This window comes from Salvelinus sp. IW2-2015, linkage group LG13 (genome assembly GCF_002910315.2).
Source record: "Salvelinus sp. IW2-2015 linkage group LG13, ASM291031v2, whole genome shotgun sequence".
Taxonomy (NCBI): domain Eukaryota; kingdom Metazoa; phylum Chordata; class Actinopteri; order Salmoniformes; family Salmonidae; genus Salvelinus; species Salvelinus sp. IW2-2015.
Window position 1 is genome coordinate 155801 of NC_036853.1, and position 144179 is coordinate 299979.

Consider the following 144179-nt stretch of genomic DNA (forward strand, 5'->3'; position numbering starts at 1 on the left):
TAGGAATCATAAGTTACGAGGAATTTCTTCCTGACACATAGGCCTAATCAATCATTGTTTTATAATGAATATGTAAGCCAGAGCTTGGGGCAAAGCTTGTGTAGGGAGTATGCTTGCAATGTAGGCCTCAAATGAACGTCTGGTTAGCTGAAATGAGTTCAAATATTTTCTCTGCATTTCTATTACTTGTGATGCTGGTTTGAATGTGTCTTGTCATGAAATGGTTTGACTTTAAAGTCTGCTTGTCTCAACAGAAATGTGGTGACAAGTGCATCAAATTTGAAAAAGTCCCTCCTTAGTTCTTCTTGTACCAATACAACAAGCTTGGGTAATAAATATGTGACTCTCAGGAATAATAATAAACAMGTTGCTGAAATTGAGTATAGATTACCAACTGGATCATGGAAACTACTGTGAACTACTTCAAGAAAACCCTTTCTCTGGAAGACGCACAGACAATAACATGGTAACTACTGTCACATGATTACAAATAACATTAGATTAAAGAGCACATTGCCTGAGAATGGTCTTGCAAAGGGATACCCAGACACTATAGAATTTTGACAACTTCATGCAATGCTGTCGTTATTTCTGCTACAAGCACAGCACTGATCACTGATGTTGAATACGTCAAGTCAGGCCATACACTCTCAAAAAAGGCGCTAGTTAGTACCAAAAAAGGGTTCTTAATTTTTTCCTTGAAGGGTAGTGTTTCCCAACTGCAGTCCTCGAGTACTGCAGTCCAACAGTACTCGAGGACTGCAGTCCAACAGTACATTTGTGTTGAAGCCCTGGACAAGCACACCTGATTCAACATGTCAACTAATAATCAAGTCCTCAATGAGTTGAATCAGGTGAGTTTGTCAGGGACTACAACAAAAATGTGTGCTGTTGGGGGTACTCGAGGACTGGAGTTGGGAAAATGCTGTAGGGGAACCCTTTTATAGACTGTGGAGAACCTTTTTATATCAGAATAACCCATAATATAAACATCTGTATGGTTCTCCATTACACTGATAGAACCAGAGGGTTCTTCATTACACTGTAAAACTTTTCCCGGCTACTTATTGCAGTGAAAAAACAGTAAATATACAAAAGTTACTGTATTTTTACAGCTGGATTAAGGTATTATTGCTRTAAGGAACAGCATGCTGCTGTATTCTGATTACTTAGGAGTTAACCTCACTTGGGATTTGAACTCACAACCTCTCGGTTACCAGCGACCTGACATTCCTGCTACACTACCTGGTTCATGGGTATGACAGAGATTGTTAGAATATTAGAACTAATAGACATTCTGTAATTTGTCCCTATGGGGGAATCCTTGTGGGTGCCGTGTAGAACCCTTTTATTTATCCCTGTAGGGGGACCCTTTAGAGTTCCATTTAGAACCCTCTCATGAAGAACCCTGATTCCAGSTAGAAACAATGACAGGTTCAACCGTTATACTTAAAGGATACTTCAGATTTGCTTATGGCACACACTGTTAGGTACTCCCATGGTTCTGGTCGGAACCTTTAAGGGTACATGTGTGCAAAATCTAGAATAATGTAAAAAAAAATGTCTAGCAAATCTATTCACTATAAGGTACAATCATTAMTGCACTTTTAAATGTAGGTGAGTGCAATGTGCTGGCGGGGGCTCCTTGGCACATTTGGRAGCATGGTAAAACATTTTGTATTTTTGCCAACCGTTAGTGGAAGTGTTGTACTAGTTTACGTGGTTTTATCATTGTGTTGATGGAGGTTGAGCACATAATTTGTCCACTCCCAGTTCTATCATCGTTGTAAGAGCTTGTGACAATCAAGAGCTGTACTGTTAAAAGGTTACTGTGTATTTTCCAGTTACTTAACTTCAGTTGGTCACCAGGAAGTATTTTTCAATAACTTACTGTGAGCTTGCTGCAAGTAGTTATTGTAAAATGCACAGTAACTTACTGTGGCTGGTCTCTGTCACACTCACTGACCTGATGGTGTGGTAGGAAGGTCAGTTTGCTGTCAACCAAGAGGTTGAGGCCCAAGTGTGCTCACCACAAAGAATACTTAGTTAAGCTTRTAATCAGTATAGTTAAGGGAAAGTACAGTAAGCTAGTTGCAAGTAAGTTACTAGCAATTGAGTTACTGAGAATTTTACAATAACTTATTGACAGCTAGTTGCCAGTTAGGTAAAGCAATATTCACAGCAACTTTCAGACAACTAACTGCCATTAAATTAGTGTGAAATGCCCAGTAACCTGTTAATATTCCAGCTCTTTATTATCAAATGCCCTTGCATAGATTGCAGAACTTATAATGTGCTCAACCATTGACAACATTTTATTTTTATTTCACCTTTATTTAACCAGGTAAGCTAGTTGAGAACAAGTTCTCATTTACAACTGCGACCTGGCCAAGATAAAGCAAAGCAGTGYGACACAAACAACAATACAGAGTTACACATGGAATAAACAAGCGTACAGTCAATAACACAATAGAAAAAAAGAAAGTCTATATACAGTGTGTGCAAATGGCGTGAGGAGGTAAGGCAATAAATAGGCCATAGTAGCGAAGTAGTTACAATTTAGCAAATTAATACTGGAGTGATAGATGAACAGATGATGATGTGCAAGTAGAAATACTGGTGTGCAAAAGAGCAGAAAAGTAAATAAAAACAATATTGGGATGAGGTAGGTAGATTGGGTGGGCTATTTACAGATGGACTATGTACAGCTGCAGCGATCGGTTAGCTGCTCAGATAACTGATGTTTAAAGTTAGTGAGGGAAATATAAATCTCCAGCTTCAGCGATTTTTGCAATTCGTTCCAGTCATTGGCAGCAGAGAACGGRAAGGAAATGCAGCCAAAGGACGTGTTGGCTTTGGGGATGGCCAGTTAAATATACCTGCTAGAGCGCGTGCTATGTCTGGGTGTTGTTATCATGACCAGTGAGCTGAGATAARGTGGAGCTTTACCTAGCATCGACTTATAGATGACCTGGAGCCAGTGGGTCTGGCGACGAATATGTAGCGAGGGCCAGCCGACTAGAGCATACAGGTCGCAGTGGTGGGCGTTATAAGGGGCTTTGGTAACAAAACGGATGGCACTGTGATAGACTGCATCCAACATAACCATCAACCACTTAAACCGGTGCAACACTTCCACTGACGGTTGGCACAAAAAAACAAAATTCAGTAACTTGTTGTTTCCCGTACTTCCACTGCCACCAGTAGCCTGTAGTGGGGTTCTTTGTTCATGGCATGAACAAAGAACCCCAAACAAAGAACACCTCAGGAACCTCAAAGGGGGAATAACGGTGTAGTTGTCATGGCAACAATACCGTTGGACAACATTTTGTGGATCTTTTAGCAGATAACCAGCCTGTAATGAGTAATGTGGTGATTTAGGCACAAGCACCAATCTTACCATAGTAGACATGCGACAGACTACCTTTCAAAGTAGAGACAAGTACCAGTGATAAAACAGATTTACAACTAGCAGAATTAGTAGAGGTCACATTGCAAGACAAGAGCAAGAAAATTAAACAACATGGCAGAATGAAGAGAGGAGGTGGAAGGGACAGACAAAATAGAAAATATCTGCCATGCATATGGAGAGCTATTGCATTTAAATGAACACAGTTTAATTACCTGTGACTGATATCTTCATGGTGGCCTCAAGGGGCCGGTTGTTGTCCAGGTCTCTGCTCAGCCTCAAGTCCCCGTTGTCCTTATTCAGGATTAGTAGACTCAGCTCGTTGCCCTCCACAAAATTGTACTGGAGGTTATCTGACACATCCGGGTCCTGGGCAGGAACCTTCCCGATCACCCCAGCCGGAAAGCTGTTGGACCTGTTGGTGACGTAGTTGTTAAAGATGATCTCAAAGTCGCGTAGGACAGGGTCATTATCGTTGACGTCCAGCAGGCGGATGTGCACAATGGCGCGGCTGACTAACGGTGCAGAGGTCGCCTGGACAATGATGGTGTACTCTATCTTGGACTCGTAGTCTAAATCAGTGAGAGCGATAAGATCTCCGTTGAAGATGTCTAGTTGGAAGACCTCTGGGACGTTTCCTTCTACGATTTGGAACAGGATTTGCGCATTGGTTCCCTCGTCAGGATCTGTAGCAGTGATGCGGGCTACAATGGAACCCACAGGACTGTTCTCCACCACATAGACGTACAGTTCGTCCTTTTCAAACACAGGAGCATTGTCGTTGATGTCCAGGACGGACACTTGGACGTCCATGGATGCCTTAAGCGGCGGAAACCCCTTATCCACAGCAAAGGCCTTCAGATTGTACACAGGCACATTCTCCCTGTCAAGTTTCCTGGCTGTTCTAATAATGCCAGAGTACGGCTCAATGAAGAAGTCACCCTCTCCATCATCCCCACCCTGGAAAGTGTAACTAAGTCTCCCATTGGACCCTGAGTCCCTGTCAGATGCAGAAATCTGGAGGATGCTGGTATACACAGGTGCATCCTCAAACACTGTCCCCTGGTATATGTCTCTGAGGAACTGTGGCGCATTATCGTTAGCATCCAGAACGATGATCTCCACATATGTGGTGTCAGATTTCTGGGGGATGCCGTTGTCGCGGGCAATGATAGCTAGCGTGTAGGAGGCCTGATCCTCATAGTCGATTTCTATCTGTGTGGTTATGGCACCTGTGTCAGGGTTGATCTTGAAGTGTGGCACGTTGTCCTCCATTACATAGCTGATGCGTGCGTTCTCCCCGGTGTCCTCGTCCGTGGCACTGATCACCACCACGGTGGAGCCCACAGGCCGGTCCTCGCCGATCATCACCTGGTAGTTGGTGCTCTGGAACACGGGCTGGTGGGTGTTGGCATCAGTGACGTTGATAAAGACCTGTGCTGTGTCGTAACGCGTGCCATCCGAGGCGGTCACCGTCAGGACATACTGGTGCTCCTGTTTGTAGTCCAGTGGCAGTGCTAAGGTGATGACTGCCCCTGCAGTCTGACTGGTGATGGCGAACCTGTTCCGCGTGTTGCCGCTGGAAATCTGGTATGTTACCACACTGTTGGCGTCCCGATCTATGGCAGAGAGTGCTAGCACGCTCATACCTACCAAAGCATCCTCATTCATCTTCAGGCTATACAACCTCTGAGTGAAAGTGGGAACGTTGTCGTTCACGTCGAGCACCGTCACACTGACGCTGGCCGAGGAAGACATGACAGGGACCCCATGATCAACTGCTTCAACGCCAAATGTGTAAAAGTCGGTGGTCTCCCTGTCCAGTTCTACACTAACTGTAATCCACCCTGTGCTGTTGTTGATGATGAAGGGGAAGCCTGGAGCCATAGCTGTTAATCTGTACTCCAAATGAGAGTTGTCACCGGAGTCTGCATCAATAGCCTGAATATGGATCACAGAACAACCAACGGCCACATTTTCCAATACTGTGGCTTGAAAGGGTGTGCTAACAAACATAGGGGCATTATCGTTGACATCCACAACTTGCACTACAACCATCCCTGTGCCATTAATCAGAGGTGGTCTTCCTCCATCCTGTGCCTTTATTCTCAAATTATATTCCCTGATCATCTCATAATCTAGAGGGTTGATTATGTCAATGACACCTGTAGGGGAATGGATGTAGAACTGGCCCTTCACGTTGCCACTGATGATGCTGTAGTGGACTTTTGCATTGTTGCCATCGTCTTTGTCTGTGGCCTTCACCTGGGCCACTTTGGTGTTCCCTGCCACGCTCTCAAGCACCTGGACTACATACCTATTTTCACTGAACTGGGGGTAGTTATCATTCTCATCCTCCACAGAGATATACACTGTAGCCGTGGCACTGCGGGGGCCTGGGTCTTTACCCTGGTCATTAGCCTCCACTATCAGTTGATACTGGGTCAAGGTTTCTCTGTCAGGCCGAACCCTAATCTTGACTAGTCCATTTCTAGGATCGATTTCAAAACCAGCATTATCTTCCCCCTCATTCACAATCTTATAGATCATGTTGGCATTTGATGGGGCATCCCCATCTGTGGCCCTGATAGTCAACACTTCAAAACCTATCTCCACATTTTCCCTAATGCTGACCCTGTACTCTGTCTGCTCAAACACAGGCCCATGATCATTAGTGTCACTTATAGTGACAGTGAGGTAAGCAGTGGCCGACCTCTTAGGGGTGCCATTGTCTGTAGCAATAACTTTGAAGATATGTGTGTCCTTGACCTCCCTGTCCAAAGGCTGCAACGTTGTAATGCTGCCGGTCTGCAAATTGATTTTGAAATAATCATTGGACCTGCTATCGAACAGTGCATCAATATCATATTCTACTTCACCAGCATCATCGGTATCCAGTGCTTTGAGCGTAATTACGCGAGTTCCCGCCGGTTCATTCTCCGGGACAGACACCTGATAGTTGGGTAGTTGAAACTGGGGAGCGGTATTCACATTTCTTTTTTTACGTTTGGTCCATGAACCCAGTCTACCCAAATCCCCGTCTGTAAACATGGCATGACTATGAAGAGAATTAAATCGCACTTTCACACGAACAGTAGTGTAATTCCAAAGATGTTGCACCCTGCAGAATAAATCCAACTCGTTTCGCTCATTGGGTTGCAGACAGTTTGGCAAAACACTCCCGTTATCAAAAACTACTTTCCAGTTCCCTCCCTTACATAACGAAAGGTAAGAGTGAGGTTTTCGAGTAAAAAGTGGTAAATGTTCATAAATGTTCAAAAGCAAAATACTATTTGAGACGAATGGATATGTCTCTACTGTTGAGAGAATGTTCATGTAAATCTTGAGCTTACCTTCGTTTATCTTTCTCCTATATTTAATGAAACAATTATGTCCGTGCACAAAAGTATTGAAGTGAATTAAAATAAAGTTATCCGAGGTACTTGATTTGATCTGAATGTAAAGCGGCGCGGGGTTCTTCTGCAACAGCGCACAATTAACTATTCCTGAGAAATATACAATTCCGTGTTGTCTCTCGATATTGAAAATGTGTCTAGCGTATTTAGGAGTTAAAGTCCTGTCTATTTGATAGATCCAACCCCGTCCAAGAGATACATTTCCGAGCACTACTCCAGGCTGCCGAGTATCCGAAACGTGTACATCAAAACATGCAATTACTGGAACGTGTGATAGAAAACATATCCACGGCCAAAGCATTTGTAATGCCATGGTTTAAAACGCATGGCATCCACCGAATCTGTCAAGAACATCTATAAAATCCACTGAACAAGTTTTTCCCTGGTCCTCGCAGTCCAATCCCGTTCCATGATTAGTTAGAATGTTGCGAGGATCGGAGCAGAGCATGGCGCGCCCATTAAATGGTTCGAACTGGTCTCACTCTCCAGAGAACAAGAGAGAGGCCCAACTCAGCGGAAAATCGGTCCCCCTCCAGCAGGTGTTTTTTTTCTTTCGGTGTTTTGCCCTCCAAGCAAGTTTCTGTGTGGCAGTAAATGGGTGTCGAATTTGGTAAACACAAAATGTATGGCTTATTTGCTATGTGAGTTTTACTTGATCAAATATACGTTTCATAACGCTTAAGTTGTTACTAGTGTATTGATATAAGTAGGACACGTTACACCCCGCCAACTTTGACAAAAAAACACTATATCGGAGTTGTCTCGAGATGGCTATGCATATTCATGTATTGAGGCTAGTAGCATAGCATCTCCGTTGAATTCCGGCGGTTGACTTCAACAACCGTCATTGAATATACAAAACTAGATTACAATACTGAGATCTATCCACCAATCCAAAGAAAGTATAAACGGGAGTTAGATCACCCACAGTGACATTTTGACAACCACTCCCATTGTTAGGGCAGAGAGACATGTATCTTGTCAGTATATCGATCATCTGTGCACTCTCTCACCGCCCCACATCTGAAAGCTCCCCTGCTCCCCAACTCTAGGCTGCGTTTACACAGGCAACCAAATTATATTTTTGTTCAATAATTGGTATTTTGATCGATCTGCTCTGAAACAGATCTTTGACTAAAAAGATCTGATGTGGTTGGTTAAAAGATAATTTACTGGAATAAAGATCAGAATTGGACTACTTGTGTAAACGCTGCACTGTTTGTCAGTCAAACGCTGATTCCCAAATCTCAGCAGCCGATCACAATGTACCATGAAGTGATGTGGGTAAGGATCTCTAAAAAAAACTCCTATTTGTACAGGTATATAGTTTTTCTGCGACGTCTCAGACTTAGGTTTGCAAAATGACATTCACATTTTAAAACTGTCCTCATTGTATAACGTATTTAAAAAATCATAAAGAAATTCACAGACAATTGAAGATTGATTAAATGATGTGATCTAGTGGACATGCTTTCCTATAGGCCAGGGATAATCTAGATTCGGCTGCGGGACGTTTTTTTTCCTTGAGAGGATGGTCGGGGGGCTGAAGCCCAAACAGATCTATTATTTGACTAAAACATATTTATTTCAAACCTTGCTTGCATTTGTATGCAATCACAAGTCTCTATTATGCGTGGGAATACTTGGGAACAGATTTCCTCAATTAAAATAACTTGGAGCTGATTCTCTGGTGTTTTTACAGTGTTTTGTGTCCAACAATTATTTATTTTTAAATTAATTGGTCAGAAAACTTGGAGGGCCAAGTAAAACCACCCGCAGGCCACCAGTTGGGGAATCCTGCTATAGGAAGAATCTACTATCATGTGGCCTAAAGTTAGCCTGGTTGCCAGTCATCGTTTAGATATTACATTCCACTCCTTGTTCTCTGTGTCATTTGCCCATGTCTTTTACGCATGACACAGAGTACAAAGAGTGGAATGTTACAGAGACTGATACCCAGACTTGCCTAAATTCTCTCTCCACTACAAATGATCTAATTTTATATATCAAATGTTTGGCATTTCTAAAATGCATCAGAATTGTATATTTCTTGGTACAGACAGGTAGAACATCATTACATTATAAGATGATCTACTAAATGTCCAAGGATACAAAACATCAGCATCTTATCTCACATTTGACACCTTTACCAAGTACACTACATAACCAAAAGAACTGCATGTGGATGTTGGATCATTGCTGCAGGGACTTGCTTCCATTCATCCACAAAATAATTAGTAAGGTCGGGCACTGATGTTGGGTGATTAGGCCTGGCTCGCAGTCGACGTTCCAATTCATCCCAAAGGTGTTTGATGGGGTTGAGGTCAGGGCTCTATGCAGGCCAGTCAAGCTCTTCTACACCGATCTCGACAAAACATTTCTGTATGGACCTCACTTTGTGCATGGGGGCATTATCATGCTGAAAAAGGAAAGGGCCTTCCCCAAACTGTTGCCACAAAGTAGCATCACTACTCTACGGTTCTGACTTAGAATATGTGGACAACTATAAATACCTAGGTGTTCGGCTAGACTGTAAACTCTCCTTCCAGACTCATATTAAGCATCTCCAATCCAAAATAAAATCTAGATTTGGCTTCCTATTTCGCAACAAAGCCTCCTTCACTCATGTGGCCAAACATACCCTCGTACAACTGCTTATCCTGCCAATCCTTGACTTTGGGGATGTCATTTACAAAATAGCCTCCAACACTCTACTCAGCAAATTGGATGCAGTCTATCACAGTGCCATCTGTTTTGTCACCAAAGCCCCATATACTGCACCATTGCGACCTGTATGCTCTCGTTGGCTGGTCCTCGCTACATATTCGTCGCCAAACCCACTGGCTCCAGGTCATCTATAAGTCTTTGCTAGGTAAAGCTCTGCCTTAGCTCACTGGTCACCATAGCAACACCCACCAGTAGCACACGCTCCAGCAGGTATATTTCACTGGTCATCCCCAAAGCCAACACCTCTTTGGCCGCCTTTCCTTCCAGTTCTCTGCTGCCAATGACTGGAACGAATTGCAAAAATCAATGAAGATGAAGACTTATATCTCCCTCACTAACTTCAAGCATCGGCTGTCAGAGCAGCTTACCGATCGCTGCAGCTGTACACAGCCCATCTGTAAATAGCCCATCCAACCAACTACCTACCTCATCCCCATAAATGTAATTTATTTTCAGCTCTTTTGCACACCAGTATTTGTACTTGCACATCTAGCACGCCAGTGTTAATTGATAAATTGTAAATACTTCGCCACTACGGCCTATTTATTGCCTTACCTCCTTACTTTATTTGCACACACTGTATACAGATTTTCTATTGTGTTATTGACTGTACGTTTGTTTATCCCATGTGTAACTCTGTGTTGTTTTTGTCGCACTGCTTTGCTTTATCTTAGCCAGGTCACAGTTGTGAATGAGAACTTGTTCTCAACTGGCCTACTTGGTTAAATAAAGGTGAAATAAAAATAAAATAAAAGTTGAAAGCGCAGAATCATCTAGAATGTCATTGTATGCTGTAGTGTTAAGATTTCCCTTCCCTGGAAATAAGGGGCCTAGACCGAACCATGAAAAACAGCCCCAGACCATTATTCCATCTCCACCAAACTTTACAGTTGACACTATACATTTTGGGCAGGTAGTCTTCTCCTGGCATCCGCCAAACCCAGATTTGTCAGTCGGACTGCCAGATAGTGAATTGTGATTTATCACTCCAGCAAACCTGTTTCCACTGCTGGAGAGTCCAATGGAGGAAAGCTTTACACCACTCCAGCCAATGCTTGGCATTGCGAGTGGTGATCTTAGGCTTGTGTGCGGCTGCTCGGCCAAGGAAACCCCTTTCATGAAGCTCCTGACGAACAGTTCTTGTGCTGACATTGCTTCCAAAGGCAGTTTTGAACTCGTTAGTGAGTGTTACAACCGAGCCAGATGATTTTTACGCACTACAGCACTCTGCGGTAGCTGTTGATCCTAGACGTTTCCATTTCACAAAAACAGCATTTACAGTTGACCGGGGCAGCTCTAGCATGGCAGACATTTGACAAACTGACTTGTTGGAAAGGTGGCATCCTATGACGATGCCACGTTAAGTCACTGAGCTATTCAGTAAGGTCATTCTACTACCATATGTCAGAATAAAAGTCGAGAGAATGATTTATTTCAACTTTTATTTGGTGGCATCCTATGACGGTGCCACGTTAAGTCACTGAGCTATTCAGTAAGGCCATTCTATTTCCAATGTTCAGCTATGGAGATTGCATGGCTGTGTTCTCAATTTTATACACCTGTCAGCAAAGGTGTGGCTGAATTCACCAAATCTACTAATTTGAAGGGGTGTCCACATACTTTTGTATATATAGTGGATGATATCTTATTTATGAGAGCACAACAAAATCTATGTCTGTGGGCAGGAGCTGTTCCTTCAGTCAAAGTTAAACTTCTGGGTGCCCAGCCAATAGCGGAGTAGACTCTCCGAGGCAATGAGCACAGGTCAGCTCTCTGGCCCTAATACCAGACCTGCATTAATTTACATGCAAGACTCAGCATCCCAATAAGTTAAATGAACATTTATTAGAGATTTTAAAAGAATCACACAGAGCTGCAAGACGGTAACAAACAAAAATAAAAAGGTACAGTACCATTCTTAAAAATAAATCAGATTGGTGACTTACATAGTATGTATACTAACAGTCTCGACTTTAAACACAATCTTCTTTTCTTAAACCCTTGATCATCAGCAGCTAGTTTTCTCATTATAAATGTCATTTGTGTGCGGTACAGGCACAAGCGTCAGCAGGAAGGCTATTGGAATCAATATACATGTAGAGGAAATGATGGAATCTAGCTCTATTGCGATATTATTAATCAAAAGGATAAGTTGATCAGGGGTGCTTCATTTAAGGCACGGTCCTTGTCTTCTGGACTCCATTTGATCAGGGGCGAGCTCAGGTCAATCAGCTGTAAGTGGGAAAAAAATACACATACAATTACCAGAAATCAGTGTGGTCATGAATCCTGACAACATATGTGATGAGTCAACTAGGTATCATGGCACTGCCTTTCTCAATAGGATTTTTTTTWAATAATTTGAGTCAGTCATCATAATGAATGGAGTGCATTCTCTCACCTGACCACCAGAGGGCTTCACAGAGGCTGTTCTGATCAGGACAGGAGTGCTGGAGAGGTCAATTAGGAGTTTCTCATATGGCCTCAACACAGGTGCCGGGGCATCTACCAGCAAAACCTATTAGACAAGAAACAACCCAGAACATACAAACGTCATTCAACCAAAGACAAATAAGTTATGTAAGCTGAAACAAGACAACAAATCAACTACTTCCACATGGTAAAATAACGGTAAAATAAATAAATAAATAAATATCAAGACATTACCTCATTAACATCCTGGGTCTTCATCCAATTGCATTGAGGCTGTTCTAGCAGCTTTTCAGTGTTCTCGAGCTCCTTGGATTCTTCATTCGGCTCAGGGTGGTTGTTTTCCTTGTTAGTCGAAGGAGGCGCCTGGTCCACTCCTGGTTCTGGGTCGTCCTGACATACCTCCTGCTCCTCTGGATGGGGGACCGTAGCAGGGGTGGGGGGCTGCACCTCTGGCTCGTCCTCCAGGGAAAAAGGCTGGATGGTCTCCTCTTCTGGTGCTGCTGCCACCTCCTCTTGGTGGCTCCCTTTCACCTGGGCGGGACTGGAGAACATTAAAAAAAAAGCCATGTTATCACAAACTAGCTGCTAATTCGCCTATTTTTATTACATCACAACACCTGACCCTAACACTGGTTCATTGTCACTTATGGCAAGACTATTATCTTAGCCCTTTTAGAAGGAGTCCAGTGTGGTGGTCCTAGTGTGGCAGCTGCTTTCTCACCTCCAGTAGCTGGCCCTCTGGATAGAGGCTGGCAGGATGGCCATGCTCAGGGAGGGCCTGCCTGGCCGTGAAATGCTATTCGGGGTGAGCATGGGGATACCAGAGATCCTCCGGTTCACTGGGGTGGGAAGGGCAGAGGGGCATCTCATCTTGGGTTGCACTGCCTTGTTCCCCCCAGCAGGGGGCGTCTGGAACAGCTCTGGAACTGGAAGTGCTAGTTTGTGGGGGAGACTGATGGATAGAAGGGGGGGGCATATTCAATGCTAATGGTATGATTAGGATGACTAACATCTTCGGTATTCTAATAATCTTCAATGGTGTACAATTTCCGACTCCAGATGCTTAGGAATAAAATAATTTTAAAAATCCTAGTTACAGTACCTTTCCACACTGCAAGCAGACATCAACCTCTTTGGCTTCATGATGCGAGGGGCATCAGGGGATGAAACAGCTTTGTAGGGAAGACACAAATAAATATGTTTACATTTTTGCAAGCAAACAATTATGAGCCGTAAGACAAGCCAGTGATCAGTAGTAGCTGCTCATAGTTAGCCAACAGTTGACCAGTCCTCACCTTCTAACCTCCTCTTGAACTGACTAGTAGGGGTTGGAGCAATGAACGCCTTGAGTTTGGGGTTGCACTTGACGACGCTCTTCGTCTTCGCTGAAGATGAGGTGGGGATGTTGGGCACAGAGGACATTCTCTCCATGTTCATCTTTGCTGGGGTCTGGTGCAAGGGGGTGGCTGTGGCCGCCGGTTCAACTCTCTTCAAAGGGGTGGACTGAACCGTTTTAAATCGGTCTTGCTCAGAGAGCTTCCTTCCCGGGTCTGAGATGACACGGCGTGTTACTGTGGTGGAAGAGGGCAGCTCCGGAGCTCGGCTGATGAGGGTGGACCTGCAGGTCTTGGTGGCACTCACTACAGGATTGGTGAGTCGGCTCTTGCCAGAGGGCAGGCGGCCATTATGGCCACTGATGCTGGAGTTGAGGGACATGCTGAGTTTACCTAAAATCAGAGACAGGTCGGATCTTTAAATTGCACTTCCCATACACTTCCCATCTTTGAAATGGTTGAACTGTAGACAGCACCTTGAAAATACACTGTGAAGCTCTACACAGGGCCTCACCTTTCCCTGTGGGTGACACAGACAGACTGGAGTTGAAGCTGGACACTGAGGAAGAGGAGGAAGATGTGTTTCTCCTCCGGTCAGTCCCCCTCCTGGTCTGAGGGGGGGCTTTGCCCGCTGACGGAGCCCGCATCCCACTCTGAATAGGACAAGGACATTCATGTTTCAACACCTGCCATTTTATCAGAGGGTATTCACATATTTTACCACCTGATTTGAAGTCTCATAATATATATATATGAATGAAGAATTCTGTTTAAAATGTCAGTGTCTGATTATATCAGCAAATTCCTCTGGGTTACCTTGCTAGGGGGTCCGAGGGTCCTCTTCCCCTGCAGACTGGAGTTGAGGGAGGTGTCGCTGATGTCGGACGCTATGCTGGCCGTGTCAGAGAGAAGGTCCTCGCAGGAGGCTGCTCTGCTGGAGTTACGACTACCTGGGCTACGCCTCAGCCCCAAGTTACCCTGAAAGAAACAGACTACATGAGTTGAGAAAACTTTCTCCAGTACTGATTTGACCTTAGACCATACAGAATGATCGAGGCTATGTGGCTAGATATCTTCTAAGAGCCCATACTTTGCTTGGAGGAGCCAGCATGGTGGTCCTCTCAGCAGGCTCCAGTCTGGTCTTGGCTGTCTGCAGAGCTGTCGTCGCGGTCGCTCCTCGGGCTGCTGGTTGTTGTTTGCTAGGGAGCACCCCGGTGTTGCAGGCCAGCCCCACCCTGCCTCGGCACACCATCTTGGTCCGAGTCATAGTCCCTGCTCTCACAGGGCTGGAAGTGCCAACACTGCTCTTAGTGGAGTTAGAAACCCCACCATCCCTTAACAGCCGCTGCTGAATAGCAGGAGGGAGCTGCTTCAATGGACTGTCCTGCACACAGAATGTCTCCCTTTTGATAGGGCTTAGGACAGCATCAACTGGCTTTCTGAACATGCCCAGTTTGGCCCCAGCATCCTGCACAAAGTCTTCTTTCGGTTCTTCTTTACTCAATGTGAGTGTACCATTGGTTACCCCTACATCAGGCTGCTGCTGGTTGACTACTAGTTGACTGGCTAGTAGGTTGGCTTCCTTGCAGATTTCCTCAAACTTGTCCACAGCCAAAGGACTCCAGCTGGGCCCCTCACCCACTGAAGGACAACTGCTGACGTTTTCCTTGACAATGGTCTCCAGACCGACGGAGATACACCTCTCCTTGTGACAGACCGGACCAACAAAGACCTCGTCATCGTCTTCATCTCCTCTTGAGCTTTAAACAAGGGGTATTGGTTTTACAATGTTATTTTTCATATGTAAGTGATTTAACATTTCCCAAGTAAAATGTATAGACAATGGTAGTATCAAATACAAAGACAGATTGTGAGTTCAGTGGCAATGCATTCAAGAGAGAAATACATATAAACCAAAGAAATGGAAATCAAAGATATCTATGACACCAACCTGGCAGGTGACAGTGAAATGTCAAAATCAAACTTCTCTTCAGCCAATGAGAAGAATTCTTGTGGGAAAGGAACAATGAAATTTAAACAAACAATGTACCAAAAAAATGAAATCCTTTGATAGGAAGGACAGTTTTTGTCTCGCTACTAATAGTACATGAGCCATGGGGGTTGGTCGGCTCACTTGGGGTGACGATTTCTCAGTGATTTTCTTGAAGGTCTAACTAACCTAGTTATGTCACAATCATATGGGACTTTGTCAACCCAAGTGAACTCGACGGCCGAAACTTTGGGGTCTGGCTCATGGACTATAACGTTAAACAGTTGACAATCTGAATAAAATTGAATAAATTATAGTTAACAAGTAATAAGGATAAGAAAGCTGAGTTACCACTGTTGGCATGGGAATCCATACTCCTCACGGGACAAGGAAAGGTCGCTAGGGCCCAGAGTGCAGATGTCGTAGTAGGTTAACGTTAGTCGTCCTTCATAGGGAAATGAGAAATTGAAAACTTATGAAAAACAGTGTGATAGAGAAGCTAGCTAAAAGCTAACGTTAGATCTAATAAAGCTACGTTAACTAGATAGTTTTGACTGACTAGCATGTATTATGAACATAACTAGCTAACATATCATAATTAATTTACATTGTTGGTTAGCTAGCTAACTTTAGCCCAATCCTTATTTTAGTTGGTAATGTATTTGTAGCAGTTTAAAAAATGTTTAGCTARCTAGCAGCAATCTAGCTAACGCGTTAGCTGGCACGACACACAATAAAATGCATCTGGCTAGCTATGTAGGTCGTTTGGACGAATTTCGTATTTCCAATACATCCAAACAGCACCTACCGTCTTATGTTAGTAAATACGTTTGCTAGTTATATTCTGCTAAATCGATGTCATGCAGTTCAACATCTGTTTCAAAAACATGTATTTGGTCCGAGAGTAAGAGATATTTCAAATTTCGTGAACAAACAAGTCCATGTGACATGCAGGCTACATCGCCATTGGTTGAAACGTCTGGCAGAAGCGACACAAGAGCGCTCATGGGAATTGTAGTCATTTTGCCTTTACATTTTTATGTAACCTTTATTTAGACTGGGCAAAAACAGAAATATAAAGTAAGTAGCCTACAAATATTTTTTTTACAGGGGCAGGGGTATCTGTTCTTACTTGAGTATTTATATTGCTAACTTTTATTTTTACTCAACTAGCTACATTCCTAGCTAACGTTACATTTACAGAAAAATGTAAAAAAATGTTTACTCCGATACATTTATAATTCCTGGTGGAGACTACCCTTGGATGACAGCAACATAGTCCCAACCCATTCGCATGCTTATTATAAAGAGAACGTGCAATCGTCCGTTCTGTTTCGCCTCTGGCATAGCTGCATTGGTAAATGGCATCTGATTCTGAGTGTTGGAGTAGCCCACCTATTTGAGAACAACTTCATACAACAAAATCAAACTAATCTGTCCAACTGAGGCGGAACTAGCCTCAGAGAAGTAGGCAAACGGCGCGTTGCAACTTCGCATCCCAATGTTGATGGAAATAAATCTTTCGGGTGTGAGCTAGCAATCGGAATCAAGACCCTGTTGCTCCCAGCCTATCGTGTGTAGTTGTGTGGTACCGGTTTACCCTGTGTATGGACCAATAAAGATTGCATTGTAACATAAGGGATTTGGATTTACAGCCATTAGTTTTATACTCAAGTACTCTACATTTAAAACACTTTCTGACTTTTATAGGTGCTACATCTAAAATATCTCACCCATGTGTAATGTAAACTAGGTCAAGTAAAACAAAACTAAATATATATATTAAAAACGTATGCACACTGGATAAGTGTCTGCTAAATTACTAAAATATAATTTTTAAAAATTAAAGTGAATTGCAACAACATTTACGCTTAATATAAACAACTCTCCCGCAACAAGGTGGAGAGGTTAGTGCTATCCGGCATCCCAAGGATCCCGATTAGCATGGACCATGGTGGCTATGTCCTAAGGATTCCAACGAGCATGGACCATGGTGGAGACTATTTTACTTTTTTTTTTAATCCCACCAACTTCAAACAGCAGTAAACACTATTTTTTGTTGTTGTACATATATTTCACAGCAATTTAGATGGTACAATGATTCCCTACACCGTTCAGTGCTTTTTTGCATCACATAAACTGAAAATGAAGAGTGTAGAACTTCAGCAACCAGGAAATGACAGAGCGATTTCTACAATGACGCTTGCGCCWGTCTGCCATTGTGGTCGAGTAGATGGCCACACTTTTTAGTGATGCCAWTATAAGAGAGGGAGGGTGGTTTTCCCATCTCCGGTCTGGCTTTTTTTGTCAGAAAGTCTGCATTTTAGAATGCGATTTTGTATTGGCCAAAATGTTTGATTAGTGAAAAAAGATTGTGAAACACTATCTTTCCACTTTTACTGCAGATATACAGTATTATGCACATTTTCTGAAATTACAATCCCAAAATTCTACATGTAGCTCCTTTAATGAGGGATTTTTCGCTTTTACTTCAGTCATTTTCTGTTAAGGAATTTCACTTCAACTCAGGTATGACAGGTATTACTTTTTCAATAATAGACTATTATAATAATAGCATTGSAAACAGGGAGAACCAGATACCGGTTGGCCTATAGGGTGTGGTGTGGATTTTTTTTCAGAGACACTGATGGCCAAATTCAATAGGCATTTTAAATTAACTGAGTGTTGCAATAATGACTGAATGTTGAGAAAAAGTAAAAAATATAGAGGACAGATTCAAAACCATTTAGGTAAGCTAAATATTCATATTTTATTTTCAAAACCATAAACATTACTCAACAAGTTTCGAAAATGAATATCGACCACAACAGCCATTGCTCAAAATAAACAGACACAAAGTACTTTATTACCAAATATTGAGATGAAAAAAAAAATCCTTAAAGCGGTGGATAAACAGTAATTCCCAATGTGGAATGAAACTACAGAGAAACAAACAAAAGTTGCTTATGTAATCTTTCTTCATTTTTTACCACCTACAGTACTTCCATTGGATTGGGATTTATACCTTCTTTCTTCTTAATATGAAGTTTGAAATTGCAATACAGGGAAGAAATCTAGGATCAGTTGAATCTTTTAGATCAAAATGAACAAGATTAAATGGACAAATCCTAGATCAGCACTCCTACTCTGAGATGGCTTATGGATATGGGCCCTGGATTCCAGAAACATAGAATTGGTCCTGCGCTGTGAAAATGTAATAAAACAATAGTAATGTAACAAAACAATCTCCACAACCCAGGACAACATTTTTATTTTGGCATTTCAGGATTTTTGCTTTCTGTGTTTGTTGAATAGCACCCAATGACAMAGGACCCTACGATCCTGTCAACCAAAATCAATTCACTGGGTAAACATGTAAAATATTTCCAATTAGATAAATGGTGTTTTTACTGTAGGCTTGCCCCCCCCCCCCAAAAAAAACCCTCTGTTTTGAATCCTTTTCATTCCTGCCTCCAAAATGATGATACCCTGACTTTTGTGAGGGATGAAAACTACTTCGTTTTCTCGAAGATACAAAGCTAGGCTATATTTGACAAAATATCAAGTCTCTCTGAAGGAGGTTTAATGCAATAAAGTACTCTGTGCTGAGAGTCTAAAGTCCCCTGTATCTTGAGTAGTTGCTATGTTTCCTGGAGGGTATTTCAAAAAGCAGAATCAATATGGTAGTCAGCTTTAAATAATAACAACCCAAATCTCCCAGGTCAGTTCACGGGAGAGGTCAAATGGAACGGGGCATCAATGGGTAAGGATTACTTTATCAACTAACTGTACATGTTAATGATGTAGAGAATCAAGTTATATCAGTTAGCTGGGAAACCCTTTGATCCTATTTGTGAAATACAAMCCAGGTCATCAAAACCATTCAGCACATTGAACATCTTTGAATTACGTGGTTTTTGATCAGGCAAAAACCTACTCCTGATTTAAAATGGTAAAAAATGACTTAAAACCAACAATACACTCACTTCACATAATTATCTCTACAGACACATTGTACAGTTTGTATAGTATGTATAGTATCCTTGATTCATAATGAGCTTTTCCATGGAGTYGGTGCTTATCATCTGTGGTCTAGATTTATAGCACTAGTGACAAATGGAAGCTCCAATCTAGATGTGTATAAGAGGGTGCTTATCATCTGTGGTCTAGATTTATAGCACTAGTGACAAATGGAAGCTCCACTTTCCAGTAAACATGAAATGTAGTTTTGGAATGATTGGGAACAGAGTGAATATTTACAGTGTGGAATTGTGTACATGGATATTTGTGGCTGTTTTCCAGTTATTCTAACCTCTCCTAAAAGACCATAAAACCACTTTCTTACACAAGTTTCTACACAAGTCTTCCTATTTTGCTAGATATTTCTATGTACCTAGCAAAATACATACCAAATAGAACTTGCAGGCAAAATAGTTCAGTTTCAATAGAAACCTGTTTTCTCCTAAAAAAAACAGCAATATCTAAAATACAGTATATATWTTTTTAATTTCACAGCCCCACGTTGTACATGTTATTACGTAGGTCTTTCACAGACAATCAAAGTTTTACAAATGTGTAAACAGGTCTGCTTTCACAACATGAATGAAATMGTAAAAATATACATAGCCAATGCATTAATTCTTTAGAAGTATTGCTGATGTACAGCAATGCGTCCCAGCCTCCCTGTTCATTCAATTACTTTTTTAAAACGTAGTCTATATATTCTTTCACTCAAAATGTGCACCCCTCCATCGATACAAGACCATAAAATCTGAAATATCTGATGTCCTCAACTCCAGTCCAAACCAAAACTTCTAGAAGCCTCCTCTCCCCACTTCTTGGTATTGTTAAGTGGGCTGAGGTCAGTGGGCCATTACTGGTACTACAGTCCAGCTCAGAGGGAGGTCTCCAGGCTGTTCAGCGGGCTCCCAGGGCACGCCGGAAGCACAGCACTCTCAGGATTCCCGCTAATCTTTGGGCTCTCCTTGTGGAGGGGGATGACCATGTCCACAGCGTTATTGTTCTGGTTGGGCGAGGACGGGAGGGTGGCCAGCTTGGAGTGTGGGGGCAGAGTCTGYGCAGCGTTGCGCTTGGTGGGAGCATCATCCTCCCCCTCTGTGTCGTCGATGAGTGGGATCTGTGGCTCTGAGTCTTCTATCCTGAACTCTGGGGTTGTCATGAAGTTGTGGATGGAGTTGCGGGACTCTGGGGTCTCCAGGCCCTCGTAGGGGGACATAGTGTCTCGGAAGGCATTCACTACACGGATCTGGACAGTTTGGGGACAAAGACACAGTCAAAATATGAGTATTGAGACCCCATTGAAAGTTAATAAAGCACAATACTGAGTTTGTATCCAGGCCAATGGTAGCTATGGYTTGGTGTAAAGCTGAGGGATGATTGTGAGCTGAGTTGACCATACATACCTGAGTCTGGATCCTGCCTAGACCTCTGCACCAGAGGACCTGTCCCCTYCTCATCTCCATCTCAGCATGGTCGATCTCGTCTAGGTCCTCCATCTCCTCCAGCTCCTCCTCAGGGATCTCCTCCTGCTGCGTGCCATGGCCTGCAGACTTCAGGAACTTCAGCCGGCTGGTGGGGACAGTGGTGACCACCTATAAATGAGACACAAACTGAAATGTTGAACTAATTTGTGACAAAACTTTTTTTTGTCATTTAATAACAGGCAAGTAGATCACAGGGACTTTGAAGGACATTAGAAACCGGCAAGAAGCTCACCTGGCCCCACAGTAGACATCCAAAGCCCAAGAAGACACACCAGAGCCATTGGTCGATGGTGAGGCACACACAGCTGAAAGGTTTCCCTCCAAACTGCACTATCACAATCTGGATGACAAAACACAGGGTGATTGGAGAGCAATGTTACTTTCTTTCCAATATGAAATCCCCTGTGTGAATTTCTTGAATGGATCTGAATGCTGCTCACCTGGATGACGAACGTTCCGAACACAATGGAGCAGAAGATCATGTTTTTGAAGATGCCGTCAAAGACGTTGCGCTCGCCGTGGATCTTGCGGGCGTTGATCTCGTTGAAGAGTTGCATCATGACGAAGGTGTTGAAGACAATTGTGTAATGTTCTGAGGGAGGGGCGTGGAGTGGCGCGTACCGCCCACTGTCAATGTCGAACATCTGCTCCCCTGTGGTGGAAACATAGGTGCAGTGCATACTGACAAGGCCCACTGGAGACCAGCAATACGGATCATGTAATACAACACATTTGCTTTCATAACTTTATCAAGAACAAAGTTAGATTTCAAAGAGTGAAGAAAAAAAACATGAATTTTAATGTCAATGTCCAATTGGCACGACTAACTGAATTGACCCCAGGCGGTACTCACCGGCGAACAGCAGAGTGAAGATGATGGTGAGCTGGTAGACGGCRTGGCCCAGGATATTCTTCATCATGGTTCGAGAGATGAGGGGCTTGTTGCGGCCGTACGGCTTCCTCAGCAGGAGAGACTCAGTTGGGGGCTCAGTGGCCAGGGCCAGCGAGGCAAAGGTGTCCATGATCAGGTTCACCCACAGCATCTGGACAGCTTTGAGAGGAGAGTCCTGAGGGGAGATGTAGTTTGAGTTATGTATAGCTCTCCACTTTTCAAAGACAGTTGCAACTTGTAGAGTAGATAATAAAAACTCCCTATAGGCAGTTGGACTCTCTCTGTGCCTCAACTTTACAAGCAGAAAGGCAAGATGGGAAGGATGGACATGGCAGAAATAGAGAGTGTCTAGCCTGTGTGATGCAGGCTCCAGTGAAGGCCACAATGACAGCCACCACATTAACCGTCAGCTGGAATTGGAGAAACTTGGAGATGCTATCGTAGACGTTCCGTCCCCACATCACCGCCTTGACGATGCTGCTGAAGTTGTCATCTGTCAGGATGATGTCTGAGGCCTCTTTGGCCACATCCGTGCCTGCAATGCCCTGTGGGCACATCATGTCACAGCGTATTAGTCACAGCACCAAAAGTATCCGTCTGGTTGAATGAGAGAGAGAACCTACTCATGTAATATTGATGGGACATAACATGTGCCCGATCTTGGAGTATAATAATACCATGGCAAATCCAACATCAGCTTTCTTCAAGGCAGGGCCGTCATTAGTACCATCTCCTGTTACAGCAACAACTTGTCTTGGTTCTTGTACAGTGCTATCCATTATACCTGTGAACAGAGGCAAGCATCATCCCTTTAGATAATAATATGTGAGACCTAAAAATGTATCTGTAACTTTCCAAAGATAGTGATGAATAAAAAATAAAAAAACACAAACATACCTTTCACTAAGGTATGTTTGTCAGTGGGTGAGGATCTTGCAAGCACACGGAGTTTGGGCCAAATCTTATCAATGCGCTCCTGCTCAATCTGGAAGTAGACAGTTCCTTGGGTTACTCTATCATCCCATTTTTTTTACAGAAACAGTTCTATTTTGTGAGAGGAATATTACCTCTCCCAGTTCGTTTCTAATTCGTCGGTTGAATTCTTTGCCGTCTATACAGAGGAAGTCATCTCCGGGCTGCAGTATGCCACATTTGCTAGCGATGGCCCGAGCCGTGTTGATGTTGTCCCCTGTGACCATGCGCACCGTGATGCCAGCGCGCTGACACCTCTTAATGGCGTCAGGGACCTAGGGTGGAAGAAGAATACCTTACTGTCCATTTTTTCTCTTCAGATTATGGAAATGTGTGTTTTGCTTATAATCCAACGCCCCAGAGACACACTCACAAACACCTGCTTTCCTTTTTAGGGTGATTATACATGTACATTGTTGAGGGTTATAGCAGCACAAACATTTACATTCTTCAATTAATTGGACCTTTGCAACAAGGACCTTTGTTTGGGCTCCAATGGCCCTTTTACCTCTGGCCGTACGGGGTCCTCGATGCCCACCACACACAAACAGGTGAGGCTGGTGAGGATGTCAGTTTCGTTTTCCCAGTCAGGCTCGCCGTCGGCAGGGGGGAAGTCCCTGTAGGCCAGGCAGATGGTCCTGAGGCCCTCGGAGGCCATGGGCTCGATCACCTTCTTCACCACGTCATCTCTGTCCCTGGACTTGAAGACCTTAGCCTCCCCATTGGCTGTCATGATCTTACAACACCTGCGTTGAGATAAAAAGGGAATTTATTTTAGGTTTATATTAAGTTTATATACTGTATATATTAGGTTTATATTTATAAACTGTATATATTAGGTTTATATTTATATTAGGTTTATATAATGTATATATTAGGTCTATATTTATATACTGTATATATTAGGTTTATATTTATATACTGTATATATTAGGTTTGTATTAAGTTTATATTTATATTAGGTTTCTGACAAATAATACTGAGCAAGTTAATTTGTTGAGTTAATTTGCACGAAAGGGAAAAACAGAAAGTCCCGGCCTACTTCTTCAGGAGGATCTCTGATGCTCCTTTGCTGAACATGCGGTAGCTCCCATCTGCGTTCTTTAGCACCGTGCTCATGGACTTCCTGACTGAGTTGAAGGTGTAGACCTTGAAGAGCTTCTCCTCTGGGATCTCATTGCGGATGGTCATATAGTCCCGTCTCAGATCCAAGGCAAAGCCCAGCAAGGCACATTCAGTCTTGTTGCCCACTTGGCGCGGCAGCCCGCCCTCCTTCTCAGGAGACTGAGACAAACCATTTACACATTAAGGTCAGTTCCAAACTTCAAATCAGCTAACATAAATGAAATTCTTTACAAATATTTCCCATTGATATCAATGCATGATCGAAATGAAAGTCTAAGTACCCAGATCTCAAGAGGATTTGGCTCTGGCTTGAAATCCCTGACCTGGCACTCAATGTATTTAAACAGATGTCAATAAAAGATTGCCAAGAAAAGAGCTTTATTGCAGATCTTTTTGTGCTCTGTTTGCCAGAGTTGAAAATCTCAACAGAGTGAAATATTTTCACTTACCATGATCTTGGAAGTGTAAGCACAGTTGACTCCGATGCCCATAATGAGCAGGTTCAAGACTTTGCCTGGGATGAGGTCAGGCTCAGGAACCACCCTGTAGTGCCTGTCTCCCAGATAAGCCTGGACCACGGTCATCCTGTTCATGGTTAATGTCCCCGTTTTGTCAGAGCAGATGGCTGTGGCGTTGCCCATGGTTTCACAGGCATCCAGGTGCCTCACCAGGTTGTTGTCTTTCATCATTTTCTGAGGAAGAGAGGAGGCTATTATTTGTGATCTGGCAATGCGTTTCTTAATTACTCCTGTCTGAATTATACATACTGTATTAACATAGTAGTGATACCTACTTTGACAGAGTAGGCCAGGGAGATGGTGACGGCCAGGGGAAGACCCTCGGGGACGGCCACCACCAGCACGGTGACGCCGATGATGAAGAACTTGACGAAGAACTGGATGTAGATGGGTGTGCAGTCCGCGACCCACGGTAGGCCCTGGATCCAGAAAGTGTCCACCATAAACAGAGTTATCAGGATGATTACTGTCAATCCCGACATGAACAGGCCTGGATAGGGGAAAGGATAGGAGTGAACACAATGAAAGAGGAGAATATCTTTAATGACGACAAACTGAGACAATCTGCTGTGGAAATCAAACGCACTTTCAGAATTCCGAATTTTGCTTGGCTGAAATAGAGGGCTTCCCTTGTGATGGTCTTACCTGCTTTGCCAATCTGCACCGCTAATTTGGTCAACTTCCCCTGGAGCACAGACTTTTCCTTCTTTGGTAGGTTAGCTTTCTTCTTCTCCTCTCCTCCGTCGTCACAGTTTAGGGGCTGCATCTCCACGCCTGCACCACCCTTAGACTTACCTGAGGGAGACGAGAGGATGGGTTCAAATGAAATTAAGTTGAAATAGAGACATTTTGGGAAACATCGGGTTCACATCTAATTCACAACATGGGCCCATCAAAACAAATTTCCTCAGAGATGACAAGAGTGTAACTATACTCTATAACTATACTCACCGAGTAACTATGCTCTCTGAGTAACTAACTATACTCCATGAGTAACTAACTATACTCCAGAAGTGGATATATTCCCTGAGTAACTAACTGAACTCCCCGAGTAACTAACTATACACCCTAAGCAGCTACACTCCCGGAGTAAATAACTATACTACCGGAATAATTAGACTCTCTGAGTAACTAACTATACTCTCTGAGTAACTAACAATAGTCCTTGAGTAACTATACTCCCTGAGTAATTATACTCCCTGAGTGTAAGGAATAAGATAAGGCATAAGGCAGTAAAAACCAGGAGAAAACTACTTCTACACTATCAATACTGTAACATTCCCTTCAGTTCTCTCTTTCTTTTTTCCAGATACATTAGATAAAAAAAGTCAAACATTAGCAAACATGAGCACCTCATAATACAATAATTGTAATAAGAATTGTTGATGCATCCAATTAACAAATAATTAAATGGGGGAAATAAAATAGTACATTGGTGTGTAAGGATTCCTAGTTGGATGGCAGGGGTTGTTGATACTGCCTGGAGACGGATAGGGGGTGCTATTCTATGTAATACACCGCAGTGACACTATGGTGTTTTGCTCGCAGTCTTTAATCCTAGTCTGGGGATTATTGCTCTTTCTTGGCTGAGATTCTCTACAAGCCAATCCAACCGCCATCATCCCAAAACATGCTGTAAATGTACAAACACACACGCACTAGAACCCTAAATACTCAACACGTTATAAACGGAAGTAAAGGCACCTTGTTCATCCAGGCAAATGTGTGAGTTAGCGTGTGTGTGTAAGTGTTTAAGTGTGCTGATCCGAAAACAGTACAGGTTGTTAGCTAAAGGAAGAAAAGCGGAGGGGGAAAGCAGCTGCTGAGATTAAGAGCTGTAATCTCCTTGGTCCTAATCACCATGAGCGGAGTCAAGAGCACCTGCTGCTCGGACCACAGGGACACACACATTACCATGTGCCCTCAGGGACACACACATTACCATGTGCCCTCAGGGAAACACAGGGCCGCACCGGCGGCCGGAGCGGATCGTAGCGAGGCCTAGCTCAGACTTTACCCACCTCACGCAGACCAGATCATACAGAGTCTATATAAACACACAAACCAAACTATACAGTACTCAATATAAACACACCATGCTCGTGAAGTGCACACAAATAAAAATTAGCAGCTTCAATATAGATATAACACACAATAACAAACCTACCTTTCTTGTTTTTCTCGTCTTTCTTATCTGTGGAGAGAAAGAAATGACTGCACTTAAAAACGTATCCATTTACACATCAGCAAAGAGCCTCTCACTTTTGCAGAGTGGCAAAACCCTTCTAGTTGTAATGTGTTCCCTTGGATGTGAGTTTTATTGACGGATAGCCCTTATACATCGCATTGGAAACTAAGAGGTGTAAATGCTATGACATGCATTCCTGTCTCAACTCCCTAATAGTGTACTCCCTCACTATGACAATCCCCTGATCAATGATACTGGGATTACAGACTTAAACACAACGCTCCCCTAACACTCTTGGCAGGAAGCTAAGGCCCAGGTTGTTTAATTCACAGGCAGTAACTGTTTTTAGCCGGGGTGTGACAGGAGAGAGGTTCATGGTCCAACTGACCCAACTGCAGCCAGTTAACTGATATGTTAACCAACAGAGATCTTAAATCTGCATATTCTATAGTGCTCCCACATGCTGTTATTAACATGCACCACAATTCAGCTATTGAAACTGTTTGTGTATTGTGGTGTAAAGTGGGAACTTTGTTATTCAGTGTTTTTATCATTGGCCCAGCATCTGAGTGGAAGTATTGAATGTGCATGTCACTCACACACCCTTGGCAGACATCTTATTGTTGAAGATAGTTTAAACATTTTTAGACATTTTAATAGATGACCCAAAGCCAAAAACATCATTTTACTATCTCTCTTGAATGATTGATTGACCACTTCAGTTAATAAAGGGTGAATAACCTTGTCTGACATCACCTCTATGGAAGCAAATAGCTTTATGTCATGCCACTGGCACAATGTAGCAAGTGTATGCCTTATAGGATAAATGATAGCATAATCGAATATGTTATAGCACTTGTTGGACAGAGTTTTTCAAAACAATTCCATTTTATGTTTACTCCTATGGTGAGTCTCAATCAAAAGCAAGTAGGTATATTCCTAACAGTTAATACAATGGACAGAGGTGAGAGGTTCGTTTGACACATTTAGTGACAGATGGCTATGAAAGTACAATCCAGTTCAACATACTTTTCTTGTCCAGTTTGTCTTTCTTGTCCTTCTTTTCTTTCTTCTCTTTCTTTTTCCTCTCATTCTCTTTCTTCTTCTCCTCTTTCTCCCTCTTTTTCCTTTCCTTCTCCGCCTTTTCGTCCTCATCGTCATCTTCGTCTTCCTCGGCTCCAAGTAGTGTGAAAATGATGCCGGTCTGGGAGTTGACACCTACTGCTGTGATCAATATCTTCCCAGAACCCTCCATGACGTGGGTACCTGACGAAAGAAAAGACAGACATGATCACAGGAACCTAAACAATGGAATCTCTCCAACTAAAATGGGATGGTAATTTTTCAGATTTTTATTGCATGTTTGAGAAAATTGAAGAGGGGCATCTGTTAAATATGTAATTAAATATGTAATTAAACTTGTATGGCCTAACAGTATCTATGGAGGAATAGAGAGCGTGCTGTTTCAAGTAGCTGTTGACTCCTAAGAGCTCTTAAGAAGAGTGATTGACAGTAATAGGAAAAGGCTATAACGTCTGATGCACCAAACAGATATTTAATTTCAGAATGTATTAAAATTAGGTTGAGATTAGAGTTACGAGGTAGGGTAAGTGTTAGGGTCAGGTCTAAGGGTTTGGTTAAGGTTAGGGTAAAGGTAAGGGACAGTTTTAAGTTTTGGCTAGTCGGTTTAAGCGTCAGCTGTGTCCTTATAGCCTCTCCCGCAACAATAATATATACCAGGCTTTTTTGGTCATGATAGACAGGGCATGAGTAGTAATGTTGTTATTCTCTACTTGAGTAGTAATGGAAAATCTAATTGTCCATTCCATCACCTAAATTCCCATTCATTCACTTTTTTTGGGTGCTTGCCAGTGCCACAGCAAAAACAGTATTTCAAAGGAGAAAAACAAGTGCCTCAATCTATTATCATCTCTCAGTAGCAGTCTACAAACAAGCAGACCCATGTGGTCGTGTTGTGCAGTGGCAGTCAAGCCTTCAAGCTACAATCCATGAGGAAGTTTGATTAAAGTGATGTTCCAAAAGGTTTTGCATCATTTCAGCCAGTAGATTTGAAAGCAGTGCTCACAAAGAGTAGCTGCTGCCTTGGCAAATATGAGACAAAACGGGTCCCCGAAATTGGTCACAATTGTCTACTACGTCATCCATTTCGTATGATATGTTGCGAATTGCATGGGGCTATGGCCCATGACGTGAACATGCAAAACCGATGAGGGAGAAGAGCCCTTCTCAAATGGAACAGCAATCTGTTGTCAACAAGGCAGGATGATGCATCATTCAGAAACCAGAAAATATATGTTTGAATTTTCAAACTACTTTTCATTGAGAAGGCAGATAAAGCCTGTTAATCAAAATCAATCATGTTTGCATGTGAAAACACAGAATCCTACTCATTACTCCACGTGCTTAAAACTACGTAACCTTTGTTTTGAGCCAACTTCGCCGTTGGCCAGAACGAGGGCACCTGGCTCACGCCCGGGAGGCAACTCAGTTCCAAAACGAATGCAATCAACGCTAACCCGCTTCACCCTGGACGTGCTCGGGGCATTAACAGAACGCCCTCATTAATTAAAACAATAACAAAGCGGCACCCCGCCTCTGTTTCTTTAAAAAGCTGAGTGATGGGCCTGGAGAAATGTAAGCACTCTCAAATTCATAGAACAAGAAATGGATGCAAGGACTGACCATCCATGATAATATTATTTTTTTATTTAACATTTATTTAACTAGGCAAGTCAGTTAAGAACACATTTTTATTTACAATGACGGCCTACCCCGACCAAACCCGGACAATGCTGGGCCAATAGTGCGCCGCCCTGTGGGACTCCCAATCACGGCCGGATGTGATACAGCCTGGATATCAAAATTACATTTTTAACCATGTTTTGAGGCCATACAGTGTTTGTTTAATGTTGTTGATAAACATTGTAGTAAAACAAGCTTTTGATGGGGTACAACAGTTGAACAAAGCTCATGAGGCATTTATAAAGTTATTTTTTCAAGAATCAATATCATTCACTAATAAGTTTTTTAAAATGTACTTATCAACTAAGGATTGTAGCTTGAAAGGGGAGCAATACCACTGGGCGTTATACAGTCTGATCCATATTGGATTTGTAACTAGACATCAGCCATATTATATGGAGAGAGGAAGGCTCATCATCATTACCTGACAGCAGCATGGGATCGTTGTCCAATGTCTTCTTGACATGGTCAGATTCACCGGTGAGAGAGCTTTCATCGATTTTCAAATCATTTCCCTGGATCAATACACCATCAGCAGGAAGAAGGTCACCTGGAAAAACATACACCAGACTGTTCAGCTGGGTGAGTTCGCTCATTTACCCCAGATTCAGACAGAGGGAAAAAGTAGGATTGAAGATGCTCTTTGGTTTTAGGGCACACACACACATATGCAAGCTAGCACACAGACACAAATAAACACAGAACAGCATTTTTCTTTCAGGACCATACCGTATTTCACTTGTGCAACATCGCCGACGACGATCTCAGCCACGTGGATCTGGATGACTTGGCCTCCGCGGACCACCGTAAACTTCTGCTCCTGTTCAATACGGCTCTGCAGCCCGCGGAACTGCTTCTCTTTACTCCAGTCGTTGAACGCTGTCACCAGGACCACACAGACGACGGACAGGAGGATGGCTGCACCCTCAATCCAGCCCGCGTCTGCCTCCCCCTCATCCTCCACTCCTCCCGCTGCCTTTCCACAATCTGAAAGAAAGGGACAGTTGTCACTATCTGGACGTGCTACAAAGGACAGAAGTACATTGCATTCCCTCCAGAATTGTGTTTTTATACCTTGGCATAACCCTAAATTGAGGACAAGTAGCTCATTCATTCTGATGACATTGTCAATTTTGTCTTTGGTAGCATGGCCATTACCCAAAGGATCCCACAGAACGTATCCTACAATAATTATAAAACAGTCGCGACCCACTACACTCGCGACCCACTACTGCCACTGAAGTCCTTTGTGGAATGGGATTATGGATTGATTGACGTGTATCAGTATCAGAGTGAACCCCTTTATGATTAGATAATAGGCAGGATATTCACACTTTGTACCAAGCTATATCTCTTTCTATCAACAAAGTCAGAGACTTGTGACAATCCCCAGGAAGACACAGCAACAAAGTGCCGTCTGAAATTAGATCTGCTTGTTTTGGTCTGCAATGAAATCCCAACTATCCATCCAATAACCAATAACCAATTACCAGCAACTGCCGAAACCAGACGCATGTATGACTGCATGCATGAAGTTTACAGTTGCAAAGTAGCAACAATCAGATCTTTTGGTATTTGATTGAGTAAATATGAATCACCTGGTGATTAATCCATTAGAGCAGGTATTCCCAAACTGGGGTACCCCCAGGGGTACGTGCAATGCCGTGGGGGGTACGCCAAATAAAAATGTGATTCACATTTTCWAACAGTACATTTATATTTTCCAACGGGGCTATACATTTGGGTGATGTTTTTTTCTCGCCTGAGTAGCCTCGTTTCACTGCCAAAAATAAAATTAAACCATCTAGTGTTCAGCAAAATAACAACACAATGTCAAATACAGGTAGCCTAGTCCAATAATTAACATCCAATCACATTAACTGTTACTCTGTCTCGGGAAACCTTCACTCTTGCGCAGACATTTAGAAACAAAACATGACAATTTGAAAAATAAGCCACAGGAGTTTATTGAGCGAGAATAAAGACGACTTTCGAGAAGTAAGACATGTATAAAAGCAACAGATACCATTAATAAGAAGGGGCTAGAAGCTGAGCTACCGAGTGGCTAGGACAGGCAAGCCCCATACTATTGTGGAGGACTTACTTCTTCCTGCTGCCGCGGATATGGCTGGGACAATGCTGAGGGAAAAGGCCAAAAAAACTATACAGACAATGTCTTCATCAAACAACACTGTTTCACAACGCATCAGTGACATGGCAGGAGATGTTTTGAATCAACTACTCCTTCGCATACAAGCCAGTGAATTATATGCGTTACAGCTGGATGAGTCAACAGACGTGGCGGGCCTGGCACAGCTCCTGGTTTATGTCTGTTCTGTTTATGTGGTGTCCTTTAAGGAAGACATCCTCTTCTGCAAACCAGGACAACATGAGAGGATATTTGGACAGCTTTGTGACATCAAATGGACTTTGGTGGTCAGGATGTGTTGGTATCTGTACTGATGGCGTAAAAGCCATGACAGGGAGACATAGTGGAGTGGTAACGTGAGTGCAAGCAGTTGCTCCTGACGCCACTTGGGTACACTGCAGCATCCACCGAGAGGCTCTTGCTGCCAAGGGAATGCCTGACAGTTTGAAATACATTTTGGACACTACAATTGTAAATAACTTTGTTAAAGCAAGGCCTCTGAACTCTTGTGTATTTTCTGAACTATGCAATGATATGTGCAGCGACCATGTAATGCTTTTACAACATACAGAAGTGCTTTGGTTATCAAGGGGCAAAGTATTGACACGTTTTTTAAATTGAGAGACGAGCTCAAAGTTTTCTTTACTGACCATAATTTCACTTGTCTGACCGCTTGCATGATGACGAGTTTCTCACACGACTGGCCTATCTGGGTGATGTTTTTTCTCGCCTGAATGATCTGAATCTAGGATTACGGGGACTCTCTGCAACCATATTCAATGTCCGGGACAGAATTGAGGCTAAGAAGTTGGAGCTCTTTTCTGTCTGCATTAAAAAGGACAACACACAGGTCTTTCCATCATTGTATTTCTTCTGTGTGGAAATGAACTCAAGCTTACAAACAATGTCAAATTTGATATAGCGAAGCACCTGAGTGAGCTGGGTGCGCAATTACCCAGGTACTTTCCCGAAACAGATGACATAACAACTGGATTCGTTATCCCTTGCATGCCCTGCCCCCAGTCCACTTACTGATATCTGAACAAGAGACCCTCATCGAAATTGCAACAAGCAGTTCTGTGAAAATTGAATTTAATCAGAAGCCACTGCCAGATTTCTGGATAGGGCTGCGCTCAGAGTTTCTTGCCTTGGCAAATCACGCTGTTAAGACACTGATGCCCATTGCAACCACGTACCTATGTGARAGTGGATTCTCGGCCCTCACTAGCATGAAAACTAAATACAGGCACAGACTGTGTGTAGAAAATGATTTAAGACTGAGACTCTCTACAATATAATCCAACACTGCGAGTTATGTGCATCCTTTCAATCACACCCTTCTCATTAACCTGTGTTGAGTTATTTACAATTTTCAATGAACAAATAAGGTTTCATATGTAAGATGGCTAAATAAAGAGCAAAATTATTGATTATTGTTATATTATTATTTGTGCCCTGGTCCTATAAGAGCTCTTTGTCACTTCCCATGAGCCGGGTTGTGACAAAAACTCACACTCATTCTTATGTTTAATAAATGTATCGTGTAGCGGGCTTACAATGATGGCAAAAAACAACATTTGAGAGTGCGCTGACCCTGGTGCTAGAGGGGGTTCGCAGCTGGATGTTGAATGTTTGAAGGGGTACGGGACTATAAAAAGTTTGGGAAGCACTGCATTAGAGGACATGGTATTTCAAATAAAGAGTAGATACTTACTTTCTCTTTCGGCATCTGGAGGTCTATAAAAAGAAAGGCCTAATGAAATGATGGCTGCCACTTCTAGGATAATTAGTGTCACATCTTGCAACGCTTCCCACACTAACTGAAGAAATGTTTTTGGCTTTTTTGGAGGTATAACGTTCTGTCCAAACTCCTCTTTCCTTCTGGCGATGTCGTCAGCATGCCCTCCTAACCCTAGAGACGAAGGAGGGAAAGGAATTATTAACAACTGTATGGCATTTTGTATTGTCTAGAATTCATATAGTATCAGATACAGATATAGGACCTTAATCTGAGCCATAATAATACTGCAGCAACAGGAAAGGTGAATTATTATGTGAAATATTATTGATGGACATTTTCGTAGGGACATGAACTTCAGAAGCCTTTTTAAACCTCCTGCATTGCAGGAAAGATCTGCAACGGGGTGATAATCTGTACATGCATCCCAAAATGAATAGAAGAATAGTGTTACTCTCCCCCCTGGTTGAACTCCCATTTCTGAGCAAAGTAATGCAGACCTGTCTGTTTGAACTTTTCATTATGTTCACACACTGAACAGCAGAAACAGAACCTGTCAAGAACGGTTAGAGTTGTTTGTTTTTGGAGGCTTTCTAACCTGAAGCTTTAGACCTTTGTGGTGGCTCTGCATGGGCTGTGTTCATGACTAAACCTGACAAAGGTCGGAGGACCATGAACACTGCCCACGGAATGTTACATCACAAGGGTCTTAAGAACAGGCTAGGCAAATCAATGCCATTCAAAGCCCTCATCTGCCCTCAAACAACATGCTAGACTCAACAGTATGTTAAATAGCACTGGCATGCGCAAAAAGACCACTCAAAATACTTGCAGTAAGATGTATCTTTTTTTTAACGTTGTCCATGATGGCAATACTATGCAGATACTGTGCAGATACCATGCAGATACCAACAGTCAGTATGGGATCCTGTTTTATGATGCACCTGCGAGCTGCAATATTCCAATATCTTTGGTAAGATTTTTGTTATTTTGCAGACAGAAAGTGTCACACCAAAACCTTTTTGATGGACACGTGTTCTCGCTGCAAGGTGCTTCATAATGCAACCAGATCTGAGATTGTAGTGACTGTACTTTTCTTCACATTTAATCATTGATTTAAAGAAAATGATGACAAAGACATACATTTCCATTAGGTGATTCTGCCTCTGCCCCTCTGATACAGAAATTAAACTGATCTAATCTCTGAGCCAAATGGACAGGCAAAAGACGTCACACAACAAACTCGGTTTACTCCTCTTATACTGTATTCTCATTAGATTTCATAGAGATCTCTAGTGCTTCTATGACAATAACAAGTAAAAGGGACAAGAGACGGCAGCCTTGTCTATTAACATAGAAGTTAACTCCGCCCTGGGTATACCTAAAAAGTAACGGTCAGTGACACCAATGTGGTGTGTGTGTGAAACAAAGACATCTGTAGTTTTTCAATCATGACCTGTCAGATTTAGCAATGCAAAATAATAAGCATTGCTGCTTGTGGGCACAAAGCTTCAACCAACTAGTGAGGAGAGATGGTCTGCACAAAACTTCAACCAGCTAGTGAGGAGAGATGGTCTGCATAAAACTTCAACCATCTAGTGAGGAGAGATGGTCTGCAACCCTTTGCCTTGATGACAGCTTTGCACACTTGGCATTTCTCAACCAGCTTCATGATGTAGTCACCTGGAATGCATTTCACTTAACAGTTGTGCCTTCTTCAAAGTTAATTTGTGGAATTTCTTTCCTTCTTAATGCGTTTGAGCCAATCAGTTTTGTGGTGACAAGGTAGGGGGGTATACAGAAGATAGCTCTACTTGGTAAAAGACCAAGTCCATATTATGGCAAGAATAGCTCAAATAAGCAAAGAGAAACAACACTCCATCATTACTTTCAAGAAACGGAACATTTCAAGAAATTGCAGCCCAAATAAATGCTTCACAGAGTGCAAGTAACAGACACATCTGAACATCAACTGTTCAGAGGAGACCTTCATGGTCGAATTGCTGCAAATAAACCACTACTAAAGGACACCAATAAGAAGAAGAGACTTGATTGGGCCAAGAAACACGAGCAATGGACATTAGAGTCCAAATTGGAGATTTTTGTTTCCAACCGCCGTGTCTTTGTGAGACGTAGTGTGGTTGTACGGATGATCTCCGCATGTGCATTTCCCACCGGAAAACAAGGAGGAGGAGGTGTTATGGTGTGGGGTGTTTTGCTGGTGACACTATCTGCGATTTATTTAGAATTCAAGGCACACTTAACCACCATGGCTACCAAAGCATTCTGCAGTGATACACCATCCCATCTGGCTTGGGCTTAGTGGGACTATCATTTGTTTTTCAACAGGACATTGACCCAACACACCTCCAGGCTGTGTACGGGCTATTTTACCAAGAAGGAGAGTGATGGAGTGCTGGATCAGATGACCTGGCCTCCACAATCCCCCGACCTCAACCAAATTGAGATGGTTTGGGATGAGTCGGACTGCATAGTGAAGGAAAAGCAGCCAACAAGCGCTCAGCATATGTGGGAACTCCTTCAAGACTGTTGTAAAAGCATTCCAGGTGAAGCTGGTTGAGAGAATTCAAAGAGTGTGCAAAGCTGTCATCAAGGCAAAATGTGGATATTTGAAGAATCTCAAATATAAAATATATTTTGATTTGTTTAACACTTTTTTGGTTACTACATGATTCCATATGTGTTATTTCATAGTTTTGATGTCTTCACTATTATTCTACAATGTAGAAAATATACAAAATAAAGAAAAACCCTTGAATGAGTAGGTGTTCTAAAACTTTTGACCGGTAGTGTAGAAACGCGGAATTTTCACATATGTTGCTGTTGGGGTGGTGCTGGAGATGATGAATATGAAAATGAAACATTTAGAAATTTCCCTTTAACCTTTCTAATGATACCCTTTTTATGTCGCAACTCCAGAAATGTGACCCTAGTAGCCTATCAATTAAYTTTGTTTCTGGAAAATGAATGCTCAGTTTCTGTTGCATGTGGCATTGTTGTAGCGCATACTGCTAGCAACATTTTAGCCACAGACTGTTATGTGCTAGCTGTCTAGTCATTTTATAAATGTGCAATGAGCATATAAATACACATTTATATAAAGAATTGGCAACTCGTTCTCATTCTGCGAAAAAAAAGCATTGTCTTATGTGTACAGGTAGGCCCCTTGATTTCAACATCTAAACAAAGTGGACAGGCTAGCATGCCGTTCTAACAGTTGGAGATGGACAGGACGGTGTGTTCATAACAGGTCAACTGTTCAACCTTGTTAGCCAGTAAATAGATCCAAGTTGGCTAGACTTAAAATATAAATATTTATCTGGTTACTCACTACAATGTGGGCTTGTGCTTGAAAGGTTGTTTATGAGACCTGTGTTAATTTTCTATAATGCTTGTTACAAGAAGTTGGTCATTTTTAGTGGGGATGTGCATTGTGCATGGTTCTGGTATTTATTTTGACAAAAAGGGCATTTTCATAGACAAACTTGAAAGCCAGATCAGTGATTATTGCAAAATAGCTGGTTAAACTATTTTGATAAAACAGTTACATTTTTAGTGGGTCCTATGGTGGTGGAAGGCTTATATTAAGCCTAGGTATAATATTACAAGCCCTGAATTTATTAGATTATTGCTGACTGTTTGAAATGCAGTGCCTTGAGGTTTAATTGTATTTTGAGAAAAGAAAAACAAGATCATGAATCATCCATGGGATTGAAAAAAAAACAGAGATATGATTTTTACGCCATATCACCCTACTTTGAACTAATATCATGAGGCATGACCTATCTTGAATTCCCCCTGGAGAGCTGATGACTCTATCGTTATCACTGCAGTATGGGTCAAATGGCTGCTTGTGTGACTCCAGGCAGCCTGCATCGAGAGCAGCCTAGGCCTTCTCTGACCTCAGTTGAGTTAGTATGCTTATTCCCTCAAAGCAATTTTGCTTCTTCTGACACTTAAAGGTTAGAATCCAACTCAGGGGAAAAGCACCTGCGGTTATGCTTCAACCTATCACTGAATAATGCTAGACATACAGGCTTTGAGCTGCCACGTCATAAAAAAATGAACAAAAAGGAGGAATAAAAATGTTACACAAGCATGAGAGATTAGTCCTGAACCAAGCAATCAACTGCCATGCTCGGGCGTTTAAGGTGAGGGGGATTACACAAGGTAAATCAATCTGCGCCCACAGGTCGCCAGTGAGTTATATTGCAGTGGTGCAGCAGTGTATCTTTATGTGTCAGTCAAATGGATTTTCCTATGTTGTCAAGCTGCTTGTGACATTTTAATGCTCTATGTATGTCAATCATGTCTCAGTTGGTGGGTCAGAAATGGTGCGTGACGACAAAATGCTAAAGTTGTTTATTGAGTGTGCATGAGAAGGCCATTGTGAATGAATAAATAATGCCTGGCAAATGTCAAAGAACAGAATGTGACACTGCATGGAAAGCCCTGTCCTCATGGAACACCAAGGAACTTTGGCTCCAAACAGCAGTGAACACTCACCTATACCTATTAAAAACAAAAAATATATTTTAAGTGAGATGTAGGCATTGGTGTGAAGCCAAAACAGAAAGGAAATTCACATGAGGACCACAATGCCAACTGCACCCATGCTCTACCAAGGTTTTCTAGTACACAGCTTTGACCTACTACAGAAGCCCATGTTGGTCTATTGTACTTCAAACAATGTGTATGCAGGTTGATTAGGATTCAAACCATCACAAACAGCCTAATTCATACTCTTAGAAGAGGTGATCCCACAATAATGTGATTTGTACCGCATACAAGTTAAAGTATTGGATTCTTTACACACTACACTAATTCCATTCCACTACCTTTTCAAACTTTTTTTAATTATATGAAAGTAAGTTTGCTTTTATACTTACAAGACCATCATGCTTGATTGAGCGAGCTGTTTTGACTGTATTTCATTCACCGTTATTTTAGCAAAACATGTATTTGAGAAAAAAATATTTCATAACATCTTTATTTGGTCAGTATGTGCCCAACATAACAACAGGTGGTGGTGTGTTGGACACATTTACTCATGCAGTGCCTTCAGAAAGTATTTGTGCTGCCATCCTGTTGCAACTCAAGGGCAGAATAGTATTCATACCCTTTGACTTATTCCACATTATGTTGCGTTACAGCCTGAATTCAAAATTGATAAAATTATACTTTTTTATCACCCATCTACAGTGCCTTGCAAAAGTATTCATCCCCCTTTTTTCCTATTTTGTTGCATTACAACCTGTAATTTCAATAGATTTGTATTTGTATTTCATGTAATGGACATACACAACATATTCCAAATTGTTGAAGTGAAATGAAAAAAACAACTTGTTTCAAAAAATTCAAAATAATTGAAAAGTGGTACGTGCATATGTATTCATCCCTTTGCTATGAAGCCCCTAAATAAGATCTTGTGAAACCAATTACCTTCAGAAGTCACATAATTACTTAAATAAAGTCCACCTGTGTACAATCTAAGTGTCACATGATCTGTCACATGATCTCAGTATATATACACCTGTTCTGAAAGGCCCCAGAGTCTGGAACACCACTAAGCAAGGGGCACCACCAAGCAAGCGGCACCATGAAGACCAGGGAGCTCTACAAACAGTTCAGGGACAGAGTTGTGGAGAAGTACAGATCAGGGTTGGGTTATAAAAAAATATCTGAAACTTTGAACATCCCACGGAGCACCATTAAATCCATTATTAAAAATGGAAAGAATATGGCATAACAACAAACCTGTCAAGACAGGGCCGCGCACCAAAACTCACGGACCAGGCATGGAGGGCATTAATCACAGGCAACAAAGAGACCGAAGATAACCCGGAAGGAGCTGCAAAGCTCCACAGCGGAGATTGGAGATTGGAGTATCTGTCCATAGGTCCACTTTAAGCCGTACACTCCACATAGCTGGGATTTAAGGAAGAGTGGCCAGAAAAAATGTTTTTGGTGTACGCCAAAAGGCATGTGGGAGACTCCTCAAACATATGGAAGAAGGTACTCTGGTCAGTTGAGACTAAAATTGAGCTTTTTGGCCATCAAGGAAAACTCTATGTCTGGTGCAAACCCAACACCTCTCATCACCCGAAGAACACCAGGGACTGGGAAACTGGTCAGAATTGAAGGAATGATGGATGGCGTTAAATACAGGGAAATTCTTGAGGGAAACCTGTTTCAGCCTTCCAGAGATTTGAGACTGGGACGGAGGTTCACCTTCCAGCAGGACAATGACCCTAAGCATACTGTTAAAGCAACACAAGTGGTTTAAGGGGAAACATTTAAATGACTTGGAATGGCCTAGTCAAAGCCCAGAACTCAATTCAATTGAGAATCTGTGGTATGACTTAAAGATTGCTGTACACTAGCGGAACCCATCCAACGTGAAGGCACTGAAGCAGTTTTGCCTTGAAGAATGGGCAAAAATCCCAGTGGCTAGATGTGCCAAGCTTATAGAGACATACCCCAAGAGACTTGCAGCTGTAATCGCTGCAAAAGGTTGCTATACAAAGTATTGACTTTGGGGGGGGTGAATAGTTATGCACGCTCAAGTTTTCTGTTTTTTTTGTCTTATTTCTTATTTGTTTCACAAGAAACAATATTTAGCATCTTCAAAGATGTGTAAATCAAATGATTCCACCCCCCCAAAAAACATTTTAATTCCAGGTTGTAAGGCAACAAAATAGGAAAATTGCCAAGGGAGGTAAATACTTTCGCAAGCCACTGTACACATAATAGCCCATAATGAAAACGTGAAAACATGCATTAGACATTTTTGCAAATGTATTGAAAATGAAATACAGAAATATCTCAGGCACAGCTCATCACCCGTCTATCACCATCCCTACCATGAAGCATGGTGGTGGCAGCATCATGCTATGGGGATCCTTAAACAGCGGCAGGGACTGGTAAGGATAGAAGGAACAATTAATGGAGCCAAATACAGGCAAATCCTTGCTGTTCACCGCCGCTCCCCATCTATCTTAATAACATACTGTAGCTTGAGAAAATCTGCAAAGAAGAATGTGAGAAAATCCCCAAATCCAGATGTACAAAGCTGATACAGACATAACTAAAATGACTCAAAGCTGTAATCGTCACCAAACGTGCTTCTACAGGGTATTGACTCAGGGGTATGAATACTTATGTAAATGAATTATTTCTGTATTTAATTCTCAATGAATTTGAATAAAAAAATCTAAATACATGTTATCACTTTATAATTATGGGGTATTATTTGTAGAAGGGTGAGAAAAAATATATATTTAATCAATTTTGAATTCAGGCAGTAACACAACAAAATGTGGAATAAGTCAAGGGGTGTGAATAYTTTCTGAAGGCACTGTATATAGAGGTCTATAGAGCCTGTCTGCATGCCTGATTTCTGTAACTGTTAGCTTACCTGTGTAATATTAACAAAAGCTCAGAAACACTTGATTTGCAAACATGGTCCTGTTTTATCAATTGCTGTGCTGATCGATAGGCAGTTCATTACATATGTCATTACCTTCTTGGTCAAATAGCCCTTACACAGCCTGGAGGTGTGTTGGGTCATTGTCCTGTTGCAAAACAAAGGATAGTCCCACTAAGCGCAAACCAGATGGGATGGCGTATCGCTGTAGAATGCTGTGGTAGCCATGCTGTTTAAGTGTGCCTTGAATTCTAAATAAATCACTGACAGTGTCACCAGCAAAGCACCCCCACAACATCACACCTCCTCCTCCATGCTTCACGGTGGGAACCACACATGCGGAGATCATCCGTTCACCCACACCGCACATTTGGGCTCATCAGACCAAAAGACACATTTCCACCTGTCTATTATCCATTGCTCGTGTTTCTTGGCCCAATCAAGTTTCTTATTATTGTAGGAGTCCTTTAGTAGTGGTTTCTTTGCAGGAAATTGACCATGAAAGCCTGATTCTCGCAGTCTCGACTGAACAGTTGATGTTGAGGTGTGGCTGTTACTTGAACTCTGTGAGGCATTTATTTGGGCTGCAATTTCTGAGGCTGGTAACTCTAATGAACGTATCCTCTGCAGCAGAGGTAACTCTGGATCTTTCTTTCCTGTGGCGGTCCTCATGAGAGCCAGTTTCATCATAGCCCTTGATGGTTTTTGCGACTGCACGTGAAGAAACTTTCAAAGTTCTTGAAATTTTCCGTATTGACTGACCTTCATGTCTTAAAGTAATTATGGACTGTCGTTTCTCTTTGCTTATTTGAGCTGTTCTTGTCATAATATGGACTTGGTCTTGAACCAAATAGGGCTATCGTCTGTATACCACCCCTACCTTGTTACAACACAACTGATTGGCTCAAATGCATTAAGAAGGAAAAAAATGCCACAAATTAACTGTCATCGAGACAAAGGGTGGCTACTTTTAAGAATCTCAAACATAAAATATATTTTGATTTGTTTAACACTTCTTCGGTTACTACATGATTCCATATGTGTTGTTTCATAGCTTTGATGTCTTCACAAATATTCTACAATGTAAAAATGTTTACAAATAAAGAAAAACCCTTGAATGAGTAGGTGTGTCTAAACTTTTGACTGGTACTGTATATATATATATATATATATATATATATATATACACATTTTTACATACACATATTATTTTAATAACAGGACACTGTAAAGTCCATTATTCCTCTGAAGAGTATGCATTAGGGTGTTTGAGAAGGTTTGAATCCTAATCAACCTGCATACACATTGTTTGAAGTACAATAGACCAACATGGGCTACTGTAGTAGTACAAAGCTGTGTACTGGAAAACCTTGGTAGAACATGGGTGGAGTAGGCATTTCTTTTTTTTAAAGGGCATTATACAACATTTCTACATGCAAAGGCAGATTTCTTGGGGGGAACCAAAATTCTGTCATTGCCAGTGCTTTTGTAACTTTAATTTTGCCTCTGCCAAAAAGTCTGTCCCTTAATGTCACAGGTGGTGTCCTTGGATAACTGCAAGGGTTGCTGGTTTAAAACCTGGTCTGCTGGCTGTTGCCCTCTAATAGCTCAAATCAGTTTTGAACTAACTATAAAAATATGTGTAGAATTTACCATGGATAGTCAAAAGTAATTGTCTGCAGTTTTCAGAAGGTGAATAGCTCAGTTGATTGCGAGATTCTTACATTGTAAAATATGACTAAATTCCCATTGACAGCAAAGTAAAATAACACGGTTTTAAGTCAGTGCTTTTTGAAGGTTGTATAACTCAGCCATAGAAACTACAGTTTATTTCTAGCTTAAAGCACGGCAGAGTTATGCATCTTATACATCCTATAATCCGAGTTTGGGGCCCCTAGCACGATGCACCACTGGAATAGAGTTAGCCAGAGTTAGCCTGCTTGTAGTCCTAAAACCCGGAAATTAGTTACCTATGGTTTGTTCAGCCATCCCTATGTGAAACATGAATGGGGAAAGAATAGGGTTTTGGGATAAACCACAGAAATAAGGTCTGATTTTAACACGTTTTGTTCATTGAGATAATATCAGTCAGTAAACATGACACCTTTATAAGTTATGAAGCATTCGTGTGCTTTATGTGCTTTTTTATAGCATAAATGCTTCAACATTTACAAAACGTTACGTTAGCTGGTGAAGATTATCTCATAGAACAAAACATATAAGATCTTCTAAGCCTGCGTTTACCACAGACCTTATTTTTGGCGTTTATCCAAAAACCCTACAAAATTCCATTCATTTCCCCATTGACTTTGTCCAACGAACCATGGCGGAATTTGTGCCTACAAAAAGGGCAAGTCCAGCATCCAGATCGAAGCTGTAAATACAATCAAGACGATCAAATGGCAGAGTTGTTAGTTTGACAATGTTGGTCATCTCACATTTCGATTAAAATGCCAAGACAGGAGAAGGAGTATACTGGAATTGAATCTGAATGTTCGGAACTGGCAAGCATGCATTTGCACAACCACACTGTTTACATGTGCATTTTCTTTCTCAGCTACAGTTTGAGTTGTGTCCTGTCTCAGTGAAATATGGCTAGCTCTTACTGTAGCTTGGACTATGGAGTAGCTAGGTTGTATTGCAAAAGCCCATTGCATGCATTGTAAGACAGCAGCGTGACAATTTCTGCAAAGTTTGGTGTTGGTTTTGAACTGATGTACTGTTCCTAGCTAGCAAGCCAGCTAGATATGTTTTGTGGAAAAATGTAGGACTGGCATTTGGATCTGAGCTAGGTATTGTTACCTAGCTTCTGTGTCAATGTCAGCTGTTGTTGTCTGGCTAGCTAGCTAATGGGTTAAATTGTCTAGCTAGCTAGCTAATGGATTAAATTATTTTTGTAAAAACCTTCCATAAAAGAATATAGCTAGCTACCCTTCTTTGCCTGTTCATTGGCTAGCTAGCTTTCAGCTGACTGGTGTTAACTAACTTGGCTATAGAGGCTAGCTGCTGGACTTTGGACAAGCAAGCTAACGTTAGCTTATGTTAGCCAGGTAATATTAGCTAGCTAGCTAATAATTGATTAACCACCATATAGCTAGCTATCTTCAGCAGCCTAGGTTTTTTGTCAGCCATTTCTTATGATGTTGCAGCAGCAGCTGTGTTTTTTGCCGAGCAACTGAGTTACTGAACCCGGTATTGGAACTTTGGGCTTCCCTTGAAAAGGATGTTAGCATTGTCAGAAATACTACAAAAAAGGTAGCACATCGTTGGTTCTAAATGGACAGCATGTTAGAGCGAAAAATTATACATTTTTTTTWAATAATTACACCTACAAACTCAGTCAATCCAAAAATGTCCAATGGTCACTTTATGGATGCATTAGTCTCGTTTTAATCCGATGTCTAGAATTTGAGGTGGTGCTAATGACCCTGTTAAAATTCTGGTATGTGGCTCCCGGTAACGGCCGGACGGCTCATGACGAGAGGCAGGGAGTGTGTTGTTTTGCGAATTTTCATTAATATTGGTGTCATATTGGCTTAGATGTGATGGTAGGGAGATTTTAATTTAACATTGAGCTTCAACCAATGCCATATTAATAGCAGGTGCAGCTATTGCTCCCATAATAATAGCAGGTGTGCAGGTCAAGTGTACAGTCGTGGCCAAAAGTTTTGAGAATGACACAAATATACATTTTCACAAAGTTTGCTGCTTCAGTGTCTTTAGATATTTTTGTCAGATGTTACTATGGTATACTGAAGTATAATTACAAGCATTTCATAAGTGTCAAAGGCTTTTATTTACAATTACATTAAGTTGATGCGAAGAGTCAATATTTGCTCTGTTGACCCTTCTTTTTCAAGACCTCTGCAATCCGCCTTGGCATGCTGTCAATTAACTTCTGGGCCACATCCTGACTGACGGCAGCCCATTCTTACATAATCAATGCTTGGAGGTTGTCAGAATTTGTGGGTTTTTGTTTGTCCACCCGCCTCTTGAGGATTGACCACAAGTTCTCAATGTGATTAAGATCTGGGAAGTTTCCTGGCCATGGACCGAAAATATTGATGTTTTGTTCCCCGAGCCACTTAGTTATCACTTTTGCCTTATGGCAAGGTGCTCCATCATGCTGGAAAGGCATTGTTCGTCACCAAACTGTTCCTGGATGGTTTGGAGAAGTTGCTCTCGGAGGATGTGTTGGTACCATTCTTTATTCATGGCGTTGTTCTTAGGCAAAGTTATGAGTGAGCCCACTCCCTTGGCTGAGAAGCAACCCCACACATGAATGGTCTCAGGATGCTTTACTGTTGGCATGGCACAGGACTGGTGGTAGCGCTCACCTTGTCTTCTCCGGACAAGCTTTTTTCCGGATGCCCCAAACAATCGGAAAGGGGATTCATCAGAGAAAATGACTTTACCCCAGTCCTCAGTAGTCCAATCCCTGTACCTTTTGCAGAATATCAGTCTGTCCCTGACGTTTTTCCTGGAGAGGAGTGGCTTCTTTGCTACCCTTCTTGACACCAGGCCATCCTCCAAAAGTCTTCGCCTCACTGTGCGTGCAGATGCACTCACACCTGCCTGCTGCAATTCCTGAGCAAGCTCTGTACTGGTGGTGCCCCGATCCCGCAGCTGAATCAACTTAAGGAGACGGTCCTGGCGCTTGCTGGACTTTCTTGGGCGCCCTGAAGCCTTCTTCACAACAATTGAACAGCTCTCCTTGATGATCCGATAAATGGTTGATTTAGGTGCAATCTTACTAGCAGCAATTACCTTGCCTGTGAAGCCCTTTTTGTGCAAAGCAATGATGACAGCACGTGTTTCCTTGCAGGTAACCATGATTGACAGAGGAAGAACAGTGATTCCAAGCACCACCCTCCTTTTGAAGCTTCCAGTCTGTTATTCGAACTCAATCAGCATGACAGAGTGATCTCCAGCCTTGTCCTCGTCAACCCTCACACTTGTGTTAACGAGAGAATCACTGACATGATGTCAGCTGGCAAAGAGGGACTTTGCAATTAATTGCAATTCATCTGATCACTCTTCATAACATTCTGGAGTATATGCAAATTGCCATCATACAAACTGAGGCAGCAGACTTTGTGAAAATTAATATTTGTGTCATTCTCAAAACTTTTGGCCACGACGACTGTACACTGTATTTCAGCTCCCTTTTGATTCTTAAAAACATAATTAACATACCCAACACATTATGGGATAGGGAGGTGATAGTATAAGAAATTGAAGCTGATTAAAATACAAACACTTTAGAGTTAAACTCTTTTTTCTTTTGTCATCATACATGCAAATATCAGCATATAGTGGCTGTACCTCTGTATGTATACAAACCCAAGAGTGAGTCACATTTCTCCTGGTCCACAGGCTACTGTAAAGGTCAACAAATCTGGCAAAACTTTGGATGGAAATATATATGAAGGTAATTTGCTAAGCTAATGTTGGGGGAAGGGGGGGTCATAGGGTGAATCCTGTTAAAGAAAGGGCATGGCTTGGGTTTAATGATTCAGACCCTAATGTTCTGTAAACAATAAAGTAAGCGTCTCCTGAGTGGCGCAGCGGTCTAAGACATGCAGTGTTAGAGGCGTCACTACAGACACAGGTTCGATCCCGGGCTGTATCACAACCGGCAGTGATCGGGAGAACCATCGGTTGTTGCGAAATTGATGTTTATCACATGAATTTGCAGGGGGAAAAAGTGTATTATAAAAAAGTATAATACAATCTTAAGCAGGGATGTGTGAGGGAGCATTGTACATTTTTTCTGTTATCTGGAATCACATTCTAAATATAATTCCCTTAGAGTTCAACAAAGGTCATCAAAGTGTTTACGCAGAAGCACAACAGGGAAGAAGTAGTCTAGGTGTGTCACAACGTGGCCTCTGTATTCTGTGTGCAGATAGGAGCAGAGTAGAGCATCAGCACAAGTATATCAAACTGGAAAAGGTTTATGGCTAATGTGTCAGCCAAACAATATTTAACATCACATCAATCCATCCACATATGGATTTGAAGCTGTTTTCTGTTCCTACAAAATGTGTCTTGCCCAACAGCCTTCAACTGTGAAAAAACATCTATGAATAAGCCAATATACACTACCTTTCAAAAGTTTGGGTCACTTAGAAATGTCCTTGTTTTTGAAAGAAAAGCACATTTTTGGTCCATTTCAAAATAACATCAAATTGATCAGAAATACAGTGTAGACATTGTTAATGTTGTAAATGACTATTGTAGCTGGAAATGGCAGATTTTTTATGGAATATCTACATAGCCGTACATAGGCCTATTATCAGCAACCATCACTCCTGTGTTCCAATGGCATGTTGTGTTAGCTAATCCAAGTTAATCATTTTAAAGGCTAATTGATCATTAGAAAACCATTTTGCAATTATGTTAGCACAGCTGAAAACTGTTGTTCTGATTAAAGAAGCAATAAAACTTGCCTTCTTTAGACTAAATTAGTATCTGGAACATCAGCATTTGTGGGTTCGATTACAGGCTCAAAATGGCCAGAAACAAAGAACTTTCTTCTGAAACTCGTCAGTCTATTCTTGTTCTGAGAAATGAAGGCTATTCCATACGAGAAATTGCCAAGAAACTTAAGATCTCGTACAACGCTGTGTACTACTCCCTTCACAGAACAGAGCAAACTGGCTCTAACCAGAATAGAAAGAGGAGTGGGAGGCCCCGGTGCACAACTGAGCAAGAGGACAAGTACATTAGAGTGTCTAGTTTGAGAAACAGACTCCTCACAAGTCCTCAACTGGCAGCTTCATCAAATAGTACCCGCAAAACACCAGTCTCAACATCAACAGTGAAGCGGTGACCCCGGGATGTTAGGTAGAGTTGCAAAGAAAAAGCCATATCTCAGACTGGCCAATAAAAAGAAAAGATTAATTAAGATAGGCAAAAGAACACAGACACTGGACAGAGGAAGATTGGAAAAAAGTGTTATGGACAGACAAATCTATGTTTGAGGTGTTCAGATCACAAAGAAGAACATTCGTGAGACGCAGAAAAAAATGTAAAGATGCTGGAGGAGTGCTTGACGCCATCTGTCAAGCATGGTGGAGGCAATGTGATGGTCTGGGGGTGCTTTGGTGGTGGTAAATTGGGAGATATGTAGAGGGTAAAAGGGATCTTGAAGAAGGAAGGCTGTCACTCCATTTTGCAACGCCATGCCATACCATGTGGATGACGCTTAATTGGAGCCAATTTCCTCCTACAACAGGACAATCACCCAAAGTACAGCTCCAAACTATGCAATAACTATTTAGGGAAGACACAGTCAGCTGGTATTCTGTCTATAATGGAGTTGCCAGCACAGTCACAGGATCTCAACCCTATTGAGCTGTTGTGGGAGCAGTTTGACCGTATGGTACGTAAGAAGTGCCCATCAAGCCAATCCAACTTGTGGGAGGTGCTTCAGGAAGCATGGGGTGAAATCTCTTCAGATTACCTCAACAAATTGACATCTAGAATGCCAAAGGTCTGCAAGGCTGTAATTGCTGCAAATTGAGGATTCTTTGACGAAAGCAAAGTTTGAAGGACACATTTATTATTTCAATTAAAAATCATTATTTATAACATTCTCAACTTCTTGACTATATTTCCTATTCATTTTGCAACTAATTTCATGTATGTTTTTATGGAAAACAAGGACATTTCTATGTGACCCCAAACTTTTGAACGGTAGTGTATATTGCTAGTAAATGTGTATCAATGCATATTTAAATGCTTTATAAATTATACTGTATATTTGTGTATTAGTTGTAATACTTTTAAATGTTTATAAATGTTTACAAATGAGTCAATTAATATTATGCAGGCCACACTATTCATAATAGTTTTTCACTTAATTCTCTATTTCGAAGTCCAGTCATTCCTACCTCTCCTTGATACCAACACAAGACAAGTCCAGTATGTCAATGAGTCTTACATATCCAATCCACATGAACACACTTTGACATCTGTCCCCTGAAGCAGCCAAACTGTGTGAAAGTGTGAGTTATCCCCAAGTGTAGAGAAGTGACAGCCGGGCCCTGCAGAGTGCCTTCCACTCAAAGCCCACATCCTAGCCCACATCAGTTCCCCTCAATACAATCAACTCAACAAGACATTGTGCTAAAAGGCATGCATATCTTGAGATTGGTGTAGCAGGAGTAACTCATGACAACTCCATTGGAATCAATGCAGTATCTATAATCATTCTACTTTGCTGTTGTAGATGCTAGAATTGTTATTGTATTTCAAAATGTAACCATGACCTTTTATTATCGGTCAGGTTGAAGTCAATTTCATTTCAGCAACCAGATTAATTAGAATTCAACTCATTCATTAAATGCATCCATTACTAAAATTAGGGTTTTTCTTAAATTACAATTCACTGCATTGGAGTTAAGCCTAGCCCTGATGAGCAATGGGAGTATTGGTGTATCAGGAACCAGACCTGAAAACAGAACAAAAAGACACAAAGCAAGGATGGTCAGCAGCATATTTACCATCAATAGGTGATGTTTTCAGTCTGGTACAGAGTCCTTGGACATCTCCGTAACATTCTTGGATTCTAGTTATTCCCTCAGGTCCCCTGAGTTCCATGAGGGAGCGCAGCTCCTTGAGCGAGCAGTTGAAATCTCCAACATCATGGTTGGCCTGTGCATGTCTACCACGCTTCGACTCACGGAACGAGTTGCTGGCCATGTCTCCTCTATACCTCAAGAGTGGTGGAGAGAGGCTTTCCCAAAATAGGCAAGTCAAATCTTCAGAGGCAAAATCCGGTATTTTCCATAAACTGCTGTTATTTCTCAGGKATGTACGTTGCTTGACTCCATAGAGCGTGACTTGGATAAGAAGAAAGACATTTTCATTTGATTCTTGTAAGCCCACTCTCTCATCTTGGCTGTTGGTGTTGGCTGAAGTCCTCACAAGGCTACATCTGAAAAATATTTCAAAATAAAACATTGAGTAAACGGTTTTCCCTTTTTTGTCTAAGGTCTTTCATTTTGACAAACTGGAGACTGCATATGGCGAAATGCTGTTCTTTTGCCACATTAATGAAGAATAACATTGAACCTCACACCAATTATATACGCTGATACTCCTGTTGATATTGTCTAACTGTCTGCCAGGGTTGGGGTAGATTCCATTTTCAATTCCAGTCAATTCAGGAAGTACACTGAAATTCTAATTCTCTGCAATGCTTTCCAATGAGGAATAATTACAATTAGGCTTACTTTCTAAATTGTAATCCAAACTGCTATCTGCTACTACTCCATAACTTGGGTAGCAAACACAAAGCTAACAGCAACAGATGGAACAGTGAACATCTGCCTTAAAGTCAATATTTGGAGACCATAGGCAACGTTTACGTCAAGGTTCTGCACAGCCTCTGTGTGCAAAACTATTTGAGGTTGAATTCACCCATAATTCAACAAAGACATTACCATTGTTTTCTAAATGTTACATTGTTAAACCAATGTATCTTTGTATTCCAGGTCAATGCTGTAAACTGCAATACAATCAAATCACCAGAGTTATCATTCTCCTGAAATGATGAGGAAATTATTATTGTCTCTAACTGTTATAGCTCTAGACTACCCATCTCAGTCAATCAATTAATAGTTTTTGACTCAGTGAACTTGAAGTGAGAGTTCTGTTAGGGGCGAGCCCACCTGAAACTCAGACCCACTGGCTAGTACACAAGGTGACAGATGGCTTTAACATGAGGCCCAGGGAACTGGGAAGGGAATATCTGCCAAGTCCATTTAAGACATGAAAGACTAAAATTAGTTCAGCTACATAACAAATGTTGTCCCTAGAATGATTAGCTTTAGGCAAAGTGTACTTCACTTGAAAAATCCCATGAAATTAGGAGAGAAACTGTAATAAAAAATTGAACTCATTCTAAGGTCAAAGGACAAATAGATGTTGAAGACCTATATGCTCATCCTTACTGACATATCTAGGCCTAGTAGGGCTAATAATAACACACAAGGTGCAACTAATTACAAACACGGTGGGTGTGCCTTGCGGTGAAAATTGTGAAGYCTGAAGACATCGATCCATGGAGTCGATTCAGAGGTCGAGAAAGTCTTGGATTCTAATTAGGGCTGAACAGACAGTGTCTGTGATGGAGGGAGACAAGATTATCAGGCCTCAACTCAAACACCAGAAAGTATGAGCAGGTAAAAATCACCATAGCAATATATGACTCTTAATTCTACCCCATGGAGCAATAAAAAGTAGAACCCCATCAAGCACAGCTAACCAGTGACCCTGGACAATACCTTACAATGGTAGCAGACACCAGCAGAACCAACTGGAGCATTATTAAAGGGACATGACACACATTTCTGTACAACATTTCATATTGACACTAACTATTGATTTTAGACATTGTTTCTACATGAACCAATATTGGAGTTTGTACTTACTAGAAATCCCCCTTTTCTTATCGTCATAGCAACAGGAGGTATATGCTGGTAATAGCACCAGTCCGGTTACGGAAGGCAGTGTCTTTCACAGAACTCCAGAAACACCTCCATTATCCCCAAAGGAAGCTCTACCGGCACTTCTCCAGGTTATCCAGATAATTAACCTTCTCGGAGATATGTACAAATTGCAGATTTGCCTTCGAAAATTATGGTTTGACCTTCAGCGCGCAGACTGTCTACCGACACAGGCTTCATTCGAGGAAAAAAGGCTCGCTCAATGATTATCTCAGGAAAGCCTCTTGCTTAATCTAATTAGACAATCTGTGGCGTTGGTGCGCTCAGCAGCCACTGTTTGCTGTTCCTGAGAGAGCCACTAACACTGTGAAGGGGACACACTGTGGAAAAGTGAAGACAATGCCACCCCCTTTGTTTTTACCACTGTAAAGTCAGCTCTACTTTGCCTGTGGTGCATTACATCTGCCAAATTGCAGCTTGGGGCACAGTTGTTGCCCTAAAGGAAGATTTAAATTTGATGAATTTATTATAATCACAACCAGGGCATGTACCATGTTTTGCTGGGACTACGGGGGTGATTAATACATTAAATATCCACAGGTTAAACACAAGGGTGGAACTTTTAGATATTATAATGTCTAAAGGAATGATAATGGATATTTATGCTTCTATTGAAATTATAATTCAGTTGTTAAGGTTTAGCTCATTAGTTAGGCATGGCATCACTTTGTACTCTTCCTTGAGTGAAATCTTTCCAGGTAGACTGAACTTCCTACTCAGCCTGGACAGTTGCTATTGGTCGCTATTTACCTGTCTTTTGACGGATCCATTGGCGTCGGTTTGCTCTTAAACTAGCTTAAATGGCGAGCAGGCCTAGAAAACCGGGGAAAATATGTGTACCGTCTTAATAAAACACAATTTTCCACCATCGTGCTAGGGTGGCTGATGCTACTTCCGGATGTTGTGTGCAACTTTCAGCCTATCTTTCATCTTTACCCCTGTCATGTGAAAACGTGGCATGAATATGAATATTTCTATAAAAATGACTCACAGGATACAGAGCGCTGACCTGAGATATATTTTGTCCGGAAGCATTCTGCTCTTTAATGTCAGGACCTTTATATCAGTTGGGACTTTCTCCAGGATCTCCATCTATGTACATGCGCCTAAATCATTTTCTGTCTGAATTCACACACTGCCACCAGAAAGCGAAAGCATGCATCATTACAGTAGCCATGCATGGATTTAGTTGCATTTCAACAGAACAAAACTAGCACATGACCCTGATGATGAGTCTGCATGCGTTTCTGTGTGTGTGTGTGTGTGTGTGTGTGTGTGTGTGTGTGTGTGTGTGTGTGTGCTCTTGGTTTGATAGAGATCATTATCAGCGAGACCCGACTGGGCACAGATCTCAGTTCAACGTTTAGTTTTAATTTACATTTGGTTGAGTTGTCAACTAACGTGAATTCAACATAAAATCAACAAAACATTTCACCATGTCTTTGGATTTAGTTTAAAAGTTGTGACAAAAAACACAAAATGTATGACTGTTTTCAAATCCAATCAGGGGCTCAACTTTCACTGGCGACAGAGGGGGACATGTCCCCCAAAGGTTTTCTATAAGTAATTTTGAATGTAGCATTCCCGAGCATAAATTGGTCCCCAAAAATGTCATTTATTTGGACAGCTTTCCCTCTACAATGAGGCCATCAATACTATAACAACAGACACTCTGAAACCTATTAGAAATCATTGTGCCGCAGTCTGGTCTAGTGGCAGTGCTAACCACTTAAGCTCACACATCACCCCTTTGGACGGGGTTCTCTACAGCCTTTTCTGTCCGTGTGCCCCTGTTTATGCATTTCTCTTCTGTACTTTATGACTTCACTACTAGAAATACAACAATTCCCTGGATGATACTTCATCACATGGAAATGTTTTGATATTAGATTACGTAGAAAAAACATTGGTTACATGGAAACAATGTTTCGTATCATGGAAACCAGTGGGTAGTTAGTGTAAATTAATCCAGGGTTACCTCTCATTTGGAAGACTTTTGATGATGTCCTGGCTCACCAAGCACAATAATCAGGAAAAACTTCTTAGGCACAAAACAGAAATGTTGTGGGGGTGGTCTTTCTTGCTGTTGCTAAAAATACTGAGATTTCTGCGCATGTGGGATCCACTAGCCTACCTCCTTTCAGATGCTGCTCAGTGCTCAGTCGCTCCGCTGCCGCTTGTACACAAAATCGTTCAAAAACTCTAAGTTCTTTGTGGGTTGTAACAATAAGCTATTGCAAACATAAGCACGACACAAACAGATTGTCTAGCAATTTCATGTTCTTTTTTCAGGAGCGGAGTTACATGCAGCTATTTAGGCAAGAAACAGTGCCTTCAGAAAGTATTAATACCCCTTGACTTATTACATTATTATGACTTATTTGATGTGTTACAGCCTGAATGCAAAATGTATTTAAATCAATAGTTTCTTACCCATCTACACACAACACCCCATAATGACAAAGTGAAAACATGTTTCTTGAAATTTAAATACAGAAATATCTCATTAACATAAGTATTCACACCCCTGAGTCAATACTTTGTAGAAGCACCTTTGGCAGCGATTACAGCTGTGAATCTTTCTGGGTCAAACTTAAGAGGTTTTCACACCTGGATTGTACAATATTTGTCCATTATTCTTTTCAAAATTCTTCAAGCTATGTCATATTGGTCATTGATCATTGCTGGAGAACCATTTTTAGGTCTTGCCATAGATTTTCAAGTAGATTTAAGTCAAACCGGTAACTCGGCAACTCAGGAACATTCTCTGTCTTCTTGGTAAGCAACTCCAGTGTAGATTTGGCCTTCAGGTTTAGATTATTGTCCTGCTGAAAGGTGAATTGCTCTCCCAGTTTCTGGTGGAAAGCAGACTGAACCAGGTTTTCCTCTAGGATTTTGCCTGTGCTTAGCTCCATTCGGATTATTTTTTATCCTGAAAAACTCCCCAGTCCTTATTGATTACAAGCATACCCATAACATGATGAAGCCACCACTATGCTTGAAAATATGGAGAGTGGTACTCAGTAATATGTTTTATAGGATTTACCCCAAACATAACAATTTTTATTCCGCACAAAAAGTGAATTGCTTTGCCACATTTTTTGCAGTATTACTTTAGGTAGCATGTTTTGGAATATTTGTAATCTGTACAGGYTTCCTTATTTTCACTCTGTCAATTAGGTTAGTATTGTGGAGTAACTACAATATTGTTTATCCATCTTCAGTTTTCTCCTATCACAGCCATTAAACTCTGTAACTGTTTCAAAGTCACCATTAGCCTCATGGCCAAATCCCCAAGCTGCTTCCTTCCTATCTGGCAACTGAGTTAGGAAGGTCGCCTGTGTCTTTATAGTGACTGGGTGTATTGATACACCATCCAAAGTGTAATTAATGGATATTTAGTGTCTGCTTTATTATTTTTTACCCATCTACCAGTAGGTGCCCTTTTTTGCGAGGCACTGAAAAACCTTCCTTTGTGGTTGAATTTTTGTTTGAAATCCACTGCTCGACTGAGGGATATTAAAGATAATTGTGTGCGGTACAGAGCTGAGATAGTAATAAAAAAATCATGTTAAACCATATTAATGCAGACAGGGTGAGCCCATGCAACTTATTATGTGACTTGTTAAGCAAATGTTTACTGCTGAACTTATTTAGGCTTGCCATACCAAAGGGGTTGAATACTTATTGACTCAAGACATTTCAGCTTTTACATTTTTCATTAAACTGAACATAAATATAAAATGCAACATGTGTTGGTCCCATGTTTCATGAGCTGAAATAAAAGATCCCAGAAATGCATCCACCTGACAGGTGTGTCATATCAGGAAGCTGATTAAACAGCATGATCATTACACAGGTGAACCAATAAAAGGCCACTCTAAAATGTGCAGTTTTGACACACAACACAATGCCACGGATGTCTCAAGTTTGGGGGAGCGGGCAGTTGGCATGCTGACTGCAGGAATGTCCACCAGAGCTGTTGCCGGTAGAATTGAATGTTAATTTCTCTACCATGAGCCGCCTCCAATGTCATTTTAGAGAATGTGGCAGTACGTCCAATCGGCCTCACAACCGCAGACCACAGGTAACCACGACAGTCCTGGACCTCCACATCTTCCTCTGCGGGATCGTCTGAGACCAGCCACCCAGACAGCTGATGAAACTGTGGGTTTGCACAACCGGAGAATTTCTGCACAAACTGTCAGAAACTGTCAGGGAAGCTCATCTGCGTGCTTGTCATCCTCACCAGGGTCTTGACCTGACTGCAGTTCAGCATCGTGACCAACTTCTGTGGGCAAATGCTCACCTTCGATGGCCACTGGCACGCTGGAGAAGTGTGCTCTTCACAAATGAATCCCAGTTTCAACTGTACGGGGCCGATGGCAGACACTGTATGGCAATGTGTGTAGGCGAGCCATTGGCAGATGTCAACGTTGTCAACAGACTGCCCCATGTTGGCGGTGGGGTTATGGTATGTGGAGGCATAAGCTATGAGCAACGAACCCAATTGCATTTTATCAATGGCAATTTGAATGCACAGAGATACCGTTACGAGATGCTGAGGCCCGTTGTCATACTATTCATCTGCCGCCATCACCTCATGTTTCAGCATGATAATGCACGGCCCCATGTCGCAAGGATCTGTACACTATTCCTGGAAGCTGAAAATGTTCCAGTTCTTCCATGGACTGCATACACACCAGACATGTCACTCATTGAGCCTGTTTGGGATGCTCTGGATCGACAACAGTGTTACAGTTCCCGCCAATATCCAGCAACTTTGCACAGCCATTGAAGAGGAGTGGGACAACATTCCACAGGACACAAACAACGGCCTGATCAACTCTATGAGAAGGAGATGTGTCGCACTGCATGAGGCAAATGGTGGTGACACCGGATACTGACTGTTTTTTGGATCCACGCCCCTACCTTTTTTTAAGGGCTCAGTGACCAACAAATGCATATCTGTATTCCCAGTCATGTGAAATCCACAGATTAGTGCCTGATGAATTCATTTCAATTGACTGATTTCCTTGTATGAACTGTAACTCAGTAAACTCTTTGAAATTGTTGCATGTTGTGTTTATATTTTTGAGGTGGCAGGTAGCTTAGTGGTTAGAGCATTGGACTAGTAACTGAAAGGAAAAGGTTGCAAGATCGAATCCCAGAGCTGACATGGTAAAATCTGTTGCTCTGCCCCTGAACAAGGCAGTTAACCCACTGTTCCTAGGCCGTCATTGAAAATAAGAATTTGTTTTTAACTGACCTGCCTAGTTAAATACAGGTAAAATAAATACAAAAAATAATATTTTTGTTCAGTGTTATTTGTAAACATTTTGAAAAACATAATTACACTTTGACATTATGGGGTATTGTGTGTAAGCCAGTGACAAAAAAATCTATTGTATCCATTTTACATTCAGGCTGTAACAGAAGAAAATGTGGAAAAATTCAGGTGATGTGAATACTTTCTGAAGGCACTGTATATGCAACCTACACAGCATATCAAACAAGCAAAACACAGACAGAAGTCAATAGCGATTTAATGTTATTTTCTCATCATTATTGCAAACATTGGCCAAACAGGAGGCCGACTGCTTGCTATATGGCAACCTAACTATAAAGATTCATTACCATTGAATCATTACACAAAATGCTAATTGTTTTGCACCAATGCAATGTGTAGACTGCAACATACTTGTGCAAAATCCCTTACAACAAATAGAGAAGGTTGTAGCCTTCATATATATGTTTGGAAGGTTCATGCATATCACAGCTGTTCTGAGATACGAGGCAGAGACATAGGCTACATTATCATATTGATCAAATTGGTTGAGGGTTCAGAAGAGGTTGAGCAAAGAGAGAAACGTGATTCAGATCCTTCGATTTTGAGAAAGAAGTTTCCAGAGGGGCGGTACGGGGTCAAAAACTCCATATTCGTAGCGTCGGACAATATTATGGCATTGACAATGGCTACATACAGTTAGCCCTGACATCGGCTTTGACTGAATAAAAGCCATCCGGCATGAGCTTCAATGCCACTCAGCTATACAGGAGAGATTGATTTGCCAGGGTGAAAAAGATTAGATTTAAAATGATGTAAAATTCACTGGAAGCACTAGTAATGTAAAGCGGTGTGGATACTTTCTGAAGGGACTGCTAATACCCGACTAGCCAGACACCCAAATGCTTGTATACAGAATTGTGTGTAGACCCACTGTATGGCAACGTTTTAAACCATGTCATATTTGTTCCAGTATTAAGATGCTTAATCTTAATATGGTGGCACACATTAACCTTTCACCTTGTAAATGCATACTTAGAGAATGTCTTAATAACATTTCTGTGTTGCTACGACACTGTGTTTGTGTGTGTGTGTGTGTGTGTGTGTGACAGAGCAAATTATAAATTAAGGATAAATAAACCACTGGTATAGCTTTAAAAATGACATTCTAAATCCAAAAAGCGGTCACATCTGGTCATGCAAATGATCCTATTTTCACTAACATGTTTTGTTGTTGTAATCCTAACAAAATGAACTGCAAATCTAATGAGCTCCAATAAAGCCCCCTAGAGCCCACAAATGATTGTTCATATTGATTTGATATATGTTTATATTAAGTCAAGGTGGAGTCACTTACAGGTGAGTCACAGATATGGCCGTCGGCGGGGCAGGACTCGTGTGCAGAGGTGAAGAGAAGCAGCCTTGTCAGAAACAACCCAGAAGAGCCCTGACAATCTGTCCATCAACGGTCACAAACAGGAATGGAGCCCCGTCTGCTTCCTAGCTGCATCCTTTGCCAGCCCCCTGTCGCACGACGACAGCACGCGAGCGGCACTTAACTCCAATTGCTCCGTCTCAGGGACGGTAGAGAGCACGACCTCGCTGAAACAGGATTAGCTATAAATAGGCACGCATATCCACCCAGGGGCTGCTGCGTGGCAGTGGCTCAGCCTTTGCCTGTGAGGTATACTATGCTCTGGGACTGTGGCACTAGGGCGCTAATGCTTGTGGAGCAAACCACTAAACCTGTGTCCCCTCACCCAACCCAACCCCACCCTACTCCACCCACTAGTCATTCGGTTAGCTATTGCCCCAAGGACCTTAGCGAGCAGTGAGGACGTGTTGATTCCATACCCTACCCCCACCACTTTCCCATCCCTTTGTTCTAGAGTCCCGCCTCTCATCAACCCCAATTAAGAGATCAAGTATCCCCTGATCAAGGCCCCATATCACCTCACTACTGCTGTGACGCAAGGTGACGTAAACCAGGATATATTGTACACGCATACACACGCCCTCACGTGCACGGATGCCCACATTAGGAGGAGGATTAAAGTACACTGTGCCTAAACACACAGCCAGATTATAGATGCACACATACACACAGACACAGCAGGATTATATACACACACACCCACACTGCAGCTAGACAGCAGGATTAGAGGCACACACGAGAGAGAGACAGAGCAAGAGAGAGAGAGACAGACAGACAGACAGACAGACAGACAGACAGACAGACAGACAGACAGACAGACAGACAGACAGACAGAAAGAGAGAGAGAGAGAGAAGGATTAGAATACAATTTAGAGTCTAGACCTTGTTGCCTCTCTGCAGAATGTGCAGACCTGATACTGTATGTAGGGTAGCAGAGAAAGATATCATATGATACCCTCCCTGCCAATGGCCCTGTTTGAAAGCTACCCCTAACATGAAATTTGGCCAGTTCCACCGCAAAGAGGGATGAAAACTGAAAAGCAGGGATCAGGCTACGTTTCCCTATCACGTCAGCTTCTTTCTGAGTGGATTGTTTGTTGCTTGTGTCTAGTAGGCATTTTCAAGATCCTTTTTGCAAAGGTGTCTCTTTAGCTTAGTCATCTATTTCAGTTGTTAAGCATGCTACATGCACGTGGCCTACTGGTCAGGTCAATGAGGCCTTTTGTTTGGGAGAGAGTAGGTCTATGTCCATGAACCATGGTCATGTGTAGGCAAGAAAGCATTTTCAGGGGGCAGAGATACAGAATTGAATCTAGCACCTTGCCAATCAACCAAGCATTGTCTGTTTATCAAACGTTGAGCTTGTGAAAGCCTAAAGCTGTTATTAGCCTAAAACTAAGGATTGTGTGAATTATTAGCAACTACAAGTCTTTGGTGTATCTTTAAGTTAAAAGCTAAAGTAAAGTAAATTGACATGCATGCCCCAGAAACACTACCACAAATGCACACACGCACGCACACACACACACACACACACACACACACACACACACACACACACACACACACACACACACACACACACACACACACACACACACACACACACACACACACACACACACACAAMATAACATAACCTCACTAATCTTTTTCTCAATGGCTTAAAGCTGCTTCAGAAGCTTAATAATTAAAGAGGAAAACACCATCCGTGCTTTTAGGGACATATGCACACAGATTAGCACTATGGGCATCACTGGGCAACACACATATCATGGCTGCAACCATGGCATCGAGTTAATTCACACCTTACCCACTTCACCTGTCTGTTAATCAAAGGACCCAGTAATGTTTGCAGTCCAGTTTTGTAGTCCAGGCACTGAGGAGAGGGTATGAAAGGCAGTGGAAACTCCTCATTAACATTTCAGAAGTGAGAACCATTCAGTGAAAGCCAATGTTCCATCAGGTGACAGGAGAACAGCATCACGTTTCTGACATTACATGTTTGAACTGTGCTGYACAAAGTGACACAATTTGGAGCTAAATTATTAAATGAATGAAGTGAGAGCAAAGATCAAAGGTCAAATGGATGAGATGGTTTGTCACCAAGTTTGGGGTGTTCAATTTCACTATAATTTTGTCCATCCAACATATTTATTGAAATTCACTGCATAAGGAGCTAATGGACAATTTCCCAATCCATTTCAGCCAAGGTAAGCGGAAAAATCCTGTTACTTTGTATTTTGAGAGGAACATGCCTTTAACGCCTGTCTTTAAAAGGGATGTTCCACCCATAATTTAACCTAACATGATTTTTGCCAAAAGGTTCTTGCTGCTTCTGCTTACATACGGTGCATTCGGAAAGTAATCAGACAGCTTGACTTTTTCCACATTTTGTTACGTTACAGACTTATTATAAAATGTATTAAATACAATTTTTCCTCATCAATCTACACACGATACCCCATAATGACAAAGCGAAAACAGGTTTTTAGAAATGTTTGCAAATTTATTCAAAATAAAAAACAAAAATACTTTATTTACATAAGTATGCAGACTCTTTGCTATGAGACTCGAAATTGAGCACACGTGCGTCGTGTTTCCATTGATGATCCTTGAGATGTTTCTACAACTTGATTGGAGTCCACCTGTGGTAAATTCAAATGATTTGGAAAGTCACACACCTGTCTATATAAGGGCTTGTCATGCTAAACAGTGTCCCCCTGCTAAAAAGTGTCCCCCTCCAGCGTCACAATGAGATTCGATGAGTTCTACTGAAGCCTCTGTTAATAAGGGGTGTTGCTAGAACTTACAGGATTACGTAATAAACAAAAAAAAGTCCATTGCTATGCTGGTTGCTTGGCTCTATTTTACCTTATAGCGGTCACGAAGGAAGCAGGACAAGGGTAGTTCTATGGTGGTAAGTTGGATGGTAAGTTGGTGGTTGAAGATATCCCTCTAGTGGTGTGGGGGCTGTAACTTGGCAAAGTGGGTGGGGTTATATCCTTCCTGTTTGGCCCTGTCCGGGGTTATCATCGGATGGGGCCACAGTGTCTCCTGACCCCTCCTGTCTCAGCCTCTAGTATTTATGCTGCATTAGTTTGTGTCGGGGGGCTAGGGTCAGTTTGTTATATCTGGAGTACTTCTCCTGTCTTATCCGGTGTCCTGTGTGAATTTAAGTATGCTCTCTCTAATTCTCTCTTTCTTTCTCTCTCTCGAAGGACCTTAGCCCTAGGACCATGCCTCAGGACGACCTGACATGATGACTCCTTGCTGTCCCCAATCCACCTGGCCGTGCTGCTGTTCCAGTTTCAACTGTTCTGCCTGCGGCTATGGAACCCTGACCTGTTCACCGGACGTGCTACCTGTCCCAGACCTGCTGTTTTCAACTCTCTAGAGACTGCAGGAGCGGTAGAGATACTCTTAATAATCGGCCATGAAAAGCCAACTGACATTTACTCCTGAGGTGCTGCATCCTCGACAACTACTGTGATTATTATTTGACCATGCTGGTCATTTATGAACATTTGAACATCTTGGCCATGATCTGTTATAATCTCCACCCGGCACAGCCAGAAGAGGACTGGCCACCCCTCATAGCCTGGTTCCTCTCTAGGTTTCTTCCTAGGTTTTGGCCTTTCTAGGGAGTTTTTCCTAGCCACCGTGCTTCCACACCTGCATTGCTTGCTGTTTGGGGTTTTAGGCTGGGTTTCTGTACAGCACTTTGAGATATCAGCTGATGTACGAAGGGCTATATAAAAAAAWATATATATAAATTTTTTTTGATTCTAGTTCCATTTCCCCTCAAGCGCTCGCAAATTCCACGCAAAATTATTACCTCAAATTTGCTCTCTTAGGACAGTGTTTTTGACAGTGACCACCTGCTGATTCAGAGGACCTAAAACACTGGAAAACATATTTTCCATATCTTTATATAAGAACATATTGTTAAATAGGAAGAAATAATTTAAGCTGTTTTTAGATTGACGTTGCTAGCTGCTGTTACTGTACTTATTTACCTCAGCCTGCCTAGTCAGCTAGCCAGCCAGCCAGTTTTATTTAGCTAAGGTTAGCTAGCTAGCTAGCTACTGTAACTGTTATTGTAGCTTTTTGTTTGTATGTAGCTTGCACTTCATTGGCATCCCTCGGAGAGATTTTTTTTTCTTTTCTAATCAGGCTCGACAAGAGGCGCAACATTCAGAGAAATTCAGTGTAACGTTAAGCAGTTAACTTCTATTAGATAACTGGACGGATTTAGCTATGTACAACCGTTTTCTATCTAGCTAGTTGGTCAACTACATGTTGCTAGCTATATATATAGTTCATTGGAGGCTGCTGAGGGGAGGATGGCTCATAATGTCTGGAATGGAGTAAATGGAATGGTATCAAATAACAAGAGAGTGGAAGACAGAGAGAGAGAGATAGAAAGACAGAAGTGCAAATGTACTTAGACTTGAGTATTTCAACAACTCTTCTCTTCCAACTTGTTAGGCAAGCATATGTACCTACGGGGAAAGGATGGCCAGCTACACAGGAGGGTGATTTTTACAAAGGAGGAGAAGGAGGCCGTGCTGACAGATGCATGCTGGCCATTACGGAGTGAAGTGCATGATTGCCAAAATCAACCTATGCTTCTTCTGATGGGGAATTGTCAAGGAGGTGGACATCTAGGCAATTGAAATAACCCTTTGTTTATCAATCACATTCTATTGTATCTGAAATTATTATGATTTCAATGAATGTCACATCAGAGAGCACACAATGTTTAAATTTGTCACTTTTTGCCAAAAGGTCAGTACCCTGTCTAGCCTGCAAGACGTTTGAGAAGGCAAAGACTGTGGCRCCGGAGTTGAGGCCCATCAAAGTTGTTTCACCAAGGCACATGATCGGTAAGTGTCCCAATTCAAATTTTGCCCTGATAAGTTGTGCTTTATTTGACCACAGCAGAGTTCAATATTATAGAATGTGTGTGTGTGTGTGTGTGTGTCAGTATTCTTACAAATATGAAAATCTGCCTAATGTGTGAGACAGATACGGATAAGAATAAAGTAATCTACTTTCGAACACTACAAATGTTAGGGGTGGACCTCATCGGATCCTTCACGAAATACAGAAATGGCAACAGCTGGTGTCTGACCCGACCGACCACTTTATCAAGTGGGTGGAGGCAATACCCATTAAGGTCAGTAAATGAAGAGTATGTGTTTAACTCTAAATTCCCTTCTGTAACCCATTAAAAAGGGTGCTTGGAACCAAAAATAGATTTTCATTTTGTATGATACCCATCAAGGACAAGACTGGCGAGGCCACCTCCAAGGTGATGATGGACATCTTCAACACCCACAGTTCTCCTGAGATCATCATGAGTGACGAGGTCATGAACGCTGGAACAAGGCACACACCTGTCTATATAAGGCCCCACAGTTAATAGTGCATGTCAGAGCAAAAACCAAGCCATGCCGTAGAGCTCCGAGACAGGATTGTGTCGAGGCACAGATCTGGGACAGCGTGCCAAAAAATGTCTGCAGCATTGAAGGTCCCCAAGAACAAAGTGGAACCAACAAGACTCTTATTAGAGCTGTCTGCCCAGCCAAACTGAGCAATCGGGGTAGAAGGTCCTTGGTGAGGGAGTGGACCAAGTACCCGATGGTCACTCTGACAGAGCTTCAGAGTTCCTATGTGCAGATGGGAGAACCTTCCAGAAGGACAACCATCTCTGCAGCACTCCACCAATCAGACATTTATGGTAGAGTGGCCAGACGGAAGCCACTCCTCAGTAAAAGGCTCATAACAGCCAGCTTGGAGTTTGCCAAAAGGCACCTAAAGAACGCAGACCATGATCTGAAAAAAAAARAAAAAAGATTGAACTCTTTGGCCTGAATGCCAAGAGTCACATCTGGAGGAAACTTGGCAACATCCCTACGGTGAAGCATGGTGGTGGCAGCATCATGCTGTGGGGATGTTTTCAGCGGCAGGATCGAAGGAAAGCTGAATGGAGCGAAGTACGGAGAGATCCTTGACGAAAGCACTCCAGAGTGCTCAGGACCTCAGACTGGGGCGAATGTTCACCTTCCAACAAGACAACAACCCTAAGCATACAGCCAAGACAACACAGGAGTGGCTTCGGGACAAGTCTCTAAATGTGTGCCCCAGACAGAGTCCGGACTTGAACCCGATCGAACATCTCTGGAGAGACCTGAAAATAGCTGTGCAGTGACGCTCCAGAGTTTCTCCCAGAAGAATGGGAGAAACTCCCCAAATACAGATGTGCCAAGCTTGTAGTGTCATACCCAAAAAGACTTGAGGCTGTAATCGCTATCAAAGGTGCTTCAACAAAGTACTGAGTAAAGGGTCTGAATACTTATGTAAATGTAATATTTCAGTTCTTTAAGTTTGCAAAACATTTCTGAAAACCTGTTTTTGCTTTGTCATTATGGGGTATTGTGTGTAGATTGATTAGGGGGAAAAAACGATTTGATACATTTTAGAGTAAGGCTGTAACGTAACAACATGTGGAAAAAGTCAAGGGGTCTGAATACTTTCCGAATGCACTGTAGTACACAGTAGGCTACTTTAGAAGAAATGTCTGTGCATCCAAATGTTCTACTGTATTTTAGGGAAAATATATCAATGTCATTTACTTTTATTCATCCTTTTTTCAAAAAGAATGAAATACGATTTGCCGTGTTGGAGGAAAGCAAATACGTTCAACTCACAAGATGCTGGCAAGTATAATGTGATACTGCCAACTTGTGGTCATTGTGGAACACAACACCTGTAATGTTTTCTCGAAACGTGTTTAGGTTTTTTGCAAGAGCTCTAGGCCAGAATTTACATTATAATGGAATACATTCGAGGCTCTGAATATATCCTAGAAGAAAAAAGTAACATGGATGAACAATGAAGAGAGATGTACATATGAACTTTATCGGTGTGGTAGATTGTTTTACTACTTTTTAAACCAAGTATACTAAGTGCACTACTTATATTGCGCGATAGTGCACACAAGGGCACACTTTTGGAGAAGTTTGGCGAAGCTGTGGCTGTGTCCTTTGAAGCCCTAAAAACACCTCACTTTCAGCTTCACCCCACACTTTGACACATTTGGTGGAGAATGCAGGCCCAACACTACAGGACATGAGAACAAAAACACTTATGGAGGTTCCCCCATTAGACTGGTCAAGTGCCCTAAAAGAGTCATTAAGGGGGTTCTCCTTACCTGATGATGACTAGTAATTCCATGTCATATGTGGTGAGAACTTCACAACAGGGAAGCAACAGGGAGCCACCGATGTGCTGCCTGCAGCAGAGATTAGGCAGTTTAACTTTTCATTCATCTTGTGACCTTTTCATTATATTCGGGTACTTTTATTTTCCATGTTTGAGATGTTGTAATATAAATAATATATACAATTTGAATGTTTTTTTTTAAAGTACATGCTTCTCAGTATTATATAAGTACACTACCAGTCAAACAGGTGTGCCTTCTTAAATATTAATTTGTGGAATTCTTTCCTTCTTAATACGTTTGAGACAATCAGTTGTGTTGTGACAAGGTAGGGGGGTATACAGAAGATATTTAGTAAAAGACCAAGTCCATATTATGGCAAGAACAGCTCAAATAAGTAAAGAGAAATGACAGTCCATAATTACTTTAAGACATGAAGGTCAATCGATACGGAAAATTTAAAGAACTTTGAAAGTTTCTTCAAGTGTAGTCGCAAAAACCATCAAGTGCTATGATGAAACTGACTCTCACGAGGACCGCCACAGGACTGGAAGAACCAGAGTTACCTCTGCTGCAGAGGATAAGTTCATTAGATTTACCAGCATCATAAATTGCAGCCCAAATAAATGCTTCAGAGTTCAAGTAACTGACACATCTCAACATCAACTGTTCAGAGGAGACTGTGTGAATCAGGCCTTCATGGTCGAATTGCTGCAAAGAAACCACTACTAAAGGACACCAATAATAAGAAGAGACTTGCTTGGGCCAAGAAACACGAGCAATGAACATTAGACCGGTGGAAGTCTGTCCTTTGGTCTGTAGTCCAAATTGGAGATTTTTGGTTCCAACTGCCGTGTCTTTGTGAGACGCGGTGTGGGTGAACGGATGATCTCCGCATGTGTATTTCCCACCGTAAAGCATGGAGGAGGAGGTGTTATGATGTGGGGTGTTTTGCTGGTGACACTGTCTGTGATTTATTTAGAATTCAAGGCACACTTAACCGGCATGGCTACCACCCCATCTGGTTTGGGCTTAGTGGGACTATCATTTGTTTTTCAACAGGACCATGACCCAACACTCCAGGCTGTGTATGGGCTATTTTACCAAGAAGGAGAGCGATGGAGTGCTGCATCAGATGACCTGGCCTCCACAATCCCCCGATCTCAACCAAATTGAGATTTTTTGGGATGAGTTGGAAAAGCAGCCATCAGGTGCTCAGCATATGTGGGAACTCCTTCAACACTGTTGGAAAAGCATTCCAGGTGAAGCTGGTTGAGAGAATGCCAAGAGTGTGCAAAGCTGTCATCAAGGCAAGGGGTGGCTATTTGAAGAATCTCAAATATATTTGGATTTGTTTAACACTTTTTGGTTACTACATGATTCCATATGTGTTAGTACATAGTGTTGATGTCTTCACTATTATTCTACAATGTAGAAAATAAAGAAAAACCCTTGAATGAGTAGGTGTCCTAAAACTTTTGATAGGTAGTGTACATAACACAGTATATCATAGTGGTGTCCTCCTATAGCCTTTTTCAGACTACACCATACCCCCAGTGACCTTCACCATACTCCCATTGACCCTTCATATCAACGTAGCCTTCCTGCAGAAGCCCTCTTCCTCCTGAGGAAAATACCCATGACACCCAACAGACAGGAGATCACCCACTGGGTGTGAGCATATGAGACCCTAAAATGCACCCATTGGCCTTACACCATTGGAAATGAAAACATGATATGCTCTATCACTCAATGTTAATGGCAAAACTGTTCTATCATGTCAATAGATCACAACTTTTTTTTGTGAAAGTTTCAGTGAGTCTCTCTATAGGCCATACCTATAACACCCTGCCTACGTACGTTTATTTATAACTGTGTCACATTTGAATTTTAGGATATTTCTTTGTGTAGCTAGTTGCTGTTGAAAAGAAACTCTGTACTGTGAAAACATTAATTGGCGGCCCCTTTAAGAGTTTAGTCGCTGACATTGACGAAATTTCCTGGTAGCTTGAACGCCTCACTCACTGTAAGGCAACAACATACATTTTAAACAGCGTATTGTTGTCGAATGAGTTCATAAAACTCGTAGAACGCAGCGGGACGTCATCGCACCCCTACCCTTTTTTTGTGTTGACCTCTTGCATTGTTTGCCATAAGATCATTTTATTTATGGAGTTCAATGTAAATACTTGGGCGTGAGCGGGGCGGACCAACGGAGGGTTTCTTTGAAACAAGGTGGCAGGTGGGAAAAGGCGACCTACGGAGTAACGACAGCGTTAATGAAACTTTGTTACCGATTTCGTTATGGGTAAGAAACTTTCTGACAGCTTCTTATTTATTCAACCCGATAGTTGTAAGTGCAACAGGCATTGTCGTGTCGTGCAATTCATTTAGGTTAATTGCACGACGTTGGTTTAACTTGATATCACGCTCTCATTCTGCACTCATAGGCTACTCTAGATAGAGAACATGTCAACTGCATGTGACGTTTTTATACAATTATAATATACATATGTTATTTCTTATCAATATGTAGTATTGCCTCTTTTGTGTTAGCCATCAGTACAACTAAAACTGGATAATTGTGTCAGCTTTACAATAGTTATACAATGTAACAATGTTCTTCATGATTATCTGGTGAGGTGAACATTGTTATCTTGAAATGATAGCCTACACGTGTTGTTTAAAACCTCACCCAAACGTCTTGCACCGGAACATTCAGATTCTGAGGTGGGCTGGGCATCCAGGGATATCCCAGCTGTCAATAATCCTACCCCCCTCCATTAATACCATAACACAGTCCATAATACTGTAATCTTATATTAACCCCCTCATGTCTATACACAAGAACAGAAAATAAATAGGGAATTCCATGGCATTACTGAACTGCCCAAACAATTGGAGTGATGGGCTTTCACTAGGGTTGTATTCAATACGTCTTGCAATGGAAACCATTTACAAGAGTTGTGCGGTATCCAGATGATTTTCATACTGTTCCTGTACCATACTGGGGTATTTGGTATTACCGGCAGTGCACACAAGGGGCGCTATATCTTTCTAAATGTATTATATGTTTTTTGAAATATATGCTAAAATAAGTAATAGCAAATTCCCATAGCGGATGCTAGGTAAACGCTAACAAGCGCACAAACTAAATGCAAGAACTGCCAATCCAGTTCAAAGTTATACAACTATCTCAAAAGGCTACTCGCACTTGATGCAGGAGAAGATAGATTTTCTCCACTGTAACCAAGAAGCTTGATCTTGCAAGYTAGCCACCTACAGCTAGCAAGTTAGCAAACCAAATACGTCGCTGGAGAAAATGTATTTGGCACATCTTAATTTATAGTTATAAGATATTTAGCAAGCAAACAGTGAATTAAGTGTAACTTGATCAACTCTCTTGTGCTGCTCAACAGTGGTTAGTCACGTCATGGTTGCTCCATGTGCTCTTTGTAAAAGAGCACGCAATGTGACTAGCTCTTGAATATTTTTTTGTAAAAAATAGAGAAAGAGAGGAAATGCACTTTTAAGTTTCACCTCTGAAGAATGACGAAGGCTACTTATACATATTCACAAATTGGGTGTGGGAGTTTCCATGTGGAGTTGATAAACATCGACAAAAAGGGCAGACAGCTGTCAGTGTAGCTAGCTAGCATGCTAACCTTATCTACATAACTAGCTATCTTGCTAACCTTATCTACATAACTAGCTATCTTGCTAACCTTATCTAGCTAGCTAATGTTATGTGTTGTTACTGTAAAAAAAAAATATATATATTCAAAAAGATTAGCCAGCTGGCTCTATGGCTGGTTCTGTAGCTGGATTTGTCATAAGCATTGATTTAGGGAAAACTTCACCAAAGATGGATTTGACTTTGCCAACTATTGTCATCTTCAAATTTTTGTTATCTTCCTTAAATTGTGGCCGCGAATTCATGTTAGAATAAGATGACGCTCCGGTAATATGGATAACTGTTGAAAGATACAATGTATAAATACACATTTCAGGTAATGGACATKGTGCAACTTTTGGTAGGTAGGCTGCCCGTGCTCATTGTTCTCATAGGGGAAGTGAAATGATAGGCTACAATGGCTTTGCTCATGATCTATACTTTTCTTGAATTCTGTTTTTTTTGTGGGAGCTTTTTCATTATCTGGAAGACACTTGGGGTTYATATCTAATGTTACACCAATTAAAGCAGTGGAGAGTCTAGTGAAGTAACTTTAGTGGTCAAAACCATTCATCTTCGGGCGATGGGGGGRGCGGGTTTGCAAAATGCTATCATACCACGCAATTATACCATTTTATAAAATGGTCAGATATATATATATAACAGATTAGCTAAAAAAAACAAGTGAACATTTACAAATTATCCAATGGATTATGATAATTTTCTGATATTTTWGTTTGCTCCATGCGTCAGTCAGCAAAGTGGGTGTTTGGCTCATCTCTTTCATGAAAAGGAATAACTTTGAAGCTCTTTCTGATTGATAAACAATGCCATGCTGGTGGGTGGTAACGTTCAACTAAAACCCAGCCCTGAAGTGAAACGTAGGCTGAAAAGAAYGTGTCATATCATAGGAAAAGACATCTCCTGTGCTACATGCGCAACACGGACCCTGGATCATTGTTACTCTCTCTTCCGGGATGGCTTCAAGTCCTTCTCTCACCCTCCGGCAAATCAGATCACACCTTCATTCTGCTCCTCCCCACCTATAGGCAGAATCTTAAACAGGAAGCTCCTGTGGTAAGGGCTGTTCAACGTTAGTCTGATCAATCAGAATCTATGCTTCAAGATTATAATTTTTTTGTATGTTTTCACCCCTATTTTCTCCCCAATTTCGTGGTATCCAATTGGTAGTAGTTACAGTCTTGTCTCATCGCTTCAACTCCCGTACGGACTCGGGAGAGGCGAAGGTCGAGAGCCATGCATCCTCCGAACACAACCCAACCAAGCCACACAGCTTCTTGACACAATGCCCATCCAACCCGGAAGCCAGCCGCACCAATGTGTCGGAGGAAACACCGTACACCTGGCGACCGTGTCAGCGTGCACTACGCCCGGCCCGCCACAGGAGTCACTAGTGCGCGATGAGACAAGGATATCCCTGCCGGCCAAACCCTCCCTAACCCAATTGTGCGGCGCCCCATGGGCCTCCCGGTCGCGGTCGGCTGCGACAGAGCCTGGACTCGAACCCAGAATCTCTAGTGGCACAGCTAGCTCCGCGATGCAGTGCCTTAGACCACTGCGCCACCCGGAAGGCCTCTTTAAGATTGTTTTGATCACGCGGGCTGGAAAATGTTCTTGGTCGACTCTGAGAATAGTATTGACGTATACACTGACTCGGTGACTGGGTTCATCAGAAAGTGCATATAGAAAATGTTGTTCCYACGGTGACGATTAGAACTTATCCAAACCCAAAAAACGTGGATAGATGGTAGCAGTCGCACAAAACTGAAAGTGCGAAACACTGCATTTAACCATGGTAAGGTGACTGGGAACATGGATCTGTACCAGCTACAACCTCCGTAAGGCAATCGGAGGCAAACCAACAGTACAAGGTAGGGCTGGGCTGTATTCCATATTTTACCAYATACCGGTATTGATGCACAGACCAGTTTGGGTTTTTACTTTACCTTCTATAACGGTATTTTAATTTTTGGTTTGTTAAATGTGATACGCCGTCTGTAATGCCCATTTTTATAATTTACTCCGCTACTTGAGTAATCTCTCTCTTGCAATCTCTCTCTCGACCTAGAGAGTGCTGTCAATGCAGCACAAACAACGTTTCCAATTTGATCGTAATATAATTACAATATTAGTTTTTTTCTTACATCTGCAAACAGCTAGTTTGTATTTTCTTAGCAAATTAAGCTAAATCGTGTTAGCCACTAATGCAATTCGCTTGTTAGCTGGCTAACTAATACAGCCTGAAACCAGTCATGGTGGAGGCATAAATCAGCATGTTTTTGTGCAACAGTATCTTCTAAATCAAAGAGGAATAGGTGAAGCATGAATATGTTGGCTATGTGAATAAAGATTTAATGTAGCAAAAGATCATAGGGACCCCTAGGAAACAATGAACATCATTTTGGTTCCTACCCTGTCACAATAACCCATCCATGGCATTTTCATTTGTTGTCATGTCAAACAACACTGTATTCAAAGTGCCCACTATTATTTATATTCTAACTATAGAATTATATTTCCATGATTTCAAAAGTTCACCCAAGTGTTTGTCTAAATCGCAATTGCAACATTTGGTTAAAAACTGGGAGTGCATTCTGATGAAGATCATCAAATGTAAGGGAATATTTATCATGTAATTTCTGGGATCTGTTGACTCCAACATGGCGGCTAATTTGACTTGTTCTGAGCGCCGTCTCAGATTCTTGCATGGTTTGCTTTTTCCGTAAAGTTTTTTTGAAATCTGACACAGCGGTTGCATTAAGGAGAGGTATATCTATAGATTCCATGTGTATAACTTGTATTATCATCTACATTTTAGATGAGTATTTCTGTTGAAACGATGTGGCTATGCAAAATCACTGGATGCCAATGTAAACTCAGATTTTTTAATATAAATATGAATTTATCAAACAAAAAATACATGATTTGTTAACATGAAGTCCTATGAGTGTCATCTGATGAAAATCATCAAAGGTTAGTGATTCATTTGATCTCTTTGTGCTTTTGTGACTGCTATCTTTGGCTGGAAAAATGGCTGTGCTTATTCTGTGGCTTGGTGGTGACCTAACATAATCATTTGTGGTGCTTTCGCTGAAAAGCATATTTGAAATTGGCACCTTTGGTGGGATTAACAACAAGTTACCTTTAAAATGGTATAGACACATGTATGTCTGAGAAATTTTAATTATGAGATTTCTGTTGTTTTGAATTTGGCGCCCTGCCACTTTCACTGGGCGTTTGTCATATCATCCCGTTACGGGATGCAGCCATAAGAAGTTAATGGACATATCAAATCTCTCCATATCCCAGTCTGTTGTCCCCACTTGCTTTGAGATGTCCAACGTTGTTCCTGTACCCAAGAAAGCAAAGGTAACTGAACTAAATTACTATTGCCCTGTAGCACTCACTCCTGTCATTGAAGTGCTTTGAGARGCTAGTTAAGTGCCATATCAAATTTTATTAGTCACATATGCCGATTACAACAGGTGTAGACCTTAGGGAAGCACAGCCGAGAGCTGTCCAGTGACACGAGCCTACCAGACGAGCTAAACTACTTCTATGCTACATGCATGCATGAGACTGTGTGACCACGCTCCCCACAGCCGATGTGAGTAAGACCTTTAAACAGGTCAACATTCACAAGGCCGCAGGGCCAGACAGATTCCCAGAATCTGTACTGCGAGCATGCGCTGACCAACTGGCAAGTGTATTCACTAACATTTTCAACCTCTCCCTGTCYGAGTCTGTAATACCAACATGTTTTAAGCAGACCACCATAGTGCCTGTGCTCAAGAACACTAAGGTAACCTGCCTAAATGACTACCGACCCGTAGCACTCACGTCTGTAGCCATGAAGTGCTTTGAAAGGCTGGTCATGGCTCACATCAACACCATCATCCCAGAAACCCTAGACCCACTGCAATTTGCATACCGCCCCAACAGATCTACAGATGATGCAGTCTCCATTGCACTCCACACTGCCCTTTCCCACCTGGACAAAAGGAACACCTATGTGAGAATGCTATTCATTGACTACAGCTCAGCGTTCAACACCATAGTGCCCTCAAAGCTCATCAATAAGCTAAGGATCCTGGGACTAAACACCTCCCTCTGCAACTGTATCCTGGACTTCCTGACGGGCCAACCCCAGGTGGTGAGGGTAGGTAACAACCTATCCACCACGCTGATCCTCAACACGGGCCCCTCAGGGGTGCGTGCTCAGTTCCCTCCTGTACTCCCTGTTCACTCATGACTGCACGGCCAGGCACGACTCCATCATTCAATTTGCCGATGACACAACAGTGGTAGGCCTGATCACCGACAAGACAGCCTATAGGGAGGACGTCAGAGACCTGGCCGTGTGGTGCCAGGACAACAACCTCTCCCTCAACGTGATGAAGACAAAGGAGATGATTGTGGACTACAGGAAAAAGAGGACCGAGCACGCCTCCATTCTAGACTCCTGAACGTCTAGTCAAATGGCTACCCAGACTATTTGCATTGCCCCTTTTTACACCACTGTTACTCTTGTCATCTATGCGTAGTCACTTTGTAAGCATTTCACTGTAAGGTCCACACCTGTTGTATTTGGCGCATGTGACTAATAAAATGTTATTTGATTCAGGCGCAACAGTGCCTCTTCAAACTCAGGAGGCTGAAGAAATTAAACTTGGCCCCTAAGCCTCTCACAAACTTCTACAGATGCACCATTGAGAGCATCCTGTCGGGCTGTATCACTGTACAGCCCATCTCAATTCCAGGGCACACAGTATTCCCTCCAGGACATATACAGCACCTGGTGTCACAGGAAGGCCAAGAAGATCATCATGGACCTCAGCCACCCGATCCACGGCCTGTTCACCCAGCTACCATCTAGAAGGCAGTACAATACAGGTGCATAAAGCTGGGACAGAGAGACTGCGAAACAGCTTTTATCTCAAAGCCATCAGACTGTTAAACAGTCAACACTAGCCGGCCACCGCCCACTATCCTGCCCTGAACCTTAGTCCCTGTTCTAGCCAGCTACCATCCGGTACGCTACCCTGCACCTTCAGAGACTGCTGCCGTATGTACATATTCATTAAACACTGGTCACTTTAATAATGTTTACATACTGTTTCACCCACTTCATATGTATATACTGTATTCTAGTCATGGCTCATCCTATATATTTATTTTTATGGATTGTGTGTATTGTTTATATTTATTGCTGCACTGTTGGAGCTAGAAATACAAACATTTCTCTGCAACTGTGATAACATCTGAGCCTCTGTGTATGTGACCAATAAACGTTGATTTGATTTGACTTACACAAAGTGGGCAGTTTGGATTTGTCATTTCAACCCCAAATATATCATACTTTGACAAACATTATGAATAACTGACTTAAATTGTTGTGCAACAATTTTTGCAAATGTATTACAAGTAAAAAAACATACCTTATTTACATACGTATTCAGACCCTTTGGTATGAGACTTGAAATTGAGCTCAGGTGCATCTTGTTTGCATTGATCATCAATGTGACATTTCTACAACTTGATTGGAGTCCACCTGTGGTAAACTCAATAGATTGGACATGATTTGGAAAGTCACACACCTGTCTATATAAGGTCCCACCCGTTGACAGTGCATGTCAGAGCAAAAACCAAGCCATGTGGCCCTTTCCTCCTCAGCAACTTGCCATGACTGGCGGGGTTCTTTTATTTGTATAATGGAGAGATATGTTATTGTATACAAATGTAAGCATGGTTTGAAATKATTGTTTTAGTMAAATATTATTAGGCTTCTTGCGGTCAATTTGCAGTCTAAAATATATTTGGTGTCCTGACCATCCACTGAATAAATAATTGTCCCACTGCTGAATCTAGTCGATGATCCCTGACGTAAAGGATTTAGGTTTTCTTTCTCATTGCTCTGTTTACTTTACACAGACAAACACCTTTCTGCTTATGATTTTGTTACAATCTGTAGGGATCAGCTTATGTCAAACCCCTTAACTCAAAAAGATGAATGGTTATATGGTTATTAATGGTTAACCGGAGGAAGTAGGTGCGTGACTTGCACAGGCCGATCTTGTCCAACCCACTGATTGTGTCTGTTGGTTGATGAGCCCTCCCCAGCACCCCACTCCTGTGGGTTAATGGACAGGCTGCCACTATAAACCTCTGGTAGTATCATTCATTACCACATGAGGCCTGTCGTACGCGAGCTGGATCTAGAATGAGTCGGACTACCCTGGAGCTTTATACACTGGACAAAATTATAAAGGCAACATGTAAAGTTTTTCATGAACTGAAATATAAGATTTTCCATACGGACAAAAAGTATATTTCTCTCAAATTTTGTACACAAATGAGTTTACTTCCCTRTTAGTCAGCATTTCTCCTTTGCCAAGATAATCCATCCACCTGACAGGTGTGGCATATCAAGAAGCTGGTTTAAACAGCATGATCATTACACAGGTGCACAGGTGGGGACAATAAAAGGCCACTCTAAAATGTGCAGTTTTGTCACACAGCACAATGCCACAAATGTCTAAAACTTTGGGGGAGCGTGCAATTGGCATGCTGACTGCAGGAATGCCCAACAGAGGTGTTGCCAGAGAATGTAATGGTCATTTCTCTACCATAAGCCGCCTCCAATGTCRTTTTAGAGAACTTGGCAGTACGTCCAACTGGCCTCTCAACCGCAGACCATGCGTATGGTGTCTTGTGGGCGAGCGGTTTGCTGGTGTGAACGTTGTGAACAGATTGTCCCATGGTGGCGGTGGGGTTATGGTATGGCAGGCATAAGCTATGGACAACAAACATAATAGCATTTTATCGATGGCAATTTGAATACAAAAAAAGGAAAATAATTTTTTGATATGTTTTTCTGTGATTCTTCATGTAAACATTTAGGGCAGTAGTGTATCTGTACAGGCACTCCAGTTATCAGTTCCTTCATAACACTGCAGTGGCTCTCCAGTCCAGATGGCTCTCCAGTCCTGCTACTGCAATGCAAACCCCAATAAAAGTTTATCTGTAGTGACTTTTGGCTTTTTTTCCACCGCCATGACATGTTTCAGCATGATAATGCACGGCCCCATGTCACAAGGATCTGTGCACAATTCCTGGAAGCTGAAATTGTCCCAGTTCTTCGATGGCCGGCATTCTCACCAGACATGTAACCCATTAATCATGTATTGGATGCTCTCGATCGATGTGTACGTCAGCGTGTTTTAGTTCCCGCCAATATCCAGAAAGTTCGCACAGCCATTGAAGAGGAGTGGGACAACATTCCAAGGGCCATAATCAACTGCTTGATCAACTCTATACGAAGGAGATGTGTCGTGCTGCATGAGGCAAATGGTGGTCACACCAGATACTGGCTGGTTTTCTGATCCACGCCTCTTCCTTTTTTTTAAGGTATCTGTGACCAACAGATGCATATCTGTATTCCCAGTTATGTGACATCCATAAATTAGGGCCTAATGAATTTATTTCAATTGACTGATTTTCCTTATGATCTGTAACTCTGTTAAATATTTGAMATTGTTGCATGTTTCATTTTATATTTTTGTTCAGTTTGTTTCCAGAGCAGGCAACACGTGTTTGATCCCAGGACGTGTTTTATACTATAGGTCAGTCTGGTAGCACTCCTGAGGGCGGGTTCAAATTCTGTACTTCTGATTGGCTCTCTTCTGTGCTCTGGGTGGAAATGCAGGATCTAAGATTTGAATTCCTCCTAAATTTAAACTTGGGATCTAATCTTATAAAGGGCAACTCATTTCACCCGTCTCGTGATGAATGGGTGCTATGATGCGATGATGAAATTTGGCCATGTACCATATCTCTATCTCTTTTTCACTTTCTCTCTTTTCTACTCCGTCTTTGTCTCTTCCTGATCTCGCTCTCTGGGCAGAGGCTAAAGGGTCCAGCTTTCTGTCTTACCTACATACAGTAAAGAGATCATACAGGGGTGGCCCAGTCCTAAAATGATTGCCCAACTCACCCGCACGCCTTCCGTCACAAGCCCATTGGCCTCATACCACTCGGACCCTACTTTAGGAAGCTGGTGCAACATGTATAACCATCCAGTTAAGTTTTGGAGAAAGAATACTTTTTAGAATAGTGGATTCTAGATTACAAGGGGTCAAAGTTAAGAAGGTAGAATATAGACATTTGGCTATGTATTAGAATGCAACGTCATGTGGAGTGCACAAGTAAGTACTATATTGTTGCACAGGAATCTTTGAGTTGGCATTTCAAATTGCTCATATAGACATTTCATTGAAGACAATTCAACCCTTTTATCTCATGGAGACGTGCCCTGGTCAGTGAGTTGCCGGTACAATATTTGATTGTAATCACCTGTCTTTCTTCCTTTTTGTCCCTGCAGGGATGCCATATGCCACGTTAAGATAAAGACCAAGACGACTGTGTTGAACATGTTAAAGCGATTGGACAAAATCCGGTTTCGGGGCCAACGGCCAGATGTGTTCCTGGATCTGGGTGAATCGCCCAACACATCTGACACTGAATGTAGCGAAGAGAGCCTGATGAAGCCTAAGCCCTTGCTTAAAATTAAAGACACTGAAGAACTGCAAGACCCTGTAAGTGCTCCTGTATGTGAATATTGGTATTATAATATAACCACAGAAATTGTATCTCTTCACTCTTCACTTCCCCTAATTCTCTCTCAAACAAAATAGGTCTTTGTTTTGCATTCCTAATCTAGTTTGACATCTTCCAGATCACTTCATGAAGTCCACTCACTCGCCATCTCGAGGTGCCGCCGCCAGTTTCGGGAGAATTTCGGCCAAAATGTCTTCCTTTTGACGTTTATGCAAACCCCTGTCTGTTGATTTAGTCCACTCGAGGATTGAGAGAAAGCTGTCCAATCGCTGTCTGCGTCACTGCAGGCCTTAGTCAGACTAGAGCAGACCAGGGCCTAGCCGCAACGTACTACCGGCCAACTCAACTTCGCTTAGTGCATGAGAAGAACAAGTATTTTTCAATTATCTTATTTCATTTCTCTGCATATTCTTGTGCATTCATGTTCTTATTTTTTTGAGCGAGGTTGATAACTTCTTGACGTTTGAAGATGGAGAAATATCTTTCATTTCAAACTATGATTTCGAACAGATCAAAGTTTTGAGTCATTTGATCACGTCATCACACACTGGGCCACCTTGTTTGCATCCTAATGATATGCCCGAAGAAGTGTGATTTAAAAAAAAAATGCTCAAACGTGGTACTGGTGTGAATTCTCAGTTGGCCGATCTGGTTACTAAAGTGCACATCGAGTCTATAAGAAAGGACCATTGGAGAAGTTGGGCCTTTCATGACCTAGAAAGCCTCTGCTGCAGAATTAGGGTTTAGCACAGCCCCTGTAATGTCTAACCACTTAACAAACATGTCTTGGAAATGTGAAACTGGGCTTAGGCCAGTTCAGTACAGTGCCCCGTTTGTTTGGGATTTGTTGTCATGAAAACAGGAACAAGGTGGGTCTTCTCACGCTGGTATTTATTATAATTTGTCTTTATCTTTTTATAAACTAGTCAGAACTGAAGTCGGATAGCCGTTCCAGATGTACAGTGGCTTGCGAAAGTATTCACCCCCTTGGCATTTTTCCTATTTTGTTGCCTTACAACCTGGAATTAAAATGTATTTTTGGGGGGTTTGTATCATTTGATTGACACAACATGCCTACCACTTTGAAGATGCAAAATATTTTTTATTGTGAAACAAACAAGAACTAAGACAAAAAAACTGAACTTGAGCATGCATAACTATTCACCCCCCAAAATCAATACTTTGTAGAGCCACCTTTTGCAGCAATTACAGCTGCAAGTCTCTTGGGGTATGTCTCCATAAGCTTGGCACATCTAGCCACTGGGATTTTTGCCCATTCCTCAAGGCAAAACAGCTCCAGCTCCTTCAAGTTGGATGGGTTCTGCTAGTGTACAGCAATCTTTAAGTCATACCACAGATTCTCAATTGGATTGAGGTCTGGGCTTTGACTAGGCCACTCCAAGACATTTAAATGTTTCCCCTTTAAACCACTCAAGTGTTGCTTTAGCAGTATGCTTAGGGTCATTGTCCTGCTGGAAGGTGCATCTCCGTCCCAGTCTCAAATCTCTGSAAGACTGAAACAGGTTCCCTCAAGAATTTCCCTGTATTTTGCACCATCCATCCATTCCTTGTACATTCCTTGTTTCCCAGTCCCTGCCGATGGAAAAACATCCCCACAGCATGATGCTGCCACCACCATGCTTCACTGTGGGAATGACTTTCTCAGGGGGATGAGGGGTGTTGCATTTGCGCCAGAATTGGGTTTTCCTTGATGGCCAAAAAGCTACATTTTAGTCTCATCTGATCAGAGTACCTTCCATATGTTTGGGGAGTCTCCCACATGCCTTTTGGCAAACACCAAACATGTTTGCTTATTTTTTCCTTTAAGCAATGGCTTTTTTTCTGGCCATTCTTCTGTAAAGCCCAGCGCTGTGAAGTGTACGGCTTAAAATGGTCCTATGGACAGATACTCCAATCTCCGCTGTGCAGCTTTTCAGCTCCTTCAGGGTTATCTTTGTTCTCTTTGTTGCCTCTCTGATTAATGCCCTCCTTGCCTGGTCTGTGAGTTTTGGTGGGCAGCCCTCTCTTGGCAGGTTTGTTGTTATGCCATATTCTTTCCATTTTTTATAAATGGATTTAATGGTGCTCCGTGGGATGTTCAAAGTTTCTGATATTTTTTTATAACCCAACCCTGATCTGTACTTCTCCACAACTTTGTCCCTGACCTGTTTGGAGAGCTCCTTGGTCTTCATGGTGCCACTTGCTTAGTGGTTTTGCAGACTCTGGGGCCTTTCAGAACAGGTGTGTGTATATATACTGAGATCATGTGACACTTAGATTGCACACAGGTGAACTTTATTTTACAAATGATGTGACTTCTGAAGGTAATTGGTTGCTCCAGATTAGGGTTGCACACTTTGAGGAATATTCAGGGGTGGAACATTTCCATGGGAATATATGGGAATTAATATTAATACCATTTCAATGTTGATTTTTTTTGCATTGAATACATTCACCATATATGGAGACAAACATTTGACTTTATCATAAGTAGGCATAATTGTAAATTATTAAATCCTTCCAATAGAAATAAAAACRATTTAGTTACAAATTGAACTTTAAATGAGTTGCCTCTTCACATGATGATTTCACTGAACAACAAAATAAAGGAAATATTGAATGATCCCCAAATGATGCATCGCATCTCCCAAAAACGTTTTCAACATACATCTGTAAAACGATAGTCTAGAAACTAAAGCTTTGGTTGTCTTCCTCTCAGGCTTCCATGTCTTCTCCCTGGACCACCTCAATGTCCACCTCTTGAACGTCAGACTCTGAGGCCTCATCTTCACTGTCACTTTCCAACCTTGTTGTAGATGGCTCGTTGTCAGGCTCAAAAAGTCTCAAATTTGCCCAGATGGCCGCTAATTTTTCAACCCTTGTATTGGTCAGCCTGTTGCGTGCTTTGGTGTGTGTGTTCCCAAACAAGGACCAGTTGCTCTCTGAGGCGGCTGATGTCGGTGGGATTTGGAGGATGATGGAGGCAACAGGGGAAAAAGCCTCAGATCCACAGTCCCTTCCACCAGGTGGCTGATGAGATGTTGGCATGACTGCCATATTGCATCTCCATCCCAAAGCACTCGCTTGGAAGTGTACTTCGTCAGACTGCCAAGAACCTTGCCCTCATCCAGACCAAGGTGGCGAGACACGTTAGTGATGACACCATAGGACTTGTTGATCTCTGCACCAGACAGGATGCTCTTGCCAGCATACTTGGGGTCCAACATGTACGCTGCAGCATGTATGGGCTTCAGGCAGAAGTCTTCACGCTTTGATGTATTTCAGAACTGCAGTTTCCTCTGCTTGGAGAAACAGTGAAGTGAGCAGGGCAGTACGGATTTCTTCTCTTACATCTGCAAGCAGAGTCTGAACATCAGACAGGATGGCTTTGTCTCCCTCAATCCGTGCAATGGCTACTGCTACAGGTTTCAGGAGTTTCATGCTGCTTACCACTCTCCCAAAATACATCATCCAAGAGTATCATCTTGATGGGGCTGTTCATATCAGCATACTGTGCTTGGAGAGACTCCTTCCCCTCCAGGAGACTGTCAAACATGATGACAAGACCAACCCAACGGGTGTTGCTGGGCAGCTTCAATGTGGTGCTCTTATTCTTCTCACTTTGCTTGGTAAGGTAGATTGCTGCTATTACTTGATGACCCTTCAAATACCTAACCATTTCCTTGGCTCTCTTGTAGAGTGTATCCATTGTTTTCAGTGCCATGATGTCCTTGATGAGCAGATTCAATGCATGAGCAGCACAGCCAATGAGTGTGATGTGAGGGTAGGACTCCACTTTAGACCAAGCAGCCTTCATGTTTGCAGCATTATCTGTCACCAATGCAAATACCTTCTGTGGTCCAAGGTCATTTATGACTGCCTTCAGCTCATCTGCAATGTAGAGACCGGTGTGTCTGTTGTCCGTTGTGTCTGTGCTCTTGTAGAACACTGGTTGAGGGGTGGAGATGATGTAGTTAATTATTCCTTGCCCACGAACATTCGACCACCCATCAGAGATTATTGCAATACATTCTGCTTTCTCTATGATTTGCTTGACCTTCACTTGAACTCTGCATCCAGGAAATGAGTAGATAAAGCATGTCTGGTTGGAGGGGTGTATGCTGGGTGAAGAACATTCAGAAATGTCTTCCAATACACATTGCCTGTGAGCATCAGAGGTGAACCATTTGCATACACAGCTCGAGCAAGAAAGAAAAAAACTTCTGATACCAGGAGGAACATGAGCAGTTGCTATCGATAAGGTGTCTGATTAATMATTTTCACCTCGAATAGAAGGGACTTTTGTCAGAGGTTGCTTGTTGTGAGCGCTGAGGGAACTTTATGCACTTGGCCAGATGATTCTGCATCTTTGTTGCATTCCTCACATATGATTTGGCACAGTATTTGCAAATGTTCACAGCTTTTCCTTCTACATTAGCTGCAGTGAAATGTCTCCACTCATCAGATAAGTGGCCGTGGCATTTTCCTGTAAAGATTAGAAAACGAAAACGAATCCAATTCCATGTACAGATAAAGGTTAAGCAGTTAGATTAAACAACTCCTTTGTAAGATAAATGTTTTAAAATGAAACATGTATGGAAACAGGTGAATTAACACTCCTCAGTTAGCAGGCTCAAGCAAGCTAAAACCCATATGGGCTTAACTTCCCATGGAAAAATTCCAGAAATTTCCCGGAAAATGTTCGGCCCTTTGCAACCCTACACCAGATCTTATTTAGGGACTTCATAGCAAAGCTGGTGAATACATATGCACGCACAACTTTTCCGTTTTTTAATTTTTCAGAATTTTTTGAAACAAGTTATTTTTTTCACTTCACCAATTTTGACTATTTTGTGTATGTCCATTACATGAAATCCAAATAAAAATCAATTTAAATTACAGGTTGTAATGCAACAAAATAGGAAAAATGCCAAGGGGATGAATACTTTTGCAAGGCACTGTATTTACCTCCACAGCAGGCCTATTTTAACAATGAAAATGTTTTGTCTAAAGTTATCTGTGACATTGCTACATAGCCTACAAGGGTAGACCATTAAATTTGACATTTTTATAAAAGAGTTTTTGAGTGCACCCCATTAAAAAAAAAAGACAAAAAAAAGACATCCTGGTAGCCCACACACTTTTCACACGTAGCTCAATCAAAGTGGCGCTACAGAGGCTCCATGTGTAGCAAGTTAAKAGGGAGATTTCTAATCAATGCAAAATGGAATCTAAATTACAGAATTACATTGGCTAAATGAGAAGGATTAGGCTACAATGATCAACCAACAGGTAGGCATAGCAGGCCTGTAATTTGTCGCTGTTTAACTCTTTGTTGCACTTTTATGGGGTACATATAATTAACAGTAAGGTCTAATTTACACAGATGGAATAAATGAATGTACATTAATAGGGCCCATTTCTCAATTAGCAGACTTAGTGAATTGGGTCACTGCTTCTCTGGGTAATGGTGCGAGGGATGGTGTTAATGTACTCCTACTACTACATTTTACAGAGCAGACGAGCACTACTTTCCCATCGTAATTGCACTCTCAAAGTAGCCTTAAATCTGGCCTAGATATGGCATATTCTAAGCTAAAATAGAGTTTGGAAAATATGTGCCGTATGCAATCATTGATTAACATCATGTAGCAGTTTCTACCCAGTTTCTGCCTTATCGGTGCTCAGACGTTCATGTTGAAGACAATTATATGAATGGAATGTTTTCTTCTGGTTGTCTTTTTAATGGTCCGTAAGGGATGTGTGTGACATGTTTCACAATGTCTGTCAATATTCTTCTTGTGTCAGTCATTGTTGCTAACTTGTTTCAGTGTAAAAGTGGAAGACTTGAGACCTGGCTTTGACGAGTCTTATTCATAAATTACACAGTACGTTGTAGTACAGTAGCGAATTATAATATCCCTTGTCGAAATGTACTAGCTTTATTCATCTGAGAGGGGACCTTTTAATCAGAGCTGGGCTTGTGGTATCTTCCTCTCCCACTCATCGTTACTAAAGTGCACTGATTTCCCACCTTCTGACACAAGCTGTCTTTGCATATTCTTATTCTTTTCCCCCTGCTGAGAGGATCTGAAATAAAGTAATTTAGATGTTTTCCTCCCCTCTTTTTGAGTAGCACAGTACCAACACTAGTTACTATCTCAATGTAACTCTGTGGCTATCATTGTGTACTTTCACAATATTCTTAGTTTCTCTCGCGTTCTCTCTCTCTGTGTGTTGGGTCATGATTCAGATGATAGTCTGCATACACAATTGCACTACAGTTTGAGCTAGGCTGGATGGTGCAGGGAGAAACTGCAAGGTGAAATGGAGTCTTCTGCAGTCAGCTTGCCTGCATTTATCTATGTGTGTGTGTGTGTGTGTGTGTGTGAGCTTTGAGGTGCTGTGTGCAGGTGTCCACAGTAGCTCACATTGGTAGGGAGGTTATTCTTCTCTCCTGACTGCGTGTTCTTGTGTGTGTTTGTGTGTGTGTGTGCCCACATCCAGGCTGGTCCGGGGACACTTGCTATGGCCGCAGCCATCCAGGACTATCAGAGGACTGAGACAGATGGACTCAATGAGGTGAAAGGCCACCTGGAAATTGCCTTACTGGAAAAGCACTTCCTACGTGAGTATTTCATAATTATTCAGTCTAGGTTTAAGGAGAAGTTTGTAAAACCTCTAGCAGTAAGGTTTTGATTTGCAAAAAGGGAAAATCTCTTCACATGTTTGTTGGTTGATTTGGCAATACACACRGCAGCTTTGGATATCTGTCTTTCATGTTCAAGTTGTCTGTTAGTTGGTGAACTCATKAGGATGTGTGTGTAAATGTAATTGGTCTTGCCTTCAGGGCTCCCCTGGCTGCAGAATTACATTTGATCATATAGCCCTATTACATCTGGCTCTTATATTAGATCAACTTTAGCTTAGTACTGTAGCTACGTCAGTGATCATACTATCTGTGAGTGACTATAGTCCTATATAAGAATGGGCACAGTCATTSAAATATCCGAACGGACGTCAGTATTTGATTACTTGGTAGAGTGTTCATTTTTGAGAGAGAAAAAAAAAAATCCCTATTTTAACAATAAATGCTTTGTCAAGTTATCTGTGACATTGCTACATAGCCTACAAGGATAGACCATTAAATGTGTCATTTTTATAAAATAGAGTTTTTATGAGTGCGCTCCATTTGTAAAAGACGCACAGGTAGCCTACACACATTTCACACGTAGCGGCGCTACAGAGGCTCCACGTGTAGCAAGTTAATTGGGAGATTTCTAATCAATGGAAAATTACAGAATCAATGCGAAATTACAGAATTACGTTGGCTAAATGAGAAGGATTAGGCTACAATGATCAACCAACAGGTAGGYTGTTTCATATGAATGGAGTATTGGCTATCTAGCTTCTTTACAACAATTTGATGTTGCATCTATTACGACTATCCGGATATCCCAAAAACATCATGATATTATTCAACACATTGAGGAGATGGAAGTACAGAAGTGGTGTGTGGCCTTCATTTCACCTCAGCCCTCCATCTGGGATGCAGGCTACATGTCAGCGGTATGGGCTGGTGGCTGGTCCTCATTGCAGAGCCCATTGTCCTCTGTCTAGCACCAAAGGGTACTAATGGAAAGAGTGCAATCGCCAAATGTACTGGAGCTGCTCTACTGAAGCACATGTATAATGAGTCTTTTTCTAATAATCAGATTTCCACAGTTGKTACTGAAGTTGATTATCCAATGACTGAGATGAGCAGTTTGTAGATTTGTAATGGGATTGCTGTTTGTCTGCCTTGTTTTGAGCCCTGGCCCTGCTTTGCCATGATCCTTCAGGGAGGTGGTTAGTGATTGAGTAAATTATCAGCTTTGTCCTTTTCTGCTTTGATGAGTCAGTCATTTAATAATAATATATGCCATTTTGAAGACTCTTTTATCCAAAACGACTTAGTCATGCTTGCATTCATTCAAATAACATTTTATTGATCACATACACATTTAGTAGAAACAACTCTGATGCTTCATATGTGACCTCAGTCTGGAGCTCAGATTTTTAGCACATGACCTGCYGTTACCACGACAACTACCCAAAATGGAAAGGAACAGTGACAGGAAATGAGAATTGAGTATGTGTGATACTTCAGAGGCTACATCAATGTGAATGCACACATCTGATAGGGGCCACATGTAAAACTGAGTGTGGACAGTCAGAAAAAAAGATCAGATATGGAAGGACAATAAGAATTGGGTTCTTAGGGTGTCGGCATGCGCAGGAGATTAGCCCTATGATGATCAAAAAATAGTGAAACACACACACACACACACTCATTGAAAGGAAGTCTAAGAAGTGGTAGATCTGTTATGTGCTATTTCTATGCTTCCTGCTAAGTTTTTAGTGCGTCTTTTACTTTCGGTTTTGTACACCAGCTAAAAATACAATATATTTGGTTATGGAAAAGATGCATTCGGAAAGTATTCAGACCCCTTCCCTTTTTCCACATTTTGTCACATTACAGCCTTAAACTAAAATGTATTTAAATGTTTTTCCTTATCAATCTACACACAATACCCCATAGGTATTCAGATCCTTTGCTATGATCATTTAAATTGTTTCCATTGATCATCCTTGATGTTTCTACAACTTGATTGGAATCCACCTGTGGTATATTTAAATTGGACATGATTTGGAAAGGCACACGCCTGTTTATATAAGGTCCCACAGTTGACAGTGCATGTCAGAGCAAAAACCAAGCCATGAGGTCGAAGGAATTGTCCGTAGAGCTCAGAGACAGGATTGTGTCGAGGCACAGATCTGGGGAAGGGTAACAAAAAACGTCTGCCACATTGAAGGTCCCCAAGAACACATTTCCCTCCATCATTCTTATATGGAAGAAGTTGGGAACCACCAAGACTCTTCCTAGAGCTGGCTACCTAGGAGGTGTCCAAGAACCCAATGGTCACTGTGACAGAGCTCCAGAGTTCCTCTGTGGAGATGGGAGACCCTTCCAGAATGACAACCATCTCTGCAGCACTCCACCAATCAGGCCTTTATGGTAGAGTGGCCAGACGGATGCCACTCTTCAGTAAAAGGCATGACAGTCCGCTTGGAGTTTGCCAAAAGCTATACAAAGGACTCTCATGAGAAACAAGAGAAACAAGATTCTCTGGTCTGATGAAACCAAGATTGAACTCTTTAGCCTGAATGCCAAGCGTCACACCTGGAGGAAACCTGGCACCATCCCTAAGGTGAAGCATGGTGGTGACAGCATCATGCTGTGGGGATGTTTTTCAGCGGCAGGGACTGGGAGACTTTTCAGGATCGTGGGAAAGATGGACGGAGCAAAGTACCGAGATCCTTGATGAAAACCTGCTCAGGACCTCAGACTGGGGTGACGGTTCACCTTCCAACAGGACAATGACCCGAAGCACACAGCCAAGACATCACAGGAGTGGCTTCGGGCGAKTGGCCCAGCCAGAGCCCATACTTGAACCCGATCGAACATAAACTCCCCAAATACAGGTGTCAAATCAAATCAAAGTTCATTTGTCACCTGCGCCGAATACAACAGGTGTAGACCTTACAGTGAAATGCTTACTTACAGGCTCTAACCAACAGTGCAATTTCTAAGTAAAAAAAAGGTATTAGGTGAACAATAGATAAGTAAAGAAATAAAAACAACAGTAAGAAAGACAGTAGTAARGCTACATACAGACACCGGTTTGTCGGGCTGATTGAGGTAGTATGTACATGTAGGTATGGTTAAAGTGACTATGCATATATGATAAACAGAGAGCAGCAGTAGCGTAAAAGAGGGTTTGGTGGGTGGCGGGACACAATGCAGATAGTCCGGGTAGCCAATGTGCGGGGACACCGGTTGGTCGGGCTAATTGAGGTAGTATGTACATGAATGTATAGTTAGTGACTATGCATATATGATAAACAGAGAGTAGCAGCAGCGTAAAAGAGGAGTTGGGGTGGGGGGCACAATGCAAATAGTCCGAGTAGCCATTTGGTTACCTGTTCAGGAGTCTTGGGGGATAAAAACTGTTGAAGCATTTTTGTCCTAGACTTGGCGCTCCTGTACCGCTTACCATGCTGTAGTAGAGAGTCTATGGCTGGGGTCTTTGACAAATTTTAGGGCCTTCTTCTGACACCGCCTGGTTTAGAGGTCCTGGATGGCAGGCAGCTTAGCCCCAGTGATGTACTGGGCCGTACGCCCTACCCTCTGTAGTTTATTGTTTTAACCTTTATTTAACCAGGAAGGGCTCATTGAGTTTTAAAATCTCTTTTTCAAGAGCGTCCTGGCCAAGATAGGCAGCACCAAGTCATTACAAAAATTACAGACAGACAACATGAAAAACTACAAGTAATCTAGTAAAAACCATTGAATTCACAAGAGTATAACAAAATCAAAAACAGCAAATTAAAAACATTGACAGGTCAGGGAATCAGCCTCAAAATCCTTCATCAGTGATTTAAAAACACCAATCGGGACAAGTTCTTCCAGTTTAAAAGTATTTTGTAAGGTGTTCCAAGACGATGGCGCAGAGTACATAAAAGCCCTTTTACCAAATTCAGTTCAGACATTTGGAACAGTTAGCAGGATAAAGTCCAGCGAACGAAGAGAGTACCCACCACATTTCTGAACAATAAAAATGCCCAAATAAAAAGGTAGTAAACCCAAAATGGCTTTGTAAATAAAARTATACCAGTGACTGAGCCTACGAGTGACTAGAGMAGGCCAGCCAACCCTGGTATACAAAGTGCAGTGGTGCGTAAGGGTTTTGCAGTTTAAAATAAATCTCAAAGTGCCATGGTAAAGAGTGTCAATTGATCTCAAACACTGAGTGGAAGCATTCATATATAAAATATCCCCATAGTCTAGTAAAGGCATAAATGTAGCTGATACTAGCCTCCTTCTGGCTTCAAAAGAAAAACAGGCCTTATTCCTAAAATAAAATCCCCATTTCAGCTTCAATTATTTTGTAAGTTGTTGAATATGCAATTTAAAAGAGAGGCCGTCATCAATTAGAATTCCAAGATATTTATATGAGGTTACAACCTCAATCTCCTTGCCCTGACAGGTAGTAATAGGTGAAATGTTCAGCGGTCTATTTCTTGCATTTAGAAAACACCATTAATTTAGTTTTGTCAGTATTGAGGATAAGCTTCAATTGACACAAGGTATGTTGAACAGTATAAAAAGCAGTTTGCAAGTTCTGGAAAGCTTTTGTAAGAGACGAGGCACAACAGTAAATAACAGTATCAAAATGAAGTTGTGCATTTTGAACCAAGTACAGAGCCTTGGGGCAAACTATTATGGACAGACAATATAACAGACATAAGCCCATCAAATTGAGTGCACTGAGTTCTATCAGACAGATAGTTAGCAAACCATGCAACTGCATGCTCCGAAAGACCTACACTCAACAATCTCTGCCTTAGTATAGCATGATCAACTGTATCAAAAGCCTTAGAGAGATCAATAAAAAGTGAGACACAGTGCTGTTTTTTGTCAAGGGCTTCAGTGATATCATTTAAAACCTTCATGGCTGCTGTAATTGTGCTATGCTTCTTCCTGAAGCCCGATTGGTACATTGATAAAATAGTTAGTCAATAAAAACTATTTTAGCTGTTCACTTACAAGGGTTTCAAGTATTTTTACCAGGAGTGACAGCTTTGAGATTGGCCTATAATTATTTAAAGTTGGATCTCCCCCTTTTAAAAGTGGTAGGACAAATGCTGATTTCCAGATCTTTGGTAGTGCCTTGCGGTCGGAGGCCGAGCAGTTGCCGTACCAGTCAGGATGCTCTCGATGTTGCAGCTGTAAAACCTTTTTGAGGATCTGAGGACCCATGCCAAATCTTTTTAGTTTCCTGAGGGGGAATAGGTTTTGTCGTGCCCTCTTCACGACTGTCTTGGTGTGTTTGGACCATTCTAGTTTGTTGGTGATGTGGACACCAAGGAACTTGAAGCTCTCAATCTGCTCCACTACAGCCCCGTCGATGGGAATAAGGGCGTGCTCGGTCCTCCTTTTCCTCTAGTCCACAATCATCTCCTTAGTCTTGGTGATGTTGGGGGATAGGTTGTTATTCTGGCACCACACGGCCAGGTCTCTGACCTCCTCCCTATAGGCTGTCTCGTCGTTGTTGGTGATCAGGCTTACCACTGTTGTCATCTGCAAACTTAATGAGGGTATTGGAGTCATGTCTGGCCATGCAGTCGTTGGTGAACAGGGAGTACAGGAGGGGACTGAGCATGTACCCCTGAGGGGCTCCAGTGTTGAGGATCAGCGTGGCAGATGTGTTGCTACCTACCCTCACCACCTGGGGGTGGCCCGTCAGGAAGTCCAGGATCCAGTTGCAGAGGGAGGTGTTTAGTCCCAGGATCCTTAGCTTAGTGATGAGCTCTGAGGGTACTATGGTGTTGAACGCTGAGCTGTAGTTAACAAATAGCATTCTCACGTAGGTGTTCCTTTTGTCCAGGTCGGAAAGGGCAGTGTGAAGTGCAATAGAGATTGCATCATCTGTAGATCTGTTGGGGCGGTATGCAAATGGAAGTGGGTCTAGGGTTTCTGGGATAATGGTGTTGATGCGAGCCATTACCAGCCTTTCAAAGCACTTCATGGCTACGGACGTGAGTGCTACGGGTCTGTAGTCATTTAGGCAGGTTGCCTTAGTGTTCTTGGGCACAGGGACTATGGTGGTCTGCTTGAAACATGTTGGTATTACAGACTCAACCAGGGACATGTTGAAAATGTCAGTGAAGACACCTGCCAGTTGGTCAGCACATGCCCGGAGCACACGTCCTGGTAATCCGTCTGGCCCCGCAGCCTTGTGAATGTTTACCTTTAAAGGTCTTACTCACGTCGGCTATGGAGAGCATTATCCCACAGTCGTCCGGAACAGCTGATGCTCTCATGCATCAGGTGTGCCAAGCTTGTAGCGTCATACCCAAGAAGACTCAAGGCTGTAATCGCTGCCAAAGGTGCTTCAACAAAAGACTGAGTAAAGGGCCTGAATACTTATGTAAATGTTATTTTACATTTTTCATACATTTGCACACATTTCTGAACCTGTTTTTGCTTTGACATTTATGGGGTTTTGTGTGTAGGTTGTTTGGATAAGGCTGTATTGTAACATGTTGAAAAAGGGAAGGGTTCTGAATACTTTCCTGAATGCACTGTATATACAAAAGTATGTGGACACCCCTTCAAATTAGTGGATTTGGCTATTTCAGCCACACCCGTTGCAGACGGATATATAAAATCGAGCATACAGCCACGCAATCTCCGTCGACAAACATTGGCAGTAGAATAACAAGTCAGCTTGTCAAATATCTTGCCTGCTAGAGCTTCCAAGGGCAACTATAAGTGCTGTTTTTGTGAAGTGGAAACGTTTAGGAGCAACAACAGCTCAGCCGCAAAGTGGTAGGTCACACAAGCTCACAGAACGGGACCGCCGAGTGCTGAAGCACGTAGCGCATAAAAGTCATCTTTCCAGTTGCAACACTCACTACCGAGTTCCAAACTGCCTCCGGAAGCAACGTCCGCACAATAACTATTCGCCGGGAGCTTCATGAAATCGGTTTCCATGACCGAGCAGCCGCACACAAGCCTAAGATTGCCAAGCGAGGGCTGGAGTGGTGTAAAGCTCGCTCCCATTTTACTCTGGATCAGTGGAAATGCGTTCTCTGGAGCGATGAATCACGCTTCACCATCTGGCAGTCCGACGGACGAATCTGGGTTTGGCGGATGCCAGGAGAACGCTACCTCCCCGAATGCATAGAGCCAACTTTAAAGTTTGGTGGAGGAGGAATAATGGACTGGGGCTGTTTTTCATGTTTTGTGCTTGGCCCATTAGTTCCAGTGGATGAAAATCTTAACAATACAGCATACAATAACATTCTAGACGATTCTGTGCTTCCAACTTTGTGGTAACAGTTTGGGGAAGGCCCTTTTAGCATGACAATGCCCCCGTGCACAAAGCGAGGTCCATTCAGAAACTGTTAGTCGAGATCGGTGTGAAAGAACTTGACTGGCCTGCATAGAGCCCTGACCTCAACACCATCGAACAACTTTGGGATGAATTGGAACGCCGACTGCGAGCCAGGGCTAATCACCCAACATCAGTGCCCGACCCCACTAATGTGGCTGAATGGAAGCAAGTCCCTGCAGCAATGTTCCAGCATCTAGTGGAAAGCCTTCCCAGAAGAATGGAGGCTGTTATAGGAGCAAAGGGCGGACCAACTCCATATTAATGCCCATGATTTTGGAATGMGATGTGCGACGAGCAGGTGTCCACACACTTTTGGTCAGAAACGGTATACAACAGCGGTTTAGATGGTACAATGATTCTCTAGTCTACACTGTACTTGCTTATTTTGTCACAGACTGAATTTTAGCAACTATTAGAATTTTAGCAACCAGGAAATGGCGGCGTGATTTCTGCATAGTGCATCTTAAAAGTTAAACATACCGACCGCAGTGATGTTTACACACATGAACAGCACACACTGCATTGCTGATCAATTGAGGCCAATCTGCCCCGCGATCAATACATTTGTCTAACAGACAGTCCATTTTGTGATATCATCAGCCTCAACTGCACATACAACTGTGTTGCCTACCCTTTTGAGATGGATAACATTCACATTGTTTTAGTGTTTGTATTTGAATAGGTTTTTGATTATGCTTAGCATTTCCCCTAAATAACTTGGATTTCACACTCGCAATCTGTCATTTTGCACAACTTGCCACAGGAAGAGCCTCGCAGAGAGACAGAAATATGTATTTTCTATTATTTTTCTCCTCCTTGCTCTCTTGATGTGAAAATTCTAGAGAGACCTCCGCACTTCACAAAATTGTAAAGAAAATTTGGCACTTCACAAGAAATAATCACGTAGGGAGGCGATCATCCACTTTGAGGGGCACCAACAGTGTGTGTGGGCGCGCGTGCTCGCTCGTCCTGAGGGCCCTGCAGTGGGGGAGGACATGAAAGGTCAGACCCGGACCTTCTTACTGTGCCAGTAAATAAAAACAGTGGTTATTAATAGAGGATATTACTTAAGCTACTCCACTCCGAAGAAAGGCAGCCAGGTATTGAAGGACCATTGGGTGTCTCTTTTCTGGTCCACTGGTACAGTAACTGGAGGATGGCAGTAGTACGAATGGTTTCTTCAGTAGTATTCTGTATGTCCACTCCCTTGTTCTTGGTAATTATTAACCTATGCTGGCTAGAAACCACAATGCATTTTTATAGTCTTCGACCCAACCTCGTCTGTTGAAACGCTTGGTCGTTTGTAACCTAGCGTAGTAGGTGTAGAAAGACGCCTGAGCAGAGTCCATACTGCCCCTTTTTTCAGGGGTTGAAAATACTTTCTGCCAAAGCTGCTAAGGGTGGGACCAGTGCAACCAGGGCTACACCTTCAACAGTGGTGTAGAATGTTGTAGTTATTTTAGGTGGGCTAGTAGTAGTATCAGATGTTATTTATGGATTATGTTCTTGTAAGCTTTACTAGTAAAGTATCCCAGGTTCTTTTGCCCTTTTTATATAACAGCTTGCCCCCAGAGATATCAGGGGATGTGGAGTGGAAAACAAGTAACTGTCCTTTGGTGCCATGAGGCAGAACCAGTTAGGATTGTTTCCAGGTTCTTCTGCTAGTCTCTGGCTCCAGGCCAGAACAAGGGAGAGTCACATCAGCCCACCTCCTCCTATGTGACATTGTGAAATGCCTGGGTGAGGTTGCATAGCGATATCTAAGGAATCTCCAGGCTGGCCTGAAGATGTTATCCCACTCGCTGTTTACTTGTTGCGAAGCATGGCAGACAGCTCAGGTTTCTCAGGGGAAAGTATTTGGGTGTGAAGTGATGCTGCATTTCCTGGCAGGCATTGGTCTGTTGACTCACATTTTTATACCCACAGGCCTGTCTGTCAGACACTGATTCTGGGACAGTTGGTCATGGTTGTATGATTTTTTTCATGTCATCTACCTCCAATATGTTACAATACATAGCTTTATGAATGAAGCGAAGACCTCACATAGTGTTCTATTGTAATTCTACCTAGTAGAGCATTACAGGCTAGATACCGAACTCTAACACGCCTGTGTAACGGTAGTAAAAAAAATTGTTTACCCTGTTAGCCAGTGTTAAAAATACAGCACCTCCCTTAACATACCAGTAGGTGTCCAGTGAAACTGACAGTTGGACATTTACTATACTATGATAAAAGACGAGAGCGACCTCAACAGCATGTTGGAGACGTTAAGAAAAATTGTCTTGTGTTGGCAGCTAGCCAAAACAAGGCACTGTGAGATAGCAGAATCCAGAAAGTCGGAGATACATTTCAGTTATATTAGAAACTGGGTACAACAACTAAAACCAACCGCTGGCTCAGAAAAATCTGAAGTGAGATTAAATGTCTTAGATATGGGCCTATTTGGCTACTAAAACACTCGCTGTTGTAGAAACATACACAGGACTGTGGTAACTGAGTGCCCTGTCCCCCCAACAGTCCCCATGTCCAGAGGCTTGGCCAGGCATGGGAAGCCATGCATGTGATAATGAGAGGATGCTCTCTGGCACATTGTTAAATAAAGGCCTCTATGCAAATGTTTGACTTACATAACTAGGTTATCCGGGGCATACGTGGCTTCCTATTCTCCCCCCTGGCTCTGCAGCTACTGGTTAGCAGGTTAGCATGCCGTACGGCACTCATTGAGAAAAAGCAGTCTGTTTCTATATGACTGAGGTGATGACCTGAAAAGGCCTTGTACAGTAGGGCTTCATGGGGGCCAAACCCATTGGTGAAGTTGAGAATTGGAGGCTAAGAGGGAGAGCTCGTCTGTTAGAGTGGAGGACACTGCCTTAATGTTGCTAGACCCCAGGAACAGTAGCTGCTGCCTTGGCAGAAATTAATGGGGATCCTTAATGAAATACAAAGACTTCAACACACTCCAGTTTCACATCTGAGGAGAATATCTAATATCTATACTAGCCATACATTTTATTTCCATCCACCTTTGATTGGATAGTTTGAGTATAGTTGTTTTAGGTTCCTATGGGTTTTCTCTACAGGAATGCACTTTTATCCTTGATAGTTCTTTAGTCCTCTTTGAGAGGAAATTCATGTAGCTTTATTTTGTTGAAAAGCATTTCACTATCAAGAGAATGGCGTGAACATCGTCTCGCTCAACAAGAGGTAGTTCTCTTTTTAGAAACCGTTTTTTGGTTTGATGACGGGCCATCTTTGAAATGGACTCAACATGTCAGTTACGTTCAGTACATTCACATACTTCCATGCCATGTGATACCAGGAAGAGGATGTGGTTTACACCCGTCTCATGGTGGCCCAGTCACAGTTGATGTAGCAGGAAACAAACGATAGATCAGGATGTGGACGCGCTAAAGAGTAAGAACCTGTTTTCTGCCTTCAGATGACTCATACTATCCAGATGTTTAAATGAAGAACGATCACCTAGGCCTTGATCAGCTCCTTGGTTTCTGGGCTGAAGTTGTCGTTTACAAGACGGTTGGGAATTGATGTGAACAACGGGGCTTTTTGCTCTTTTGTGTGAAGCTGTGGGGAAATCCTAAAACAGCGTAACTATGACGACAGGAGAACTTAGCCATGATGTCAATGTCCTGCTAAGGTGGACCGGCGGCTATGCTCAATTTTGTTCCTCATTCATCAAGGGGAACACTTGAATATTTATAACTTGCAAACATTCCGCAGAGGGTGTCATAGGTTGTGTTGCTATGGTGGCAGATTTTCCAATTAGCTTGATGTTGTGTGGTAGGTACAGGAAATATCTGAAAATGTATATTTTCCAGCTGTGTACAAAATGTGAATGTAATTTCTTATTAGCATGTTTTCATAAGGTAATGAAATGAACAATCCACTGTAGAGTGAATTTCACTAGTCATGTGAAAATAATACTTTTTGTAATGTACAGTTGATGTCGGAAGTTTACATACACTTAGGTTGGAGTCATTAAAACTCGCTTTTCAACCACTCCACAAATTTCTTGCTAACAAACTATAGTTTTGGCAAGTCGGTTAGGACATCCACTTTGTGCATGACACAAGTAATTGTACCAACAATTGTTTACAGACAGATTATTTCACTTATAATACTCTATATCACAATTGCAGTGGGTCAGAAGTTTACATACACTAAGTTGACTGTGCCTTTTAACCGCTTGGAATATTTCAAAAAATGTCATGGCGTTAGAAGCTTCTGATAAGCTAATTGACATAATTTGAGACATAAAATTGTAGACCTCCACAAGTCTGGTTCATCCTTGGGAGCAACTTTACAGTGTTCCAGAGCTTTTTGGATTTTGTGCTACAGGATGCAAATTTCTGTTTGAAGAAGCTAGCCTTTGCTTTCCTAACTGCCTGTGTATATTGGTTCCTAACTTCCCTGAAAAGTTGCATATCGCGGGGGCTATTCGATGCTGATGCAGTACGCCACAGGATGTTTTTGTGCTGGTCAAGGGCAGTCAGGTCTGGAGTGAACCAAGGGCTATATCTGTTCCTGGTTCTACATTTTTTGAATGGGGCATGCTTATTTAAGATGGTGAGGTAAGAACTTTTAAAGAATAACCAGGCATCCTCTACTGACGGAATGAGGTCAATATCCTTCCAGGATACCCGGGCCAGGTCGATTAGAAAGGCCTGCTCGCAGAAGTGTTTTAGGGAGCGTTTGACAGTGATGAGGGGTGGTCGTTTGACCACAGACCCATTACGGACACAGGAAATTAGTCAGTGATCGCTGAGATCCTGGTTGAAGACGGCAGAGGTGTATTTGGAGGGCAGGTTGGTTAGGATGATATCTATGAGGGTGCCCGTGTTTACGGATTTGGGGTTGTACCTGGTAGGTTCATTGATAATTTGTGTGAGATTGAAGGCATCAAGCTTAGATTGTAGGATGGCCGGGGTGTTAAGCATGTCCCAGTTTAGGTCACCTAACAGCACAAGCTCTGAAGATAGATGAGGGGCAATCAATTCACATATGGTGTCCAGGGCACAGCTGGGGCAGAAGGTGGTCAACATTTTTTTTTATTATTATTTTAAAAGTAGAAGCTCAAATTGTTTGGGCACAGACCTGGATAGTAAGCCAGAACTCTGCAGGCTATCTCTACAGTAGATTGCAACCCCGCCCCCTTTGGCAGTTCTATCTGTTCGGAAAATGTTATAGTTAGGGTTGGAAACTTCAGGATTTTTGGTGGCCTTCCTGAGCCAGGATTCAGACACGGCTAGGACATCCGGGTCTGAATTCACCCAACTTATTGTGGGAAGCTTGTGGAAGGCTACCCAAAACGTTTGACCCAAGTTAAACAATTTAACGGCAATGCTACCAAATACTAATTGAGTGTATATAAACTTCTGACCCACTGGGAATGTGATGAAAGTAATAAAAGCTGGAATAAATCATTCTCTCTACTATTATTCTGACATTTCACATTCTTCAAATAAAGTGGTGATCCTAACTGACCTAAGACGGGGAATTTTTACTAGTATTAAATGTCAGGAATTGTGAAACTGATTTTAAATGTATTTGGCTAAGGTGTATGTAAACTTCCGACTTCAACTGTAAATGATACAGTAACATTTGAAAGCTGTACAGTAACTGCCAAACACACAACAACAATGATAAGCCTCATCCCCTGTATCATTATTTTAGCTTGGTCAGGTTAGAAAGTGTGTCTTTAAAACCCTTAGCCTACAATTTCTGCGTCCCCGCTGAAATCTAATTAACATAATAAAAATATCCCCATCAAAATCTGTCTGTTTAAGCTAGAGATCTTTTTCTGCATGGTCTGCGTTTCAAGCCACCGTATCCACTGATATCGCCCTTCTGCATCTGCGGTGAAAGGTGGCAGAACTAGAGCGGTGTTTGTTAGACCATGGGACATCCCAAAAATTGGTCTTGTTACGAAACGTCTAGCGTCCGAACAGTTTGCCCTACAAACTATTATGATCCTCTATTGACAGATGAGACTCTCACGAACGCCATGGTGCTGTAGGACGCCCACAAGCCTCACAAGACTTGTCTGAAGGTCCCCGGTACCGGTTTATGAAAATGAATGGAAGTATATATCGAGATAGTTTAGTGCCTAAAATGAAGGGATAAATGTATGGGGGGGGAAATGATTTAATACTTTTAAAAATGACATTGTTTCCTGATCTTTCTTATATCTGAGAGATATAGGACGAACACTTCAGAACAATCTTCCTTTAGATTTTTTTGGGGGGAACTATCTGTTCCATGTATTGAATCTGTTATTCGGTGTGTTTCTATTGGCTAATAGCATTAATGCCAAATTCAATGTTTCCTCCAATAAATGTGTGTATATATATTTATTTCTACATTAAGGGGTCTTAAAAATCGAAATCGACTAGCTAAATAATCCTTGGTATGACCATCTTTAAACAATTCCATAAGTTAGCTTAGAACCCCCCCCCAGCTTAGAGGGTTAAGACAGTGACCCTCGTTGCAGCAGGCTCTAGCTGTATTCAATTATTAACCAGGCTGCTGTTGTCCCAGGTAACCTTGTGGTAAGCTGGTAACAACACTAAGCTGTTAAAACAGGCATGCAGTCACTTTCAAGCTCCGGTGTTGCTCAACCTAGAACTTTACCACCGGTATCAATCATTCCCTCTAGTAGGTCCTTTATCAATTTCCTTTGGTGTTGAGCTTGCGAGGTGAACTTTCTCCCAGTACAGTGAACAAATTGGGGGCCATCCAGTAGCTGCAAATACTAGCTCTTTCTAATTTCTCTTTCTCCTGCACTAACTCTTTCCTCTCAGCTGTCCTCTCCTCCCCCTCCTCCATAGTATCTCTCTCAGCCATGGTCTTATTTTTTCACTAATATCTCCCTCCATTATTTTACACCTCTTCTCTGTCCCCCTCTCGCCAACTGTCCCCCAACTCTGGTCCACTGATGCAAAGTGGACCAGAGTTGGCCTATACGTCACAGTTGACACATTATGGAATGGGTTTATGAGAATGTTCCCTTTAATGCCAACCGCTAAAGGAGCGGACTCGTGAGAAGTAAGCCATTTTAAATAATGCCACACATACTCGAGATGCCTTGCCTGACCAAATCTGTTCTGCAGAGGTCCAATCTAACGTCTTGTAATGCTAAAACTGAAGGACTACAAGCTGGTCTGGAAGTGACTGCTTTTTTTAGCCTCCGGCCCGTGGCGTTCTCCTCGGTCAACTGACTGACAGACCAAGACAGTTGACATAGTTGGTACCCTGTTGCCTACCAGTCTACCTCGTTCTAATTGCTTTCACCCACCGCTTTAAAATCCAATCAAATAGTTATTTATCTTGCTGATTACAGAAGTACAGAATGATAAAAAGAGTCTACTTGAGAGCCATTGTTTTCTGTATGTTATACTGTGGTCATGGGGGGAACATTCCTTATGAAAAGGACATTTCACTCTGTCTACGGTCTTAGTTCAATTACAGTGATAAAGTAGTTTGAGGTGTTCTCTGGCAGAACTCTGTGCGACATACATTTTTAATGACTTCCAACCGGTTCTGAATGAGACAAGTTTTACTTCATCTTCCTTTTCCCCTCTCTGCTCGGTCAAATAACATCTCAATGGTTTGGGGACTGTAAACATAATTATGGGCAAACATGTCTGTTCCAAGGGCTAGGCAACCCTGTTCTTAAAGTTCAGCTTGTACTTATTTTAGTTCCAACCAGGCACCGCATCTGATTCTACCGGTAACCTCATCAACTGTGCTAATTGATCAATATCGGTGACTTAAGATTGACAAGTTTGCATAGGTGCCTGTGGCAGTGACCCACCAGGACCAAGGTGGTAACATAGGTGCCTGTGGCAGTGACCCACCAGGACCAAGGTGGTAACAGTCAGAAATGTGTGTGAGCTGAGCCAAACTTATGGGCTTTCATTGCTCTATTTTTCAGAGGAGGAGTTGAGGAAACTTAGAGAAGAAACCAATATAGAGACACTGAAACAGGAGCTGGAGAAAGAGAGATCGAAAAGGCTGGACTTGGAACAGAAACTGAACTTAGAAGTTCTCAAAACGAGGTAAGAGGCGTGTGCGCAGACGCTCTACTGCTGGCTTCCATGTGTCGGCCCCTGTGTGTGTCGGCCCCTGTGTGAGCGGAGCGTTCCCTATTTGACTGGAGCGCTGAGCGAGATTTCCAAAGGCTGGAGCGTCGGCCTTCTAGCCCACTTCAGTAGCGCTCACATCACCAGCTCAGGGCATGCCCGGCCCAGCGTGCATTTGTAGTCTAGTTGTGTGCTGCTATAGCCCCTTGCTTTAGCTAATGTCATGGAGTTCGCTAAATATTTTCATAAACAAACTGATAAAATACACAGATGCAAAATCAAAGTGACTTCCGAAGATGAGGACCAAGTGGGGGAGTGCGGTGATGTAATGTCCACAACTAAAGAATCATTGTGGAATCTGAAAAGACAGTTTCAAAAGAAAGGAACGAGGTGGGTAGCTAATTAATAGATAATTGTGTCAATGTATTTATAAACAAAAAATCTGCTCTCTTAAGTTTCCTTTATTTTTGTTCTATTATCTATACAATAGGCCATAATATATATTTTTTTGTCCCAATAGGCCTGGAATATTCCAACTTTCAAGGAGCTTTCCGTTTTGATTGAATTATACAAACATAGAGGCCTACAAATAATAAAACAAAAATAATTTTAAAAACATGCATCCCTACCCAGCCTGGCAAGCTTGGCCAAAAAGGGTGTTTAGCCTCACGAGTGGCTCTGCAAGTGTGGAGAGGATATTCTCCACTGCTGGCCGGCTCTCCAGGCACCATCGCATGAGCCTGATGCCACAGACTCTAAAAATGAATTCAAAGGCAAAAATGAGTAATAAGGCATTTTTTATTCAATTTGTATTTAATTCTAAATACGTCACAGCTTATATGCACAGTTTATAGACCATAATGATTTAATACATCAAAATGTTTTTAAAATGCTGAGCGCTTAATGTCCCAGACTCCTTACCAGCCTAGTGTGTCACAATGTATTTCTTTGTAAGCTATAGCCTTGAAATAATTGAAATAATATAGTCTGAATAATTCATTTTGGTTCTTTCTTAGGCTCCTTGTCTGGCTCTTGACATATTTAGAGTGTTGATATGCTGTTTAATAAGACATGTAGCCTATTTGAAATTATTAGCTCTTACATTCACCTTTTCATGTTTATTATAATACTTTTCATTTGGTTTCAATACATCAAAACCAAATGGTAGGTCCAGGTAGTCACAAAAATAGATGGTTACATTGGGATTTTTAATGAATGGAGCGGGAGTTTATTTTCCTGTGAGTTAGCGGAGCGGTTGGAAAGGACGTTGGGCTCCATGAGCGATGAGCACACACCCTGTGTGTGTGTGGGTCGGTCGGTCGGTGTGTGTGTGTGTGTGTGTGGGTCGGTCGGTCCCTGTGTGTGTGTGTCGGTCGGTCGGTCGGTCCCTGTGTGTGTGTGTGTGGGTCGGTCGGTCGGTTGGTGTGTGTGGGTCGGTCGGTCGGTCCCTGTGTGTGTGTGTGTGTGGGTCGGTCGGTCGTCCCTGTGTGGGTGGATCGGTCGGTTGGTCCCTGTGTGTGTGTGTGGGTCGGTCGGTCCCTGTGTGGAATGGTCCCTGTGTGTGTGTGTTTGATTTTTCAACACCGATACCGATTATTTGAGGCCCAAAAAAAGCCGATACCTAAAAAAAAAAAAAAAAGTATTCATTTGTAATAATGACAATTACAACAATACTGAATGAACACTTATTTTAACTTAAAATAATACATCAATAAAATCAATTTAGCCTCAAATAAATAATGAAACATGTTCAATTTGGTTTAAATAATGCAAAAACAAAGTGTTGGAGAAGAAAGTAAAAGTGCAATATGTGCCATGTAAGAAAGCTAACGTTTAAGTTCCTTGCTCAGAACATGAGAACATATGAAAGCTGGTGGTTCCTTTTAACATGAGTCTTCAATATTCCCAGGTAAGAAGTTTTAGGTTGTGGTTATTATTGGAATTATAGGACTATTTCTCTCCATACCATTTGTATTTCATTAACCTTTGACTATTGGATGTTCTTATAGGCACTTTAGTATTGCCAGTGTAACAGTATAGCTTCCATCCCTCTCCTCGCTTCTACCTGGGCTCGAACCAGGAACACAACGACAACAGCCACCCTCGAAGCAACGTTACCCATGCAGAGCAAGGGGAATAACTACTCCAAGTCTCAGAGCGAGTGACGTTTGAAACGCTAATAGCGCACCCCGCTAACTAGCTAGCCATTTCACATCGGTTACACCAGCCTAATCTCGGGAGTTGATAGGCTTGAAGCACAGCGAAGAGCTTCTGGCAAACACACGAAAGTGCTGTTTGAATGAATGCTTACTAGCCTGCTGCTGCCTACCACCGCTCAGTCAGACTGCTCTATCAAATATCAAATCATAGACTTAATTATAACATAATAACACACAGAAATACGAGCCTTAGGTCATTAATATGGTAGAATCCGGAAACTATCATCTCGAAAACAAGATTCTTTCGGTGAAATACGGAACCGTTCCGTATTGCACAACCTTCAATGTTATGTCATAATTACGTAAAATTCTGTCAAATTAGGCGGCCCAAACTGTTGCATATACACTGACTCTGCGTGCAATGAACGCAAGAGAAGTGACACAATTTCACCTGGTTAATATTGCCTGCTAACCTGGATATCTTTTAGCTAAATATGCAGGTTTAAAAATATATACTTCTGTGTATTGATTTTAAGAAAGGCATTGATGTTTATGGTTAGGTACACATTGGAGCAACGATACGCACCGCATCGATTATATGCAACGCAGGACACGCTAGATAAACTAGTAATATCATCAACCATGTGTAGTTAACTAGTGATTATGATTGATTGTTTTTTATAAGATAAGTTTAATGCTAGCTAGCAACTTACCTTGGCTTCTACTGCATTCGCGTAACAGGCAGGCTACTCGTGGAGTGCAATGTAATCAGGTGGTTAGAGTGTTGGACTAGTTAACTGTAAGGTTGCAAGATTGAATCCCCTGAGCTGACAAGGTAAAAATCGGTCGTTCTGCCCCTGAATGAGGCAGTTAATCCCCCGTTCCTAGGCCATCATTGAAAATAAGAATGTGTTCTTAACTGACTTGCCTAGTTAAATAAAGATTAAATGAAGGTGTACATTTTTTAAATTTAAATTCGGCCAAATCGGTGTCCAAAAATATCGATTTCCAATTGTTATGAAAACTTGAAATCTACCCTAATTAATCAGCCATTCCGATTAATCGGTCGACCTCTAGTGTGTGTGTGTGTGTGTCGGTCCCTGTGTGTGTGTGTGTGTGCGCGCGCCTGTCGGTTCCTGTGCGCGCGTGTCGGCCGGTCCTGTGTGTGTGTGTGTGTGTGTATAATGTATATATATGTCGGTCTGTGTGTGTGTCGGTCTGTGTGTGTGTCGGCCGTCCCTGTGCGCGTGGGTCTGCCGGTCCCTGTGCACGTGGGTCGGCCGGTCCCTTTGCGCGTGGGTCGGCCGGTCCCTGTGCGCATGGGTCGGCCGGTCCCTGTGAGCGTGGGTCTGCCGGTCCCTGTGCGCGTGGGTCTGCCGGTCCCTGTTTGCRTGGGTCGGCCGGTCCCTGTGCGCGTGGGTCTGCAGGTCCCTGTGCGCGTGGGTCGGCCGGTCCCTGTGCGCGTGGGTCTGCCGGTCCCTGTTTGCGTGGGTCGGCCGGTCCCTGTGCGCGTGGGTCGGCCGGTCTCTGTGTGTGTGTATATATGTAGGTCAATGTGTGTGTGTGTCGATTGGTCCCTGTGTGTGTGTGTGTGTGTGTGTGTTGGTCGGTCCGTGTGTGTTTGTGTTGATCGGTCGGTCCCTGTGTGTGTCTTTTGTGTGTCGGTCTCCATGTCTTGTCCCTGTTAAAAATAGAGCCTCTCCTTGAGTTGGGTATGGGAATATGTCAAGAAGCCGAGCCAGGCTGCCAATAAGCATTCATGCACGTAGTGACTCCCTCAATACCCTAGGCTTTGTAACACTAAACCCAAAGGTCTCTAATGTCATATGTCTAAGTATAAATCACATCTGTGTCTGTGAAGTCTCCATTTGTTTTATATGGAAAAATCTCTGTGTCAATCCTTTGAGGGCTAGAAAAAAACGTTTAGATGACGTCTCATTTATTTTCCTTTGTGATCACTGATAAGTGAAACCAATATTGTTATGAATCATTTTGCATTCACTTATCTGGCACAATAATGTCTCAATAAGGTAATGTGTTTTTCTGAAGCCATGGTTAATGCTCTACCTACTACTAATGCTTCGTCTCTCCTGTTCCTAGACCAGAAGACTCCGCACCACAGCCACCCAGAGCAACAACTGCAGCTCCCACCGCCAACAGTACAAGTCAGCCAGAAACGGGTACATACTGTAGATAGCTAAAGATATGCACAGGTTATTTGAATCATGACCGACGAGCTCATTCACAAATCTTTAGAATGTATGTCATTAGACAGAGGCCACCAGCGCCTTAACACTCCACCTCGCTCACCATTTCAAATTCCCATGACCTGTCTAATAAGGCCTCGGAATGGAGAAGAGTTGAAGGAGTGACTCGTCTCATCTTTTCAGCTCTCTGAATCTCAGGGCTCGGCTTCTCTGTGTGGGAGTTAGAGTTGAAGCTATATGCTTTTCTTAGCCTCTCTGCTCGCTACCCATCAAAAAACAATCTCTCGCCTCTTCCCCTGTGTGTGTGTGTGTGTCACTTACGCTTGTACATCGCTTGCGTGCTTGTGCGTGTGTGCAACACGCAGCACAAACAGGAAGTGTGTGTAAGTGGGAGTGCTCCAGTGAAGGTGTGGGGACAGGAGGAAGAGGAATGTGTGATGAATTGCGTTGCATCCCTCTCTCTCTCTCTCTGTAGGGAATGTCACACATTTCTATAAGGTGTATGAATGTGGCTGTGGAACATTTGCCTTTCTACTCCCCTGTGACCATGCTCAAATCCAGATTTTCTCACACCAGGGTTCTCCACTTAATTCAGTCAGCCTGGTTTTCAAATGAGGCTTTCTTTGTACTGCTAGTGGCTGCTTTAACTCCTCAAGTGGGTGTTGTCCCTCCCCCACAAGAAATAGGCTAGTATGGTTCATAAAAATGCATTATGTAGGCCTACTGCAAGCTGTAGTGAATCAGATGTTTCACGGTATGGAGAATGTCTGGGACTGCCCTAGAAATGACATTTACCTGAAAGTCTTGCCCCAACTACAATGGTTGCTTACTTTTCTTGTCAGACAACTTATTCAGGTATTTGCTATTCTCGGAAACCCAGAACAAAAATCTGGCGTAATTGCGTCAGATTAGATTATGAGATAAGATACTAATGACACTAGTAATGTCTCCACCACCTTAAACGGAAACCCTCAGCCAAAGCATGGGCCAAATGTCCCATTTCTAAAACAAAAGATGCGAACACCTGAAATTGTCCAAATGATCGGTGACAATTGTTTGGGGTCTCGGAACAAACTTCCTTGTTATTCGTCGCATACCATATTGACAGACGCTACGATACCACCCTATGTTATGCCCTTGTCTGTCCCCAAGATATTTAAGTATACTGAACAAAAATATAAACACAACATGCAATCATTTCAAAGATTTTATGAAGTTGCTGGATACTGGCGGGAACTGGAACACGCTGTCGTACACGTTGATCCAGAGCATCCAATACATGCTCAATGGGTTACATGTCTGGTGAGAATTCTGGCCATGGAAGAACTGGGACACTTTCAGCTTCCAGGAATGGTGTACAGATCCTTGAGACATGGGGCCGTGCATTGTCATGCTGAAACATGTCATGGCGGCGGATGAATGGCACAACAATGGGCCTCAGCATCTCGTAACCGTATCTCTGTGCATTCAAATTGCCATCGATCTGCTGTGTTCATTGTCCGTAGCTTATGCCTCCACATACCATAACCCCACCACCACCATGGGGCACTCTGTTCACAACGTTGACATCAGCAAACTGCTCACCCACACAACACTATACACGTGGTCTGCGGTTGTGAGGCCGGTTGGACGTACTGCCAAATTCTCTAAAACGACATTGGAGTTGGCTTATGGTTGAGAAATTAACACTCAGTTCTCTGCCAAAAGCTCTGGTGGACAATCCTGCAGTCAGCATGCCAATTGTATGCTCCCTCAACTTGAGACATCTGTGGCATTGTGCTGAGACAAAACTGCACATTTTAGTGACCTTTTGTCCCCAGCACAAGGTGCACCTGTGTAATGATCATGCTGTTTAATCAGCTTATTGATATGCCACACCTGTCAGGTGACTGGATTATCTTGGAAAAGGAGAAATACTCACTAACAGGGATGTAAGCAAATTTGTGTACAACATTTGAAAGAAAAAAGCTTTTTGTGCATATGGAACAATTCTAGGATATGTTATTTCAGACCATGAAACATGGGACCAACACTTTACATGTTGCATTTATATTTTTCTTCAGATGTAAGAATTCAGAGTGCGGCCTTATACTTGACCTCAGACGTAAACACTTTAACCGTTTGTCATGACTCTCCCTCCAATCACCCACCACCATAGTCTCGGAAATCCCAGACCGATGTTAACATTGTGGGAGTTGGGAGGCAACCTGTCTGCCTACTGTAGGAAGACTGACCACCAGATTGCTCGTCCACTCAGCCACTCTTARTTCTTCTATATTCCAAACAGAGAGGCTGTGGTGCCGATTTTAATGGTACACATGTGAGGTGTCTAAGGGGAATAAGCAGTGTTGTGTATTTTAATTGGGTGTGATGTCGGGCTGCTATTCATTTGAATGAGGTGTCTGGTAGAGAGCTGTTAGTTAATTGGTTCCAGAGACGTGCACTAGTGATAATACAGCATGTGTTAAGAGAGAAAGGTGTTCGGATACACTTTGATCCAGATTAAGAAATACCGATGTAACTGAAATAACTTAGGCCTGACCAAAATAACACAGTGGTGTGGTAACTTCGGCCTGACCAAAATAACACAGTGGTGTGGTAACTTAGGCCTGACCAAAATAACACCAGCCTGGTGTGTAACTTAGGCCTGACCAAAATAACACAGTGGTGTGGTAACTTAGGCATGACCAAAATAACACAGTGGTGTGGTAACTTGGGCCTGACCAAAATAACACAGTAGTGTGGTAACTTAGGCCTGACCAAAATAACACAGTAGTGTTGTGCTCACAACATTTGATGCTACTATAAGCATAAATCGGGTAATGTTGAGTTAAATGTTGAGTTGGTCAAATGTATTTCCATTTCAAACAACATGGTTATTTCCTACAGTATAGGCAGCGGTCACCAACACTAGTCCTGGAAAGGATGTGCAGGCTTTTGTTGCAACCCAGCTCTAACAGACTTGATTCCTCAAAATGAGGTCTAACAATATCCAATCGGTTCCTCTGCAGACAAGCAGAAGGAGACCATGTACTCGCGGCTGCAGACGTGGCTTTACGACCGGTTTGGAGCGTACATCGAGGACTTCCGCTTCCAGCCGGAGGTGAACACGGTGGAGCCAGATGAGCCGCTAAGCGCTAAGAGGTGAGAACTGCCCCCATAACCACAACGACCTCAGACAACCAATGCTTTCCCATTGAGAAATGATGTACTCTAGATTCTGACTTCATAATTTCCTCTGTAATTGCTCCCCTCGGCCTCTCTCCTCTCGTTTGATAAGCGTGGACGACTAGCCAGCCACTGTAGTCATCAGGTTAACCGACTCAGAGGACAGAGTACATGCTGCTTAGAGAAGGGTCATAAAACTGATGGCTTTGTAATGGGCCTAGAGTCTGTCAGCATGCTATTCATCAGCACCCTCCGTAAAGTAGCCAGTCATGATGGGAACTACTGTCCTCATGAGCTCACCCTGATGTCTGATTGGCCTGTTATTATAACCTACAGCCAATCCCAGGGCTTTCAGCACAGCAGAGGTTGTAACCATGGTGTTAAGTAAGTGGGAGTATTGTCTGACCCCTGGTGGTGGGTTGATGGCTTTGCAGCTGGCCTTTTTTTTGTTCTTCGCTTGTTAGGACTGATTAAGGATCAGCTCTCCCTACTCAGTTCATACAGTGACCTTGTTGAGTGGAACTGCACCAACTGGCCCCGTKTCAGTTTTTAGGGCTCCGATTCTTTCTCCAATTCTCAGTCCTCTCCTGAATGACGTAGACTGGAGTCATSGGGATTCGTACTGAATACAAGTACAATAGACAGAGGGGTGAGAGGAAGAGAGGAAGAGAACACTCAGTGTTCACCATGCCTGTGGAGTCATGGGTAGCCTGACTTAAACTATCCTGGCTGTAACTTTATCCAAGTACATATTAGAGGGTAGAGAGGGAGGGGAAGAGAAGGAAGGAGCATTCACTGCACCAGTTGAAATGGCCTTGATGTTAGTTTTTGAGGCTGAAAGAGATGGGGAGATGGGATAGAGAGGCAGACAAAAATACCTTCTGAGACAAGAGGTTCTTCCAGGCACCACATACTTTCTCATGAAGGATGCCTAAATGCAGCACGATCATTTTGTACTTTTGCTCCACCAAAACATATCTAGTTCTGTTTGTGCTTGTCTTACATCATCTTGTTTATGCTTTTGTCATGCAGAGTTSTAGTTGAATCAAACTCCCTTTCTCTTGTCCCCTGTCCTCAGATTGACTGAAAACATGAGACGACTCAGTAAGTACTGTACATTTAGTGGACAAGATGTAACAATCACACTTTATGTCAGGGGTATCTTGATGAATATTCTGAAATATATTCATAATCGGAACATGAAAAATGTGTTTGTAGTAATAAATTATGATTTTTGTCTCAGTCTCTGATTGTGCTTTGTTAATGGTCAATACTTTCTACTCCTCTGTAGAGCGAGGTGCCAAACCTGTCACTAACTTCAAGAGGAACCTTTTTGCCTTATCCAGCTGGCACTCCGTGTATACGTCAACCTTTGCCTTCATTGTGAGTGTGCACACACACACACACAATCACAGCAATGAAGATCAATATCTTGATCTTTCCCCTTGTTTGTGTGTGTGTGTATATATAACATCTATATTTGTTTATAGATTTACATTAAAATGTCTCTCTTTATTGGCATCTGCATGAGTACTGTATATAATATGTATTGCATAGTAACGAGATGTTCCATACTTGGTATGGGTTATAGACTAGAGATGGTAGATTGTGTGACCTGTTCTCCCCTCCCCCACCCCCTCTCTCTCTTCCACAGATCTATATGAATGCAGCGTGGCACGGTTGGGCCATCCCCTTGTTTCTCTTCCTAGCCATTCTCAGGCTGTCCTTGAATTACCTCATTTCCAGGTAGCTTACCTCATTTCCAGGTAGCTTACCTCATTTCCAGGTAGCTTACCTCATTTCCAGGTAGCTTACCTCATTGCAACGTGCATCGCCTATTGTCCAATGGAACAATTAACAATCTGCTTGTACATGGGTAATCTGCTTGTGAAATGAGTCAAACTTGTCTCTCTCCGCTTTCTTCTCAGAGGTTGGAGGATCCAGTGGAGTATTGTGCCGGAGATCTCTGAACCTGCGGTAAGACGTGTATGATGTAAACCTCTTTTGGGAAGGGGGTCCAAAAACGATGCCCCCCCCCCCTCAAGCCCTTGCGCATTCAGTGTTTGCCAATTTGGGGGCACTGGGTGTTACCAGAACAATTTCTGCGTTGGGGGGGAATAGTTTTGGATGTAACTTTCATCTTTTCCCAGGATCCACCAAAGGAGGATCTGACTGTTTCAGAGAAGTTCCAGTTAGTTCTTGATGTMGCTCAAAAAGCACAGGTGAGCTGTGATCATGTGATATGATCATGTCTTCACCTTTTGATTTAGAAAGGGCGAGATATGGGCTTCCGAGTGGCGCAGCGGTCTAAGGCACTGCACTGCAGTGTTAAAGGTGTCACTACAGACCCTGGTTCGTTCCCGGGCTGTATCACAACCGGCCGTGATCGGGAGTCCCATAGGGTGGCGCACAATTGGCCCGGTGTTGTCCGGGTTAGGTTTGGCCGGGGGACTTTACTTGKCTCATCGCACTCTATCGACTCCTTGTGGCGGGCGGGGCGCCTGCAGGCTGACCTCGGTCGTCAGGTGAACAGTGTTTCCTCCGACACATTGTTGGTGCTGGCTTCCGGGTTAAGCAGGCGGGTGTTAAGAAGCACGGTTTGGCGGGTCATGTTTCAGAGGATGCATGCCTCGACCTCCCGAGCCCTTTGGGGAGTTGCAGCGATGAGACAAGATCGAAATAGGGGAGAGAAAAGAAGAAAAAAAAGTTTGCGATGTGAGGTGTTGCTCTCTTAAGCTGGTGTGCTGTTTTCACATGTGTGTGTTCTTCACAGAATCTATTTGGAAAGATGGCAGATGTCYTGGAGAAAATAAAGAAGTGAGTGACTTGTATGTGTGTGTTCAAAGTTGATTTAAGGTTGTTAACCAATTTGTTTCACACTTTGTATCCTTGTGTGCCCCTGTGTTTCAGCCTGTTCATGTGGGTGCATCCTGAGATCACTCAAAAGCTCTACATCGGTCTGTGGGTGGTCTTCATCTGCTCCTGTCTCCTACCCTACAAACTCATGGGCTTCATGATGGGTTGGTACAATATGTAAAACCCTCGCATGACCTGAGATCAGAACATCCTCCATGGTTATTGTCTGACCCTGCTGGTCATCTATTAACGTTTGAACTTCTTGAATAATGTACTCTTAAAACTCCACCGGGCACAGCCAGAAGAGGACCGCTCAGAGCCTGGTTCCTCTCTAGGTTTCTTCCTAGGTTCCTGTCTTTCTAGGGAGTTTTTCCGTGTTTCTGTATTCGTTGCTTTTTGGGGGATTTAGGCTGGGTATCTGTAAATACATTTGATTGATTGATTGACTCGCCACTACACCTACCCAGTGATGCCCCAAGCACTGAGAAAAATACAGAAAAAAGATAAATGGAGAGATCCTCGTGATCCATGGAGGTGTATCTCCTCTCATCCCTTTTCCTTGTGCCACCTCTCCAGGGCTGTATGCAGGGATCAAATTCTTCATCATCGACTTCCTGTTTAGGAGCTGTCCCAAGCTAAGGGACAAGTATGACACGCCCCACATCATCTGGACCAGCCTGCCCACAGACCCCCAGCTGAAGGAGCGTGGGGGCGCCACACTGTCCAGACGGGTATGTCTCAGACTCTATACTGTTGTATGTAATACATGTACAGTTGAAGTCGGAAGTTTACATACACTTAGGTTGGCGTCATTAAAACTTGTTTTTCAACCACTCCACAAATGTCTTGTTAACAAACTTTATTTTTGGCAAGTCGGTTAGGACACCTACTTTGTGCATGACACAAGTAATTTTTCCAACGATTGTTTACAAACAGATTATTTCTTATTATTCACTGTATCACAATTACAGTGGGTCAGAAGTTTACACACACTAAGTTGACTGTGCCTTTAAACAGCTTGGAAAAATCCATAAAATGATGTCATGGCTTTAGAAGCTTCTGATAGGCTAATTAACATAATTTGAGCCAATTGGAGGTGTACTTCAAGGCCTACCTTAAAACTCAGTGCCTCTTTGCTTGACATCATGGGAAAATCAAAAGAAATCAGCCAAGACCTCAGAAAAAGAATTATAGACCTCCAAGTCTGGTTCATCMTTGGGAGCAATTTCCAAATGCCTGAAGGTCCCACATTCATCTGTACAAACAATAGTATGCAAGTATAAACACCATGGGACCACGCAGCCGTCATACCGCTCAGGAAGGAGACGCAGTCTGTCTCCTAGAGATGAACGTACTTTGGTGCGAAAAGTGCAAATCAACAGCAAAGGACCTTGTGAAGATGCTGGAGGAAACAGGTACAAAAGTATCTATATCCACAGTAAAACGAGTCCTATATCGACATAACCTGAAAGGCCGCTCAGCAAGGAAGAAGCCACTGCTCCAAAACCGCCATAAAAAAGCCAGACTAGGATTTGCAACTGCACATGGGGACAAAGATYGTACTTTTTAGAGAAATGTTCTATGGTCTGATGAAACAAAAATAGAACTGTTTGGGCATAATGACCATCGTTATGTTTGGAGGAAAAAGGGGGGGCTTGCAAGCCGAAGAACACCATCCAGACCGTGAAGCACGGGGGTGGCAGCATCATGTTGTGGGGGTGCTTTTCTTCAGGAGGGACTGGTGCACTTCACAAAATAGATGGCATCATGAGGAGGGAAAATTTTGTGGCTATATTGAAGCAACATCTCAAGACATCAGTCAGGAAGTTAAAGCTTGGTCTCAAATGTGTCTCCCAAATGGACAATGACCACAAGCATACTTCCAAAGTTGTGGCAAAATGGCTTAATGACAACAAAGTCAAGGTATTGGAGTGGCCATCACAAAGCCCTGACCTCAATCCTGTAGAAATTTGTGGGCAGAACTGAAAAAGCGTGTGTGAGCAAGGAGGCCTACAAACCTGATTCAGTTACACCAGCTCTGTCAGGAGAAATGGGCCAAAATGCATCCAACTTATTGTGGAAGGCTACCCGAAACGTTTGACCCAAGTTAAACAATTTGAAGGCAATGCTACCAAATACTAATTGAGTGTATGTAAACGTCTGACCCACTGGGAATGTGATGAAAGAAATAAAAGCTGAAATAACTCATTCTCTCTACTATTATTCTGACATTTCACAAATTCTTAAAATAAAGTGGTGATCCTAACTGACCTAAGACAGGGTATTTTTTACTAGGATTAAATGTGAGGAATTGTGAAACTGAGTTTAAATATAGTTGGCTAAGGTGTATATAAACTTCCGACTTCAACTGTATCTTTCTGCATTGTGTACAAAACATTAGGAACACTTTCCTAATATTGAGTTGTACCCCCTTTTGCCCTCAAAACATCCTCAATTCCTCGGGGAATTTACTCTACAAGGCGTCGAAAGCGCTCCACTGGGATGCTGGCCCATGTTGACTCCAATGCTTCCCACAGTTGTGTCAWGTTGGCTGAATGTCCTTTGAGTGGTGGAGCATTCTTGATAMACACACTGTTGAGCGTGAAAAACCCAGCAACGTTGTTGTTCTTGACACAAACCGGTGCGCCTGGCACCTAATAGCATACCCTGTTCAAAGGCAACYTCACCCTCTGTATGGCACACATACACAATACATATCTCAATTGTCTCAAGGTTTAAAAATCCTTCTTTAATCTGTCTCCTCTCCTTAATCTACACTGATTGAAGTGGATTTAACAAGTGACATCAAAGGGATCATAGCTTTCTCCTGGATTCACCTTGTCAGTCTGTCATGGATAGAGCAGGTGTTCTTAATTTTTTGTCCACTCAGTGTTTATGTGCATAGGTGTACACCAGTGGAGGCTACTGAGGGGAGGACTGCGCATAATAATGGCTGGAACGGCRTAAATGGAGTGGCATCAAACCATGTGTTTGATGTATTTGATTCCGTTCCACTTATTCCGCTCCAGTCATGACACGAGCCCGTCCTCCCCAATTAATGTGCCACCAACCACTTCATATTGATATGTGTCATCGTCGTTCCTCCCTATTCATGTGGGTGTTCACAGCAGCTGGGACTGTGGGAACCCTCATGTCAATGTCTGATCTCCTGAGTTTTCTGTTTCTCCCTCTCAGCTCTCTGGGTTTGAAAAGGTAGGGCTACCATTGTGTGCACTTTGGTTCTTGTGTGCCTGTGTGTACGCCACCATCACCTGTGTGTGTGTCATTAGAGATGAGCTGCATTCCAAATTGACCCCATTTGGAATTCAGTAGTAGAGCCATGATAACTGTGTGTGAAGGATCAAAATGTGCCCCGTAGTTTAAACAAATGCGTCTACCACAGTGCTGTTGAAAGTAATATTTGGCATGTTTAACCAAAKTTGAACTCATAAGAGTTTACCATAATGGTGTTTTGAATGTACAGTGCCAGTCAAAAGTTTGGACACACCTACTCATTCAAGGGTTTTTCTTTATTTGACTATTTTCTACATTGTAGAATAATAGTGAAGACATTCTCTCAATCAGGTTCATGAGGTTTTGGTCAGGCCTAAGTTACTTTTGACTGGTACTGTTTGATCCGTTCTCAGACACTTTCAGAAGGAACCCTATATTCAAAGTGTTTGTGTGTGGTGAGGGAGTAACTGGTAGAAACTGCTTTATATGTGTTTTGGAAAGATAGGTTCATTAATAGTATTTGTAGTTTGTGCCAAAAGTTTAGTTCCTAGTGCAATATCTATCATAATATCATATCTACTCTCCCATAAAATCACATACAATTATTAAAGGTTGTTTTATATCACTTATCAATAGTTATCTATGTTTTCCAGTGTGTGTATTCTGGAGAGATTTACTAAAAATTATCAGACCGTCTCACTATCTTCTAGTCTTTTTTGATGCGTTTCATTCTTTACTGTGAAAGATTATGGTCCCGTATGAGTTCATGGCTTCATGCCTTGCATGAGACACACCACAACCCTATCATTCACATCCCCATAAGCAAGGCACCCAACACGCTCTACAAGCACCCCAGCCAATATACACTGCTTCCCAAACAACTGCTCACATGAATAAGCTTTGATTGATGCTGAAGTCAAAGCCAAGCTGCTGGTTTGAGAGAGTCTGGTATAATGCACATGCGCTGCTTGGGTTTAGTTAATTCCCTTCCCACACTCTGTTCCTGGTCTAACATGCTGCCCTCTCTCCTCTGTCCATCCCTCTCTTCCTCTGTCCATYCCTCTCCCTCCGTCCATCCCTCTGTTCCTCCGTCCATCCCTCTCTCCCTCCGCCATTCCTCTCTCCTCCGTCCATCCCTCTCTCCCTCCGTCCATCCCTCTCTCCACCGTCCATCCCTCTCTCCCTCCGTCCATCCCTCTCTCCCTCCGTCCATCCCTCCCTCTGTCCTTTCCTCTCTCCCTCTGTCCTTTTCCCCACTCTCTGTTTCTCTTTTAGATTCAGCCGGCGGTAGCTCGTGGGAGCCTAGGGACAGGCCTAGCATGCGGTATCAGTCTAGAGGAACAGACTGGCAGGGTCTACAATACTAAGAAGGGTTCTTTCCACGAGGTCTTCAGTCTATCCGAGGATGAGCGCCCTCTAGCAGGTTGGTAGAGCGCCGCAGAATAAACCTCAGCAGCGACAGCTACATTGTGCCTGGCTAGCTTCCTCCCCTGTTACATGTTGACCCTGTTTCCATAGTTGATTATGAACTTAGTGTTTATTTATTGTGTTATGTTGGGACAGTGCAAGCTGTGAAACCAGGAATATTGACTGTTTGTGTTGGCAGTGTTGCAGACTTTTGCGTGTGTCTTGATTGGTTTTGTTTGCAGTGTGTGAGAATGGCTGGCGATGCTGCTTGATCAACAGGGACAGGAAGAGTCCCACTGACTACATCCGTAATGGGGTCCTCTTTGTCACTGAAAAGTAAGCCATCTACTGCCTATACCTAACTGTCACATGTAGAAATCACACTTGGCATCGTGTTGTATTGTTTGTGTTAGTTTGTGTGTTCAGGTGTATTGTATTGGCCTACTTCTCCATGCTTATTACGTGTTTTCTATCCATCACCAGTTACCTTTGCTTTGAAAGCTCAAGCTCCAGGTCAAACTCCTCTAAAAAGAATAAAGTCATCAAACTGATTGACATCACTGATATTCAGAAGGTGGGTGTCTTCATCTTTGCTCCACCTTCTGTCCAATGTCTCAATTCATTGGTTTCTAAAAATGTACTTCTGCAGTAGAATGTAAATGTTGTTTATCTGTGGGTTTTTTGTCTCACAGTACAAAGTCTTGTCTGTACTGCCTGGGTCTGGAATGGGAATCTCCATAGCAACACCGTCCACCCAGAAGGTAGGAACACTTATAGACAGTCTATTTTAGACCATGTTTTCTCTCTATTTAGGTCTGGTACTGTTGGTCAATATACTATTAATAAGTTGATCTGTGATCTTCCACTCTCCTTTCCTCTCGGCTTGTCACTCTACATCTGTCTACTTGTCTAACTCTTTCTTTCGTTCTCTCTCTCTCAGCCGTTGGTGTTTGGTGCCATGATCCATAGGGATGAGGCCTTTGATGCCATCTTCACACAGTACATGAAGACGGCGACCATGACTACAGCCATCAACCCTGAGACCTAACGAACCAAGATGGCTGCCTTCACCAGGGACTTCCTTACTGACACAGAGACATAGCTATGTAATACACAGAGAGCCACCACTGCTACTGGCCATTTAGTACATATGAAATTATGTTAAGCTAGTATCCATGCCAAGGTGGTGGATTCCTCCACCAAGCCAGGGAGCCTTGGCACATAGATTAGCATGTGAATATGGTATCCACTTGATCTGAGGCCTGGTCCATCACTCTAGAGCCCAAGGTCTTTCTATCCTCTCGCTGATGACTCCAGCTCCTCATTGGGTCTAACTAAGGAACTACGACTCCTGGACACGCCCACCATTGCTGCCTCCTGCCTCCTATTGGTTAGGTCGAGGTTGTTGTGTCAAGGGATAGAGCCACACTTGGTTCTTGTTTAGCTGTACTGAGGTTTTCAGTGTGTCACAGGAGGTTGGTGGCATCTTAATTGGGGAGGAAGGGCTTGTGGTAATGACTGGAGCAGAATCAGTGGAATGGTATCAAATACATGGTTTCCATGTGTTTGATGCCATTCCATTTGCTCTGTTCCGGTCATTATTATGAGCCGTTCTCCCCTTAGCAGCCGTGTGTGTGTGTGTGGTGGTTATACATTTGTCGTCTATTGTGCTGTTTCAGGAGGAGGCTGGATCTCCTTGTCTGTCACTCCCATAGTGTGTATCGCACGCACATTGGTGCCCATTGCTCCACTGAATGCCCTCCGCTTCTGCCTTCAATAGGATTGATTTTGATTGATATAGATATCACTGGTGGCCTTGCACAGGTCTTAGGCTACACATTTTGTAAATGTCAGTTAACAAGTGCACCAGAAACCACGCCTTGTTATGTTAAAAAATAGTGCTCACGTTTATGAAAACCTCAAGCCTTCATGTGCCCCAGTTAATGATATTTTAGTAGAATTTCAACAATAGCCTTTATTTTGAGGGATGGAACAGGAATAATGTAAAGATGGCCAGCTAAAAGCCTGGGGAATACTGGAGCCATTGTAGGGAATAACCTTCTCACACATATTTGTGTCTTGTTAAAGGAAAGGTATGGATTTACATGTACATGTTAAGGAGTCATAATGCATTCATACGCACCACATAAACATGACATAGTATTTCTGAAGCCTTAGAGTGTCTTTATTATGTAGGTCAGTATGTGATTTATAATATGTGACATTCTACATATACCTAATTGGCTTAGTAAAACTATGTAGGTTTTATGGAGTGTTTTTTGGAATGTGTTGCGAGAACTTTATTGGACAGATTACATGTAAAGCAATACCAAAACAAGCTATTTCCAAAATGCAGAAGCCTTTTCTACACTGCCTTGTTCAACCACTCTCAATGAAGCCTTCTCTAATCTTCTCACAGATGTAGGCCAGGATTCAAACCAATGAAGCCTTCTCTAATCTTCTCACAGATGTAGGCCAGGATTCAAACCAATTTTGAAGCCTCTTCCTAATCTTCTCACAGATGTAGGCCAGGATTCAAACCAATGAAGCCTTCTCTAATCTTCTCACAGATGTAGGCCAGGATTCAAACCAATGCAGCACTGTACCTTTTGCTTTCCATTAATTCTGAGGTGTAACTTCATGGAAATTGCCATTGGATCACGAAACTACACGTTCTTAACAAACATTTTTTTTTATTCCAACACAGCAAACAAATTCGACAACTCAAGTGCAGTGTAATATCGGTAATTTGTGCTACTTTTAATCACGAACCGAAATGTTTAATAACACTTCCTTTTGGGTTTTGACACCGAAGGGTGGAGGGGTTTGACGTAAACGCTGAACACATACTAATGACTCTATCTAACTGGACATTTTCTGTTTGATGCCTTTAGTCTACACGTTTTCATTAGCCGTATGTACGGGATACACATGGTATACACCGTCCAAAGAAATGCTTACTTGCAGGTTCCTTCTCGACAATGCAACAACAATAAATAATTAAATATATAAATACAAACATGAAGTAAATGGCTCAGTAGAATAGAATAAACATTTGAGCATCAATATAATACAGGAAGGCACAATTTACAGTCCAATATTTACACATGTTTTGGGGAAGGGGGGATTGGGTGGCAAGCATTTAAATTGTGCAGTATAGCAGGGTGTGTCAAACTCATTTTGCCCCGGGGTCCGCATTCGCTCTTCAACGAGGTCTGGAGGGCAGCACAGAATAATAAACAAATATTTCCTTGCTCTCAAAATCTGTAAAAAAAAAAAAACTCTATCCATCGTTTTGGGAATTTCCGATGCTCCCTGGCGGTCTGGCTTTCATTTCAGTGATTATTAGCGAGTTTCAATTTGGTTTTAGTCATTTTAAAAGTATATTGAATTTGTCCCCCCCCATCTAAAAAATGGTTTGACATCCTTGGTCTATATCAACTAACTTAGGTCTTTCACTCTCCAAGCCTCTCAAGGAAGTTAGATATATACTTAAAGGCCCAATGCAGCCATTTTTATATCAATATCAGAGTAACAATTAAGTTTCTTACGCTAATAGATTTCCATTAGAAATAGGTAAAAATTGCTTTAGCAACAAACTTTCTCTAGCAAGATTTCTTCTAGGACTGCCTGAGAGTGGTCTGAGTGGTTTGTTTTCAATTAAAATGGTAAGAAGTAAACCAAAATAGCTTCTTAGCTAAGGTACATTTTTCAAGCAAGAATATTGCTAAACTGTCTGGGAGTGGGCTGGGGAAAACTGAAAACCAGCTGTTATTGTCAGAAACGTTTGGAACTATTTGTTATTGATCTATTAATAATTTTACCTCATGGAACGCTGACACACTCGCCCATGCAAACCTGCTGATTAGAAGGTCCTGTGTAGATTGTATTTTCAAAAGCAACTATCAGGAAATAACACTAATCACATTTGTTCTGGCTTTAACAGTGTTAGTTTCATCAGCTGTTTTACAATATGATATAAAACAAAAAACTGAATGTTGACTGTACTGGGCCTTTAAGAAGCACAGAATGTACAGATTGTATTTTTTGTTGTTTGCCAAAATGTTTATTTTACTGCTTCTCATTTTGTTTTGCCCTGTAACTGTACTGTTTACAGAGGTTCAGTTCTAAACTCCACTGCTTTCGGACAGTTTGATTCCTTGTGAGACTGAGGGTATGAAGACTGGGTCTGTAAATCTTGTGATGGTGAACGTTTGTGTGCTGATAACCCTAAGTGGTCACATGTTTAAACTCACCTTTTTTTTGCGCACATGCAGATGTTTAGTAAAGTATTCAATTTTTTTTATTTTCCATCTTCCTGTCACAACCATCTTGTGTTTTTACTTCTAAAAATGAAAAAATGCMACCTGCTGAAGAGAACAGATTTTGGGCCCAGTTATCCCTTGCTTCTCTTCCTCTCTGATATCATCCAGTATTTATCTTTGGCAGTAACAAGCAGATATTTATCCTAATTAGGCCAATCAAAGACTCACCCTGGGTTATGCAACACTCTTTGCAAGAGGAGAGTGAATTGAAAGGTGTCATTTCGTGGAGTCATGTTGCTTACTGCTGTGTGAATCATCACTCTTTGTCTGAACAATGTCAGTTTATGGCATGGCCGTCAACTGGAAGATGGAAAGTCATCATTACTGTGTTCCCAAACCATCAACAAGGTGTTGTAAAAAAAAAAGCCCTCGTTGACTAATCTTCATCAATTGTTAACTCTCAGTATGATGGCAATGGCTTCACCAAGTCCTCTGGTAGGTTAGGTGCAGTTTCTGCCACATTGCAGTGCTTACCTACCATGTCCTTTACAGTGGTTCAGGACGATTGTGAACCTGTATACATTTTCAGAGAAGGATGGACATTGTCTCTATAGTTCTGTATCAGAGGTGCAGAGATTGTTTAAACCACTCAAAGGCTTGCACACTGCAGTGCTAATCATGTTAACCAAGTATTTATTTTAACTGTAAGTTCTTGTTAGCAAATTTTTCATAATAGTTCCCAATCTGTTGAACTGTTTTAGGAAAGATTACTGCTTAGTTGTGAATACTTCTTTGTAATCTGCGGTGTCCACTGACAAATGATTTTATATATAAAATGATGTAATATATAAATCCCTCATTTTTTWAAAGAAAATAATGTTTATTGTAAAATGTTATGTACATTATTTAAGTAAACCAATTTAAAGTATTGATTTTTGGGCATTTTCTTAAGTTTCTCAGTCATTTTGTTTCACACTTCAAAGTTGGCTGTGTTGCTTATTCATCTCTTTAGCCCTGTGATCGGGATGCTCCCTTGATCTTGGGGGGCATATCGTACTGCACTTGCAAAGTTTGGGAAGCAYTGGGTCAAGACTAGGTCTGTTGCGGTGACCATATTACCCGCAATCATGAGTCATGACTGCAGTAAAATTCCACGTAACCGTGACTCAATGGTCATCTTTTATGCACTCTGTGCATAATTTGCTAACTACCATAAGGTCCTAACGGCCTGGTACTCAGGGCTCTATTGTCCCCCTAACCACTCTGACATCAATGCAAATGCAGTCGAAAGTCACATAGAAAACAGTACAGGAAAAAAAAATATCCTTGAATGAGTAGGTGTCAACTTTTGACTGGTACTGTGTATATATATATACACATACACAGTATACTCTGCATGTATGTAGTATGTGGTACACAGTATACTCTGCATGTATATAGTATGTGGTACACAGTATACTCTGCATGTATATAGTATGTGGTAGGCAGAGTTGCAAAGAAAAAGCCATATCTCAGACTGGCCAATAAAAAGAAAAGATGGGCAAAAGAACACACACACTGGACAGAGGAACTCTGCCTAGAAGGCCAGCATCCTGGAGTTGCCTCTTCACTGTTAACGTTGAGACTGGTGTTTTGCGGGTACTATTTAATGAAGCTGCCAGTTGAGGACTTGTGAGGCGTCTGTTTCTCAAACTAGACACTCTAATGTACTTGTCCACTTGCTCAGTTGTGCACCGGGGCCTCCCACTCCTCTTTCTATTCTGGTTAGAGACAGTTTGTGCTGTTCTGTGAAGGGAGTAGTACACAGCGTTGTACGAGATCTTCAGTTTCTTGGCAATTTCTTTCATGGAATAGCCTTCATTTCTCAGAACAAGAATAGACTGATGAGTTTCAAAAGAAAGATCTTTGTTATTGGCCATTTTGAGCCTGTAATTGAACCCGCAAATGCTGATGCTCCAGATACTCAACTAGTCTAAAGAAGGCCAGTTTTATTGCTTCTATAAATCAGGAYAACAGTTTTCAGCTGTGCTAACATAATTGCAAAAGGGTTTTCCAGCTACAATAGTCTTTTACAAAATTAACGTCTACACTATATTTCTGATCAATTTGATGTTATTTTAATGGACAAAAAATGTGCTTTTCTTTCAAAAACAAGGACATTTCTAAGTGACCCCAAACTTTAGAACGTGTGTGTGTGTGTGTGTGTGTACACATACATACATACAGTTGAAGCCGGAAGTTTACATACACCTTAGCCAAATACATTTAAACTCAGTTTTTCACAATTCCTGATATTTAATCAAGCAAAAATTCCCTGTCTTAGGTCAGTTAGGATCACCACTTCATTTTGGAATGTGAAAATAATAGTGATTTTTCAGCTTTTATTTCTTTCATCATATTCCCAGTGGGTCAGAGGTTTACATACACTCAATTAGTATTTGGTAGCATTGCATTTAAATTGTTTAACTTGGATCAAACGTTTCGGGTAGCCTTCCACAAGCTTCCCACAATAAGTTGGGTGAATTTTGGCCCATTCCACCTGACAGAGCTGGTGTAACTGAGTCAGGTTTGTAGGCCTCCTTGCTCGCACACAAATGTTCAGTTCTGCCCACAATTTTCTATAGGATTGAGGTCAGGGCTTTATGATGGCCACTTTTGTATTTTTTTTATTGAAATTTGCTATCATAAATGTTAGCAACACCTTCGCCTTTGCGGGATGCATGGGGGATATAGTCGCTAGTGTAACCAGGAGGTGAGGCCTCATTTAACACAGTAAATTCATCAGGCTTAAGCCATGTTTAATCAGGCCAATCACATTGACTATAACTGCCTTGGAAGTGAGGGATCTAACATTAAGTAGCCCTATTTTGAGATGTGAGGTATCACAATCTCTTTCAATAATGGCAGGAAATGGAGGAGGTCTTTATTCCAGTGAGATTGCTAAGGCGAACACCTCCAAGTTTAGTTTTGCCCAACCTAGGTCGAGGCACAGACATGATCTCAATGGGGTTAGCTGAGCTGACTACACTGACTGCGCTAGTGGCAGACTCCACTAAGCTGGCAGGCTGGCTAACAGCCTGCACCCTATCTCATTGTGGAGCTAGAAGAGTTAGAGCCCTGTCTATGTTTGTAGATAAGATGAGAGCACCCCTCCAGCTAGGATGGAGTCTGTCACTCCTCAACAGGCCAGGCTTGGTCCTGTTTGTGGGTGAGTCCCAGAAAGAGGGCCAATTATCTACAAATCCTATCTTTTGGGAGGGGCAGAAAACAGTTTTCAGACAGCGATTGAGTTGTGAGACTCTGCTGTAAAGCTCATCACTCCCCCTAACCGGGAGGGGGCCAGAGACAATTACTCGATGCCGACATCTTTCTAGCTGATTTACACGCTGAAGCTATGTTGCGCTCTGACTGTTTTAACCTAACATCGTTGGTGCTGACGTGGATAACAATATCCCTATACTCTCTGCACTCGCCAGTTTTAGCTTTAGCCAGCACCATCTTCAGACTAGCCTTAATGTCGGGGGGTGYAGAGCTTTTGGCCGGAGTTGGGGTAGCCAGGTGGAAAGCATGGCCAGCCATAGAGAAATGCTTATTGAAATTCTCGATAATCGTGGATTTATCGGTGGTGACAGTGTTTCCTAGCCTCAGTGCTGGGAGGAGGTGTTCTTATTCTCCATGGACTTTACAGTGTCCCAAAACTTTTTGGAATTACTGCTGCAGGATTCAAATTTCTGTTTGAAAAAGCTAGCCTTTCCTTTCCTAACTGACTGTGTATATTTGTTCCTGACTTCCCTGAAAAGTTGCATATCGCAGGGCCTATTCAATGCGGATGCAGTACTCCCACAGGATGTTTTTGTGCTGGTCAAGGGCAGTCAAGTCTGGAGTGAACCAAGGGCTATATCTGTTCTTAGTTCTACATTTTTTGAAAGGGGCATGCTTATTTAAGATGGTGAGGAAAGCACTTTTAAAGAACAACCAGGCATCCTCTACTGACGGGATGAGGTCAATATCCCTCCAGGATACCCGGGCCAGGTCGATTAGAAAGGCCTGCTCGCAGAAGTGTTCAGGGAGCGTTTGACAGTGATGAGGGGTGGTCGTTTGACCGTGGACCCATTAAGGACGCAGGCAATGAGGCAGTGATCACTGAGATTTTGGTTGAAAACAGCAGAGGTGTATTTAGAGGGCAAGTTGGTCAGGATGATATCTATGAGGGTGCCCATGTTTACGGATTTGGGCTTGTACCTGGTAGGTTCCTTGATCATTGTGTGAGATTGAGGGCTTAGATTGTAGGACGGCCGGGGTGTTAAGCATATCCCAGTTTACGTCACCTAGCAGTACGAACTCTGACGATAGATGGCGATAGATCACAGCTGGGAGCTGAGGGGGGTCTATAACAAGCGGCAACAGTGCGGGACTTATTTCTGGCGAGATTGATTTTTAAAAGTAGGAGCTCGAACTGTTTGGGCATGGACCTGGATAGTATGAACTCTGCAGGCTTATCTCTACAGTAGATTGCAACTTCACCCCCTTTAGCAGTTCTATCTTGATGGAAAATGTTGTAAATTCCAGAATTGTTGGTGGCCTTACTAAGCCAAGATTCAGACACAGCTAGGACATCAGGGTTGGCAGAGTGTGTTAAAGCGGTGAGTAAGGCAAACTTAGGGAGGAGGCTTCTGATGTTAACATGCATGAACCCAAGGATTTTACGGTTACAGAAGTCAACAAATGAGAGCACCTGGGGACACACAGGGACTGGGTTAACCTCTACATCACCAGAGGAGGAGTAGGATGAGGGTACGGCTAAAGGCTATAAGAACTAGTCATCTGGTGCGTTGTTAACAGAGAATAAAAGGAGCAGATTTCTGGGCGTGGTAGGATAGATTCAGGGCATAATGTACAGACAAGGGTATGGTAGGGTGCGAGTACAGTGGAGGTAAACCAAGGCATTGAGTGACGGTGAGAAAGGTTGCATCTCTGGAGGCACCAGTTAAGCTGGGTGCGGTCTCCGCATGTGTGGGGGTGGGACAAAGGAGCTATCTGAGGCATGTTGAGCGGGACTAGGGGCTCCACAGTAAAATAAAACAATGAGAGCCACCCTAAACAACAGTATACAAGGCATATTGACATTAGAGAGGCATAAAGCAATCACAGGTGTTGATTGGGAGAGCTAAGACAACAACGGGTAAACAGCTAGGACAACAATAACGGGTAAATGGCGATGAATGGGCAGAGAGGGTCAGTTAGCTACACACAGGGCCTGAGTTCGAGGCTGGGGCCGACAGATAAACAAAATAAAGTACCGTGTTAATGAACAGTCCAGCAGGCATCAGCTGTGTAGCCGAGTGATCATAGGGTCCAGTGAGCAGCAATAGATGAAACAGGGAGCCGTTCGGTAGTCGTTACTACCGGCTGGTGTCTGAGCTAAAGGTAAAGACTGCTAGCAGTGGCTAACAATGACTAAATAGCTAGTAGCTAATTAGCTGGMTAGCTTCTGTTGTAGCTTCTGATGAAGGTTCCAGTTATAAGGTCTAAAAAAAATAGCAGCTTCGTACCACATTGGGTGAGGCGGGTTGCCGTAAATTTTGTTTAATCCGAAAATGGAAAAAAGAGATTGAAATGTATACAAAAAATGAAAAAAACTCAATATTTACACGGGACAAAACAAACACGTCCTACGCCATCTTGGATGTCTCACTTGAATGTAACAGCACTCACTGTTGCCCCTAGTGGTCAGTTTCCACGTCATCTCCTGACGTCCTCAGACATGGATGGATGTCGAATACTGACTTCTTTCACAGGTGACCTGGCAGCTGTTTTCATGCATCAATGGTTAGATGGAAATGTGATTAGTGAAAGGACACTTTTCTTATAAAACATACAGTATAACACTATTGAATAATTCAACCGAACAATATTAAACTCTTGAATAATACAATTCACAAGCATGTGCACACAATTAAAGGGTTTATTTTCTTSCCTGTATTAGGCTACACTCATTACATCTTAGCTTCAAGACAAAAGCACAGCGTTGCTAACAGYATATTTTCATCAAGTAACATTAGCCTATGAAAAATGAAAGATGAGGTGCTCTATTCAATGTGCATCGTGGAAGTTCAACATCAGTGATTGAAATTCGGCTTTAGTGAATGAGACTGCATTCACCGTAAACGCTACATATGTCGGCTCAATCGAAAATGACCTTTACATTTCTATATCTACGGATTGAATAGAGCTGTAACCCTTTCATACAATATAAAAGTACAGTAGGCCTATCTTACAATATTACAACAAAYCAGGCTTCATTTTTATCAATATCATGCAAATCGTTGTGGTAAAAGCAAATTGGGACTAAAAATGTGGGTRTAAGTGAATTCACTGCAGAGTGGCAAGGAGCTGTTTTATATGGAAGCTCATACCCGCCAAATAATAAGGCTCATGACATGATTTGTCAATGTGCACAATTAGTCTGAGCTTCAGTCTGATCAACTGTAACCTACTGGTAACAACCAGAGCTGCAGGTACTGTAGCCTAGAGAAGCCTATGCATCTGATCCCATCTGGGCCTGGCCAGGGGAAACGTAACGCCATGCTTTCATAGCCTAAGCTATGTATTTCCATCTTAAAATAGGCCCATTTGTGTTCTGAGAAAATGTGATTTGGTTTATGAATGCGGCAATCTCTTGCGCTTATAAAGACTCTAATTTAAGGGGCCAGGTTTCCGGTCTAGAAACATGGTTTCGACTGCTCCTACAGTTTTGCTTCGGTACTGCAGTTTAACTGAGGCCTGTCCCAGAAAGACCATTTCTATAGACAGCCACATAGAGAAGTCATATTTGAAAATTCCTAATAAGACACTTTAGTCATCACCTTTGTGCACAAAACATCCGTTGAATTATTCAAATAATTGTAGCTAAGGCCAATTTTTTTTTCTTCATCACTCACAGCCGAAGATATTAAGTATTTAAATTGATCCAATGTCTGCCATGGTTTTGGATGACGTGCTGACTGAGTGCTAGTGCACATGGGATGTTGGTTAATGTGAACCGAATGAAACCCGTATATATATACATATATATATATATATATATATATATATATATATATATATATATATGGTCCATGAATAGGCGTATGCAAATGTGAGTATATAACCTTGAGAACAACGGTTGGACATCTTGAACTCGGTCTCCAGCTCTTATTATACTCTACCTCAGTTCTCCAATTGCACTGCAGTCATTCCACGTACCTTTTGATTACCTGAGGGAAATGCTCTGATGCTGCCCCAAAGCTCTGTCTCAACGTAAAAATGCCTCCCTTGCAATACAGTTTAGGAAACATTTCTTATCAGCGAGAAATAATAATAATAAAAAAAGGTTAAATTACTCCACACCTTTATAGGGTTAGTGTTCCTGTAACAGTATAACTTTAGACCGTCCCCTCGCCCCGACACGGGCGCGAACCAGGGACCTTCTGCACACATCAACAACGGTCGCCCACGAAGCATCGTTACCCATCGCTCCACAAAGGCCGCGGCCCTTGCAGAGCANACAACGGTCGCCCACGAAGCATCGTTACCCATCGCTCCACAAAGGCCGCGGCCCTTGCAGAGCAAGGGGCAACACTACTTCTAGGTTTCAGAGCAAGTGACGTAACTGATTGAAACGCTATTAGCGCGTACCCGCTAACTAGCTAGCCATTTCACATCCGTTACATTCCCACATGTCCATATTTCCATGTTACAGTACTTGTTTATGGAAGACAGAGGTGACCACCTGTTCTATTTAGCTTGTGACTCTACAAATGTGTTGGATGCGTTTGCAGTTTGTTTTGGTTGTGTTTCTGATTATTTTGTGCCCAATAGAAATGAATGGTAGATAATGTATTGTATAATTTTGAGTCACTTTTATTGTAATATAAGAATATAATATGTTTCTAAACACTTCTAAATGTAATGTGTAATCATGAATGAACCATGAATAATGATTAGTGAGAAAGTTAGGAATAAATATCATAACCCACCAAAAGTGTTAACCTCCCGTTATTGCTAATGAGGTATGATGTTTGTGCCTCTGTAACTTTCTCACTCATCATTATTCATTATTCATTAAGGATTATCCGTAATCATGGTAGCATCCACATTGATGCAGAAGATTTCAGAAACATATTCTAGCCTATTATTATTTACAATAAAAGTGATTCCAAATTGACACAATACATTATTTACCATTAATTTMCATTGGGCACCACATAATCTGAAACACAACCAAAACAAGTAATCATAAGCTTGATGTGGTCATTGTGTGCTAAGAATATAGGACCAAATACAAAACCTTTGACTACTTTAATACAGATATAAATGAATTTGTGCAAATACTTTTGGCCCCCTAAAAGGGGGGGGACTGTGTACAAAAAGAGCTGTAATTTCTAAATGGTTCAACCTCATAGTCATTGTATCCCTGTATATAGCATCTTACTTTCTCGTGTCAAGTCAGGGTTACCATCTAACTAGTTCTGACATGACCATGTTGTCCAGCGTGGTCAAGTCAGGGTTACCATCTAACTAGTTCTGACATGACCATGTTGTCCAGCGTGGTCAAGTCGGTTACCATCTAACTAGTTTCTGACATGACCATGTTGTCCAGCGTGGTCAAGTCAGGGTTACCATCCAACTAGTTCTGACATGACCATGCTGTCCAGCGTGGTCAGGTCGGGGTTACCATCCAACTAGTGATAATTTTAATTTATTTGTTCTCCATTGGATTGCACTATTATTATTTCATAAATAACTATTTAGTGTAGGAGCACTATAATTCAGTGCTATTTCAGGTCAATTTATCAACACAAATAGCCTCAGTTTGTTTAACTTCAGTTTGGTGTTTATTTTTGGACAGTGAGGACAAACCCAGCCTGCCTCGCTCCTTCCACACTGAGCCCAAACCAGAGTCACTGGGTCCTGATGGTGACAGTAGAGGCCAGTATGCAGCGTAGGATCCAGAGATGGCATCAATGAAGCGGGAAGACTGCAGTCAAACAATGAGGCTTAATGTCAAACATTTAAGATGAAGAGTAGAAAAAAGAGGTTGGGAAATCTGTTTTTTATGGTAAGAGAGAGAGGGTCAACCTCCATAATTAATGTTCTTTACCTTTCAGTAATGACTCCATTGTTCTCTCTTGTGTGCCTTCCATGAGCTCATTTTAGAATTACTGATCAGGCCACAAAGATGGGCCTGTGTCAATCAACGATGAAAACTAGGAGCGTGCACTTTTATTGCTGACATCTACAGCTGAATCAAGCACACCAAAATGTACCTTATATAGTTTTACAATTGTTTTTATTTACCTTTGTCATCTACATGCATTGATAAATGGTTTATTTGAACTGATTGGCTCTAGTGTCATTCACACAGGAAAGAGTCCTGACCAAGTCGAGACATTCTCTACATCCAGAGAGCAACAGCAGGAAGATCACAAAGCTAACTGGTCTCACAACTGCCCACATTATGAGAAGATTTTTCAATTTCCATCAAAGCTTAAAAAAGATTTAAGAACACACTGGAGAGAAGCTTTACAATTGCTCTGACTGTGGGCAGAGTTTCTCTCAATTGGGTAACTTCAATTGTCATCAGCAGATACACACATAAAATAAATCTTACTCCTGCTCTGACTGTGGGAAGTGCTTTACAACATCAAGTCGTCTGACAGTTCATCAGAGAATTCACACTGGAGAGAAGCCTTACTCCTCCTCTGACTGTGGGAGGTTCTTCACAAGATCTGATATTGTAACAGTTCATCAGAGTACACACAGGAGAGAAACCTTACTCCTGCTCTGACTGTGGAAAGTCCTTCACAAGAATCTGATATTGTAACAGTTCATAGAGTGGCAACAACAGGAGAAAGAAACCTTACTCCTGCTCTGACTGCGGAAAGTCCTTCACAAGATCTGATATTGTAACAGTTCATCAGAGTGCACACAGGAGAGAAACCTTACTCCTACTCTGACAACTGTGTAACATCACCAGATAATGACACCGGAGAGGAACCTCATCAGTCCTCTGCTCTCAGACCTCCAACGATTAAAATCACACTCAATTCTCACTTCATAGAAGGAGTTGTTAAATATTTATTTAAATACATTTTTATTTAACCTTTTTTCATACTGAGACCAAGGTTTCTGTCACAGATGAGCCCTGAATTACATAAACTACATAAATATACACATCAAAATGTAAATACAAATGAAAATGAAAATACGGTCATAAAAAACAAACATATTCATCAGTAATAAGATCCTCAATCAGCTGTCTGAATTGCCCTAGAGGCACCAAAACATCAAATTTAAGAACATTTTKAAGACTGTTCCACAAATAAGGTGCAAGAAAACCAAAAGCTGATTTACCAAACTCAGTAGAACCCAAAGGAAGTTAAGAGTTGCACACTACTGTAATCTCATTGTTGCTCACAGTGAAGGAACGGCAATAGAATGGGAGACTATTCTACTGCTAGTTAGGCTAATGTCTTATTAGTCAGGTTGTATGCTGATTGTAATAGTTTTTGGCGTCTTTTTACCTACCAGCAAAAACTTTATTGTATTCTAGTTGTACTAGATTCAATCGGAACTCAAGATTTAAAAAAAAAAAACTATAAAGACTTTGTGAGCTCACAGTTATAATGAATTAAATGATTGATCTTATTAGGGTTTTATTGTCCCCCACGACCGGGGAGGGGACTGGGGATATGTCTCCGTACGCTAGTACATTCGTTCGTCACAAGCGATATCTCCGATAGCACTGACCTGATCTTGACAAAACTTGGGTGAATGATGCGTCTTGCCATAGAAATCCAGCATTTGCAAAATTACACTGATTGGCCAGATGGTGTTGCTATAACAAGCGATTGAAAATGCAAACTTTGAAAGGTCACACCCATAACCCCATTTGACCTAAAGTCATGATATTTGGTACACAGGTCTCTCTCCTCACAAGGAACAAATTTGCCTCAGGGACCCATAAGGTCCGCCATAATGGTTTTTCCGCCATTTAGAATTTTGTGAAAAACACYTAAAACGCTATTCCTCTGGCACAGAATGACCGATCTACACTAAACTTTATGTACCATTTATGGACAAAGGTCTCTCAATGCAATATTTTCCAGACTAGTACCTAAAACACCATGGCCACTATTGACCAACAAACATTCACGTAGGCATGGTCAGACACATAAATGCATATAAATCAGTCAATGAGGTTTGTATTGTAACAACATTTGTTACACATGTTGCAAACACTGTCAATATTCAACATATGTAAGAATATTCATATCGACCACATGGTGGCGCTATTATGGGCACATGTCTATATCTCTTGATCTGTTTGACTCAGAGTGAGGAAATTTGACACATGCTCAGGGATGTGAGTCTAGCTAACCCACGTGATATCTCAGATACCACTGGCCCGATGTTGATGAAACTTGGGTGAATGATGCGTCTTGCCATAAAGATCTGTCATTTACAAAATTACACCGATTTTCAGCATCAATGTTTGTTTTAAGAAGCCTTTTTTTTGTGGCCATGGTACATACAGTACAATGGAAGGGGGTGTGGCATGCACAGGATGGTACATACAGTACAATGGAAGGGGGTGTGGCATGCACAGGCATGGTACATACAGTACAATGGAAGGGGGTGTGGCATGCACAGGCATGGTCATTAACAGTACAATGGAAGGGTGTGTGGCATGCACCAGGCATGGTACATACAGTACAATGGAAGGGTGTTGGCAATGCACAGCGGTGACATACAGTACAATGGAAGGGGTGTGGCCATGCACAGCATGAGGTACATACAGTACAATGGAAGGGGGTGTGGCATGCACAGGCATGGTACATACAGTACAATGGAAGGGGGTGTGGCATGCACAGGCATGCAGGCGTAGTTGTTTTTATTTCCTTCAAGTTTCTCAGTAACTTGGTATCACTGCTCAATGTTTGCTGTGTGTGGCTTACTCATTTCTGATCTACACTCCCTACCGAAACCACTTGGTGTCACTAGATCATAAGATTCAAAGCTATGCAAAGGATGGTCTCCAGCCCAATGTCGTCTACACAATACTATATAACATTTACAATTTGCCCTCGTTTCCGAGAATTGTTTTCTGAACGGCTTGTAGATAACAGTATAATAATTAATATTTTCACCCATACGTATAAAGTTATTATGTAAAGAGTAAACAAAATGAACAGATGTTTAAAGTACAATGGTGCTGTCCCTGCAGCTGTTTGTAAACAAACGGTGRTGATGGGTTTTGTATGTTGAAATGTCTGGCTTATTCCCCCAAGCTGCTCGTCTTGTTTAGAGGCAATAGGAACGCTCTGCACATTTTTCTCTGCATGAATAAACCATCTGGCTCCCTCCAGTACTGAGCAGTGTAATCACTTACAGCTCTGGGAGCACAGCGCTGTTTACTACACCTTTGTCAAATTGGTAGTAAATTGTCAGGTTGCACCTTGTATGAGCCAGGTGTAGGAATGGTTGCGTTCTCAGTGGGAGGGCATGCTTGAAAGTCTACATGTGGGTTTATGTAGTATGACTTCTGTGAAGCAGTTATGTAGGGCTTATGAAGCCTTTATGAATGGTGGTTTGTTGATAGAGGGACCCACATTGATAAGGAACGTGTCTCATCTTGCCACTATGCTTCTCCTCCCTCTCAGCATGGCTGCAGTTCAACATACGTTGATGCAACAGACAATTGATCATACAGGTTTTTACAACGACTTCACTTACTGACAACCCTTATCTCGCACCCCCTAATTTGCTCCATGTCCACTTATTTTGCGCATGTTTGAATTTGCCTTTCATGTGAGGTGAATATTAATGTCACATATGTAATGCGGTGGCCAAGCTGGTCTCTAGGCTGTGTAGCAGCAGCCAGCCTGGTTTAAGGGAATGTCCCAGTGGTGTTAAAAGTTGACATTTCAGAGCCAATTATGCCTGAAATCCTCCTCTGGTTTCCCAGCTGTTCCTGCTAATTGCAGTGTAATAAATTCCTAAAGTTCAGGTCACTCAGACAAACACTACAGCGCTCCCTGGTAAAGCGGATACAGGACCGTTAACACCAAGGTTTGGCTCACTTGTTGAGTGATAATTGGGGTTACGGGTCCTGTCCAGTAAACATTGTGTTTTCTGTCGAATTCTGTTGTATTTGGGCAGATGAACGTTGCGCCATCAATGTTCCAAAAATTTGCGATGTCAAATCAAATCAAAATCAAATCAAATTTGATTAGTCACATACGCCGAATACAACAGGTGTAGACCTTACAGTGAAATTATTACCTACGAGCCCCTAACCAACAGTGCAGTTTCAAAAAATATGGATAAGAATAACAGATAAAAGTAACAAGTAATTAAAGAGGAGCAGTAAAAAATAACAATATATACCTGGGGGTGCCAGTACAGAGTCAATGTGCGGGGGCACCGGTTAGTTGAGGTAGTATGTACATGTAGGTAGAGTTAATTAAAGTGACTATGCATAGATGACAACAGAGAGTGGCAGTGGTGAGGGGAGGGGGGGCAATGCAAATAGTCTGGGTAGCTATTTGACTAGATGTTCAGGAGTCTTATGGCTTGGGGGTAGAAGCTGTTTAGAAGCCTCTTGGACCTAGACTTGGTGCTCCGGTACTGCTTGCCATGTGGTAGCAGAGAGAACAGTCTATGACTAGGGTGGCTGGTGTCTTTGATAATKTTCATGGCCTTCCTCTGACACCGTCTGGTATAGAGGTCCTGGATGGCAGGAAACCTGGCCCCTGTGATGTACTGGGCCGTTCGCAATACCTGTAGTGCCTTGTGGTCGGAGGCCGAGCAGTTGCCATACCAGGCAGTGATGCAACCAGTCAGGATGCCTCGATGGTGCAGCTGTAGAACCTTTTGAGGATCTAAGGACCCATGCCAAATCTTTTCAGTCTCCTGAGGAGGAATAGATTTTCTTGTTCCCGCTTCACGACTGTCATGGTGTGCTTGGATCATGTTAGTTTGTTGGTGATGTGGACACCAAGGAACTTGAAGCTCTCAACCTGCTCCACTGTCGCTAACACTCTATGTGAAAAGGTCTGAATCACATGGTTCAAAGATATWATCTTGTTGTTTCTGGTGGTGTCAACAGCTGGACCCAGACTAAGTAGCCTGACATCATTGCGCAATCTTTACATTACATTTACATTTAAGTCATTTAGCAGACGCTCTTATCCAGAGCGACTTACACATTACACATTGGAAAGTTCATACATATTCATCCTGGTCCCCCCGTGGGAATTTACCATCCCAAGAGTATATGTCAGAGGAGACTGGTGGGAGGAGTAATAGGAGGACAGGCTCATTTTAATGGCTGGAATGGAATCAATGGAACAGAGTCAAACACTGTGTATCCATGTGTTTGATGGGTATGGTACCATTCCATTCAAGCCATTACAATAAGCCAGTCCTCTTATAGCTCCTCCCACCAGCCTCCACTGGTCTATGTCTAAACTAAAGAGACTGGGTGGCAAATACTTGTTTTGGTATCTATAATCCATTTGCACTGGTAAATTGTACAATTCCCATTGGTGTGTCTCTAAGCGTTGCACCATGGGAACCAATCTTGGACCATTTTCATTTGGCCCAAAGACCTTCTCTGCCACCACGTATCTCTGGACACCAAATAAACAAATCTCCTGTTGGGGTGGAATTACATTCATGGTGGCTCTTGAGATGCCTGTCTCAGTAATGAAATGCCTTGAGATGCCTTTGCGTGATGTATTGTTGTCTCTACCTTCTTGCCCTTTGTGCTAATGTCTGTGCCCAATAATATTTGTATCATGTTGTGCTGCTACCATGTTGTGCTGCTACCATGTTGTTGTCATGTTGTGTTGCTACCATGCTGTGTTCTCATGTGTTGCTGCCATGCTATGTTGTTGTCTTAGGTCTCTCTTTATGNTCATGTGTTGCTGCCATGCTATGTTGTTGTCTTAGGTCTCTCTTTATGAGGTTTGTGTGTTTTGTTCTATTTTTGAACTTTWAAAAAATCCCAGCCCCCGTCCCCACAGGAGGCCTTTTGCCTTTTGATAGGCCGTCATTGGAAATAAGAATTTGTTCTTAAAACTTCTTATGGCTGGGGGCAGTATTGAGTAGCTTGGATGAATAAGGTGCCCAGAGTAAACTGCCTGCTACTCAGTCCCAGAGGCTAAGATATGCATATTATTAGTATATTTGGATAGAAAAGACTCTGAAGTTTCTAAAACTGTTTGAATGATGTCTGTGACTATAACAGAACTTATACGGCAGGCAAAAATCTGAGAAAAATCCAACCAGGAATTGGGAAATCTGAGGTTTGTAGGTTTGCCTATCCAATATACAGTGTCTATGGGGTCATATTGCACTTCCTAAGGYTTCCACTAGATGTCAACAGTCTTTAGAACCTTGTTTGATGCTTCTACTATGAAGGAGGGGGGAATGAGAGCTGATTGAGTCAGTGGTCTGGCAGAGTGCCACGAGTTCACTCAGGCGCTCCCCCATGAGAGGTAGCTGCGTTCCTTTTCATTTCTAAAGACAAAGGAATTCTCCGGTTGAAACATTATTGAAGATTTATGTTAAAAACATCCTAAAGATTGATTCTATACATCGTTTGACATGTTTCTACGAACTGTAATGGAATTTTTTTACTTTTCGTCTGGACTAAGTGTGCCTGCTTGTCGTGAATTTGGATTTTTGAACTAAACRCGCAAACAAAAAGGAGGTATTTGGACATAAATTATGGACTTTATCAAAACAAAACAAACATTTATTGTGGAACTGGGATTCCTGGGAGTGCATTCTGATGAAGATCATGAAAGGTAAGTGAATATTTATAATGCTATTTCTGACTTCTGTTGACTCCACAACATGGCGGGTACCTGTATGGCTTATTTTTGTGTCTGAGCACCGTACTCAGATTATTGCATGGTGTGCTATTTCCGTCAAGTTTTTTTGAAATCTGACACAGCGGTTGCATTAAGGAGAAGTTTATCTAAAGTTCCATGTAAAACACTTGTATCTTTTATCAATGTTTATTATGAGTATTTCTGTAAATTGATGTGGCTCTCTGCAAAATCACTGGATGTTTTGGAGGCAAAACAATACTGAACATAACGCGCCAATGTAAACTAAGATTTTTGGATATAAATATGAACTTTATCAAACAAAACATACATGTATTGTGTAACATGAAGTCATCTGATGAAGATCATCAAAGGTTAGTGATTAATTTTATCTCTATTCCTGCTTTTTGTGACTCCTCTCTTTGGCTGCAAAATGGCTGTGTTTTTCTGTGACTAGGTACTGACCTAACATAATCAGATGGTGTGCTTTCGTCGTAAAGCCTTTTTGAAATCGGACACTGTGGTGGGATTAACAACAAGTTTATCTTTAAAATTGTGTAAAATACTTGTATGTTTGAGGAATTTTAATTATGAGATTTCTGTTGTTTGAATTTGGCGCCCTGCAGTTTCACTGGCTGTTGTCAAGTCGATCCCGTTAACGGGATCTCAGTCATAAGAAGTTAACTGATTTGCCTAGTTAAATAAAATAAAAGTAATTGGCTCCTATTCTGTCTGGAGGACAACTTTGAATATGGGCCACCCTGCATCCATCAGTCTGCTGTGTTATCACGGCCTTTTTCCATTTGAAAGTTTCTCTTTTGGGTTCTATCCTGCACCGCACCGCAAAACGGTGTCTGCTCTCTGTCACTTCCCAGAGGTGAACTACATCAGCAGATGCTGGATTTAATCATAGCCAGGGATGGCACCCTGTTTGCCTCTGTTCTTTATTATTTGTAATATGCATGCCCGCGCTGGAGTAGCGACAGCTCCTCTAATACTTGTGGGGCCCTGCCTCATACTGAATGCTATTGTTTTGGGGTGGTTTGCACGCAATTCTGCTCCTACTTGCAAACAGCGATTACTCTGGACATATTACGTTTTGGAACAATTTGTGTGTGCAGGTGTACTGTTCTGTCATGTTCTGTTGAACCTAGAGAGGGAACCTGCTCCTCCGAGAGGAAGCCTGCATCTCCCAATCTATATCATCACTGCCCTCTGCTAAGCTGATCAACTGTGAATGAGAGAACCTGAGGACAGGACCGTCACTGCATTGATTGGGTCAATGGCCTTCATCACAATGCATTCAAATGGTACCAAATTTCTATCTACATGTAACTGCCAAAATAATGATAACACTTGAGTAAATGAGGGACACAAAGTATATTGAAAGCAGGTGCTTCCCAATTGAACACTTATGGGAGACTCTGGAGCAGCATCTGAGACAACCATTTTCAACACCATCAACAAAAGACCAAATTATGGAATTTCTCATGTTACAACGTTGTCACATCCCTACAATAGAGTTCTAGACGCTTGTAGAATCTATGCCAAGGTGCATTGAAGCTGATCTGGCTCGTGGTGGCCCAACTCCCTATTAGTGAGGTCTGGCACTGATGTTGGGCGATTAGGCTTGGCTCACAGTTCCAATTCATCCCAAAGGTGTTCGATGGGGTTGAGGTAAGGGCTCTGTGCAGGCCAGTCAAGTTCTTCCACTCCGATCTCGACAAACCATTTCTGTATGGACTTCGGTTTGTGCACGGGGCCATTGTCATGCTGAAACAGGAAAGGGCCTTCCCCAAACTGTTGCCACAAAGTTGGAAGCACAGAATCGTCTAGAATGTCATTGATTCCCCTTCACTGGAACTAAGGGGCCTAGCCCAAACCATAATAAACAGCCCCAGACCATTATTCCTCCACCACCAAACTTTACAGTTGGCACTATGCATTGGGGTAGGTAGAGTTCTCCTGGCATCCGTCAAACCCAGCTTAGTTTTCGGACTGCCAGATGGTGAAGCGTGATTCATCACTCCAGAGAATGCGTTTCCAGTGCTTCGGAATCCAATGGCGGTGAGCTTTACACCACTCCAGCAAACGCTCGGCATTGCACATGGTGATCTTAGGCTTGTGTGCGGCTGCTTGGCCATGGAAACTCATTTCATGAAGCTCACAACAAACAGTTCTTGTGCTGACGTTGCTTCCAGAAGCTGTTAGGAACTCGGTAGTGAGTGTTGCAACAGAGGACAGACGATTTGTCCGCACTACGCACTTCAGCACTCTACGGTCTCATTCTGTGAGCTTATGTGGCCTACCACTTCACAGCTGAGCCGTTGTTGCTAGACGTTTCCACTTCACAATAACAGCACTTACAGTTGATCGGGGCAGCTGTAGCAGGGCAGAAATTTGAGGAACTGACTTGTTGGAAAAGTGGCATCCTATTAAGGTGCCATGTTGAAAGTCATTGAGCTCTTCAGTAAGGCAAATGTTTTCCTATGGAGATTGCATGGCTGTGTACTCGATTTTATACACCTGTCAGCAGTGGGTGTGGCTGAAATAGCTGAATCCACAAATTGTAAGGGGTGTCCACATACTTTTGTTTATATAGTGTATATATAAAACACACTTTTAACTGCATTATGCTTTTAAGGCACTTTATGTTGGTGTTTCCTTTACTTTGGCAGTTACAGTGCCTTCAGAAAGTATTAACACCCCTTGACTTTTTTCACATTTTGTTGTGTTACAATGTGGGATTAAAAGGTATTTAATTGTCTTTTTTAAAACCTTGCATAACATACATCTGTAATGTCAAAGTGTAAGGACATTTGTTACATTTGTAGAAAAAAACAAAAGAAACATGACAAATGAAACACATGTCTTTGATTAGATAAGTATTCAAACCCCTGTCAATACATGTTAATCACCTTGGCAGCAATTACGTCTGTGAGTCTTTCTGGGTAAGTCTCTAAGCGCTTTCCACACCTGGATTTTGCAACATTTGCCTGTTTCTCTGGTGATCCCGTGTGGCTCAGTTGGTAGAGCATGGTGTTGTAATGCCAGGGTTGTGGGTACAATTCCCATGGAGAACCAGTTTAAAAATCTATGCGCTCACTAGTATAAGTCGCTCTTGTTTAAAGCGTCTGCTAAATTACAAATGTAAATGTACTCCTTTCAAAATTCTTCAAGCTCTGTCAAATTGTTTGTTGATCACATTTTTTGCAGTATTACTTAATTGCCTTGTTGCAAACAGAATGTATGTTTTGGAATATTTTTTATAACGTACAAACTTCTTTGTTTTCACTCTGTCAATTAGGTTAGTGTTGTGGAATAACTACAATGTTGTTGATGCATCCTCAGTTCTCTTATTACCGCCATTCAACTCTGTAACTGTTTTAATGTCACCAATGGCCTCATTCTGAAATCCCTAAGTGGTTCCTTCCTCTCTGACGACTGAGTTACGAAGGACCCCTGTATCTTTGTAGTGACTGGATGTATTGATAAACCATCCAAAGGGCAATTAATACTGTAACTTAACCATGCTCAAAGGGATATTCAATGTCTGCTTTTTTTGTATACCCATCAACCAATAGGTGCCCTTTGCGAGGCATTGGAAAACCTTTCTGGTCTTTGTGGTTGAATCTGTGTTAGAAATTCACTGCTCAATTGAGACTTTGCAGATAATTGTATGTGTGGGACACAGATATGAGGTAGTCATTCAAAATGCACATTAAACACTATTATTGTCCATGCAACTGCTGTGACTTGTTAAGCAAATGTATTCTCCTGAACTTATTTAGACTTGCCATAGCAAAGGGGTTGAATAATTATTGACTCAATACATTTCAGTTTTTCATTTTTAATTAATTTGTCAACATTTTGAAAAACATAATTCTACTTCGAATGGTGAATTGCATGTAGGCCAGTGACAGTTGTTTTTTATAATTCAGGCTGTAAAACAACATGTGGAAAAAGTCAAGGGGTATGAATACTTTCTGAAGGCACTATACCTATATGTTTTACCTATGTTTGTTTTTCTGAATGTGAGAAGAGAAGAAGAGAATAGATGATGAATCTGTCACGCTCGTCTAATGAATTAACGGACCAAGGCGCAGCGTATGTAGAGTTCCACATGTTTAATCAAATGAAACTCACAAAAACAACAAAGAAGAATAAACGATACGTGAAGCTCAAGCAGTGCTCACATGCAACTAGACAGAAACAAGATCACACAAAAACCAGTGGGGAAATGGCTGCCTAAATATGATCCCCAATCAGAGACAACGATAAACAGCTGCCTCTGATTGGGAACCATACCAGGCCAACATAGAAAACAAAAACACCTAGATAGGAACACCCCCCCTAGTCACACCCCGACCTAACCAAAATAGAGAATAAAAAAGGCTCTCTATTGTCAGGGCGTGRCAGAATCAACCTTTTTGTAGTTGGAAAGACAAGCTATTCAATGATTTCTAGAATCTCATTTTCATTTGCCTAGAACTTTTACATTTTTCTTTCTGCTGACAAGATGCTGGGATAAGCCCTTGAGTCTTTCAATGTAGAGTTGTGTGGGAAAACTGTCACATTGTCAATTCTAATTAGCTGGACACACATTCATTGGGTATGTATCATCTGGAGCCCATGGGAGTTTGGGAGATTGTTTTTCATAGTGCTACTTTTGTTAATGATGTTGAGGTTAAACGGATGTTGAAGTTAAGGTGTGTGTGTGTGTGTGTGTGTGTGTGTGTGTGTGTCTGTGCGCCTGCGGTCTGCCATATGAAGAACCCACTTAATATATCCTTCATGTCTTCAAACGAGACGATTGGAGCTTCCAAGCACATTGTTATCTTCAAGAAAAGTCATTAACATCAAGGTGATGTTGTTATTTGTTTACTTGTCAAAGATAAATCATTTAAAATTCCCTCTTTCAAAATGTGATGTCTTATGACCAGCTGAAGGGAAACAGCTGACGAAGCAGAGGTGAGGAGCATTATGCAACGCGGTAAAAAAAATGGCAATACATATTCTGCTGTTCTATCGCACAATGATGTTCATTGTTTGCAGTAACTTCTTTTTTTGTTACATCTCAAATGGACGTGATAGTTTCGCCATTCAGGATTCCAGCTTTAATGTGAAATACAGGGCCTTCGGAAAGTATGCAGTCCCCTTGACTTTTTACACATTTTGCTATGTTACAGCGTTATTCTATAATGATTTAAATTTGAAAAAATTCTCATCAATCTACACACAATACCACATAATGCCAAAGTGAAAACAGGTTTTTAGAATTATTTTGCATATTTATAAAAAAACAAAACAGAAATAACTTATTTACATAAGTATTCAGACTCTTTGCTATGATACATGAAATTTAGGTCAGGTGCATCCTGTTTCCATTGATCATCCTTGAGATTGTATCATCATCCAACTTGATTGGAGTCCATCTGTGGTAAATTCAATTGATTGGACATGATTTTGAAAGGCACAYACCCATCTATATAAGGTACCACAGTTGACAGTGCATGTCAGAGCAAAAACCAAGCCATGAGGTCGAAAGAATTGTCCGTAGAGCTCAGGGACGATTGTGTCGAGGTACAGATCCGGGGTAGGGTACTAAAATATGTCTGCAGCATTGAAGGTCCCCAGGAACCAAGTGGCCTCYATTATTCTTAAATGGAAGAAGTTTGGAACCACCAAGACTCTTATTAGAGCTGGCCGCCCGGCCAAACTGAGCAATCGGGGTAGAAGGTCCTTGGTCAGGGAGGTGACCAAGAAGCCGATGGTCACTCTGACAGAGCTCTAGAGTTTCTCTGTGGAGATGGGAGAATCTTCCAGAAGGACAACCATCTCTGCAGCACTCCACCAATCAGGCCTTTGTGGTAGAGTGGCCAGCCATCCTCAGTAAAATGCACATAACCGCCCGCTTGGAGTTTGCCAAAAGGTACCTAAAGACTCTCAGACCATGAGAAATAAGATTCTCTGGTCTGAAGAAACCAAAATTGAACTCTTTGGCCTGAATGCCAAGCGTCACATCTGGAAGAAACCTGCCACCATCCCTACGCTGAAGCATGGTGGTGGCAGCATAATGCTGTGGTGATGTTTTTCAGCGACAGGGACTGGAAGAGTAGTCAGGATCGAGGCAAAGATGAACGGAGCAAAGTACAGAGAGATCCTTGATGAAAACCTACTCCAGAGCGCTCAGGACCTCAGACTGTGGCGAAGGTTCACCTTCCAACAGGGCAACGACCCTAAGCACACAGCCAAGACAATGCAGGAGTGGCTTCGGGACAAGTCTCTGAATGTCCTTGAGTGGCCCAGCCATAGCTCGGACTTGAACCTGATCGAACATCTCTGGAGAGACCTGAAAATGTCTGTGCAGCAACGCTCCCCATCCAACCTGATGAGAGGATTTGAGAGGATTTGAGAGGAACCTTGAGAGGATCTGCACAGAAGAATGGGAGAAACTCCCCAAATACAGCTGTGCCAAGAAGACTCAAGGCTGTTATTGCTGCTTAAGGTGCTTCAACAAAGTACTGAGTAAACGGTCTGAATACTTATGTAAATGTGATATATATATATATCTTTTTTATATACATTTGCTAAAATGTCTAAAAATCGGTTTTTGCTTTGTCATTATGGGGTATTGTGTGTAAATTGATGAGGGAGAAAAAACGATTTAATACATTTTAGAATAAGGCTGTAATCTAACAAAATGTGGAAAAAGTCAAAGGGTCTGAATACTTTCTGAAGGCACTGTAAGTTCATGTTTTTGGTTTCTCTGTAATACTTGCCACCTAGCAGTTTTATGAAGTTGGCTTTAGCTAGCACGCTAGATAGCTATCTAGATAGCTTCCCGACCTTCCCAACCTAGCTACTGAGTCATTTCAGGCTATTAATCAACTTAGAGCTGCTTGTTTAACTATCTTAGCTGGCATGCCTACTGGCAAGGTTGGTAGACTTTAGAATACTAATAATAAAATGTGTTTAATTTTGGGGTTATTATACTATACACAGTTGTACTAAACTCATAAAGGCATAAAAGTTCTTAAATAACCCATTTGCATCATTAATTCAAATGATAATAGAACAGGTAAAGCGCTATGCTTAGCCTATGCAGAAAAATAAACATCGTTTTACATTTTTTATTTTTTTTTACATACGATTAGGAATAATGATTATGGCTCTAGATTGCAGGAAAATGCTGTTTTAGGTGTTTCGAAAAAAGCTCAAATCTCTGAAATCTCTGACAACCCCCCTTCCATCTTCACGTACTCCGTCCTCCCTCTAAATGAATGGGTGCATGATTCCCCTGTAGGTAAGCAGCCTGACATTATTGTGCAATGGACTCTGTCCAAAAATATTTACCCTCCCAAGGGTATAGATATGTCTAAAATAAAGAGACTGGGTGGTAAAGAATGGTTTTGGTATCTGTATTCCGTTTTCATTGGTAAGTTGTACAATTCCTATTGGCGTGTCTCTATGCGTTGGGAAAAAATCTTGGAACATTTTCATTTGGCCCAAAGGCCTTCTCTGCCACCACGTCTCCCTGGACACCAAGTAAACACATCTCCTGTTGGGGTGTGATTGCCTTCATGGTGGCTCTTGGGATGCCTGTCTCAGTAATTGGCTCCTATTCTGTCTGGGGGACGACTTTGAATATGGGCCGCCCTGCATCCATCAGTCTGCTGTGTTATCACGGCCTTTTTCCATTTGAAAGTTTCTCTTTTGGGTTCTATCCTGCACCGCACCGCAAAACGATGTCTGCTCTCTGTCACTTCCCAGAGGTGAACTACATCAGCAGATGCTGGATTTAATCATAGCCAGGGATGGCACCCTGTTTGCAGCAGGCATCAGTATTTTCATTTGCCTCTGCTCTTCACTATTTGTAATATGCATGCCCGCGCTGGAGTAGCGACAGCTCCTCTAATACTTGTGGGGCCCTGCCTCATACTGAATGCTATTGTTTTGGGGTGGTTTGCTCACAATTCTTCTCCTACTTGCAAACAGAGATTACTCTGGACATATTTTGGTTTGGAACAATTTGTGTGTGCAGGTGTACTGTTCTGTCACGTTCTGTTGAACCTAGAGAGGGAACCTGCTCCTCCGAGAGGAAGCCTGCATCTCCCAATCTATATCATTACTGCCCTCTGCTAAACTGCTCAACTGTGAATGAGAGAACCTGAGGACAGGACAGTCACTGCATTGTTTGCTTCAATGCCCTTCACCACAGGGCTTTCAAAGGGTACCACATTACCATATTGTATCTATGTTGTACCTATGTTTGTTTTTCAAATGGTGAGATGAGAAGAACAGAATAGATTATGAATCAACCTATTCTAGAGGGAAAGACAAACTATTCATGGATTTCTGGAATCGAATTTTCATTTGCCAAGAACCTTCCCGTTTCTCTTACTGCTAAAAGATGCTGGGATAAGCCCTTGAGTCTTTCAAGGCAGAGTTGTGTGGAAAACTGTCACATTGTTAATTCTAATTAGCTGGACACACATTTCTTGGGTATGTATCATCTGGAGCCCATGGGAGTTTGGGAGATTGTTTTTCATGGTGCTGGTTTGCTGTGGAGGCAGTGTCTTTGTTAATGATGTTGAGGTTAAACAGATGTTGAAGTTAAGGTGTGTGCCTGCGGTTTGCCATATGAAGAACCCACTTACCGTTAATATAGCCTTAATATGTCTTCAAATGAGATGAGTGGAGCTTCCAAGCACATCATTATTTCAAGAAAAGTCATTAACATCAAGGTGACAGAGAAATACCCACAATTTAAGCTTTGATTCCCTCTTTCAAAATCTGATGCCTTGTGTTTTCTTATGATGGGCATTTGAGAAAAGAACCACGTGTGTAAAATTAGCATTTCAGAAATAGTGAAATATTTCACTTAGTGAAATAAGTCTATTTTTTTCAGCTGAATCTGGGGGTTATCCATTGAAAAACACAATCTCTTCTCACAGACATCTAGAAATTGGTGTGTCACTTTTCTATGTGACTTGATGAAATTCCTAAATCAATCATCAAAAAGGACTGGTTAGTTCGATGGCGCGAACGGAAAGTCAGTGAACCTTAGGCGGTCAGTTGGTTGAAGTTACACATTTCCAAGCGATGTTGTTTGAAACTCTCAGGGTTGTTGTCTGATGAAAACAGACATTGTGTCACCTCACGTTATAACCTTGTCCTCCTGTTCATAGACACAATAAAGAGAAGAAGAGGGGGGGGGCCTAGTCAGTTGTACAACTGAATGCATTCAACTGAAATGTGTCTTCCGCATTTAACCCAACCTCTGAATCAGAGAGGTGGGGGGGCTGCCATAATCAACATCCACATCTTCGGCGCCAGGGAAACAGTGGCTTAACTGCCTTGCTCAGGGGCAGAACGACAGATTTTTACCGTGTCAGCCCGGGGATTCGATCCAGCAACTTTTCCGGTTACTGGCCCAACGCTCCCACCCACGTGCTGCCCAAAATGTCTCCCCTGGATGATCAGATGTGCTGATGCTTCATTGTGTGGCATTTCCC

The 144179-nt window shown here is 42.2% G+C and overlaps 4 protein-coding genes across 6 annotated transcripts in view; 1 reads left to right on the top strand and 3 right to left on the bottom strand.

Moving 5' to 3' along the window:
• Positions 1-7786, bottom strand: part of LOC111971911 (cadherin EGF LAG seven-pass G-type receptor 1-like) — a 94330-nt gene extending 86544 nt beyond the window's left edge. Inside the window, 1 exon segment of the mRNA XM_023998694.2 lies at positions 3625-7786. Coding sequence (XP_023854462.2) covers positions 3625-7138 — 3514 coding nt within the window. The 5' untranslated portion in view covers positions 7139-7786.
• A 3592-nt stretch (positions 7787-11378) lies between these two features.
• On the bottom strand, positions 11379-16266 carry gtse1 (G-2 and S-phase expressed 1). The gene is made up of 12 exons (XM_023999069.1): positions 16118-16266; positions 15661-15754; positions 15271-15328; positions 14410-15079; positions 14136-14297; positions 13834-13972; positions 13281-13712; positions 13088-13157; positions 12707-12937; positions 12220-12526; positions 11954-12070; positions 11379-11784 (listed from the first exon to the last, which is right to left on the bottom strand). The coding sequence occupies exons 2-12, from the start codon at positions 15680-15682 to the stop codon at positions 11692-11694; spliced, it is 2301 nt and encodes a 766-aa protein (XP_023854837.1). The 5' UTR covers positions 15683-15754; positions 16118-16266; the 3' UTR covers positions 11379-11691.
• A 1794-nt stretch (positions 16267-18060) lies between these two features.
• Positions 18061-57986, bottom strand: LOC111972314 (plasma membrane calcium-transporting ATPase 1-like). Its single transcript, XM_023999308.2, has 21 exons — positions 57767-57986; positions 49116-49549; positions 33135-33332; positions 30001-30258; positions 29696-29821; positions 27538-27774; positions 26488-26514; positions 24966-25115; positions 24596-24810; positions 24252-24494; positions 23720-23961; positions 23186-23423; positions 22773-22952; positions 22603-22690; positions 22383-22489; positions 22059-22250; positions 21667-21880; positions 21254-21465; positions 21046-21153; positions 20733-20921; positions 18061-20575 (listed from the first exon to the last, which is right to left on the bottom strand). Exons 2-21 carry the CDS (start codon positions 49312-49314, stop codon positions 20204-20206), a joined length of 3795 nt encoding a protein of 1264 aa, XP_023855076.1. The 5' UTR covers positions 49315-49549; positions 57767-57986; the 3' UTR covers positions 18061-20203.
• Positions 57987-67079: 9093 nt separating this feature from the next.
• On the top strand, positions 67080-119722 carry LOC111971913 (GRAM domain-containing protein 4-like). Of its 3 annotated transcripts, none has more exons than XM_023998696.3 (20): positions 67080-67380; positions 77147-77360; positions 83890-84010; positions 99337-99460; positions 103744-103823; positions 106862-106994; positions 108097-108122; positions 108310-108401; positions 108673-108764; positions 108947-108995; positions 109169-109240; positions 109792-109835; positions 109929-110038; positions 110451-110605; positions 113070-113087; positions 114384-114531; positions 114758-114851; positions 114999-115089; positions 115208-115276; positions 115456-119722. In XM_023998696.3, exons 1-20 carry the CDS (start codon positions 67352-67354, stop codon positions 115561-115563), a joined length of 1869 nt encoding a protein of 622 aa, XP_023854464.1. In that variant the 5' UTR covers positions 67080-67351; the 3' UTR covers positions 115564-119722. The 3 variants fall into 3 exon arrangements, with proteins under 3 accessions (XP_023854464.1, XP_023854465.1, XP_023854466.1); XM_023998697.3 differs by having other exon boundaries at positions 103744-103808; XM_023998698.3 differs by lacking the exon at positions 113070-113087.
• The last annotated feature ends 24457 nt before the right edge of the window (positions 119723-144179 follow it).

What these genes read in the sequence shown, in the direction of transcription:
- gtse1 (XM_023999069.1), bottom strand. Translation starts at nt 15,682, where the DNA reads ATGGATTCCCATGCCAACAGTG. An exon ending in CAGAGGGCCAGCTACTGGAG is followed by an intron (nt 12,527 to 12,706) that starts GTGAGAAAGCAG and finishes AATGTTCTCCAG; the next exon opens with TCCCGCCCAGGTGAAAGGGA. An exon ending in TGAAGCCCTCTGGTGGTCAG is followed by an intron (nt 11,785 to 11,953) that starts GTGAGAGAATGC and finishes TCCCACTTACAG; the next exon opens with CTGATTGACCTGAGCTCGCC.